The sequence below is a fragment of the Salmo trutta genome, chromosome 16, assembly GCF_901001165.1.
Source record: "Salmo trutta chromosome 16, fSalTru1.1, whole genome shotgun sequence".
Classification (NCBI taxonomy): Eukaryota; Metazoa; Chordata; class Actinopteri; order Salmoniformes; family Salmonidae; genus Salmo; species Salmo trutta.
In genome coordinates this window covers 48325260-48431716 of record NC_042972.1, presented here as the reverse complement: position 1 = coordinate 48431716, position 106457 = coordinate 48325260, and the positions used below count along the sequence as shown (strand labels likewise).

At 41.6% G+C, this 106457-nt stretch overlaps 11 protein-coding genes, 1 long non-coding RNA gene and 2 pseudogenes across 23 annotated transcripts; 10 read left to right on the top strand and 4 right to left on the bottom strand.

Annotated features, from left to right (window-relative positions):
• The first annotated feature begins 4612 nt into the window (after positions 1–4612).
• Positions 4613–6792, top strand: LOC115150897 (uncharacterized). Its single transcript, XR_003867172.1, has 3 exons — positions 4613–5010; positions 5631–5800; positions 5955–6792. It is a non-coding gene; the product is annotated as an uncharacterized LOC115150897 (long non-coding RNA).
• A 113-nt stretch (positions 6793–6905) lies between these two features.
• Positions 6906–11770, top strand: LOC115150895 (serine/threonine-protein kinase Sgk2). 3 transcript variants are annotated; one of them, XM_029694704.1, is made up of 13 exons: positions 6906–7236; positions 7462–7494; positions 7676–7728; positions 8570–8627; positions 8750–8833; positions 8975–9106; positions 9223–9317; positions 9514–9550; positions 9649–9735; positions 9822–9917; positions 10070–10225; positions 10987–11076; positions 11204–11770. In XM_029694704.1, exons 2-13 carry the CDS (start codon positions 7477–7479, stop codon positions 11360–11362), a joined length of 1065 nt encoding a protein of 354 aa, XP_029550564.1. In that variant the 5' UTR covers positions 6906–7236; positions 7462–7476; the 3' UTR covers positions 11363–11770. The 3 variants fall into 3 exon arrangements, with proteins under 3 accessions (XP_029550564.1, XP_029550563.1, XP_029550562.1); XM_029694703.1 differs by having other exon boundaries at positions 6969–7236; positions 7432–7494; positions 9205–9317; XM_029694702.1 differs by having other exon boundaries at positions 6971–7236; positions 9205–9317.
• Positions 11771–17457: 5687 nt separating this feature from the next.
• Positions 17458–22201, top strand: ift52 (intraflagellar transport 52 homolog (Chlamydomonas)). Of its 2 annotated transcripts, XM_029694701.1 has the most exons (14): positions 17458–17649; positions 17747–17890; positions 18025–18112; positions 18358–18487; positions 18602–18677; positions 18872–18943; positions 19217–19343; positions 19460–19543; positions 19946–20014; positions 20097–20251; positions 21001–21088; positions 21324–21432; positions 21546–21691; positions 21808–22201. In XM_029694701.1, exons 2-14 carry the CDS (start codon positions 17772–17774, stop codon positions 21847–21849), a joined length of 1305 nt encoding a protein of 434 aa, XP_029550561.1. In that variant the 5' UTR covers positions 17458–17649; positions 17747–17771; the 3' UTR covers positions 21850–22201. The 2 variants fall into 2 exon arrangements, with proteins under 2 accessions (XP_029550561.1, XP_029550560.1); XM_029694700.1 differs by having other exon boundaries at positions 17458–17890.
• A 6925-nt stretch (positions 22202–29126) lies between these two features.
• Positions 29127–48239, top strand: LOC115150893 (myb-related protein B). 4 transcript variants are annotated; one of them, XM_029694696.1, is made up of 15 exons: positions 29127–29283; positions 32793–32889; positions 32993–33064; positions 33232–33324; positions 39200–39420; positions 39647–39791; positions 41393–41446; positions 41690–41896; positions 42088–42360; positions 45172–45344; positions 45462–45561; positions 45669–45776; positions 45903–46019; positions 46110–46241; positions 46342–48239. In XM_029694696.1, exons 1-15 carry the CDS (start codon positions 29207–29209, stop codon positions 46468–46470), a joined length of 1998 nt encoding a protein of 665 aa, XP_029550556.1. In that variant the 5' UTR covers positions 29127–29206; the 3' UTR covers positions 46471–48239. The 4 variants fall into 4 exon arrangements, with proteins under 4 accessions (XP_029550556.1, XP_029550558.1, XP_029550559.1 ...); XM_029694698.1 differs by having other exon boundaries at positions 29128–29423; XM_029694699.1 differs by lacking the exon at positions 29127–29283 and adding an exon at positions 31734–31881.
• A 531-nt stretch (positions 48240–48770) lies between these two features.
• rpn2 (ribophorin II) lies at positions 48771–58195 on the top strand. 3 transcript variants are annotated; one of them, XM_029694690.1, is made up of 17 exons: positions 48771–48865; positions 49377–49564; positions 49764–49859; positions 50024–50199; positions 50427–50502; positions 50637–50771; positions 50988–51164; positions 51501–51619; positions 51760–51865; positions 53730–53821; positions 53986–54100; positions 54205–54486; positions 54815–54910; positions 55229–55304; positions 55418–55547; positions 56211–56305; positions 57556–58195. In XM_029694690.1, the coding sequence occupies exons 1-16, from the start codon at positions 48853–48855 to the stop codon at positions 56260–56262; spliced, it is 1929 nt and encodes a 642-aa protein (XP_029550550.1). In that variant the 5' UTR covers positions 48771–48852; the 3' UTR covers positions 56263–56305; positions 57556–58195. The 3 variants fall into 3 exon arrangements, with proteins under 3 accessions (XP_029550550.1, XP_029550552.1, XP_029550551.1); XM_029694691.1 differs by lacking the exon at positions 48771–48865 and adding an exon at positions 49154–49175; XM_029694692.1 differs by lacking the exon at positions 56211–56305.
• Positions 58196–58322: 127 nt separating this feature from the next.
• ghrh (growth hormone releasing hormone) lies at positions 58323–61329 on the bottom strand. 2 transcript variants are annotated; one of them, XM_029694695.1, is made up of 6 exons: positions 61177–61329; positions 60001–60012; positions 59467–59571; positions 59227–59331; positions 58718–58846; positions 58323–58545 (listed from the first exon to the last, which is right to left on the bottom strand). In XM_029694695.1, exons 1-6 carry the CDS (start codon positions 61257–61259, stop codon positions 58473–58475), a joined length of 507 nt encoding a protein of 168 aa, XP_029550555.1. In that variant the 5' UTR covers positions 61260–61329; the 3' UTR covers positions 58323–58472. The 2 variants fall into 2 exon arrangements, with proteins under 2 accessions (XP_029550555.1, XP_029550554.1); XM_029694694.1 differs by lacking the exons at positions 60001–60012; positions 61177–61329 and adding an exon at positions 60315–60503.
• A 1016-nt stretch (positions 61330–62345) lies between these two features.
• On the top strand, positions 62346–67190 carry cdk5rap1 (CDK5 regulatory subunit associated protein 1). 2 transcript variants are annotated; one of them, XM_029694688.1, is made up of 13 exons: positions 62346–62961; positions 63054–63157; positions 63260–63294; positions 63403–63503; positions 63625–63835; positions 64028–64148; positions 64265–64495; positions 65005–65102; positions 65222–65277; positions 65476–65606; positions 65865–65987; positions 66394–66540; positions 66799–67190. In XM_029694688.1, the coding sequence occupies exons 1-13, from the start codon at positions 62673–62675 to the stop codon at positions 66928–66930; spliced, it is 1779 nt and encodes a 592-aa protein (XP_029550548.1). In that variant the 5' UTR covers positions 62346–62672; the 3' UTR covers positions 66931–67190. The 2 variants fall into 2 exon arrangements, with proteins under 2 accessions (XP_029550548.1, XP_029550547.1); XM_029694687.1 differs by having other exon boundaries at positions 65838–65987.
• LOC115150890 (bactericidal permeability-increasing protein) lies at positions 67133–74368 on the bottom strand. Its single transcript, XM_029694689.1, has 16 exons — positions 74270–74368; positions 71152–71269; positions 70943–71057; positions 70692–70823; positions 70194–70349; positions 69983–70046; positions 69762–69822; positions 69554–69645; positions 69278–69454; positions 69129–69188; positions 68787–68954; positions 68611–68678; positions 68477–68519; positions 68328–68391; positions 67413–67489; positions 67133–67292 (listed from the first exon to the last, which is right to left on the bottom strand). The coding sequence occupies exons 2-16, from the start codon at positions 71252–71254 to the stop codon at positions 67251–67253; spliced, it is 1422 nt and encodes a 473-aa protein (XP_029550549.1). The 5' UTR covers positions 71255–71269; positions 74270–74368; the 3' UTR covers positions 67133–67250.
• A 2455-nt stretch (positions 74369–76823) lies between these two features.
• LOC115150887 (transcription factor HES-5-like) lies at positions 76824–77963 on the bottom strand. Its single transcript, XM_029694684.1, has 2 exons — positions 77677–77963; positions 76824–77554 (listed from the first exon to the last, which is right to left on the bottom strand). The coding sequence occupies exons 1-2, from the start codon at positions 77797–77799 to the stop codon at positions 77123–77125; spliced, it is 555 nt and encodes a 184-aa protein (XP_029550544.1). The 5' UTR covers positions 77800–77963; the 3' UTR covers positions 76824–77122.
• Positions 77964–80391: 2428 nt separating this feature from the next.
• On the bottom strand, positions 80392–81952 carry LOC115150888 (transcription factor HES-5-like). 2 transcript variants are annotated; one of them, XM_029694686.1, is made up of 2 exons: positions 81680–81952; positions 80392–81540 (listed from the first exon to the last, which is right to left on the bottom strand). In XM_029694686.1, the coding sequence occupies exons 1-2, from the start codon at positions 81875–81877 to the stop codon at positions 81226–81228; spliced, it is 513 nt and encodes a 170-aa protein (XP_029550546.1). In that variant the 5' UTR covers positions 81878–81952; the 3' UTR covers positions 80392–81225. The 2 variants fall into 2 exon arrangements, 1 of the variants encoding a protein (XP_029550546.1); XR_003867171.1 differs by having other exon boundaries at positions 81450–81540; positions 81663–81740.
• A 5671-nt stretch (positions 81953–87623) lies between these two features.
• LOC115149883 (transcription factor HES-5-like) lies at positions 87624–88419 on the top strand (annotated as a pseudogene).
• Positions 88420–91687: 3268 nt separating this feature from the next.
• On the top strand, positions 91688–93265 carry LOC115149882 (transcription factor HES-5-like). The gene is made up of 2 exons (XM_029692687.1): positions 91688–91788; positions 91910–93265. The coding sequence occupies exons 1-2, from the start codon at positions 91726–91728 to the stop codon at positions 92339–92341; spliced, it is 495 nt and encodes a 164-aa protein (XP_029548547.1). The 5' UTR covers positions 91688–91725; the 3' UTR covers positions 92342–93265.
• Positions 93266–100403: 7138 nt separating this feature from the next.
• LOC115149881 (transcription factor HES-5-like) lies at positions 100404–101136 on the top strand. The gene is made up of 2 exons (XM_029692686.1): positions 100404–100487; positions 100589–101136. Exons 1-2 carry the CDS (start codon positions 100425–100427, stop codon positions 101015–101017), a joined length of 492 nt encoding a protein of 163 aa, XP_029548546.1. The 5' UTR covers positions 100404–100424; the 3' UTR covers positions 101018–101136.
• A 4558-nt stretch (positions 101137–105694) lies between these two features.
• Positions 105695–106457, top strand: part of LOC115150886 (transcription factor HES-5-like) — a 957-nt pseudogene continuing 194 nt past the window's right edge.

Genomic DNA, 106457 nt, shown 5'->3' with positions numbered 1-106457 from the left:
ACAACCATTAAACTCGTAACTGTTTTAACATCTCCATTGGCCTCATGGTGAAATCCCTGAGCAGTTTCATTCCTCTCCGGCAACTGAGTTAGGAAGGACGCCTATCTCTGTAGTAACTGGGTGTATTGATACACCATCCAAAGCCTAATTAACAACTTCACCATGCTCAAAGGGATATTCAGCAATTGCTTTTTATTTTATATTTACCCATCTACCAATAGATGCCCTTCTTTGCGAGGCATTGAAAAACCTCCCTGGTCTTTGTGGTTGAATCTGTGCTTGACATTCATTACTCGATTTGAGGGACCCTACAGATAATTGTATGTGTGGGGAACAGAGATGAGGTAGTTATTCAGATATCATGTTAACCACTATTATTGAACACAAGAGTCTATCCAACTTACTATGTGATTCGTTAAGCACATTTTTACACTTGCCACAATAAAGGGGTTGGATACATATTGACTCAAGACACGTCATCTTTTAATTTTGTATTGAATTTCAAAAAAGTATACTTTGACATTATGTGGTATTGTGTGTTGGTCAGTGACACAATCTAAATGTAATTATTTTAAATGCAGGCTGTAACTCAACAAAATGTGGAAAAAGTCAATACTTTCTGAAGGCACTGTAAGTAAACATTGGAGGACAAATGATTATTATTGGTTATAATGATTGTTATCATTGGTGTGTGTGAGTCTGGGCTGGAGATAATAGTATAAATATTACAGGAGAGTTAATACCCATGTATTCCAATGAGCCTCTATCATCGTCCAAAAGCACATGCCTTCCTGATGCAGAGAGCCCAAAAGAAATGCCCATGTCCATCCCATACCCTTACCTCCTCAACCCCTTATAACCCAACCCGAACCTGCTCAGTGTTTAGGCTGTTCCTGCTGGCAGTGCCTTTTGTTCTATGTAGCCTTGCGTGTGTAACTGGGTTCTATATGTCGTATCTCTTTTCCTTGCCACCTATTTTTGTCCTTTATCACCCCCCCTCCTATTCCTGCCCTCACAGGGCATATAGAGAGGCCACACAAACAGATCTGAGATCAGACTACATGTCTGTGATGGAACCCGTAAGAGTGTGCGTGTGTCTGTCTGTGTGTGTTTTTGACTGTGTCTGTTACATCTGCGTGTGTGTTATTTTACGTTTCACCCCCTTTCAGCATGGTGTTAAGTGTCAGAGGATGTGGACAATCAATGCTTTCCAGCAATCTCTTAGTTTGGTTTATCTGGAGAATTAGATGTGTATATAGGTATCTGTAAACCTGTAAAGAAAATTAAGAATTAAATAAATTGTCATCCTTTAAATGAGTCTCTTTCATGTCCTTTATGAGCTCATTCTCACTTTGTTTCCTGGTCAGAAAGGTTCTCTGGATATGTTCATCTCTCTGTGCTACAGTCTTAATGACTTTCTGTACAGTAGCCAGGCCAGCTTCCTTTATGTCAGTGGCTGTTCTGCATTTACCCCGAGTTCAACCAGCTCTTTCTAAAAGGTCTCTAGCTCCTCATTTTGGAGCTTTGTCAAACTCTGAGGAGTTTCCCTTCCATTAGTTATGAGTCCCAAAATGGTTTCCTGTGTCTGTGTTCCAGAGGTGTGCTCATCCAAGGGTAGGAGAGAGCGAGAGTAAACGTCATTCATTATGAATCAGTATATTTTGTTTACAAAGTTAACAAAAACATGGAGAAACAGGTCCCATGGGTAGTTATGGTAGCTTCAAATTATAGGAATCTTGCTAATAGAAATCAAGTGCACATTAATATTTACTGGATTTTTGTTTGCCCAACAAACAGTTTGGATTTTTGATGGTCCAAATCTCCGGAAATGAGTTGCGTTCAGCCATTCATTCAGCCGTTCCTATGGGGAAAATTTAAGGGGAAAATGTATGGGGAAAGAATAGGGTTTTGGGCTGAATGCAAAAATAAGGTCTGAGGTTTTTTAACACAGGCTTAGTGGATATTATATGTTTGTTCTATGAGAGAATATCACGTGTGCCCAACAAACATTTAGAATTGTTGATGGCCAGATCTTTTGATGTGCACAAACTGCACATCAGTGTGGCTTGAACAAAAATTACAGGCGAGGAAAAACATGTCTGTACGCAATTTAGTGTACGCTCCAGAGCACAAACCATAGAGATAGAGGACTCATCTTTAGTATCTGTTCCGTTAAAGCGTCTGTGACGCCATTAAAGCTATCTCCATTTTAAAGTAGCCTACTCAATTTTCTTCTTCACAATTGGGTGGGACTTCCAACTTCATTGGCTGATCCCACTTGATGACCCTGTTGGTGTCATGTCCAACCGGGTCACCAGGAGGGATCAGCCAATGAAGTTGGAAGTCCCACCCAGTTGACTACATTAAAATGGTCGAAGCCCTCAATGGCGCTGCCCATGTATTCAATACAACCTGGAACTCTGAAAAAAAACGAGGTAAAATCATGACGTCGATGATCTGAAGGTCGGAAAGTCAGAGCTATCGAAAGTGTCCCAGGTTCCTGAATTGGAATTCCGAGTTGAATGACCATTCAAAATGAATTTTCCCAGTCAGAGCTCGTTTTTTTTTTCATTGCCAGTTGTTTTGAACGTACTAAAGTCTGAAGTCTGAGATTTCTTTGGACACTGTGCTAACAAACCTCCAGACGAGCCATCCGTGGCCTCCAACTGCTTTTAAATGCTAGTAAAACTAAGTGCATCTTCTTCAACCGATTGCTGCCCGCACCCTCCCGCCCGACTAGCATCACTACTCTGGGCGGTTCTGACTTAGAATATGTGGACAACTGCAAATACCTAGGTGTCTGGTTAGGCTGTAAACACTCCTTCCAGACTCACATTAAGCATCTCCAATCCAAAATGAAGTCTAGAATCGGCTTCCTATTTCGCAACAAAGCCTCCTTCACTCATGCTGCCAAACATACCCTTGTAAAACTGACTATCCTACCGATCCTTGATTTCAGCGATGGCATTTACAAAATAGCATCCAACACTCTACTCAGCAAACTGGATGTAGTCTATCACAGTGCCATCTGTTTTGTCACCAAAGCCCCATATACTACCCACCACTGCGACCTGTATGCTCTCATTGGCTGGCCCTCACTACATATTCGTCGCCAAACCCACTGGCTCCAGGTCATCTATAAGTCTGGTAGGTAAAGTCCCGCCTTATCTCAGCTCACTGGTCACCATAGCAACACCCACCCGTAGCACGCCCCAGCAGGTATATTTCACTGGTCATCCCCAAAGCCAACACTTCCTTTGGCCGCCTTTCCTTCCAGTTCTCTGCTGCCAATGACTGGAACAAATTGCAAAAATCACTGAATCTGGAGTCTTATATCTCCGTCTCTAACTTTAAGCATCAACTGTCAGAGCAGCTTACCGATCTCTGTACCTGTACACAACCCATCTGTAAATAGCCCACCCAACTACCTCATCCCCATATTGTTGCTTATCCTCTTGCTCTTTTGCACCCCAGTATCTCGATTTGTACATCATCATCTGCGCATCTATCACTCCAGTGTTAATGCTAAATTGTAATTATTTCTCCTCTATGGCCTATTTATTGCCGTACCTCCCAACTCTTCTACATTTGCACACATTGTACAAAGATTTTTATATTGTGTTATTGACTGTACGTTTGTTTATGTGTAACTCTGTGTTGTTGTTTTTGTCGCACTGCTTTGCTTTATCTAATGAGGCGCGCAAATGGAGAGCCAAGGGGTAGAGAGTGATTTGGGATTTATCCAGACAGACGCACCTTGGCGTTTTAGGACCTTCATACTGTTAGCTTGGATAACTCGTAACAGTATTACAAATATTGGCTAAAATGCCTCGTCTCTACGTCGGCAGATTGAGCTACATGTTCGTGAGAAAGACATCCAAAGGTTTTTCTGCGGTTACGGGAAAATACTGGAGGTTGATCTGAAGGATGGGTACGATTTTAACTAGCTAACGTTAGGATCGTATGGGCAAAATGGCGACTACTAATGCAGTACAATAACTAGCTAGTTAGTGGTGAACGTAGTAAGTGTTCTCTGATCAGTTGTATGAATAACTACAGCAAAATTACATTATTTACTCTTTTTTTTAGCAGGTGTGATGATGGAGAGTTCCAGCAGGGGGCAGTAAAGTCATGAACAACACTTAACGTTAGCTACCTGTTCCTTGAAATGTGTAGGGCCGCTGAAATAGTACCTCTCTGCAGCCTTATAATTGCAATTTTAATGAAGCACAAGATTGAATGTTGGAATAATGTTTGGATGTATGCAGTGTCTTGTTTGCCGAAATTCTCTTACGCCATTGCGGATCTTTTAGCGTGTGAAAAACACAATTTGACAAATCTAATTGTATTTGTCACTGTTTCGTAAACAACAGGTGTAGACTAACAGTGAAATGCTTACTTACGGGTTTCTAACAATGCTGCTGATCTGCGTTACTGTAATTTGGGGCGGCAGGTAGGCTAGTGGTTAGAGCGTTGGGCCAGTAACCGAAATGCTGCTGCTGGATCGAATCCCCAAGATGACAAGGTAAAAATCTGTCATTCTGCTCCTGAAAAAGGCAGTTAACCCACTGTTCTCCGGTAGGCCGCCACTGTAAATAAGAATTTGTTCTTAACCGACTTGCCTAGTTAAATAAATGTATAATAAAAAATAAGGTTTGGGCATGTAAAATGTAGTGTTAATATTTCAGGTGTGCTGCTTGCTTTATGGTATTGGTACAATCTCACTGCCTGGTTTTTAGATGCAAGCAGCCTAGCTGTAAAGAATAAAGAATATAGATGCAATGTGTTCATTATACCATCTTAACAAAGTCCTTGGATGTTTCCATTTGAAAGAGTCCACTGTGGGCTGAATCTGAGTACCTTTAGGCTGAGATGTCTGATGATGACTGGCTAAAATGACTGCCTGTCTGTCCCGTTTGGCCTTGGCTTTCACCTTGACGTATGACCTCTTGGCTGACCTTACCGGAAGCCATGACGACAGCAGCCTTTTGCCAATAGACCAGGGTGATGGTGAGGAATCCCATTGATCTATTAAAAAATAAATATTGCAAAAGGTTGAAGCCATGTTGGTGTCTGTGTTAGTTCACTGTTACATAAGAGAGCAGTTTGCATTCAGTTGTAAGTTAAATGGTATCTGTGGACTGGTGCATTTCTGCCAGCTACTGTGGTATCAGTTGGTAGTCGTATATATTTTCTCCCCCATTTAAGTGTTGTGATGTATACCTTTTTGTACAGCAGAATAAATGTAAGCTTGAGGTCGATGAATCAGAAATGGGCATCTGAGCAAAGAGCGCGAATGCTGTCCATTCCCCGTGACTGCCATGATGCTCAGATGTACATTGGCTGAATGTATGTGTTACTACCTCTGCCAAGGCAATGTTAGACCACATCACTAATTAGTACAATCATGTCAAGGGGCTAGTGGCCTGGTCCACACAGGGATAAACGTCCAATGATCAGTTCTAGTAGCCCCCCCTTGAGTTTTCACCCCACAGTCGCTGCAGCTGGCAGGAGCTAAAGGTGAGCGCTCAAGTCTCCGTTTATATTCTATCCGTCCTTCTCTGAAAACTGGGTTCCGAACAACAGCACAAACGTATGTTACAAGCACACCGTTTGTTTTTGGTTGACAGGACTTCATGCGCCAAGCTGGTGAGGTGACCTATGCCGACGCCCATAAGGAGTGGACCAATGAGGGGGTGATTGAGTTCTGATCGCGCTCGGACATGAGGAGGGCCCTGGACAAGCTGGACAGCACTGACATCAATGGGAGGAAGATCCGCCTGGTGACGCTCCAATTCTGGTAGCTCCTCTAGGTCTGGGCTTACATCACCTCTTAAATGCAGGCATTGGGTCCTTACTGCCCTAATGTGGAAGGTGTTGTAGGTTTCATCTGCTACCATTCTAGTACCAAAGCTGGTCATTTACCCAGGCTTACAATGTGTTTGATCTCCCAGGTCTCGTAACAGACGTCGCTTTCGCAGAAGGAGCTGCAGAAGTTCTGGCAGCCACTCCAGGTCACTTTCACGGAAATAGCACTGACCAGATTGCATCTGCCCTGCCCAAGAACTCCAATACTTCACAAGGCTGGGGAAGTTGCATAGATTAATACTTAGTTCATCCCAGAGGGGACATTTCATTGTAACACAGCAGTTGATGGTACTGGTTGATGTTGGTCTTTCAAGAGGAAATGAATTCTTACTTCTAATTTTAAATCTCAACACCGTCTGCATTGCTTCATTGAATCTCTGTTATTCCAGTATCAAATCGGGACTGCTATAGGTAGATGGCAACATATTATTTTAATACTATCTTCACAAATCTAAAATAGGAGGAAATGAAGACCCAACAATCACAGATCCTTTTCCCATATAAATTGTTCTCCCTATGATTCAGTTACTTTCTCTGAAATGTTTTGATTAATTATGCTAGTTTCTGAATTTGGCAGATTTGTTGGTTTACTTATTGGTTTCTTTGCTATTGCTGTAGTTGATGCTGTCTGTACAGTCTAGACAGTTGTCATTTGAGTATTGACTTGTCATACAGCATTACTATGATGTATTGGCTATTTTCAAAGAAGATGTATGGAAAATAATGTCGCTGTTTTGCTCTGAGAAATCTGATGATTTAGGGGTGGAAATAAGTCAGCTTTTTAAAAAAAAAATCAAATGTGTTAAGCACTCATGTTTCTAAACAGTTTGGCTTTGACTGTCTTATTTGAAGTGGTCACCATAATAAGATGTACCTAATTCATTGCAATAAAATGTGTGTGTGTACACACAGTGTGTCAAATAATACGTGCAGTTTGGTTTGTTTCAAATGGAAATATGTTGAGACAACTAGGCTACAGTGTTAAATTCCTGGGCCTTCTTGGTGAATGCACCTTTGAATTAGTAGTTTGAGCGTGTCAACTCTATACATGTCACATGCTACCATGTGGGTTTTCATAATACTTGTTTACAGTGATACAACCTGTTGCGCGCAAACGAGTTTTTAGCCAGTCCTCTGGATGTCCAGCATCAATCCATTTCTTACACTTTGCATACCCGAGAATCTTCTCTGAATTGACGCTGTTCTCTCGTAGATTTTTGGACATAAGACTTGGCCAAAGATACTTATTCATCTGAGACATGAAAATAAGCTGTAGGTTATTTGGCAAGTCACAGATTCTTGCAAGGACAGAATACCAATAGCCTACCTGAGAACACCTGAGGGAAAAAGTACTCTACACACAAGAGGGTAAGATCCTTGACCAACTTAATGCCCATGTATTGTTTATTTTACAGTTACATTTTGTAAAAAAAAAAATTATACTATTGACTTTTATTGATTTCTAGCAATGAATGTCTAGGTTTCAAGTCAGTATTTAAAAAAATGTATACGTTATTTTGAGCTCACTCATATTTGATGGTACAAATAAATAATCAATTTCAGTTCAAATGCCTTTGACTCCCACCCCGATAGGCACAGAAAAGAGACATGGATAATTGGAGTCAGGTATATTTGAATGTATATTTTCCAATCACTTTTATTTTCACAAAATTACATGGGCGTGTGATGGTTCATTATTGTATACCTATTATTTGACCCTTCTACAATCAATCGAATCAGTGAACATGGCATTGATCACTTCAAACCATTTAGCACAGTAATATTGTCTCCTCAAATTGCTTCACAGCTTCATTCAGCAAACTCCATTGACGTCAACCTTGGTCACTCACACAATCATCAGTGAGTAACCAGGCTTTATGATAATATGCAATAAGCAATGTGGATGTACACACTGGGATCATTGTTGCAGTCCACACTTCAGGTCATGATTGCCTAATGTAAGTATTTAAATAATGTCTGTAGATGTTGCAAATGGGTAAGAAGGGAACACTAAACACACTAATACTAATTAGTGATCTTTTTTCATACAAGTTAGTAATTAATTGTTATTTAACCCATATTTTACCAGGTAAATTGACTGAGAAATCATTCTCATTTACAGTAACGACCTGGGGAATAGTTACAGGGGAGAGGAGGGGGGATGAAAGAGACAATTGGAAACTAAGTTGAGAGGTAAAGCAAATTCAGTCAGGAACAAGTGTAAAGGAAGGGATTAAGGGCAGGCTGTTGACCCCAGAGGGAATTAGTAAACCGATGTCTCCATTTAGCTATTTTCTGCAATTCACCACCTGCAGCATATAGCCAACACTCAGTGGCTAGTCATTGACAGATGAAACATCACAACAGTAATGTTATTGGTATCAACACCAGCATGCGGTCTGATCGAGAGATGACCCTCCCAGGCTTTATCATGGTTCTCATCAAAACAAATAGAAGATCCTCTGTTATTGACATGATTTAACTTGTTGACCGAACCCCGAGGATGTGTCACTATTTTGGCAACTACACTGGTGTTGGTGATATCTGGGGATGACATGGAAAGGCTTTCCGCAGAGCAAAGAGATACCAGCTTAGCCTTGCCTATACATTTTAAAATCTAAAGACACACTGAATACTATTGTACAGTTTGCTACTAAAGCCATTTGCCTCTTTCGCCCACACCATTCTCTCTTATGTTTAGTGCCAAGCCATCAGACTTTGAAATCCTGGCTATAATTGGGAAAGGAACATATGGGAAGGTATGGTCAGCTTTGGCAGTGCTCTCTAAATTGACAGAAAATGCTGTTGGTGTACAACCAACAATTGATATACTTTACTTTGTGTTATGACCTTATTATTAATCAATGGTGTTGTGTCCCAGGTTCTTCTTGCCAAACTGAAATCCGACAGCAAGTTCTACGCTGTGAAAGTGCTGCAGAAAAAAATCATACTGAAGAAAAAAGAGGTTCCACATAATTCTGAATATAACAGTAGATTAAAAAACCAAAACAATATACAAAAAGGTGAATATGCTGTCGGTAGGAGTGGGTTTAACAATAACGATTCACAATTGCTGTATTTATTTGGCACTGGATTCCGTGTGAAGCAAAAGAACATCATGGCAGAGAGGAATGTGCTGCTCAAGAGTATGAAGCATCCCTTCCTGGTGGGGCTCCACTACTCGTTCCAGACCCCAGAGAAGCTCTACTTTGTCATGGATTACGTCAATGGAGGAGAGGTAATGTATGGAGTAAAGACACAGGCTCTTTTTTTAAAATTTTGTACAAGAGATAAAAAATCATTTAATTTCCTTCTACTTTTGATATTCTACTGTAGCTTTTCTATCACCTTCAGAGAGAGCACTGCTTCTCAGAGCCAAGGGCTCGTTTCTACACGGCTGAGTTGGCCAGTGCCATCGGTTACTTACACTCGCACAACATTGTTTACAGGTCAGTCACACCCTCTCAACAAGGTTGACAACTAAGTCTCACCCACTTAACAGCATTCACGGGTCATTCACAGTAAACCCACGTTCTCGGCTGGTTTCCTTTGCTCCCTCTGTGGAAGGTCACTCTGTCAGCAGTGCCTTCAGGCTGTACAGTAGGTTCTCTGTTTTTTAAAAATCCACATTTTTCTCTCTTGTAGAGACTTGAAGCCTGAGAATGTCCTGCTAGACTCAGAGGTAAGTATATGTATATCATGAATTCAGGACTATCGTTATATTAGTTCTCCGTGGGTTAAACAAGTTCACCTTGATGTTTTGATTTGGACCTTCTCCAGGGCCATGTTGTGTTGACTGACTTTGGCTTGTGTAAAGAGGGGATAGACCCGGAGTCCACCACCTCCACTTTCTGTGGAACCCCTGAGGTAAGTTTTGATTTCTATTGTATATCCTACAGTCCCCCCATTTCCCTTAGTCACTGTATCCACTGACACTGCCTTTTGCTCTGCAGTATTTGGCTCCAGAGGTGTTGAAACAGCAGCCCTATGACCACACGGTAGACTGGTGGTGTCTGGGAACTGTACTTTATGAGATGATATATGGGCTGGTGAGCATACCCTCTGAAAGGCCTATTCACATGTACTTTGCTGTAATGTATTATGGTTCTGCATACTATAGTAATGTGTTCATCATTTTCCAAACCAAGTCGGCTACACCTCATTGTGGGTATCAACTCATTTTGTCCTCTGTTCCTTCCAGCCCCCCTTCTATAGCCAGGATATGTCTGAGATGTATGACAACATCCTCCACAGGCCCTTGAGTCTGCCAGGGGGGGCCAGCTCTGTGGCGTGTGACCTGCTAATGGGCCTCCTACAGAAAGACCAGCATCGCAGGCTGGGTGCCATCGCAGACTTTGTGAGTGAACTTGTCACAATACACAGGATGAGGATGTCCTCACCGGACAGTCTACTTTCCCTCTCTTTCCTGGAGTTAACGCACATGCAGACACATACACACACGCCATTTTTAAAACACCCACTCCAGAATCACTAGAACCTAATTTATCATCTGATTTACTTAAAGTGATGCTCCAGAGCTTTTGTATAACTTCAGCCAGTAGTTTTGAAAGTAGTGCCAACAGGGCAAAACGAGTCCCCGAAAATTGTGCACAATTGTGTTCAACATCATCCATTTCATATGATATGTTACATTTTGCAAAAAAAATGTTTGTAAGCCCTTAAGATACAGGATTGCATCTTTAACAAAAGGCACATCTCAATAGGCGGTCCAGGTGTCCTCTGATAGTGATGCGTGGGTTGACTCCTAAACCGCAGTCCACGTGGTTATATGGGCCTCAGATTTTCACTTCCTGGCTGGCAGTATAAGTTAATAGACGAATAACAAAGAGAGTTTCAAACCTCCCTGCCAATAACAGCTAGTTTTCAGGTTACATATCCCTCCAACTAGGCCCCTCACTCAGACCACCCCCAAACAGTCAAAGCAAAATTGTTGCTTGAGAAATAGTTTTTTGCTAAAAAGCAATTTTTGTTATTTTTTACAATTTGAATGGAAAACGATGACAGAAAGGTACTTAATTGTTACCCAGAAAATGATATGATATCAAGATAAAAACGGCTGCATTGAGCCTTGAAAATCTTTTTGTCTTTCACATATAGCTCGAAGTTAAAAACCATACTTTTTTCTCACCGATAAACTGGGATGACCTTTACCATCGGAGAATCAAACCTCCATACAACCCCAACGTGGTAAGTGTGTAAAACAAATTTGATTTCAGTATTATTTTTCGTAGAATTTCTATCCATAACATACATACACAATTAATATAACATTCATTCAGTATTTTCTGCTGTGCTAAACCTTGTGTCCCAACAGAAAGGCCCAGCAGACATGCAGCACATTGATCCAGAGTTCACCAAAGAGATGGTGTCAGGCTCTGTGGGGGTTACCCCTGAATTCTCCAACTTATCAACCAGCAGCCCAAATGCTTTCACTGGCTTCTCCTATGTCTCCAGTGATGACAACTTCCTCTAGTGTAGGACATTCAGATTCTACATTGCTGCCACCCAAAAGAGACCAAACTTCTCCCGCCTACTTTGTTAAAATGCACCCTTACTGCATTGGCTCTTCATACACACAGAGCAAAAAAAAATGTATTCTTGAAAAATATTTCTGTTTATTATATCCCCTTGTATGATATTACATTGGCAGTAAAACCTGCAACCTGTGTCGTATTTAATTTTCGATTACTTTGTAATTTTATTTGTAAAGGTATTATTGTATCTCATGCAGAAATGAACAATGCAAATAAATAAAAAATTGCAAATAGGCTAGGATTTTCAAGGCAATGATAGATAAATAATTCCCTGAAATATATGAATGGGGAGTTAATTGTTAACATGTGGCATCAGTTTTGATGTCATAATAAATATTTATAAATTATTTTGTTCTGTTATTTGTGGGTTTACCATACATATCTCAAGAAAATCATTGCAAATCTGTACACTTCAATATGTATATGGTAGCCTCAGCAATAAACATAGATTGAGGTGACCAGATTTTTTAAATGAAAAAAAACCTTGACATTTTTGTAGCACAAAATATATATAATTTAAAAAAAGTAATTTAACTAAATTTAGGCTAAACTGTTCGGACACTACAGACGACTTTGTGAGAAGACTGATTTTCAGGATGTTTCATGGTCTGACACCGTTCTAGCTCTGTCTACTTTCACCACAGATGCGGAATTGTTACATAGGCCGATGTGGTGGATTGAGATGCATCCAATGGAAAAAATAAACTGATATCGCTTGCTTAAAACCTGCCGATTTTTATAGGGATTATTTTATTAGGCTATGCTGAACAAAAATATAAACGCAACAAATTCTAAGATTTTCCAAAGTTACAGTTCATATAAGCAAATCAGTCAATTGAAAGAAATTCCTTAGGTGAAGGTGCAGGTGAAGAAGCTTGATATGGAGGTCCTGGGCTGGTGTGGTTACACAGGGTCTGCGGTTGTGAGACCGGTTGGATGTACTGCCAAATTCTCTAAAACAACGTTGGGGGCGGCTTATGGTAGAGAAATTAACATTCAATTCTCTGGCAACGGCTCTGGTGGACATTCTTGCAGTCAGCATGCCAATTGCACGCTCCCTCAAAACTTGAGACATTATGTTGTGTGACAAAACTGTACATTGTAAAGTGGCATTTTATTGTCCACAGCACAAGGTGCACCTGTGTAATGATCATGGTGTTTAATCAGTTTCTTGATATGCCACACCTGTCAGATGGATGGATTATCTTGGCAAAGGAGAACTTCTCACTAACAGGGATGGAAACAAATTTGTGCACAACATTTGAAATAAATATGCTTTTGTGCATTTCAAAAATTTCTGGGATTTTTTTGTGTGTGCATGAAACATGGGACCAACACTTTACATGTTGCGTTTATATTTTTCTTGAGTGTAGATCTCTCGGTGAGAGCATATGCCATCTATAGAAAACCCTCCCTTGAGTTCCCCTGTTATTTTGGACTTCGGCAGAGATTCAGATTTTAACCTGTCGGAAACAGATGGTGCTTTAAAAGTGCTGTTCACAGTCAAAAGGTTGTGCAGCTGGTCAACTAAATTGTCAGTGTGAGGACGGAGACAACTAGAGGAGAGGAGGATCTCCAGGCTCCGGATGCGGCATCCTCTCCATTAGCTCCGACACAGCCATTTCTGCAGTACTAAGTCCCTCTGCATCTGACCATGTTGCAAGGCTGTTTCTGTCACTTTCGGCCACTCTTTTCTCTGAGGAGAACTGCAGTCTTCTGCAGTCTTCTGGGTCTCATCAATTGAGAAAGTGGTGTTAAGAAGTTGTCCTGGAACAAGCCATGGACAAGCCTTCATCAACACGTCCTTCCTGTGGCATGAACCCAACGTTCTCTACCATTGCCCAAATGGTAGAGAATCGTCTGATTCCGACTGAAGGACTTCCCTGACCTCAGTGATCTCCTCCCTAGATGGTTCATAAACTGTACTGGACCCAGCTTCCTCTGCTGACTCATGCTAGAAGATGGCAGTTCAACAACTAGCCTGTGCTCTTGTTGTGCTCCCTTGCTACTCTGTTTAATCCATTTGGAGATACTTCTCAGTTTCACTGACATGACACAAAGGAAAATGTTAAAACGACATTTCAATGGTCTACTTCCTTCCTCATTGCCACAGATGTCTGCTGAAGGGGTGATCAAAGGAACTCCATGGCCCTCAACAGCTGCCAACCCATCTTCGCTATAGCGCTTGGCAGATCCCACCATAGCAAGTAATTACGATCTAAGCAGGTTATTTGGAGAGCCCTAGACAGAGCTGCATTGATCTGCTGCACGGCCGCTTTTACATTGGCTCTGGCAGAGACACACTGGAGTAGCTCTTGCTCTAGTTGGCTAGCTGCTGAGTAGATGACCTGCAGCACTTCAATCACTCTGTCCGGGACATCTCTGTGTATCATATCTACTGGCACCTTGACCTCCACCTCATCACATGTATCCATCCTCAGGACCCCTTGGTACTGCAGTTGCTCAAAACACTCCCCTGAGTTGTTACCCATGTTTACCATAGATGTAAGGGACACTAGAGTAAATACAGGAGATGAGATGTCTCACACTCGTCTTACACATTGGACATCATAGCGTTATCATAGTGATACAATAAAGTAATCAAGTAATGACTAGGCACTGGCACTGAGTCAAAGCTAGGCATAAATCCAAGTGAGCACCCAGTAGAGGACAAACCTAGGTTTCCCTGTTTGGAGATAATATTAAACTGTGTCAAATATACACATTTTGGAAGCATTCATATAACATTTGATTGCACATTGAGTTTGCGAAGTATTGTAGATGATGAAATTAATCAATACATTGAGTAAAAAAGCAAGAGCTAAAAGCGTTTGATGACAGTCCCATTGGCTTTAAAGACAGATCGACGGGTTATTTGTAAGAAATGCACCGATGGTCACAATAAATTATTGTTACCTTTAGGGCTGACCCCATTTAGTCGACTGGTCTATTGTTTGGTCAATACGCTGTTGGTCGACCAAGATTTTTTTATTCGAGCAGTTGCAAATACACTACATGATCAAAAGTATGTGGACACCTGCTTGTCGAACATCTCATTCTAAAATCATGGGCATTAATGTGGAGTTGGTACCCCCTTTCCTGCTATAACATTTTCCACCCTTCTTGGAAGGTTTTCCACTAGATGTTGGAACATTGCTGCGGGGACTTGCTTCCATTGAGATTTAATGAGTTTGGACGATTTTAATGTTGGGCGATTAGGCCTGTCTTGCAGTTGGAGTTCTAATTCATCCCAAAGGTGTTCGATGGGTTTGAGGTCAGGGCTCTGTGCAGGACAGTCAAGTTCTTCCACACTGATCTCTACAAACAATTTTTGTATGGACATCGCTTTGTGCACGAGGGCATTGTCATGCTGAAACAGGAAAGGACCTTTCCCAAACTGTTGCCACAAAGTTGGAAGTACAGAATCATCTAGAATGTCATTGTATGCTGTAGCGTTAAGATTTCCCTTCACTGGAACTAAGGGGCCTAGCCGGAACCATGAAAAACAGCCCCAGACCATTATTCCTCCTCCACCAAAGTTGGTGTTCTCCTGGCATCTGCCAAACCCAGATTCGTCAGTCGACTTGCCAGATAGTGAAGCGTGATTCATCACTCCAGAGAAAGCGTTTCCACCTCTCCAGAGTCCAATGGCAGCTTTACACCACTCCAGCCAACGCTTGGCATTGCAAATGGTGATCTTGGGCTTGTATGTGGCTGCTCGGCCATGGAAAACCATTTCATGAAGCTCCCGACAAACAGTTATTGTGCTGACGTTGCTTCCAGAGGCAGTTTGGAACTCGATAGTGAGTGTTGCAACCGAGGACAGACAATATTTACGCGCTACGCGCTTCAGCACTTGGCGGTCCCGTTCTGTGAGCTTGTGTGGCCTACCACTTGACTGGGGCAGCTATAGCAGGATATACATCTGGTGTAATATTAGCAATTATTGGTACCATGATTGTCTTCGAAATGTGTATTTATTTACGCAAAGCTTGATCACGAAGATTGCTATTTCCCCCTCCACTATAATGGGGAGTCCTGTTTTCTGTTTTCTCCCCTGACAATGAGTTGTTCTCCCCTGACATAAATGTACCTGGTGGATTAGGACACTGGTGCTTTCAAGACAACTGAGAACTCAAATTATGACGTTAGTGATCTTCAAGTCAGTAAGTTCCCGAATTCCCGGGTTGGAATTTTGAGTTGGATGACTGTTCAAAGCGATTTTTCCCAAATTCCCAGTTGTCTTGAACGCACTGAAGTCAGAGACTTCTGAGTTCCAAGTGGATTTGAACACGGCATGAGCTGGCGTCCTTTCCTGGCTGATGTTACAGACTGACTGCTGACAGAGAGGAAGAGGCGTGGTTTTATACAAGACCACATGTTGTTCTTAGCCTGATCGAAGAAAAATAAACAGTGGTGTGAAGAAGGTAATGTAGAAACAATAGACAGGAGCAGGTGTGTTTATTCCTGAGTTCGAGGTAATCTATGCAAGACACTAACACGTGATTTATCTGTATATTCAACAGAAATGGCTGTGATAATTGTTGGATTCCAATGGGTAGAGGAGGTGCAACCAAGAAGAGTGGTAATATGTTGGGACTCTGCATCAGTTTTGTGTAGTTTAAGATCTGGAAAGTCAGAACGTGAGGATTTATGGTTAGAAATAACGATGCTAGACTCCCGAGTGGTGCAGCAGTCTAAGGCACTGCATGAGGCGTCATTACAGACCCGGGTTCGATCCCAGGCTGTGTCACAACAAGCCGTGACCGGGAGTCCCATAGGGAAGCGTACAATTGGCCCAGCGTTGTCCGGGTTAGCAGAGGGTTTGGCCGGGGGCGGGGGCTTTAATGGGCTCATTGCGCTCTAGCGACTTCTTGTGGTGGTCCAGGGCGCCTGCAGGCTGACTTCAGTCGTCAGTTGAACAGTCTTTCCTCCAACACATTGGTGCAGCTGGCTTCCGGGTTAAGTGGGCGGGTATTAAGAAGCGTAGTTTGGCGGGTCATGTTTTCAGAGGACGCATGACTTGACCTTCGCCTCTCCCGAGCAAGGTTGGGGAGTTGCAGTGATGGGACAAGATCGTAAATGGATCGCAATTGGATAATCACGAAATTGGGGAGAAAAAGGGGGTCAAATATGATGCTGTTGTTGGGCTTACAAAGAAATGGTATTGAAATTCAGTTATGTTGGATTCTGGCTCATACAGGAGTTTATGGAAATTATATAGTAGATATAATAGCAAAAAAAGCTGTGAAAAATAATATTGTGGATATACAGGTGCAGTTGGGTAGAGGGGAAATTCAAACATTGATTTGGAAAAATGGGTTAGATTGCTGGCAGAGACCCTGGGATGAAAGTAGTAAAGGCAGACGTTTTTATAGTACAAGGAAATCTGTACGGGAGATAGTGTCATATAATGGAAGGAAGTTATGTTAGGGCATTCAGGTTTGAATACCTCTTTGAAATTGATAGGGAAACATGGCACTGGAATGTGTAATGGCTGTATGGTAGAGGAAACAGTTTAACATATATTATTTTGTGGAATGTATGATGTAGAGCGGGAGAGGTCGTTTGACAGGGTCAGAGGTTGGACGGGATAGGGGAGTGGGTGATATGTTGGGTGGTGGTGATGGGAGTAGCCAGGTTTGTAGATAATTATTTTATTTTATTAGAACTTCAGGGTTAGTTAAGAGAATATAGTGATATAGATGGGTTGTGACTGACCTCACACTCCAGGTGGATGTGTATGCACCTGTCAGTTGGTTGCGATTTGCCAATAAAAAGAAGAAGAGAGGCCCAACTCGGTGGAAAGATGGGACACAGCCGGTTAAATAAGACTTTAAATGTGATAGGAAAGTACCCAACAGAAAAGTGTGACTATTGCCAGGAAAAAGAGACCGTGGAGCATGTATTGCTACAGTGTGGGCGGTATCAGCGGGAAAGAGAGAATCTGTCTGTGATCCCCTCTCCTGTTGCTATGCATGTAGCGCCCATGGTTACTCTTGTGTATCAGTTTTGTACCCACAATGCACCAGTTTGAGCCACTGGAAGATGGTTTCTAGACGTATTTAGCTAGCCAGCTAACTTCACTTACAACGATTATTATCCTTTTTTATAGAAATCCGTTAATATTTTAAGATGCATTAGGGATTTAGCTACTTTGTTCAAATATACGAAGAAACAGCAAATTATTGGTCCTTCAACACTTTGTTCGCTAGTAACGATTTGTGTAAGTTAGCGAGCTAACTTAGCTGCTAGCTAGCTAACGTTGAGTAGATCATCACATAGCTACGCAATGCAATAATGTAACAACGTGTTTGTCACAGGTCTTTAAATAGAAGTTAACATACAATGGAGAAGGAGCAGCGCAGCAGTGTTGTTTTTAACGCATCTAAGAGAGAACTGTTCACAGCCAACAATGGTTACAAGTCCCTGCAGAAGAGACTCAGGGCACAATGGAAGATTCAGAGGTAAGTTAACGTTAGGAAGCTAGTTAGCTGGCTATATTGCTTGCTATAACTACATAAGAACAATACATTGTAGTCACGTATGTGTCATCATGATAAGGTTACTTCCTCATATATGTGGTTTTGTTCCTGCACAGCATGAAAGAGGAGCTCTCTTTGGAGAAGTTCAATGGTGTGAAGTTGTGGATTACTGCTGGCCCCAGGGAAAAGTTCACTGCTGCTGAGGTGTGTTGCTGGTCAGTTGTAGGAGTTCAAATGACATGCCTTTGGATGGAGTTTTGGGCCGAGTAATCAGGATATTCAAAGAACAGATTTAAAAGTTTCATATCAAAGTTTGATGTGTCCCTGCATTGCAATTCAGCAGCAACACATTTCACTAATATAGAATTTTTTTCTGCCAACCTAAACACTGTTAGGTATGTTGGTCGCTTTATGTTTTGAGTCACATTGATTCGCCCTCTCTTGTTCAGTTGGAGGTCCTGAAGCAGTACCTGGATGGGGGAGGAGATGTCCTTGTGATGCTGGGTGAAGGAGGGGAGATGAAGTATGACACCAATATCAACTTCCTCCTTGAGGAGTTTGGGATAATGGTCAACAATGGTGAGGATCATATGAGAATAGACCTTGTGACTCCGGTTGTTGTCATCCAGATATTTCACTGTCAGAGTTTTATTGATGATGAGTGTTTTGCCTTCATTCTCTGTTTTACTGTAGATGCTGTCGTGAGGAATGTCTACTACAAGTATTTCCATCCAAAAGAAGCGCTTGTGTCCAATGGTGTTCTGAACAGGTTAGTTGATTAACCATTTAGACATTTGGATATTTGGTTTGTCCCAAGGTAATAGTGCTTTTATCATTGCTTTCTTGTCAATGCCAATTAAGTAAATGTACCAAGAAAAGGATAATGGGGTTGATTCTTTCACAAGCTATGAGACGCATGCATTGTTGCGCTACTGTACAAGCGTCTTGCTTTTAATCCTTTAGAGAGATCAGTCGGGCTGCAGGCAAAGTGGTGACAGGGATCATCGAAGATGAAAGTGTCGGGAACAATGCACAGTAGGTCTTCTCTGTTTTCATGTCATCATTGCCAAGTGTATGTTTGTTTTCATGTTTATAACTGTCAACACTCTCACCAGACAGCAGAAATATTATCACAGTTTCATGTCTAATCATATCATATGCCAGACAAACAAACAGGCAGATTTCCCAAAAGCGGTTGGCCCTTGTTAAACAAGCAAACCAATGAGTGAAACAGTGATTGCAGTTTGGCTTGTCCAGTGCCCCCCTGGTAAAAGATTCAACCTGTACTCTTAATGTGTACTTGAACAGGGCCCTCACATTTGTGTACCCGTATGGAGCTACACTGAGCGTGATGAAGCCTGCTGTGGCTGTTCTCTCCACTGGGTCCGTCTGCTTCCCCCTCAACAGGCCTGTCCTCGCCTTCTATCAGGTCAAGGTGAGGAGCTCCCGTTGATCTCCTGCCAACACAATACAACATGATCATACGTTGTTTTTCAAAGATACAGTATGTCACTTATTTACTAGTTGTGTCCATTTTTTTTTGTCATTTAGGAGGCAGGCAAACTGGCAGTGATGGGGTCCTGCCACATGTTCAGTGACCAGTACCTGGACAAAGAGGAGAACAGTAAAATAATGGTGAGTGGAGTGTCTGTCTATAAACACTCAGACTTGTCACGTTTGAGAGACAATACATGTAGGCTCTTTTCCCCTTTTCACACGATCATGCCAACCCAACTGTAATGTGTTGGTTTAGAGATTTTTGTCCTTTCCAGAATGGTTCCAGCAGCTATGATGGGTGCATAACCAGGCCAGGGCAGTACAGCATGGCTGTGCATATCTTTGCTCAGCTCAGTTGTGTGAAAAGGGTATTTGATGACTTCCTGATGGGAGGCTTGTTAACATCTTCACAGTAACACAAGAATGGTTGTGAGAGTGTGATCCATATAGCACTGTAATGGTAATGGTTGGTGATCCACTATTTGATCCCCTACTGACTCCATTTGGTTGTAATGTTCCCTTTCTCTTTTTGTTATACAGGATGTCGTTTTCCAGTGGCTCATGGGTGATAACATTAATCTGAACCAGATAGATGCAGAGGACCCCGAGGTGAGAAGCCAAGGCATGTTTTAGGATCTGCAGTTTTACCTTTGAGTCCTAGAAGTGACACTTCTCATTCTGTTTGGCTCAGATCACAGATTACACCATGCTACCAGACACAGGCTGCCTGTCTGAGCGACTGCGAGTATGCTTGCAAGAGGGAGAGGAAAATCCAAGAGACTTTACCTCCCTGTTTGACATGTCTCTACTCAAACTATCAACAAACACGTTGCCCCAAGTCATCAGGTGAGAACACATACTGCTTGATAAACTGGAGACATCAGTTTTCACTACAGTAGGCCATAGTGGAAGTGGGTACAGGCTGTTTTGTCTTCCATGCCTGCATGTTTAAATCATAAATAAAATAAAATTGTATTGGTCGCGTACACATCATTTCCAGATGTTATCACAGGTGCAGCAAAATGCTTATGTTTGGAGCTCCAACAGTGCAGTAATACCTAATAATACACACACATCCCAAAATAAAAGAAAGGAATTAAGAAATATCAGAACGAGCAATGTCAGAGTCTGGAATATAAATATATATATATATGATGCTGTGTATAGACAGTATATGAATAGAAAAGGTGTGTACAGCAGTAGTTAAATATGATGAGCCTTGACTGGAATACAGTATATACATAAGACGTGGGTAAAACAGTATGTAAACATTAAAGTAACCAGTGTTCAATTACTATGTACATAGGGCAGCAGTCTCTAAGGTGCAGGGTTGAGTACCGGGTGGTAGCCGGCAAGTAACAGTAACTAAGTTTAGGGTAGGGTACTGGGCAGAGGCCGGCTAGGGGTGACTATTTAACAGTCTGATGGCCTGGAGATTGAAAAACAGCTTCTGTCTCTCTGCCCCAACTTTGATTCATCTGTACTGTCTCTGCCTTCTAGATGGTAGCGGGGTGAACAGGCCGTGGCTCGGGTGGCTGAGGTCCTTGATCTTACGGTATGTTTGTTGACAATGTGTTTGACTTGTCCTCCTGCAGTTCCTACAAGCAGATGAATGTCAAACATGAGCCTCTCCAGCTGATCACACCTCAGTTTGAGACTCCCCTTCCACAGCTGGAGCCTGCTGTAAGTTTCCCTTCAGCACCCCTCTCTAGCTCTACACAATTTCCACTACGTCAACCATTGTGTGGGTTCTATACACTCAACTGAGAATGACATGTGCATTAGTGATTGTATTCAAATCGAGCTTATTGACTGGGCTTTAGTGATGCGATTATACACACTTGATCATTGTAGAAATTGACCAATTTGCCATCCCTCCAAGATCTGTCTGTGTTTTCCTATGGGTTGCTTTGAGCAGGTCTTCCCGCCTGCCTTCAGGGATCTGCCTCCCCCCATGCTTGACCTCTTTGACCTGGATGAAACCTTCTCTTCCGAGAAGGTGCGTTTGGCACAGCTCTCCAACAAATGTAAGTGTTGAACCGTCATACTACATCCTATTATTTTGTTAGCTGATCTCCGACAATGTCAGTGTTAACCCCAGGTCCTATTTGACTTAATGACATTGTTGTTCTTTCTGCAGGCACAGACGATGATCTAGAGTTCTACGTGAGGAAGTGCGGGGACATCTTGGGGGTGACGGGGAAGTTGGATAAAGATCAGAGGGATGCCAAACACATCCTGGAGCACATCTTCTTCCAGGTCGTGGAGTTCAAGAAGCTCAATCAGGTGAGCCATATGAACATCAGAACCTTTGGTATATGCACACAAGGTTAGTTGATCTAGGCAATGATTGACATTAATTTGTGATTCATGTAATTAAAATGATCTCTCCCCCCATACAGGAACATGATCTTGACACAGAGACCAGGTTTTCCCCGTTCTGATGACTTGCAACCAATGAGGTTGCAATTTTATGTATTTTTCATGGGCTTGTATATACACACACATTCAATCTAGATGTATCCATATAGTTTTTCCAGTAACTACAAGAATTTAACTCCCTAGCCTTTAAACAGAATGTATATAGTTGATTAGATTAATGAACTAAATCTGACAAGTTCAATGAATATTGTATAAGGCATTCCATATCTGATTGATTACTTGTGGTAAAGGATGACACATTTTGGCATTTACTGTGTAAAGTGTTCCATCATTTCCTCAATACATGGTGGTTGATTTAATCAATAAAAAAAACTTTATTTACTATAATAGATTGTAAAATATACATTTTCTTCAGACTGGCATCTTCTTGTGTCCCTTTGTCTGTAAAAGTGAAATTGGAGAACATGTCAATATTACAAGCCATTAAACAACCTCTGAAGTCTTAGTTGCCCAGCCATAAAACAAATATATACACTTTTAATTAGGAAATAGCATGCCAAAGTGTGGTCCACTTTCACCAAAATGACTTTTTGCTGGCTAGCAGTTACTGAGCCTGAGAACCTTACCTCAACTGTTCAGTAAAGCACTGCCACATGACCACTTTGGCTTGTTCAGTCTTACCAGCACTGGCTAGCTCCTCGCTCATATTTTTGGGTCAATTGTTGAACAGTTGCCTAATTAAAATGCAGCTTGTATTTAATCTGCTAGCGATGATGAGCGACTTCACCAACAAGGCAACTGCCAACAGCAATGATGGGAGGGGGCAGTGGTGTGTATTCATGGAGCCAAGGGAAGTCAGGCTTCCCCCCAAAAAAAATCACAAATAAAAAAAAAAATGTATCTTTTGTTTCTGTGTTTTCATAATTTCCTTTCAATTCGCAAGAGGCTGAATGTATCTCACAGGAGAAATTGAAACAGCCCCCCTCTGTCACTCTACGTGTAGGCCATCTATCCGATGCTGTTTGGTCCAAACCAGTATGACATTGTTACCGCCCGTAGCATTGAATGGAGCATTTGGCCTACCTTGATCAAAAAAACTATAACAATTAGCCAATCAGCGTTGAGCTAAACTGAGCAAGCTCAACTGTGAATGGTCCTGGCCCACCAAAAAAAAAGTGTCAACGGAAGCCATTTTGGATCTTGGCGTCACTCCTATCAAATTGCATTGAGGGCATACGTCATTGACAGAAACAACTTGAATTGTTGCATGTCGTTGTCCTTTGGTGGCTAGCTAGCTAAAGTTGGGCCTTTCCTAAATTAGCAATGGATGGAGATCGGGATTTGAATTTGTGGGTTTACTTAATTATCCTTACTGGCCAATAATTAGAACGGCGATTCTGATCCATCCATTATTGTGCCCCTGGCCTGCGAGGATGGAAGATCAATATGTAGCTAGCTGTTAGGCTAATGTTAACGAGATAATGTTGCTCATGAATGCAAGTTAGCTAGCGAGCAAGCATTTTAGCCAGGTAGTCTAGGACAACAAAAAATAAAAGCTTGTACTGCTCCACCGTTTCATTAACATGAAAGAGAGGTGGATGGCGTTGGGAGTTTCGAGTTGACATATTTGTTTTACTTGCACGAACGCACACATATGCACACCCATAAATTAGAACCATGGACATATTTAGCTTAAGTTGATTGGACTAAATTGTTTTTGGTATATTTTAGTTGTCACTATTAGACTAAGCAGAGGTGATTTGATTATGTTGACATCGAAATGGTGCTGGAATAGTGGCGGCAGCTCCTGTTTTCTTTGCGACGTGCGGCAACTCTGATTCTAAATGAATAGTTGTTTAGTGGTCCGAAAAATCTGGAAACTTTGGACTAAATCGGACAGTTTTCCATCCGGTTTTGTGAAACAATGGTGTTGATGAATTTATTTTGCCGCTGTGTCTTCTTATTGTCTCGGCCTATATATCACGATAGCAAGGCAAATGCATGAACAGGTTATAGAGCAAACAACGCAATTATCACAAGACAGGTTGTAATATGGCGGGGCGCTGGAAGATGGCGGCGAGTGTAGACGAGATTTCAGCTTGCTCCGAGTAACCTTAACTTTTATCCCTCTCAAACTTACTTAAATGTAACGGAACTTGGCTTATAGTAAACACAATAGAGAACAACACTTAGTTGACCGATAATTTGATTCATAACTTTGAGAAATGGAAGGAAAAAATGTGCGAAAGAGCAAAGGGAAGAGAAGGCAGTTGCTAGCTGAGCACTCATACGTTGGAGAAAAACCGCCACCTGACTCCTCAGGAGAAGAAATGGAGGATTCTGGACATTCGGTTGATTCTGAAAATGCAGTCAATAGTCCTGCACCCAAAAAGACACATAAAGAATTGTCTTTACGCGAACTACAGATCAACATAATCGATGCTGTAAACGAAAGAGCCGACGGTCTGGAGAAAATGATACGCGAAAACACATCAAAAATAGTTGACCTCGAGACCTCTCTGAATCATGCATACAAGAGTATCGAAGAGCTTAAACTTGCAAACACTGCTACGTCTGAGAAATGCACTGCTCAGGAGAAGACCATCGCAGACATGCAAGAGCGCTTATCGGAAGCAGAGCGATACCGGAGAAGGTGGGGGCTACGGCTTTACGGTGTCCCCGAGGACCAGGATGAGAATGTGAAGCGCTTAGTAAGAGACATCTGTAACGGTGTGGCACCGGACTTTCCTGATGGACATATGGATATGGCTGTGGATGTCGCTCATCGTATTGGGAAGAAACAAGATGCCATCGTCAGCCGATCGATCATCATCCAGTTTGCTTTTCGCACAGCGAGAGATGCAGTTTGGAAGAAAGCAAAGGAAAGCACCTTTCTGAAAGAAAGAAAACTTAGATTCGGTGAGGACTTGACTGCAGCAGACAAGGCAGCAAAGGCAAAATTGTGGCCTCTCGTACAACAGGCCCGAAATCAAGGAAACGGTGGATACTACAGGGGAATCAGAGCTTTTTTCGCCAACGGCAAAGAAATACGACCGGGGTGATTTGATTTGTTCTGTCGGTAGGTTTACAAGGTAGTTCCTTCCCCACTGCAAACTGAACGTTCTACTTTTGAAACATGGTGTTACAATTTTACAAGTTAAGAATTCTGTTAATACATATATGAAGCAACTTTTTATAGAGAGGGTAAAGTTGAGATTGCATATGATTTTTCTTTCTATTCTATAGATATGGACTTGAAGTTTATGTCAATCAATGCCAGGGGGATACGTAACCTGTTGAAGAGAAAAGCTTTTTTTTTTTTTGGAAGGACTGCAACGCAGATCTTGTATTCATTCAAGAAACACATTCATGCAAAGAGGACTATAATTATTGGAAAAATCAGTGGGACAGTGACATTTTTTTGGCCCACGGGACAAATTATTCAGCTGGGGTTGCAATTTTAGCACACAATTTCAAAGGGAAATTTTTGTTTACTCAAATGGACTCCAATGGACATTGGCTAGTAGCGGTCATCAACCACATGGACAGATTATTTGTGTTGTGTAAGGTATATGGATACTGTTCTTGTCCTCCAAATAACTTACTTCTAGAGGAAATTGAAGAAATTCTTAAAAATCTTGTGAGAAAATATCCATCCAGTCAGATAATAGTTGGTGGAGATTTTAATATGGTTTATTCTAATGAGACTGATAGATTGCCTCATAGGCCTAACATTGGTGTGAACAAGTTGGTGAATTTCTGCCAAAGCCTGGACTTAGTTGACATATGGAGAGTAAAAAACCCTGGAGAGATACAATACACATGGAGTAATAGAGATCGTTCCTTACAATCAAGAATTGATTTGTGGGTGATAACCTCTAGTCTTGTGCCCAACACTGTAGAGGTAAAAATACTGCCTGCAGTCCTGACGGATCATAAAGTCATATGGTTGACTGTAAGAATATGCAGTAATGATGGTAAGAAATACTCTGGTGGTTACTGGAAACTAAATAACTCATTGTTATTGCATGATGATTTAAAAAATGTGATTAAGAATCTAATTTCTGTTTACTGGAGTTTAGCTACATCTAATGCAGAATATGGGAAATATTGGGAACTGCTGAAATTTAAAATCCGCTCAGCCTGTATTACTTATGGAAAACGGCTTGCTTTAAGAAGGAGATGTGAGGTAGCTGAACTCTAAGACAATTGCCGATATCACAGAGATTGAGCATCTTGATCTTAATGAGAAAGCTAAATTGAATGATTTACAGAATCAACTAGATACATTGTATGAGGAAAAGGCTAGAGGAGCTTTCATAAGATCTAGAAAACAATGGCTTGAAAAAGGTGAAAAGAACAGTAGATACTTTTTTCATTTGGAGAAGAGGAGAGGGGAACTCAACACACTTCGGAAACTTAAAATTAATGGCGTTACCACTGAGGATAGAGTTGTTATCAGAATTTACGACTACATTTTATGAGAATCTTTACTCCTTAGATAACAATTTGAGTGACTCTAAGGATCTCCTTGATTCTTTAGAGAATGTTAATTCGATTAGTGAAGAACTCAATCAGTCTTGTTGCCAAGATTTATCCATTATGGACATCCAGTACGGGGTTGCTCAGTTAAAAAAGAACAAATCTCCAGGTTGTGATGGATTAACCTCTGAATTTTACAAAACCTTCTTTGAAGAAATAGCACCTTTTTTACTTGAAACCTTTAAGGAGGCTATAAAGAAGGGAGAACTACCTACCTCTCTGAAGCAAGGGGTTATTACTCTTATACCTAAACCACACAAGGATCTCCTAAGTATTGATCATTGGCGTCCAATCACACTCCTAAATAACGACTACAAAATTATAGCCTTAATCTTTGCAAAAAGGTTAAAGTCTTGCTTAATAAATGATCTGATTGATGAATGTCAATCAGGGTTTATGAAAGGGCGCCATATATCTAATAATCTGAGGCTGATATTAGACTTGGTTGAGTATCGTGATCTATTAGATGACTTCCCTGTTATCCAATTTCTGGATTTTCAGAAAGCATTTGATACAGTAAGTCACAATTTTATCTTTGATTGTCTTAAGCATTTGAAATTTGGTCGTTTCTTTGATGCTATTAGAACTCTGTATAATGGTGGCAATAGCTGTATCAAACTCTGTCATGGAACATCCTCAAGATTTAACATTTACAAAGGAATACGACAAGGTTGTCCAATTTCACCTTTTTTATTTTTGTTCATTTCTCAAATGTTATGCTCATTAGTTCATAAAAGTCCATTTGAAGGCATTACATTCCAGTCCAGAGAGATCAACATATCCCAACTGGCGGATGACATCTCACTTTTTTTGAAAAATGTATCTCAAGCTAGATTAGCATTGGATATCGTGAAGCAGTTCTCCAAAATCTCAGGCTTGACTTTAAATCTTTCCAAATGTGAGTTGTTTGTTGTGAAAGGAGCTGTCAACCCAGCAGATTGTAACATCTCTGAAAAAGATACTGTAACCTACCTCGGTGTAAAGATCACCAAAAATCTTAAGGCTATGAATGATCTTAATTTGAACCCTGTAACTGAATCTGTCAAAAAAAAATTCTCCTCATGGTTAGGGAGAGATTTAAGTCTTCAAGGAAGGGTGCTTTTATCCAAAGCTGAGGGGCTATCTCGTGCATCCTATCTTTTTTCATCTATTGACATTCCCAAATCCACTTGCTGTTCCTTAGATAGGCTTTTGTACAACTTCATATGGAAAAACAAGCCACATAAGATAAAAAGAGATGTTATCACCAACAGGGTTTGTGATGGCGGTCTAAATGTCTTAGATTTCACTCTCTTCAATCAGATATCAAAGGTCAACTGGATTAAAAGGTACATAAAAAATCCTCATAGCTTCTGGAATATTATACCTCATTTTGTTTTTCAGAAGTTCGGCGGGCTTAATTTTTTACTACAATGTCCATATATTGTGGGTAAAATTCCTGTGAAACTGGCGGTTTTTCACAAGCAGGCTTTAATGTGCTGGGCTTTGTTGTATAAACACAACTTTTCACCTCATAAATGTTTTATTTGGAACAATGGGTCAATATTACATAGAAATAAGATGTTATTTAACCATAAATGGTTCTCGAAAAACATTGTTCTTGTCAGCCAATTGGTTAATAACAGTGGGAATCTATTTACACGGAGAGAATTTATGGAAATATACAACTTTGAGGTTTCAAGCAAGGAATATGACACTGTTATTAAAGCTATACCTAGTGGGATAAAAACTTTACTTCAGAATAATGCATATTTTGGAATATCTCCGATTGTAAGCGATATTCAGTTGAATGGCATTGGTCTACTAGATACGAAATTCAACAATCGTTTAATAAGGCATATTTTCTACAGGAAGTCTATTCCCTCTGCGATATTTTGTTGGGCTTCATCGTTTGATGTAAACTGGCGCCGTGCTTGGCTCACTCCACACAGATTTATGGTGACCAATAAAGTAAAGGAGATCTCCTTTAAGATAATCCATAGATGCTATCCGTGTAATAGCTTCATTTCTAAATATATATTTGACGTTACCAGTGAATGCAGTTTTTGTGAACTAGAAACTGAATCTATTGAACACTTATTCTGTATTTGTTTATATAGTGAAGTGTTTTGGACTGATGTAAAACTATATCTTAGCCGCAAATTGCATACAACCATTGATATTACTAAGTTTGACATATTATTTTACTACACTGATTGCACAATTGAATGTGAGTATGTCATAAATCTCTTTTTATTTTATTAGGAAAATCTTTCATCCACAAATCAAAATTTATGAAGAAAAAGCCCTTTTCTTAATTTTTTTATCTGATTTGGAACAGTACGTAGAATCTTTAAAACGTATACAAAACAATATGTCAAAAAAATGTATTCGATATATGTCTGTATTTGATTTGATATAATAGTTTGTTTTTTTTTTCTCTAATTTCTTTGGACTCCCTCTGGCTGTTATGTTATGTTATGTTTTACATGTTACTGTTATTTACAACAAGTTAAATAAAGATTTGTGCAAACTGAGAAAAAAAAAAAAAAAAAAGGTTGTAATATGGCTTTTTTCTGGCTTCCGGAGTGATTTTACCCACGCACCGCCACAGGGGTGAATAATTTGTTAGAAAAGCGCGCATTTCTCTCTTATTGTATGTATGCATAGATATGATCAACAGTGTATTCGGTAGACTATAATTACATAGACACAACATTGTGAAAAGTCACTTTGGAATAAAAATCTTTCTGTCCCTTGACGTATTCATAGGATCACAATTCTGCGCGCGCACACCTCTGGTCACGTCACTCTGGGAAATATTTGAGAGTCTGCGAGAAAAGAGGGAAGAGGTACACAAATGAATGATGCTGAGGAGACACGCAGCATCGGCTTGAAATGGCAGCGACTAGTGTGGACGAAATGGAGAGAACGTTTGGAGAAGCAACAGCTGTGCTGGAATGCGATCAATATGGGTGACCGTTCTGACGATATGGAGCGGGGAGATGACTGTCAAGGATCGGAGTGGTCTGTAGTGGAAAGACATAGGACGAAGAGAGATCACGATACTGAAATCAGTGGTGCGTCTAGTGTAGAAAGCAAAAAGAGGGTCAAGGTAGGAAGCAAGAATAATAATGTGTCGGGGTTGAAAGTTGTGATGGTGTTTGATGAGACCATAGGGCCTCATTTACACCTTATCCGACTAACTGATGTCGTAGAGAAAGAGAGGTGAAGTTAAACTAGCCGGGTTAATTGGAAATGGTAGACTGATAATAGTTTTTGGTAGCCAGGCTCAGCAAGGGAAGATTCTGCAAATGGAAAAGCTTAATGGGAAGAAGATTAAAAGCCATGTCCCTGGTGCTTATACTAGATTGAGGGGAGTCATCACTGGGGTCCCAATATCTATGTCCACAGATGATATTAAAGAAAATGTGAAGGGGGGCAGAGTGATTGAGGCCAAAAGTTTGATCAGTATGAAAGAGGCACAAAGAAGTGAAAGCTTATCAGTGATGCTGAGGTTTGAGAATGTTTTGCTGGGAAAAGTACAGATATTGAATCTATGGAATCCTGTTAGAGAATATGTTCTATAGGCACTGTGGTGTTTTAAATGCTAAAGAATGGGACATGTAGCTGCTCAGTGTAAAGGAAAGAAAATATGTGCCAAGTGTGGAGGGGAACATAATTACAGTGAATGTGGAAGCAATGTGAAGGTTAAGTGCTGTAATTGTGGGGGAGAACACAGTGCAGCATTTGGTGGATGCCAGGTGCATAGAGAGGATTAGTGAAATAGGATCAGTCATGATGTATCATATTTTGAGGCTGTAAGGCATTTGATTTGATTTGATACAGCCAGGGGCGGAAATCCCGGGGGGGGGGCGGGGGGGACGACCCCCCCATCCTGGGAAAAATATGATTTGTCCCCCCCAATATATCACTGAAACATAACTATGTAATTTAAATAATATTAATAATACGCAATGAAAGCAATTGTGCTGATTACAGACACTTAATAGCGCGTTTTTAAGTTTCAAAAGATTGCAACCCCCCCACCCTTTGCCTCACAATGGTTTGATCCACTGCCAGTTCCTAAGCTTGCTAGGTAACAGAGGGGTCGTATCCACTGTCTGAAAGGCACTCAATGAACGTAACTGACGTGAGGTTAATCCAGTCAATCGCGCACACACACTAGCTGAATATGCAGAGCTAGTGCGCAAATATTAACTATTAAGCTAGCTAGTACCTATTCCATTTATGTGGCCTCGTCAAAGATGGAATCTTTGCTATCGTCAATTTATTCCAAGATCAGCATGCAGATGATGTAAGTTAGTGCTTCAAAGTCCCTGTGATAAGGTTAGCGATAAACTGGAGTCCAAACTGAACAGAACTACACTCTCTTCTACCATTGTCTTAAATATATTTAATGGTCTCGTTGCAAAAGCTAAATTGTCGCAAGGGAACTTTTATTTATTTATTTTATTTCACCTTTATTTAACCCGGGTAGCAAAGATTATAGCAAACTCCACTGAAATGGAATTGGTGCTCGCTAGCTTTGCAAATTCAGCTATTGTTGGAAGCCAGCCAATATGAAACAAACTATTAAAATGACAAAAGGTTGCAGCATATGTTGTGTAAATGGTGAACTCATACAGCTGTCAACTCTTGTCATTTTAATCCGTTTCACATTTGCTAGCTACCTTTTAGATCGAAGCCCAAATAGAATGATAAAAGGTAAGATGATAGAAGCCCATCTCCTACTGTAAATAACCTACACACTGTGTGTGTGTGTAGCCAGCCAGCCAGGTAGAAAAATGGCAGAAAAATAAAAGACGGACATCAGAGTATTTTTCAGTACACCAAAACGCAAAGTAAGAACCCTAGTAGCCTAATATCTCAAAGACTAGTTGATAAAATGTTCATAAGAAAGAAATGAAATTCTAATGGAAATGTTTCACAATGATGTCATTAGGCAGAGCAGGCAACAGATGGCACACAGACAGCAGAGTTGGGGACAGATATGCAGGGACAGACTGGCAGAGACAGGGAGTCTCAGGTAAGTTTGTTGAGTCTTTGTTTGGCAACATTATGAAAGGTTCTCAATTTTTTTGACTTGTAAAATAGGAACATAATTGGAAAATGCCATGGATACCCCCACTCTCAACTTAAACTGGTGACTGAACTAAGATTTGTTAAAGGCAATGGTATTGCTGTTGTGATTAGTTGTGTAGTTTTGCGTACCGGTAGTTAGGAGTACGGCAAACACCTTATTTCTTTGGTTCCTCAATATACATTTACCATATTACAATGTAGGCAATGTGTTACAGCACTACTTTTGGTGTCCCCCTCAGGAATTGCTCTTGAGAAAATTTCATATAATTGTCCCCTCCAAAGTTGATATCAGATTTTCGCCCCTGGATACAGCCTGGATTTGAACCAGGGTGTCTGTAGTGACGCCCCAAGCACTGATATGCAGTGCCTTTTACCACTGCGCCACTCAGGAGAGGTGAATTCCAGCTTTCCAACGGTGCAGATTTATTTAGGCTCCCCAGTGCTGGTGGAAAGGCAACAACGTAGAAGTAAGTAGGGATTTCTTTGCTTTAGATGTTTATTTTAACGGTACTACAGAATTGGGCATATCGTGATTGATCGTACATTCCAATACAGTAGGTGGCGGCATGCACTGTTAACGTTTGTTTGCGGACCGCCATGATATCAAAGAAGAAGAAGAAAAAATAAGCGCGCGAGATAGGAACTTGAGAGCGGACTGACGTTAGTGTTGTCAGCAACACAGAAGTGGAGTACCCAGCCCTCCAACAAATAGAGTTTCATGGACGTGGATTTTATACGATAAACACAGATTTGCTCGTGGTATATAGTTTGGGAATCTATGCACGACGTGGTTGACAAAATACACAGTTGTATTTTAGCGGTAAAACAAAGATAAATGTCCTGGTGGTTGCGCGGGTAAGTAATCTGATTCTAACCGTGTTAAGGTTACAGCAGCTGTTGGACAAATATCAACGTCGACTCCACGTCCAATGTTTTCAATAGGACAGGGAACTATGCACCGTTTTATAATGTCTGAGATTACTGGATGTCATTGATTATTTTTGCGCGTTTACGTGATTTGAAAGCGCTTTTGTAACCCTACCAGGGGTGATGTCAGATGTTTTGAACGTTAGCTAGCCAAATGTCAGGAAGCAAATGATTCAAAGGAATTTTCTAGTACATAAATTACCGGAGTAATCGGAAAGATCGAAATGTCCGCCACCAACGTTAGTTAACTGAATCTGGTTGTAGTATCTAGCTATGTAGCTAGTGAATCAAAATGTATGGTGTGACAATTTTAAGCACGCGACACACCCATGCCAGCTACTTTTCAGGGAATAGAATGCATGCATGCATACTAGATTTGGGGGCTGGTCAGTTTCTGTTAGAGAATGCTGATCTCTGCCACACCCTGTTGACTGGTTGCTTGTCTTTTCAGAGAGGATGAGGAGGAGGCTATGTATCAGGACACCGACTCTGATGTGGCTGAACAGAGAGACTGTGGAAAGGTCAAAGTGAAATGGACACAAGAGGAGGTGAGTTCATTTATAGATCAGGGGGACATGGTTGGTTATTTGCAACAAGTGGGGATGAGTTGGCTATTTTGCTCTTCATAAAATGGCTGTCCTTTATTCTCAGGATGACAATCTGAAAGCATTGGTCCAAAACCTGGGACCAAATGACTGGAAACACATAGCCAGTTTTTTACTGGTGAGTTATATCGACAGATTACAGTATACATTCTGTAATATCCAGTTGACAGTGCAAATTATACAATTGAAGTGTTTAAAATAGAAAAGACTCCAATTTGCTGTCTGAAGGGTTGTGTGGTTTCTATTGCATGAAATCATTAACTGTATGGTAACCCTTGTGCACAGAATCGCTCAGAACACCAGTGCCAGCACCGCTGGTTGAAGGTTCTGGATCCAGATCTGGTTAAAGGGCCTTGGACCAAAGAGGAGGACGAGAAGGTAAGTGGTCTGATGGCGACCATTCTACCATCACAGGGTTCACACAAAGTGCTTAAAGTACTTGAGTTTGGCACTCTGAAATTCAACTACTGGAATACCTTGAAAATCTGACATTTTCTCAAATTAAAATAAGAGAACAGAAAATGATCGATGTTAATGAAAAATATTAGAAAAATTTGATTTGTCTTTAATTTTCAGGCAGACTACCCAGTTTTATTTCCTCATGTGTTTCGTGCTCTGGTTGCCAGGCGAGCTCGCTCATTCCACTCACACTGCCACTCAGCCAGGCAGGTACAGGACTGACTGATTAGGCGCCACCAACCGTCACATCGATAGCTAAAATGCCGGGCAAATGTAGATTCCATCCTGCCTTTTGTCCATATGGAGAATTTCTGGGATCTTTTATTTCAGCTCATGAAACATGGGACCAACACTTTACATGCTGTGTTTTATTAATTTGTTTATTTATTTTTATTTCACCTTTATTTAACCAGGTAGGTCAGTTGAGAACATGTTCTCATTTACAACTGCGACCTGGCCAAGATAAAGCAAAGCAGTGTGACACAAACAACAACACAGAGTTACACATGGAATAAACAAACGTACAGTCAATAACACAATAGAAAAAATCTATATATAGTGTGTGCAAATGAGGTAAGATTAGGGAGGTAAGGCAATAAATAGGCCGTAGTGGCAAAGTAATTACAATTTAGCAATTAACACTGCAGTAACACTGAGGTGTGCAGAGCATGAATGTTCAAGTCGAGATACTGGGGTGCAAAGGAGCAAAAAAACAAACAATATGGGGATGAGGTAGTTGGATGGGCTATTTACAGATGGGCTATGTACAGGTGCAATGATCTGTGAGCTGCTCTGACAGTTGATGCTTAATGTTAGTGTGGGAGATATGGGTCTCCAGCTTCAGTGATTTTTGAAATTCGTTCCAGTCATTGGCAGCAGAGAACTAGAAGGAAAGGCGGCCAAAGGAGGAATTGGTTTTGGGGGTGACCAGTGAAATATACCTGCAGTACCTAGCAAAGTCTTATAGATAACCTGGAGCCAGTGGGTTTGGCGATGAGTATGACGCGAGGGCCAGCCAGCGAGAGCATACAGGTCGCAGTGGTGGGTAGTATATGGGGCTTTGGTGACAAAACGGATGGCACTGTGATAGACCATCCAGTTTGTTGAGTAGAGTGTTGGAGGCTATTTTGTAAATGATATCGCCGAAGTCAAGGATCGTTAGGATAGTCAGTTTTACGAGGGTATGTTTGGCAGCATGAGTGAAGGATGCTTTGTTGTGAAATAGGAAGCTGATTCTAGATTTAACTTTCGATTGGAGATGTTTGATGTGAGTCTGGAAGGAGAGTTTACAGTCTAACCAGACACCTAGGTATTTGTAGTTGTCCACATATTCTAAGTCAGAACCGTCCAGAGTAGTGATGCTGGACGGGCGGGAGGGTACTGGTAGCGATCGGTTGAAGAGCATGTATTTAGTTTTACTTACATTTAAGAGCAGTTGGAGGCCACGGACGGAGAGTTGTATGGCATTGAAGCTCGTCTGTAGGTTAGTTAAGTGTCCAAAGAAGGGTCAGAAGTATACAGAATGGTGTCGTCTGCGTAGAGATGGATCAGAGAATCACCAGCAGCAAGAGCGACATTTATGTATACAGAGAAAAGAGTAAGTAGTTGATGAACCAGGTGAGTCATTTGAGAATTACAATTTTTGTTCATTATAGTTTACCCACCTTTTTTTACCACTCCAACATTGGACGCAACCATCCCACATTGTGTAAGGTGCAAAAAATGTGTCGGACTTTGACATTGCGAGCATGGGTAAATCGGCCTTGAAGAGCCACATGAAGGGACAACGCTGAATCCTGTGCTGGCGCCAGTTCTACATTATGTGGCTTTTTCTCTGCAACAAATTCCAGAGCTTTGTTTACCAATCGCCTCATTCACAGGGCGCCTGCAATATTCCGCTTTATCAAGTGGCAATCATGCTCCTGCTATTCCGGTGGCCGTTTTCCTCACACAGCCCACCCGCCCTCCTCCCGATCGGCGACACTAAAGATGCCAGTCGGAAGCTAGTTGCTTTTTCATAGCTATTAAGTAGTAGAAACCCAAATACCCAATAAAAATACAATAGTCATTAAGCTGGAATTGTGTAGTAATGCGAATAGGAAATGTGTGTTCACCAGTAGGCATGTCCCAAAACTGCTCATCAATACTCAAATTACAACATAATCAGTACTGACTTACTGTTCATGTATGTAGTGCAATTATTGAGTAGAACTTGTAAGGTAGTGATGTAAGTAGAGTTCTTTCATGCAGCTGTGTTGATATACTGCCATCTGGTGGCGACAAGAAACAATTGCATAATAGGAACTATTACAAATTGATGGTCCTTAAATAAATACTAGTGCTTGAAAACGTACATGAAAGTCCTTGAATTTGACTTGCCACTGTCTGTACGAACCCTGCAATCTGTTCAGATACTAAGATGGCGCCAGAGAACAAGGCTGACGTTTTACTTATTCCTAACCAATTGTGTTATTTTGTTTGTTTGCGTTGTTTGTAACTTATTTTGTATATAATGTTGCTGCTACTGTCTCTTATGATAAAAAATAACTGCTGGACATCAGAACTGCGATTGCTCACCATGTATTGGCAGAATCCTTTTTTTTCCTTTAACGAGTCCGACGTGAATGATATACTGCTTAACCCGGGAACAGGCCCAGATCCCTGTTATTTGCGTGAGATGGCGGAGAAAAAGGGGCCAGTGGGAGGGCAGCTTTCTGAGAATTCGTAGGCGATCGAATAAACATCGACTACCTTCCATTCTGCTAGCAAAAGTGCAATCTTTGGGAAAATAAAATCGATGATCTATGCGGAAGATTAAACTACCAACAGGACATTAAAAACTGTATCTTAAGCTTCACGGAGTTGTGGCTGAACAACGACATTATCAACATGCAGCTGTCTGGTTATACGCTGTATCGGCAGGATAGAACAGCGGCGTCTGGTAAGACAAGGGGCGGTGGACTATGTATTTTTGTAAATAGCAGCTGGTGCGCAATATCTAAGGAAGTCTCAAGGTTTTACTCGCCTGAGGTAGAGTATCTCATGATACGCTGTAGACCACACTATCTACCTAGAGTCTGTATCTGTATTTTTCGTTGCTCTTTACATACCATCACAGACTGATGCTGGCACTAAGACTGCACTGAATGAGCTCTATTCCGCCATAAGCAAACAGGAAACCTCTCACCCAGAGGCGGCACTCCTAGTTGCTGGGGACTTTAATGCAGGTAAACTTAAATCCGTTTTACAAAATTTCTATCAGCAGAGATGCATACTAAGCTCTTGCTTGCCCTCCATCTGGCAAATCTGACCATAATTCTATCCTCCTGATTTCTGCTTACAAGCAAAAATTAAAGCAGGAAGCACCAGTGACTCGATCAGTAACACAGTGGTCAGATGAAGCAGATGCTAAGCTACAGGACTGTTTTGCTAGCACAGACTGGAATATGTTCTGGGACTTCTCTGATGGCATTGAGGAGGACACCACATCAGTCATTGACTTCATCAATAAGTGCATCGATGACGTTGTCCCCACAGTGACCGCACGCACATACCCCAACCAGAAGCCATGGATTACAGGCAACATCCGCACTGAGCTAAAGGGTAGAGCTGCCGCTTTCAAGGAGCGGGACTCTAACCTGGAAGCTTATAAGAAATCCCGCTATGCCCTCCGAAGAACCATCAAACAGGCAAAGCGCCAATACAGGACTAAGATTGAATCGTAACACACCGGCTCTGACTCTCGTCGGATGTGGCAGGGCTTGCAAACCATTACAGACTACAAAGGGAAGCAGAGCCGAGACCTGCCCAGTGACACTTGCCTACCAGACGAGCTCAACTACTTCTATGACACTGAAAAATGCATGAGAGCACCAGCTGTTCCGGAAGACTGTGCGATCACGCTCTCCGCAGCCGATGTGAGTAAGACCTTTAGACAGGTCAACATTCACAAAGCCGCTGGGCCAGACGGATTACCAGGATGTGTACTACGAGCATGCGCTGACCAACTGGCAAGGGTCTTAACTGACATTTTCAACCTGTCCGAGTCTGTAATTTCAACATGTTTTAAACAGACCACCATAGTGCCTGTGCCCAAAAACACTAAGGTAACCTGCCTAAATGACTACCGACCCGTAGCACTCACGTCTGTAGCCATGAAATGCTTTGAAATGCTGGTATTGGCTCACATCAACACCATTATCCCAGAAACCTTAGACCCACTCCAATTTGCATGCTGCCTTATCAGATCCACAGATGATGCAATCTCTGTTGCACTCCACACTGCCCTTTCCCACCTGGACAAAAGGAACACCTATGTGAGAATGCTATTCATTGACTACAGCTCAACATTCAACACCATAATGCCCTCAAAGCTCATCAATAAGCTAAGGACCCTTGGACTAAACACTTCCCTCTGCAACTGGATCCTGGACTTTCTGACAGGCCGCCCCCAGGTGGTGAGGGTAGGTAACAACACATCCACCATGCTGATCCTCAACACGGGGGCCCCTCAGGGGTGCGTGCTCAGTCTCCTCCTGTACTCCCTGTTCACTCATGACTGCACGACCAGGCACGACTCCAACACCGTCATTAAGTTTGCCGATGACACAACAGTGGTAGGCCTGATCACCAACAACGACAATACAACCTATAGGGAAGGAGGTCAGAGACCTGGCCGTGTGGTGCCAGGACAACAACCTCTCCCTCAATGTGATCAAGACAAAGGAGGTGATTGTGGAATATAGGACGAAGAGGACCGAGCACGCCCCCATTCTCATCAACGGGGCTGCAGTGGAGCAGGTTGAGAGCTTCAAGTTCCTTGGTGTCCACATCACCAACAAACTAACATGGTCCAAGCATACCAAGACAGTTAAGAGGGCACGACAAAACCTATTCCCCTTCAGGAGACTGAAAAGGTTTGGCATGGGTCCTCAGATCCTCAAAAGGTTCAACAGCTGCACCATCGAGAGCATTCTGACTGGTTGCATCACTGCCTTGTATGGCAACTGCTCGGCCTCCGACCGCAAGGCACTACAGAGGGTAGTGCGTACGGCTAAGTACATCACTGGGGCCAAGCTTCCTGTCATCCAGGACCTCTATACCAGGTGGTGTCAGAGGAAGGCCTTAAAAATTGTCAGTCTCCAGCCACCCAAGTCATAGACTGTTCTCTCTGCTAACGCACGGCAAGCGGTACCGGAGCGCCAGGTCTAGGTCCAAGAGGCTTCTAAACAGCTTCTACCCCCAAGCCATTAAGACTCTTGAACATCTAATCAAATGGCCACCCAGACTATTTTCATTGTCCCCCTCCACCCCCTCCTCTTTTACACTGTTGTTATCATCTATGCGTAGTCACTTTAATAACTGTACCTACATGTACTTATTACCTCAACTAACCAGTGCCCCCGCACATTGACTCTGTACCGGCACCCCCCTGTATAAAGTCTTGCTATTGTTATTTTACTGCTGCTCTTTAATTACTTGTTACTTTTATCTCTTATTCTTATATATTTTTTTAACTGCATTGTTGGTTATGGGCTCGTAAGTAAGCATTTTACTGAAGGTCTACACCTGTTGTATTCGGCGCATGTGACTAATAAAATTGGAGTTCTACTAGACTTCTTTGTGACAGCTAAGTTGAGTTTTATCCACAGTCGTCCAGTCAGATCTCAGAATCATGTCTGTTGTACTACAAGAGGGAAATATACCTTCCACTGGCTGCTTTGACTCTTATCTTGTACTGCAGACATGGAGACACATTTCCAGACTAACTTCAACCCTGCATTCCTCTCCACAGGTGATACAGCTGGTGAAAAGGTATGGCAACAAGCAATGGGCCATAGTGGCTAAGCACCTGAAGGGCCGTGTGGGGAAGCAGTGCAGGGAACGCTGGCACAACCACCTCAACCCGGATGTGAAGAAGTCCTCCTGGACAAAAGAGGAAGACCTCGTTATCTACAAGGCCCACTGCATGCTGGGAAACCGCTGGGCTGAGATTGCCAAGCTGCTCCCCGGAAGGTAACTGTCTTGACTGGTACTCCAGCTAAGAGAATCCCTCTACCATGTCTGTGCTGAAATGTCGGGATCACTCAGACTAGCTTATTGGTCTCCACATATTTTGTGATAAAAGCAATTTGAATGGATTAGTGACATTTAGGGACAGCATTTTGTTCCACATCATTAGTTCACCTTCATACTTCACATCTTCATTACTACAACATTATGTTGAAATTTGCCCTTCCAGGACAGATAATGCTGTGAAGAACCGCTGGAACTCAACCATCAAGCGTAGGGTTGAGATGGGCTTCTTTAGTGGGGTGGATCCTACTCTGAAGCATCATCAGGGGGAAGCAGAGGAGGGCATGGCCCACCACAGTAAAGATCAGCAGGTACAGTTGAAGTTGGAAGTTTACATACACTTAGGTTGGAGTCATTAACTTGTTTTTCAACCACTCCACAAATGTATTTTGGCAAGCCGGTTAGGACATCTACTTTGTGCATGACACAAGTAATTTTTCCAACAATTGTTTACAGACAGATTATTTCACTTATAATTCACTGTATCACAATTCCAGTGGGTCTGAAGTTTACATACACTAAGTTGACTGTGCCTTTAAACAGCTTGGAGAATTCCTGAAAATTATGCCATGGCTTTAGAAGCTTCTGATAGGCTAATTGACATAATTTGAGTCAATTGGAGGTGTACCTATGGATGTATTTCAAGGCCTACCTTCAAACTCAGTACCTCCTTGCTTGACATCATGAGGAAATCAAAAGAAATCAGCCAAGACCTCGGAAAAAAATTGTGGACTGCCACAAGTCTGGTTCATCCTTGGGCGCAATTTCCAAATGCCTGAAGGTGCCACGTTTATCTGTACAAACAACAGTACGCAAGTATAAACACCATGGGACCACGCAGCCGTCATACCGCTCAGGAAGGAGACGCGTTCTGTCTCCTAGAGATGAACGTACTTTGGTGCGAAAAGTGCAAATCAATCCCAGATCAATAGCAAGGACATAACCTGAAAGGCCGCTCAGCAAGGAAGAAGCCTCTGCTCCAAAACCACCATAAAAAAGCCAGACTACGGTTTGCAACTGCACATGGGGACAAAGCTTGTACTTTTTGGAGAAATGTCCTCTGGTCTGATGAAACAAAAATAGAACTGTTTGGCCATAATGACCATCGTTATGTTTGGAGGAAAAAGGGGGAGGCTTGCAAGCCGAAGAACACCATCCCAACCGTGAAGCGTGGGGGTGGCAGCATCATGTTGTGGGGGTGCTTCACAAAATAGATGGCATCATGAGGGAGGGAAATTATGTGGATATATTGAAGCAACGTCTCAAGACATCAGTCGGGAAGTTAAAGCTTGGTCTTACAAATGGACAATGACCCCAAGCATACTTCCAAAGTTGTGGCAAAATGGCTTAAGGACAACAAAGTCAAGGTATTGGAGTGGCCATCACAAAGCCCAGACCTCAATCTCATAGAAAATCTGTGAGCCGAACTGAAAAAGCGTGTGCGAGCAAGGAGGCCTACACCACCTCTGTCAGGAGGAATGGGCCAAAATTTACCCAACCTATTGTGGGAAGCTTGTGGAAGGCTACCCAAAACGTTTGACCCAAGTTAAACAATTTAAAGGCAATGCTACCAAATACTAATTGAGTGTATGTAAACTTCTGACCCACTGGGAATGTGATGAAAGAAATAAAAGCTGAAATAAATAATTCGCTCTACTATTATTCTGACATTTCACATTCTTAAAATAAAGTGGTGATCCTAACTGACCTAAGACATGGACTTTTTACTGAGATTAAATGTCAGGAATTGTGAAAAACGGAGTTTAAATGTATTTGGCTAAGGTGTATGTAGTAAACTTCTGATTTCAGCTGTAGGTTCTGCTTGAAATCAGTTTGACAACATTGTGCTATCCTCACTGTAATCCTCATTTGAATGTTGTGCTGTGAAACATGATTTGTTATGTCTCTACAGATGGAATATGATGGTTCTATGGAGAGGGATCCAGACCAAGACACCACACTGCTGGTAAGAATTCAAACACTGGATGCCGGCTACCTTCTATGTGGGGGGGAAAAGCAGATAAACTAGTCTTTTGTGTGATTAAATATATAATGCAGGAGATGCAGAGCGTGTTAAAATATCACCAACCTATACTGTTTTTCAAGGTAGAACACATTGTTCTGGTAACTGTTTGTGTTCATTCATATTCAGTTCATCTGTACTTCTCTCTCTCTCGTACTGATTTTCAAGCTTATGTCGCCCCTACAGGAGAATACCATTACATCTACTGTGAGAGGCGGACCAAGGGAAGCAGGCTCCCACAAGGCTGTCTCTCCTCAACAGTCAAAGACACCCAAAAGTGAGCCAGACACCCCAGGACGTGAACTGAATACCAATAGCTGGGTGGTGGACAGCTCAGGCTTCCTCTCTCCCAATGGGCCAGGCTTAAAGGAGGTGATGGATATGGTGGATGGGGTAAGAGTTCTGGGTGGGTTGTAATACCTCAGTCTTCTTAGTTTCATGACGTTAGTCTTATACTTTGCATAAATCACCAAAGAAGTCACATTTGAACAGATATGTAAAACAAGATGTAGAGTTTGATTAGATTTGGGGCAGACCTAGCTTGGGAAATGATATTTCATTAACTGTTTCTTGCTCTCCACCAGGACCTAGATGGATGGTGCAACATGTCTGTCTTTGATCTGCCCGAGGAGAGCCAGAGCCCAGAGCGGACCCAGTTCCGTCTGGAGGGCAGCGCCCTGCAGGAGCTAAGCAAGGGAAACCGGGGAGAACTGATCCCCATCTCCCCTGGAGGAATCACCCCACCCTCCATACTGACCCGCCGCAGCCGCCGTCGCATCGCTCTATCTCCTGACTCCAACTATTCCAGGACCCCCATGAGCACCCCGGTCAAGATCCTGCCCTTCTCTCCCTCACAGGTAATTGCTCGACCACCATGACCTAACACACAGTGAGATGACTCATTAGTGCCTTTTGCTTTGAACAGAATTATGTGTGTATGTGTACATGTATATCTCTCACACACACACACACACACACACACACACACACACACACACACACACACACACACTACTGTTCAAAAGTTTGGGGTCACTTAGAAATGTCCTTGTTTTTTAAAGAAAAGCACTTTTTTTTTTTGTCCATTTTTAAAATAACATCAAATTGATCAGAAATACACTGTTAATGTTGTAAATGACTATTGTAGCTGGAAACGGCAGATTCTTTTAATAGAATATCTACATAGGTGTACAGAGGCCCATTGTCAGCAACCATCACTCCTGTGTTCCAATGGCACGTTGTGTTAGCTAATCCAAGTTTGTCATTTTAAAAGGCTAATTGATCATTACAAAAACATATTGCAATTATGTTAGCACAGCTGGAAACTGTTTTTCTGATGTTAAAGAAGCAATAAAACTGGCCTTCTTTAGACTAGTTGAGTATCTGGAGCATCAGCATTTGTGGGTTCGATTACAAGCTCAAAATGGACAGAAACAAAGAACTTTCTTCTGAAACTCGTCAGTTTATTCTTATTCTGAGAAATGAAGGCTATTCCATGCGAGAAATTGGCAAGAAACTGAAGATCTCGTACAACTCTGTGTACTACGCCCTTCACAGCACAGCACAAACTGTCTCTAACCAGAATCGAAAGGAGTGGGAGGTACCGGTGCACAACTGAGCAAGAAGACAAGTACATTAGTGTCTAGTTTGAGAAACAGATGCCTCACAAGTCCTCAACTGGCAGCTTCATTAGTACCCACACAAAAAAAGGTCTCAACGTCAACAGTGAAGAGGTGACTCCGGGATGCTGGCCTTCTAGGCAGAGTTGCAAAGAAAAAGCCATATCTCTGTCCAGTGTCTGTTCTTTTTCCCATCTTATTATTTTATTTTTAGTGGCCAGTCTGAGAGAGAGCTTTTTCTTTGTAACTCTGCCTAGAAGGCCAGCATCCCGGAGTCGCCTCTTCACTGTTGACGTTGAGACTGGTGTTGTTGGTCATTGACCTGTTTAAAAACAAATGCTAGTCCTACTAAGCCCAAACCAGATGGGATGGCGTGTCGCTGCAGAATGCTGTGGTAGCCATGCTGGTTAAGTGTGCCTTGAATTCTAAATAAATCACAGACCGTTTCACCAGCAAAGCACCATAACACCAACACCTCCATGCTTTACGGTGGGAAATACACATGCCGAAATCATCCGTTCATCCACACCGCGTCTCACAAAGACACGGTGGTTGGAACCAAAAATCTCACGTCTTTGGACTCCAGACCAAAAGACACATTTCCACCGGTCTAATGTCTACTGCTCGTGTTTCTTGGCCCAAGCAAGTCTCTTCTTATTATTGGTGTTTTTTAGTAGTGGTTTCTTTGCAGCAATTCGACCATGAAGGCCTCAGTTGATGTTGAGATGTGTCTGTTACTTGAATTCTGTGAAGCATTTATTTGGGCTGCAATTTCTGAGACTGGTAACTCTAATCCTCTGCAGCAGAAGTAACTCTGGGTCTTCCATTCCTGTGGTGGTCCTCATGAGTCAGTTTCATCGTAGCGCTTGATGGTTTTTGCGACTGCACTTGAGGAGACTTTCAAAGTTCTTGAAATGTTATGGATTGACTGACCTTCATGTCTTAAAGTAATGATGGACTGTCGTTTCTCTTTGCTTATTTGAACTGTTCTTGCCATAATATGGACTTGGTCTTTCATCAAATAGGGCTATCTTCCGAATACACCCCTACCTTGTCATAACACAACTGATTGGCTCAAACGCATTAGGAAGGAAATAAATTTCACAAATTTAAGAAGGCACATCTGTTAATTGAAATGCATTCCAGGTTGACTACCTCATGAAGCTGGTTGAGATAATGCCAAGATTGTGCAAAGCTGTCATCAAGGCAAAGTGTGGCTTTTTGAAGAATTTTTGATGTGTTTAAGACTTTTGGTTACTACATGATTCCATATGTGTTACTTCATAGTTTTGATGTCTTCACTATTATTCTACAATGTAAAAATAAAGAAAATCTCTTGAATGAGTAGGTGTTCTAACACTTTTGACCGGCAGTATACATTACCTGTCAAAAGTTAATACACACCTACTCATTTGTGATTTTCTTTACTTTTACTTTTTTCTACATTGTAGAATAATAGTAACGGCATCAACACTATGAAATAACACATATGGAATCATGTAGTAACCAAAAAAGTGTTAAACAAATCAAAATATATTATATATTCTTCTAAGTAGCCACCCTTTGTCTTGATGACAGCTTTGCCCACTCTTGACACTTTTTTTGTTACTACATGATTCCATGTGTTATTTCATATTTCTGACGTCTTCACTATTATTCTACAATGTAGAACATAGTAAAAATAAAGAAAAACCTTTGAGTGAGTAGGTGTGTCAACTTTTGACTGATAGTGTATATTTTCCTTTATTTTGCCCTAACTCTACCACTCCCCCTAATTGGCGTAAACTAATTTGGCAACAACACTTAGGCTTCTACTTCCAGTTTATACCTGCTACATACATTTTACGTACACCGTATATTTTACATTAGTTATCCATCTATCTCTGAAGACCATCCAATTTGCCATATTTTTCAACTGTCACGAATGATGTTGCCAAAAACACATTCGACCAATTTGTTATATCCCTCACGTTAAATGCCATATTTTTATTTATATGGTTTGATTGCAAATGGATGTTGGGGGTCACGTTACTTTGAATATGTTTCCAGTTCCTCAACATGTGGACCAAACAGGACAGCTTTGAACTGGAGAATCCATCCCTCACCTCTACCCCAGTCTGTAGTCAGAAGTCCGCGGGTACCACACCACTACACCGCGACAAGACTCCACTCACACTGAAGGAAAACTCTGTGTTTGCATCCAAGCTGTACTCAAACTCAGTGTATGTAATAAGTCATTATTGACACACACATTTCTTGTATGTAATAAGTGATTATTAGGATGCAATATGATGACTCTCTTGTGGCAAAATGTTATTTCATTTTTAATTTTCATAAAGATTCATCACACCCAACCACAAGTCAAATCTTGACACCACCCCGCGGACTCCAACTCCATTCAAAAATGCCATGGAGAAGTATGGTCCTTTGCGGCCTCTGGTGAGTCCCTCATTCGCTACAGATGTCAACGAAAGCAACTTAATTGTCTGTGTGGATAATTTATTCAATATTCCACTGAAAAAACATTTTCTTTCTTTATGTCTTAGCCTCAGACTCCGAACGAGGAGGACTTGAAAGAGGTCCTCTTGAAAGAGACTGGGATTGAGCTGATCGTGACGGATGATAGTCCACTTGAGCAAAGACGCAAGCAGGTGGTGAGTGTGATGAAAGATGGCAGGAGGAAGTTTACACCTAAGAAGAACCATCATTTACTTCAACCAATGCTGCTTCTCAGTTTTATGGAATGGTCTGAATATGTGGTCCATTCCTTTTGGTTCCAGCATCGACCTACAATGAAGAAAGTGCGTAAATCTCTGGCCTTGGATGTCATGGACTGCAAAGAGACGGTCACCTCCAGGCATCATTCCATTAAGTTTGGGCTCCAACCCTGTCCTAAGGTACATTCATTAGACATGGATGAAATGCTTATGCTGTTATTTTTTATAGTGTTTTCATTGATTTTGGATTTTGCCTTGTCTTTGTTACAGGCTGAGACGTCTCTCAACTCCTCATCCTTTTGCATGAAGGGGGAATATAAAGAGGAGAATGTTCTGGATCAGGGCTTCTGTTTAGGACCCAGGGAGAGTTGTGCATATTCCAACCCAGTGCCACCAACCCCTGTAAGTATCATAATATTATATGTCTTGTCATATTTTATAATATGTATTTCCCTCGTTTGTTTGTATCTGAAGTTATTGATATGCTTTCTTGTGTCCTTAGATGTCCCAGGCATGGGAAGCAGTGGTATGTGGACGGACTAAGGACCAACTTATAATGACAGAGAAAGCTAGATGTTATCTCCGCTCACTAAAATCCCACGCTCCCAACCGGGCCCGCATCCTGTCCTGAGCCCTCCCTCACTACCGAGTTCTCACTTATGCCGTGTTCACATGCTGTCAGAGTTGGGGAAATTCCTATTTGTGTCTGGGAAGTTTCACTTAAACAACCCTCTATGCCAGCAGCATACCACCCTGCATCCCACTGCTGGCTTGTATCTGAAGCTAAGCAGGGTTGGTCCTGGATGGGAGACCAGATGCTGCTGGAAGTGGTGTTGGACGGCCAGTAGGAGGAACCCTTTCCTCTGGTCTAAAATAAAATATCCCAATGCCCCAGGGCAGAGACCTGGGGAAGTTGCCCTGTGTAGGGTGCCGTCTTTCGGATGGGACGTTAAAAGGGTGTCCTGACTGTCAGTGGTCGCTAAAGATCCAATGGCACTTATCATAAGAGTAGGGGTGTTAACCCCGGGGTCCTGGCTAAATTCCCAATCTGGCCCTCATACCATTACAGTCACCTAATCACCCCTAGTTTAAAATTGGCTCATTCATCTCCCCTGTAACTATTCCCCAGGTCGTTGCTGTGAATGAGAATGTGTTCTCAGTCGACTTACCTGGTGGAATAAGGGTTAAATAAATAGTTGGATTACAAGTGAGAAAATGTTGTTGCAGCGTTGTGATGTTTCACCAGTGTTCTTTTACCTTTTCAAACAAAAGATGACATCAGTTTTTGACAACTACCAACCTTATCAATATGGAGAATGTAGCTAGTTTGACGATATTGTCAATGTTAAGCAAGCTAGCTGTTTATTATTAGCAAAGTAGCTAGTTTATCAAGCTTTGGTTGAAGAATTGTTCTGACCAAAAAGTTCATGAATGAAACAAAGTCGTATTTCCGTCATCACAACTAAGAAATAGGAAGTTCTGACGAGGACGTGAATGTGGCATAACTCTGCTGTGCAGACATCTTCATTGTGTTAAACGTGTTTAATGTGACTATTCAAAACTTATTGTGTTGGTATTCTTTCATAGCAAGGTTATGTTTGTTATAGGTTTCTAAAAGGTTTTGTAAATGTTTTTTTGATGCAGTGCTATGTTGAGCAAGCTCAACTGAACTGAAGTAGTGGATACTTGAAAAAATGTTTATTGTAGGGCAACTTTGTTATTTCAAGTTTTTCCAAATGTAATGCTGTTTGAATCTACACACACCATTTCCTAGTAAGTTTTACCACAGTCCATCAACAATTGAATAATCCATACTTGCATCACGTTTGTCATACTCAAAAGTAATGTAAAGGTCTATCATAATGTTTTCATTTTGATATCTCAAGTATACATGTCATTTTGCACTGACATCAATCAGTATTGAGTTTCGGTTGTAACTGTCCCGTGCATTTGATTACTTGATCAATCAGTAATGAATGGAAACAAGTTGACACAAGTGAACAGAGAGTTGTTGAGGGGTTGCTAAAATGTTTGTTTCCTATAATCTATTTTTACGTTATGTAGTCTACTAGCCAATCTAAGGTTTATTATAGGCCACTATTTTATTAAGAATAGAAGAATGTGATGTGAATATGAATCACTAGAAGAATCGTCATACACTCAGGTTGCCCTATTCCCATGTCCAGAATTGTATAGATTTGATAAGATTATGGTGCTTTGAATTACACAATGTTTCTGCTGAAAACAGATAATTGTATGCTTGCAGATAACAAGATGTATGAGTAAATCATCTGCTGACTAATGTAAAAATATATATAATTTTATCAACAATTTGTAAAATTGTTCTTGCATTTAAACAATGTGTGATTGAACAAGTAATAAATCTATGATGCCATCTTAGAAGTTGCCTTTTATTGACCTAGTAGGTTGGTGAACTATTGATTTTCTGATAAATCATAGATTGGGCCAGATTAGTATTTTGAGAGACTGGTTTGTTTCTTGTTGAGGACCAATGAAAAACGGACACAATGCCCCTTTTTGTTTTGAGGGGCGGCCACGGGAGCCCGGTAACGTTTGAACGGCACTGAAACAAAATTTGAATGTAAATGTACAATATTTGCGGATATTATACGAGATTATTTTATTTTATATTTCAAAACGCAAATTATTCTCGCCCAAATGTCAGATGGTCCAACAAAACTCTGGTTCTGATATCTGAACAAGTTCATTCATTTGCAGGAGTTGGTTGTAACCAATTACACGAATAGGGGTAACGACTGTTAGATTGAGCATGGAATAAAACAAAGCATCTGAGGATATGCGATTTAAACATTTTATTTTATTGTAGTGTAGTTGGACACAATACGTTATGTGAAAGGTACGTGTCTAATAATAATACATACCAAGTCTGAAAATGCAATTACCACCCCTTGTCTTTGAAATGGTAGTGTCCAAGGCTTGGATCCCGGAAGCAATTCCGGCTCTTTGGTGACGCTGCATTAGACGACAAGAAATGGCCCAACCTCGTAAGTATTTTAGGGTTTTGTTTGGCCTAAATACAATGTAAGTACACTTCATATTAATGGTTGTTATTATAATTTAGTAATATAATCTAGCGGGGATTTTATATTACCGGAGTTTTCGTAGTCTATAAATGGCGCGTGCATGTATGTAATGGATTTGGAGTGACAGGACCATGCCAATGGAAGCGAACGTTAGTAAGCTAGCGGTTGTCGTAACTAGCAAGCAAGATCTTGCTAGACATGTATTTTACGGGTACATCATCATGAAGACCATTGGATTGTATACGAACTAGCGTTGTCTGTAATATGTCTAGTGAGTTTGAAATCTCTCGCTCACGTTGGCTGGTTAGCTAGTTAAATTAGTTAGCTAGATAACTAGCTGGTTCCTCTAGTTAAGGAATGGGCTGTATTGCATGGGTTTCTGTGTAATGGCTGCATGATTGAGTCTACGAACTACTTCACACGTTTAAAACCGTTGCAATATTTCCTGTAACCATCATGTATGTGCCCACAGGTTTGTTCAGCTTGGTCCTCCTCACCGTGGCTCTCGGAGCCCAGGCTCTGACCCCATCCCATCACCTTTCCCTGTCAGACGTTGCTAGACTTCAAGCTCTCCTGAGCCAACCCTTCACAGACCTGGCATCAGCATACTACTCGATTGTTGGTCTAAGCAAGCTTGGAGCCTCAGTTGCTGATGAAAATGTAAGCAAATGGGCTACTAAGTATTGAAGTAAATGGGCTTGACTGGAGTACCCAAAACATGTAGCCTATGACATGTTTGCACTAGTGTTAAGTTTGCACCTTTGCTATTCACGTCCACAATGTTTTCCACTCCAGAAAAAATCCAAGGGAGACACTAGTAGTTTGTTGCCTCATCAAATCCTTGTTTTTCCTTTTGCAGGATGCCTGTCATTTCTTGAAGGCCCAACTGGACCCCATGAGTGTCGACTCCCTCTTCTTTGCTGCTGAGGCCAGTCAGGCCATCTCAGACTGTGAGGTAGGTACTTGTATTGGGTGCTTGATTTTAAATTAACGAAACATGTAATTTGCTCCTCCATCAAGATGAACCGGCGAACATTTGTTTGTGCTTTTGGGTGCTCTGCCAGTGAATTCTTCACTAACAGCTTGGTTCTGTTGACTTGTTTATTCATCCTCTTTTAGATCCCGGTGTCCAATGAGACCCGTGACATCCTTCTGGCAGCAGTCAGTGAGGACTCTACAGTCACACAGATCTTCAGAGCTGTTAGCGCCCTCAGTTCCCTAGGGCTTCCTCTGGCTTCACAGGAAGTCGTCGGTGCCCTGGTCGCCCGTATTGCTAAAGAGGACAACGTCTTGGCGTGAGTAATACCTGCTAGCCTGGCAGGTGGAACAGACTTGCTGCTGGATAATTTCTTTGATCTTTTGGGAGATCTGCCATGTTTAACTGGTAGAAATAAGCTTCTGAACTTAATTGTTACTTTGAATCATTTCAAACAAACTCCGGTTTTGAACAGAAGATATTCCTATGGACATGGATCTAAAGCCATGATATGTTTTGTCATTGTATTGTGACTGTTCTTTACAGGATCACCACGGCACTCCAGACTGCTACCCGTCTCTCCCAGCAGGCTGATTTTGGAGGAATCCTGGAGGAGATTGAGGTGAGTTTCACAAGTCCACCAGGTGGTGCTGTGCTGCAGGTTTAGTCTGGTAAATTACTTTACAAAGTTACTAATTACTCAAACTGGTTTCTTAAGCAGAGGTGTTGTATTTTAACCTTAATCTCCCTCTTAAGGATCTTGCAGCACGATTGGATGACTTGGGTGGAGTGTACCTCCAGTTCGAGGAGGGACTTGAGGCAACTGCCCTGTTTGTGACAGCAGCCTACACACTCTCAGACCATGTGGACACAGAGCCTCCTCTGAAAGAGGTAAACTGCTCTCACAATTGATGTGGGTGGTAGATTGATGCAGGGGAGTTGAAGGAAAGCAGGCTGCACGAGTAGGGCCAGGGATTTTTCCTGAACATGTCAGGTATTAGTCCTCTGTATAATACTTGATAATAGAAATCTAGAATAACAACACCAACCTACCTATTTTAAAATAACTATGCATGTGAAAACTAATGTGAGCCTTTTTCCTCACAGGACCAGGTGATCCAGCTGGTGAACTCTGTGTTCAGTAAGAAGTCCTGGCAATCCCTGTCTGAGGCGTTCAGCGTAGCCTGTGCTGCTGCCGCCCTCTCCAACAACCGCTTCCAGGTGCCAGTCATCGTCAGCACCCAGGGGCCTGCCACCGTCTCCCACAACCAGCCAATCCTGCAGGTACACTCCACTATGACCGGTGTTTCTAAATCAGTGACTGACTACACTTCATTTTTTATGTCCATTACTTGGTCTTTATCAATTTGAGACACATTTGAAGGTTTTCGCATGGGCCCCGGGTGCATGTTTTTGCACTAGACAGCTGATTTCAAATAATCATCATCAAGCTTTAAATATTTGTGCAGTGCTTGGGCAAAAAACTAAATGTGCACCCGGGGGGAGGCAGGACCGAATTTGGGAAACCCTGCTCTAGTCAACCACTGAGCAATGGTCTTCTCTCTCACATTATGCTTTTCTTTTCACTGACATCTTTCTGCCTCCTTGTCTTTACCACAGCTTCTGGTGACTGACGTCCTCTCCAATCCTCTTGCCTCAGCCAGTGTGGCGGTGGAATCTGCTCAAGCTGTGGTCTCTAAGAACGTCATACTCACCCAGGCACCTTTCTCCCTCAGGGAGTAAGTTTGATAGACAGAAAGATTAGAATTTGTCTGGGCACTAATGTTGCTAGTTGTGTTGATTTTTAATATGGATGATTTGTGAATGTCTGCGTTGCAGTGTTTGTAGTGTATAATAATTATTTCTACCTGTTTTACAGTGGCATTTTTGAACTGAACTTCATGACTAGCCAGCCAGCCAGTGGATATTACCAGTTCTCTGTGGCTATTACCGGGGACACCCGATTGGTTGCCAGTCAGGTTGAGGTGAGCTGGCCATCTTTTCAAGAGAAAATGTATTGGGAATCATTTTGTACCCGCTTACTTGCAAGATAAACGATCTTCTATATTATTTGGAAGTTTATGCCAGTTTACATTTTTCCAAAATGGGGGCATGGTTCACTCATCACCAAGTATAAAAGGTACAGTGCATTTGGAAAGTATTCAGACCCCTAGACTTTTATGACATTTTGTTACGTTACACCCTTATTTAAAAAAATGTCCCATCAATCTACACACGCTACCCCATAATGACAAAGCGAAAACAGCTTTTTAGGAATGTTGGCAAATGTATTACAAAGACAAAAACGGATACCTTATTTACCCAAGTATTCAGACACTTTGCTGTGAGACTCGAAATGGAGCTCAGGTGCATCCTGTTTCCATTGATCATCTTTGAGATGTTTCTACCACTTGATTGGAGTCCACCTGTGGTAAATGCAATTGATTGGACATGATTTGGAAAGGCACACACCTGTCTATATAAGGTCCCACAGTTGACAGTGCATGTCAGAGCAAAAACCAAGCCATGAGGTCGAAGGAATTGTCAGTAGAGCTCCGAGACAGGATTGTGTTAAGGCACAGATCTGGGGAAGGGTACGAAAACATTTCTGCAGCATTGAAGGTCCCCAAGAACACAGTGGCCTCCATCATTCTTAAATGGAAGAAGTTTGGAACCTCCAAGACTCTTCCTAGAGCTGGCCTCCCGGCCAAACTGAGCAATCGGTGGAGAAGGGCCTTGGTCAGGGAGGTGACCAAGAATCTGATGGTCAGTCGGACAGAGCTTCAGAGTTCCTCTGTGGAGATGGGAGAACCTTCCAGAAAGACAACCATCTCTGCAGCATTCCACCAATTAGGCCTTTATGGATGAGTGGCTAGACTGAAGCCACTCCTCAGTAAAAGGCACGTGACAGCCCGCTTGGAGTTTGCCAAAAGGCACCTAAAGGACTCTCAGACCATGAGAAACACGATTCTCTGGTCTGATGAAACCAAGATTGAACTCTTTGGCCTGAATGCCAAGCGTCATGTCTGGAGGAAACCTGGCACCATCCCTACAGTGAAGCATGGTGGTGGCAGCATAATGCTTTTAGGATGTTTTTCAGCATCAGGGACTGGGAGACTAGTCAGGATTGAGGGAAAGATGAACAGAGCAAAGTACAGAGATCCTTGATGAAAACCTGCTCAGGACCTCAGACTGGGGCGAAGGTTCACCTTCCAACAGGACAACGACCCTAAGCACACAGCCAAGACAACGCTGGAGTGGCTTCGGGACTAGTCTCTGAATGTCCTTGAGTGGCCCAGTCAGAGCCTGTGCTTCAACAAAATACTGAGTAAAGGGTCTGAGTACTTATGTAATATTTCAGTGTTTTTATTTGTAAAAAATGTGCCAACATTTCTAAACCTGTTTGCTTTGTCATTTGTGGTATTGTGTGTAGATTGGTGAGGGGGGGGAAAAAACAATTTAATCAATTTTAGAATAAGGCTGTAATGGAACAAATTGGAAAGTCAAGTGGTCTGAATACTTTCCGAATGCCCTGTATATAGTTTTGGATTTGTAATTGTGAGTAGTTACAGTTCTTGTAAGTTAAGTCAGTTGCCTTTCGCTTTTGCCAAAAGGTTAGCAGTTCAATGTGCTCGAAATTGAGGATTCTTACTTAGTAGCCGCTTTCATTAGCTTACAAACCTTTGTTACTTAACCATGTGTCAAAGCCATTAACCTCAAGCATTTACTTTTACTCTCCCTGACACTAATTCACCATAAATGTGACACTAATCACCCTGAAATTTGCATATGAATTCCCTTGAATTTCTCATTTTCCTGCATCTCTCTCTCTTCCCCACATGCCTTCAGCTAAAAGTGAAGGTGTCCACTGAGGTGGCCATCACTAATATGGACCTGTCTGTAGTGGATAAGGACCAGAGCATCGGCACCAAGACATCCAGGTTAGAGAGCCCAATCTCGTATATGAAGCCCTTTTAATACTGCCCTTGTCAGACCCATAACTAAGACCCAGAGTCATTTCCTGCAGGTTATATGGTCAGGGAAAACTCATGGCCCTACCCATTAGCCACACAATATATATAAATAAATACAAATTCATTTCCAGGGTGGACTATCCCTTCAAGGCCAAGGGTTCCTTTACTGCAGACAGCCACCAGAACATTGCCATGACTTTCCAGTTAGTGGATGTCAACACTGGAGTAGAGCTCACGCCCCATCAGGTATCTAGCTTTTCCTGTGGTTCTACATTTTTATATTCATATTCTCTTTCTGTCAACATTGTGCTATTATATCTCTTGAGTATTGTTATTGTCTTTCTCTCCAGACCTTTGTGAGGTTGCACAATCATAAAACTGGCCAGGAGGTTGTGTTTGTGGCCGAGCCTGACAGTAAGAACCTTTACAAGTTTGAGCTGGACACAGCAGAGAGAAAGTCTGAGTTTGACTCAATGTCTGGAACATATGCCCTCCACCTCATTGTGGGAGATGCCACCTTGGAGAACCCCATTCTGTGGAACGTGGCTGACGTTGTCTTGAAGTTCCTTGATGAGGAGGCCCCAGCAGCCATCCAATCTAAGACCCTTTACATGCCTAAGCCAGATATCCAGGTAAAGAACAAGTCTTGCATATCAATCTAGCACATTAGTTTGCTTCTCTAGTCTTCTGGTTGCTAGTCATAGCTTGAAATGAGTTATATAGCTAAGCTAACTCTGGTGCAATATCCATGTTGTGCGTGGTCCCTGACAAATAAATAGATGAATAGCTGGGGTGTATTCACTAGGAACAAAATGGGGCGGGAACTACCTGAATTTGTCCAATAAAAACATGTTTTCCGTTTTGCTACGGTTTTGGGTTAACGATTACGCCAATGTCCATGTTGTGCGTGGTCGTCGAAACAAATAGGTGGACTTGACCTGATGTTCTTGTCGTGTGTAGCACTTGTTCCGGGAGCCAGAGAAGAAGCCACCCACAGTGGTGTCCAACGCCTTCACAGCCCTCGTCCTCTCACCCTTCCTGCTGCTGCTTATTCTGGTGACACTCTTTACTTCTTCAAGTTTGAAATTGTTTGAAGGTCTAAAGGTTTCTTTTAGAACATTTTCATATCTGCCTCTTCACTGTCTTTTCTGTTTAGCAAGGCCCTTTAGAATAAAACCTTGATTTTTGGATAACACTTGTTTTGATTTGAAATGACAATAGTGATGCTGTATATAATTTCTGACACCGTTGCGTGATGACATTGTCCATACTGCGAAAGGCTTCCATTGTAAATTAATCAATTTCCAGACCTTTTGTTGTACTGCCGTCGTCCATGAACAATATTCTCTTGTTCTCGCCCCCCTCTCTGTTCAGTGGTTCAAACTTGGGGCCAACATCTCAAACTTCAGCCTCTCCCCCAGCGCTGTCCTCTTCCATGTGGGCCACGCATGTGAGTACGGAGTTCTGAGACATGGATTACAATGGAAACTACTGGCATTGTCACTCCACCGATCTCTCTTTCCTAGTTTATCACCTTTACTCTTGTTTATTGCGATGTTTCAGGCATGCTGGGACTGATGTACGTCTACTGGACTCACCTCAACATGTTCCAGACCCTCAAGTACCTGGCCATCATCGGCAGTCTCACCTTCCTGGCTGGAAACCGCATGCTGGCCCAGAAAGCAGTCAAGAGGTATGGCTTCTGTTAGCTTTCGCAACACAGACTGGCAGAGATTTTCTGCCTAGAGAGCTCTTAACCACAGGGAGAAAGTTTGACCTCTTTTCATATGAGAAGGACTCTGGGGCTTTGGGACCTCTTGGTGCTTCTCTGAGATTGTGGCTGCCGGACGTTCACTTAGGGCCCTTGAGATCGTGTGTAAGGGCCTACTGTGACGCGCTGCCCCCTCAGTGTGTGTCCCCCAGGTGCCCCTCGCCCTGCCAGGCTAGCAGAAGAGTAGAGCCGCCGCTGTAGAGTGTATGTCTACTGGGAGCATGAGAGGGCCTGGCCAGATTGAACTGTGTGGGCGATTTTCCCCCTCAAGTCTTCCACATGTAGAGCTCTCCAAAGGCCATAGAGAGACAGTGGTAATAAGTGTCACTGGCTGAAGGCGTCAAGCTCTAATTGCCTAGTGTTACTGTGGAATTACTGCACCTTACTCCTGTCCTTTCTGACCCGGTCCTTTTAATCATGTTCTAGTCTCATGCTCCTTTTGGTTGATGTGGAGTCAGCGGATTTAATTTCACAATTGATGAAACTTGACTAGCCTGACTTTCTTTCTTTAGCCACCATCTCCTATAGTGCCCTCCTGTCTCCCTAACTCTCCTGCCTACTCCTTGCTACATCTCTCTCTTTCAGGATTGCCGCAGAGCAAACTAGTAGGTTGGCAAAATATAGGAGCCTGCGGTAAAGGCCTGTTTTCTAATAACAACGGGCCAGTCTTCCATGCTGAAGTAAGGGCATCTGTATGGACTGCATCCCAGTGCATCCCCATTGCCCTGTATAATGCATGGCTGTGTGGTGCAGTGCTCAATCACCAGCATCTTGCTCATCCCACCATAAAATCATCTTTGCTCACTTTTTCCATCCTATCCATGTCACCAGTTATTAATCTTAATATTGCCTGCCATTGTACACGGTTATTCTAAAGATGCAACATGTGTGGTGCTCTGCATTATCCTATCATCCTCATTGTCCTGCAGTTCATATTCTGTTGCGGTGAAATCCTGTACACTTCATCTTTATGCTGGAAAAAAATGCATGAAGTTTCTCACATTGGATGTGATTTTTAATGTATCCAGGACTTTTCATGCAGGCTTCACATTTTAAGATCTCATTTCAGTTTAATTTTGTGCTCAATAGAAATGAATAGTAAATAATGTATTGTCACTTTTTTTATTGTAAAACTAATGTTTCTTAAAACTTCTACATTAATGTGGATGCCACCATGATAATGGATAATCCTGAATGAATCGTGAATAATGTTCAGTGAGAAAGATACGCGCACAAATATCATACCCCAAAGACATTACGTTAACATGGGAGATTAGCATTTTGGGGGATATTATATTTATGCCTCTTTCTCTCCTCATTATTCACGATTTCATTCGGGATTATCCATGATCATGGTACCATCCCCAATGTAGATGTGTTTTAGAGGCATTCTAATCTTTATTTACAATAAAAATGAAACCAAAATGGCACCACATTTATTTACTATTCATTTCTATTGGGCACAAAATAATCTGAAACACAACCAAAACACATGGAAAATGCATCCAACAAGTTTGAAGAGTCACAAGCGTGACGTAATCATTGCGTTCTAGGATATGGGACCAAATACTAAACTTGACTACTTTAATTCAAGTGAATTTGTCCCAATACTTTTAGTACCCTGAAATGGAGGGGGAGAACTAGGTACAAAAATTGCTGTAATTTCTAAATGGTTGACCTGATTTTTTTTTTTTTTTTTTTTTTTTTTTATATGGATGAAAATACCCTCAAATGAAAGCTGACAGTCTGCACTTTAACCTCCATAGCCATTGTATCATTTCAAATCCAAAGTGCTGGAGTACAGAGCCAAAACAACATGTCTCTGTCCCAATACTTTTGGAGCTCACTGTAGATTTTATTTCAAAAGTCTTTGTCTGATAATTAACATGTACAACAAACGTACTAATTTATCTATTTTCTTCTCTGGCAGAATTGCAAGTAAATGATGACTGACGATTGGAGACTTAAGATGCTTCGTTTTTGGTTTTCAAGGAGTCATTTTAAGGACACATCAACCATCAGACTGTCAAAGGCATGTTATTCCATGAATCCAATAGAACATTTGAAATGCAGTTTGACGTCATTTGAAAGTAAATGTTAAAATCAAAGTTCTCGGTAGAGTTATCGGACAGATGCTTCCTGACACAGATGCTCCTACAGAGGTCTGTAACGCTAACCATCCTTGCACTTCATTTTTGTTTGACTGTTTTGCAAATGCCCTTTTTTTTGTTTGTTTTTATAATGGGCTTGGGGATATAATTTTGTGGTTTCAAAATGAAATGTGGATGGATTTTTTTTTTTTTGTACATTCATGTTTCTCAGTGACCATCTTACCACTGCTTTGTAAAAATTTGCATCAAGAAGTTAGCCATCAATTTTACAAGGCCTTTTAATAGAAGTTGATTGAGGTGTCTGACATGTTCATCGTAAGTCTGTAATTATTTGCTTGTCTCCTCACTGAATTACTTGTGGAGGGTGTGAGCTATTCACTCATTACAATAAAGACCCCCCCTGAACAAGATGGGCAGTCCTAGAAAATCTGTTTTTGTAATTAAAGAAATGGGTATTAATTTGAGTGTACTGCTGTTTCTTATTGGTGCAATACACACTAATTCTATCATACTCTAAAGTCCTTGAAATAATAGTGCCTATACAATGCATTTGTTTCAGTTGGAAGTCAAAATTAATGCACTGGACTCATATCAAATCTCTTTGCTTTATTGTGACAACTGTGGTTACATATTCTTTAGTACAATTGTTACCAGAGTGTATGAACTGAGCGACATTGATTTTCTTGACTCAAAGCTGTGATAGGAAAATAGCTTTTTAAAGTATTTTGACATTTTTTCAGGTCATTAGGGTTGGAGATAAACACTTCTTGTCTTCACTTTGTCCTCGCTTACATTCACTACATAGAAGTCTGGAAGAGAACATTAAGTAGGAATGTCAGTTCAATCACAACTATGCATTTCCACGAGACACACTTTACAGATTACAATTTGGCAACGTATGTGTATGCCCTGAAGGCTTACCGATAACTTGTCTGCAGTGAGATCATGATTTCCAAACCATGTACTGGGTGGGAACTGTACCTTGGCTTCTTGAAATTGTTTTGCTGTCCCCTGTAACTCTGTTTTCTCTGAACAGATGTCAGGTCCTGTTTGTAGGTGCCCTCGTAAATGTCTGACTGGCATTTCACATTATAGCTCCGGCCTTCTACTCTGGGTTTGAAAAAAGAATAAAGTACAGTATAAATATTTTTAGTGCTTCTATACTTAATTATAAACTGGGTGGTTTGAGCCCTGAGTGCTGATTGGCTGACAGCTGTTGTATATCAGACTGTATACCACAGGTATGACAAAACATTTATTTTTACTGCTCTAATTACGTTGGTAACCAGTTTATAATAGCAATAAGGCACCTTGGGGTTTGTGATGTATGGCCAATATACTGCGGCTAAGGACTGTCCAGGCACTCTGCGTTGTGTTGTGCTAAGAACAGCCATTAGCCGCGGTATATTGGATTTATACCACACCTCTGGCCTTATTGCTTAACTATAGTATAGCATTACTGACAGATTGCATAAACAGCAAATACTCACTGTAGCCGTTTCCCCATGATGCTCTGTAGGAACTTCCTGGCTGAGATTTGACCTAGAACCTTCCTGTAGCTGTTGGTAAAGATAGCATCAGCATGTCTTCCTGATCTGAGATGAAAGATGGGAGGGAGCACATGACCATTTCATGGATAGATGTATAGATTTTGAAAGTTCAGTCGTTGCCTTGATAGCTTTTGTTGTTATAAAACAAAAAGGTATTTCAGATTTTGGGGTGGCACTGACCGCAGTTCGGCTTTTTGCGTCAAGGGAGTGCTGTTTTTTCCCAGCAGTTGCATGGGATGCTCTATAGAGGAGGTCATCAGGATGGACGTGTCCCTCTGACCAAACCTGGGTGGAAAACACGTCACATAAATATGGTATGTGTCCACCCACTGTGCAAAACTGTTTGAATCAAAGTTGTTTCCACATTTCAATTTGCAAAAAGTCAGCAAGGTAAGGGCATTGTCTTTTTTTTATACCCAACTTTTAACCTAAATCCAATGACACGGTGAAATGTTTTGGTGATTTCACGTTGAATTCACATTAGTTGACAGCTCATCCAAATGTAAATCAAAACTAGACGTTGAACTGACGTCTGTGCCCAGTGGGCAGTCAGGCACTTTTTGTGAGATTTTGCTTAGATTAAGTTCGGAATAACAATTTCATGAGTATAACATCTATATCGAGAGCGTTGCGTTTCTGAAAGGACATTCTAAAAGGACAAGCATGAGGAAGTGTATCACTGGTGACTTTCGCAAAACCAAGTGAAATCGCAACAACAAAAAATGTCTGGGCAGCTCTAATCTTTATAGGGAATTATAAAGATAACATTCAAAATAAACGGTCTAAAAAATATTATCATAGACAACAACCATATTTCAAATGCCATTATCTCAATTGTAGTTAGGTCAAGTGACCATTTTCAGTAGATGTGTTTTTTCGCATATGCATAACAATGGTCTCATACTTTGCCCCCGAATGCTGTGATTAATGTGCTGTGCAAATGTTACACATTTTAGTGACTAATCCAGACATCTTGACCCTTGTTAGCATAACAAAAAGACAGGGCACACTATGACAGGCACACTGACCCCTGATAGATTTAGAGCATCGTGTTCAGAGACAGACTGCTGGCTGCAGTTATTCTCTGCTTCTTTCTGCTCTCTCTTGGCAGTCCAGTCTTTGTCTGTTACTAACCACACCTCATGTTCATCAGTGGGATGAAGCATTACATCATTTTTTTTCAGCAGCACAGAGTGAAAATTTAATTCTTAAAAGGGAGCTAGCAGGGAGTATTTGTGTATACCTGGCCCCTGGTCAAGGAGACTGGGGGCAGAGTAGTGGGGGGATAACTACAGTTCAGGTGTGGATCATTCCACTCAACAAGCTCTGCGTCATTAGCCTGTTGAACAAGAGGGTTAGTAACATATTTTACTGAGGGGGTTTAGTTGCTGTTCCCCAGAGATTGATATTAGAACACTTACACATTGGAGTGTTGTAAATGTCACTCAAAAGGCAATGCACACCACTATTGACATAGATACTAGGGGTTCATGAAAAGCTAATTGATTCAAAATTTAATTTAATCATATGACAAGTGACAGAACTATTTTGGATGCTCCAGCAGTAATCCACTAGAATCATAAATCACTCTTTTGTATTCAAGTTCATTATGGTTTGTGAGCTTTAACAGTTTTGCAATCATATTCATATTTAATTATTTAAACTCAAGTAGTGTCAGCATGCTTTTTTTAGATAGCAAACTTAAAATGTATTATCAGAAACATTTTCTAAATAATAATTATATTGGACAATTCGTCATACAACCCATGTTAGATGCAATATTTGTCAAATTAGCATGTTGGTTTATATTTTTGACACATTTGAATGCTATTAAAAGGACTTTAAATGTTTAAAGAAAATTGCTCTCATGCAGATTGATTGGATTCTTACCTAATAGATGGGTAGAGTGGGGCAACTGATACAGACATCACCAGACAGCAGAAAACGAGCAGTACAGCTCTATCCATCATCATGACTAGTTTTGGAAAACAACGGACAGCAAGAAGAAATGGCAGTGTTAAAATTACTTTATAAAAAACACTGAAGCCAGTTTTCCTCACTTGGCCCCTGATCTGATATCACTGCAGTAGACATTGAGTTCTCTAGGAGAGGTAGACTTGAAGCCTTGCTATATTGTTCTGATGATTACTTTGACAAAGATAAAGTATGGATTTTTCAGTGTAGCAATATGTAACTAAATTTAGGAAAATATTTGCTATAATGTTAAATGTCTTTATCCACTAAATGGGTAACTTTACTCAGGTAATATATTTTCTGTTTGATGTTCCAACCAATAAATAATTAAAGCACAAACGTGTAGTGTAGTGATTGCATTTGAAAACTAAACATCCATGTATGATTGACGTTAACAATAGAAATGTTATAATAATAAAAAAGTGATTGACATATAGTTAAAAAGGTTACAATATCAATGTATGTAATCATATCATCAAATGGTCTTCTTGACACACAAACACTATCAAATCTGAAACATAAAGTTAGTTACCTTAAAGTTACCTGGATTAAGTGTGCGTTAATTCTATTGGGTCCTTCTCCTGCAGTCCTTGATGTCAGTTCAGGTCATCATCTCAGAAGAAATGCTGGAACAGCTTTTTGTGGACATCACTTTCTGAATAAACCTTTTAAACCAACCCATCAAAGACACCAGTGACATCACCTCTGATGTTAAATTCGCTCTCTCCTCTCTGTCTGTCTGTCTGTCTGTCTGTCTGTCTGTCTGTCTGTCTGTCTGTCTGTCTGTCTGTCTGTCTGTCTGTCTGTCTGTCTGTCTGTCTGTGTGTCCCACTCCCCCCCATCGCTCTCTTTATCGCTCTCTTTATCTCTCTCTTTTCTTTTCACCCTACTGGTTGAGGTATGCTTTAGATTTCTCTCCCTTCTCTTTCATTGGTCATCTATCTATATTTTTTATTTGTTTAAATACACCTGGAATATAATGTATATTTATGGAACTGTTTTTCTGTAGTTAAGTACAGATTCCTTCAAGGTGCACAATGATGGCACTGTCACAGTGGAACCTTTTGTAAAATAGTTGGTTCAAGACGGACCGCAATATTGTACGTCCTTGAGGACGCGATTGACAGACGGCAGTTGTTTACACATGAGACGTGAAGATCACGCTGGCAAATTGCTTTGTGTGCCGAATGACAACTTGGGGATTAAAACGACTTCAATAGGGCAAATGTAGTATTCAACCGACAAGTTAATGTGCAGAAAGAAGAATTATGACATACGAAAGCTTTGGAGGGCTCTTTTTCTGATGTCAAGCCACTAGCTGGCTAACGTTAGCTACTTTGAACATTGTTTTCACATTTTCACCCATTGCAAAAATGTCGCGGCGATTTACGTTATAGACATATTTGACAAATATGAGAAACACCAACCGTTTAAGGCCTATTTTTCTTACTTTTGAACAATGGTTACCTAGATGGAGCTTGCAACACAGATTGTGTTGTTCAAAGCCAGTCAGCGTTCATTCTAACGAGGAGAGCAGGGCAGATAAATTCAAGACTCAAATAGCCACAGGTCCAAGATTTCATGACTTTGTCAAGGGAGCTTCTATCAACAAACAGCAACCTGTTATCACTGATGATTTGATAGACACTGACAAGCATGCCTATCTTCCTGAGGACTCAGAAATTGGGAATTCTAGGACAGGTTTGTGCACTGCACTTTTACATCTCGGATAAAAAAAATCGTCTTCCATTAATGACCGTTGAAATAATGCATGCTGATTATTTTTTTTACAGTGTGTTTTGAAACCTATGGCTGTCAGATGAATGTCAACGACACAGAAATTGCCTGGTCAATATTGCAGAAGAAGGGATATCAACGCACAAGTGATGTTGCTGAGGTACAGATGACATTCACTTTTTTAGGAGGATTAAAATATGCCTCACCAAATATTTCTATTGACAGAAACCTGTGGTTTAAATATACATGTTATCTCTTTCAGGCTGATGTTGTCCTCCTTGTTACATGCTCCATAAGGTAAAGTTCAAAGTCTTTTTAGGACAGAGGGAGGCATTTTTACTTAAGTTTTGTTCACTGAACTTTCAACATACTCAAGCAAGGTTTTCTCTGCTATGCTTCGCACAGAGAAAAAGCAGAACAAACAATCTGGAACAGACTACGGCAACTCACAGCCATGAAGAAAAGACGCTTAAAGACCCGCGTACCCATGAAAATTGGAGTCTTAGGTGAATGAGTTACAGTCCGACTTGTGACTATGATACATTTGATGTCTCTGTCTAAACCAACACTCTAGCATCAACACAGCATTCATGCTGGCTCTGATCCCCTGTATGTTTGTGGCCCCAGGTTGCATGGCCGAGAGGCTGAAGTCTGAGCTGCTGGAGAGGGAGAAGCTGTTGGATGTTCTGGCTGGTCCAGATGCATACCGGGACCTTCCTCGCCTCCTGTCTGTGGCCCATGGTGGTCAGCAGGCTAGCAACGTGCTGCTGTCTCTAGAGGAGACATATGCTGATGTCATGCCAGTTCACCACTCCCCCCAGGGTCTCAGCGCTTTTGTGTGAGTGTCTCTCTGACTGTCTGTCACATCTTGTACAGCTAGGCAAGTGTTTATTCGTCAGGTTGAATGTACTCTGGTGCATTTTACCATTTACAATCAGATGAGTTACACAGGACCCTAGAATTACATATAGAATCGAATACAGGACATTGGCCTTGATCCTGCATCCTCATGTCCCTCTCTGCTTTGTAGGTCCATCATGCGAGGATGTGATAACATGTGCAGCTACTGCATTGTCCCGTTCACTCGAGGTCGAGAGAGGAGTCGACCAGTGTCCTCTATCCTTGAGGAAGTCCATATCCTGTCGGAGCAGGTCAGTGTTTTAAATGTCTTAGGTGTGCTGTTACTGCTCTTGTTTGTGTCTTTCTTAATGGACTGTATGCAGGCTTAAGCTATTCTTAGCATTACTGTGTTTTTGTTCTGTACCAGGGCGTGAAGGAGGTGACCCTGTTGGGTCAGAATGTGAACAGCTACAGGGACACATCAGAGGAACAGTTCTGTAGTTCAGAGCCAGGCCAGCTGAGCCGGGGCTTTAGGACTGTGTACCGAGCCCGGCCCGGGGGCCTGCGCTTTGCTGACCTGTTGGACAGAGTGTCCCTCATAGACCCGGACATGAGAATTAGGTTCACCTCCCCTCATCCCAAGGACTTCCCTGATGAGGTACAAATGGAGTCCAAAAGGCAAACTGATGTTAATAGTATTGGAATTATATTGTTATTCTAATAGTCTGTAAGATTGTAAAGAATGCACTTTGTTCTTATTCTGTTCACTGCTACACACATACACTAATCTCAAGCAAAAATGTAAGGTAAACATTTGACCATTGAAGGATATACTTAAGCAATAAGGCACGAGGGGGTGTGGTATATGGCCAATATACCACGGCTAAGGGCTGATCTTACGCAACAACGCAACGCGGAGTGCCTGCATACAGCCCTTAGCCGTGGTATATTGGCCATATACCACAAACCCCAGAGGTGCCTTATTGCTATTATAAACTGCTTAACAATGTAATTAGAGCAGTTAAAAAGACATGTTTTGTCATACCCGTGGTATATGGTCTGTCAGCCAATCAGCATTCATGGCTCGAACCACCCAGTTTATAAAGTAGATTGTTCTCAGCATTGAAAAGTTGACGTGGACATTGTGACCCTGGTGTTTGTGTGTAGGTGTTGCAGCTGATCAAAGAGAGGGCGAACATCTGTAAGCAGATCCACCTCCCGGCTCAGAGTGGCAGCAGCACAGTCCTACAGGCCATGCGAAGGGGGTAATACAGCTCCTCTGTTTCAGCTTTTACTCTGCTCTCAAATAGAAATGTAACTAGATCCATGGAAACACATTCAAATATCTTTGTCGTCTTAATTGTGTCCATTTTGTAAATTTCAGCTATAGTAGGGAGGCTTACCTGGAGCTTGTGGACAACATCAAGACAATAATCCCAGGTAGACCACCTCAACTTGTTTCTACGTTTCTTTGTGATGAGTAGTTGCTGTGAATTCAGGTAACCGTTGCGGACCGGTTCGGCTATGCACATTGGCTGCATGCCAACGGCATCTTGTGTAATGTGCTTTTCAAAGCACTGACTGTCTTATTGCCATTGGGTCAGTGATGGTTCAATCCTGTGTGTGTGTGTGTCTCAGGGGTGAGCCTGAGCAGTGACTTCATCTCTGGGTTCTGTGGGGAGACAGAAGAGGACCACCTGCAGACCCTGTCTCTGATCAGGGAGGTGCGCTACAACGTGGGCTTCCTCTTTGCCTACAGTATGCGGAAGGTCCGTTCAACTCATTTAACGTACTGGAAGTGATTCCACATGTTCTATCAATACCATTGGTGTAGAGCATGGGTTCGCAACCGTAGTTTTTTTTTCTTCAGAAGCCCATAGTTTGTGTTATGAAATCCAGGCCCCTCTAAATTAGACAATATTTTCAAGAGTAAATTAAAAGTCATTTATGGTGTTAATGCCGTATATCCTGCGTACACTGTGCTGTGTCCTCTCTCCCAGAAAACCCATGCGTTCCATCGTCTTCAGGACGACGTGCCAGCGGAGGTGAAGCAGCGGCGGCTCGAGGAGCTCATCGGCATGTTCAGAGAGGAGGCCACCAAGGTCAACTCCGCCCTCATCGGCAGTGCACAGCTCGTACTAGTGGAGGGAGTGAGAACCATTTTCTTCTGCTCTTGAAATAAAACGCTCTCCTCATATCTTGGACCCAATGTTTGGCCTTTCCACCTGACCTGATGGGGAGAAACTCCTATCCCTACTCATATGGTTACTATTAGCATAATGTACATCTTTAAATACAAATGAATTGAGCCATGAGCCCCTGCTCCCCACACTTCAGACTTACCCTCCATGGGGAGACTAGCAATTTAGACCGGACCGATTCATCTTTACCCGTGGCGTGCAAACGTAGCATTATAGCAGGTCGAGCCAACGAGGATTGAAAATTCACCGGGCGAATCGTGTAAAACCCACTTTAATTCACATATAGGCAATGGTACTTAATTAATGGTACCACATTGTTCCAATATAAGTTGACCTTGTTTTCACGTCCCCTCAGGAGAGTAAGAGATCAGCTCAGGACCTGTGTGGGAGGAACGATGGGAACGTGAAGGTGATCTTCCCTCGGCAGGAAGTGGCTGGTCAGCCCACTGACACAGGCACGGACACTTCCCCCGTCAACCCGGGAGACTATGTCCTGGTCAAGGTACACTTTCATTCTGCCATAGCTGTTTCATACAACATTTTCTATCACACTTAGTCACAGCAAGACTTCTCTCTTTCAGTTATACTGTATCTATGAAAAGCTTTCCTTTGATGGATGCTTTGCTTTTAAATTCTTAGGTCCTTATTAAGGGCTTAAGTAGTTATTTTCAAGAAATGAGCCATTTTAAAGGTAATCGGGCACCATATTTAGAACTGTGCTGTTCCTGCCCTGTGACTGACTGGCCTGTCTCCCATACAGATAGAATCAGCCAATTCCCAGAGCCTGAGAGGACACGCCCTCAGCCACACCTCTCTGAGTGACTCAGCCACACGTTTACCTGACCACCGCCATGACGGACAACTGGCTTCAGTCGCTAGACACGGTATCTAGTCCTCTATACCCTGAAAGTGAGTGTGGAGTGGACGTCTTCTGTGGCACCACGACGCAGATGTAACATCGACAAAGATCCAATCCAGAGACAACTGACTGAAGAATACTTTTGTCAAATGAAATAAAAAATGCTTTATTGTGATTTGTTTCATTATACAAATATATTAATTATAAATTGGACGAAAGTGGAATACTGAAACGATTGAAAGATATTTAAGAATGTGGTTTATTATGTATAATACATTTAGATTTTTAAACGTTAATTGCATGTCTCGTTGGTTTGATTTGATTGTTGATTTGCAGTAAGATTTACATGGCACTTATCCTGTGAACTGAACGTCTGTCCCAATCAGCATGTAGTCCTGGAGAGAGAAAAGCAACAGTAGTTTGTCAAATATGGGACACTAAACACACTGTTTATAGTATAGGAGATATTGTAAATGATAGATGTTGGTAGCACTGAGCTCTTAGATCTAATGTACCTTCAGGACCTGCAGCTGAGTGTTGACAAGGCTTATCTTTCCAATAGCGGGAAGGGGAAAACCCTTCTCTAGGCGAGCTATAGGATAAAAACACAGTGGTCAATCAGAGCAGAAACAATTCATGTTTCCTTCCACCAATACAGTGCCTTTTGAGGAGTGTAACTTAGTCAAAAAATACTTTAGATTTCAACAAAAAAAACATGTTTTCCAACCTCGAGGTTAAATAAAAAAATGAAGTAACAGGATTGACGACTTCATCATAAATCCCGTTGTGACAGGGATTAAAAGCTTGAGTGCCACAGGGAGGGTAATTGAATGCAAGTTTCACAATTAAAAAAATATATATTATTAATATTTCTAGCCTGTCTGTGGGTAACAGGGTTGACGTGTTGTGCTCGGCCCGCTCAGTTTTCCACCACAAAACACCAGAAAATGGCTGAAAAGAGTAGAATCAGCTCACCTGTTTTTACACTGTGATTTGACTATTAGATGTTCAATGTTTCTTTTAACATTTTTAAAAAGGAATATTTTCACCATATTAAAAACGAGAGTTCAGGGTTGACCTTAAAAATGAGGGACAGGGTTTTTTTATGACCTTTAAATGAGAGACAGATGTAAATGAATCACTAATCACATTAAATAAATAATATTCAGAAATGACTTAGTCAAGCAACAAAATAACTAGGGTTTTACAATGGTTAAACTTGGAGAAATGTGGAAATTAAATGGGTTAATCTTCCTAGAAGTGACAGATTTGTTGAATTCTCCATGTGGTTGATATTATTGGGCACTTTATTTAATATAACAGGCTTTTAAAATTCAATATTGGTGCACAATTTCCACCTAAAATATCAAAAGAGAGTACTCTTCATGGAACGACCCAAATATAAATAATCGGGGAAGGAAAGCACTCACCATTGACCTTTGGTATCACAGCCACTTTCAGAACCATCAGGAAGATGTTGTCAAGAGATCCAACCTGTTTCAGTGTTTTAGATTCAGTGTGTTTAAGTATTTAAAAAGGAAGTTATATTCAAGTTACAAGCTCTGAATGTCATTCTTACCTGAAACTCTCCCACATAACTCGTTTCCAGAGTCATCTCAATTCTGTGAAAAACAGACCGCATTCAATTCCTTTGGACAGTTTCTGAAAAATAATTTCTTCCCCTTTTTCACCCGTGTAGACAATCATGCTCACTTGTTCAGAGTGACAGCCCCGGCCAACTTCACCCCGGTCACGTACAGTCGAGCACTGACACTACCCTCCTGTAGTGAGAACAGAGAGCTTGTAGAGTTATGCCGTAGAGTCTGACAGTCTGACCTACAGCATTCTACATCCTCCTGACTGAGTGACTGACATAGTGGCTGACTGACCATGTTGAGGACGAAGAGGGGAGAGAGGGTGGTGTTGGGCTGGATGGCGTAGGCCGTCACGCTGCCACTGGCCTGGACAGTCACGTTGTTGGGCTCAAAGAAGATGGTGGGCTCTTTCACCGTCTTCACCAGCAGCTTTATCATCATGCCAGGGAAACGCTTGGCTATCTGAGCACAGAAGAATATCTTCACTCTTCTGACCTGAGAAGAACACTCATGCTATCCTTACTTAGATGTTTGAACAAAGGCACGTTTCCGTTTCTAGAGGGACAGTAATGTCATTCTGTACTATTCTGAATATCGTGAGGTAGAATGAAGACAATGGTGGGTTGTGTTTATCACCTCTGGAATGAAGGCCCCGAACGTTCTGGTGTTCAGCCGAATGGGAGAGCTTGGAGGGATCTGTCAGGAGAAAATAGAGAGGAGGACTCTGGATCACTCTGTGGATGAGTCTGGAACAAACACGTTTGCAGTTGTGAAGGGATCCTCACCATATCATCGGTGATATAGAGGCTAAGTGCTCCAGCATTGTTGTACACGAAGCCTGCAGAGTTGGTGGTGAAGGCTGAGATTCCGATGTAGAGCATGTTGTTGACCTCAGGAGGCAGGGAGAAGGGCATGGGGGAGAACGGAGGCTCCTGGTGCTTCCCAATGTTGTAGAACTCACCCTGCAGAGAGAGAGAGAGAGAGAGGTTTGACCTTTATGCCTCTTGCTTGTTTACACCTTTCAACGGATACATTTGTAGTCGGAAATCTGGAGTTCTCACCTTCAAGCTGAAATCAATGGAGGCATTTGAAATGGTGGGTGATGTCACCATGGAATATTCAACTTCAGCATACTTGTCCACTTTGGCTAGAACTTCAAGATGGCAGAATAAATAAAAACAATTGTATCAATTTAGTAGCCTATGAATTACACAATAATGAACTAATCGATTCATTATCATACGTTCTTATGTACAAGTTGTGTTTTACCATTGAGAGTTTTGAGGTGTGGGTTCATGTCAGTAATAGTATCAGCCACTAGGGGGCAGATCTGTAACAATGATACAGAGAGATTATTATTGTCAAGACAACAGAAGAAAAATACCGGTTGTGATTGTTGAAGTGAGTTGAGTCAAAGAGGAAGTGAGATCAGTCAGAGAGGAAGAGAGTTATTGGTTGAGTTTGCGGTCTGGCATTACACTGTCTCTCACCTGTTTCTGCAGAGCACTGCGCAGGGCCTTGTCAATGTAGTCACTGAAAAGGTTGTACAGCCAGCTGGGAAACAAGAACCAAAGCACAATAAATCCACATTGCAATCATTTTATGACACTGCGGTTTGATTAGGCTTCCTTAGTCGGTAACATGCATTCTCACAAAGTTTTTAGTGGACTAGTTTTTCGTGCAGCTTTATAGTCTAGTTACCTTGCTCCACCATGGAACTTGATGCTGGCACTGCCCACGTTGGCCACACAGTTGACACTGCTGACCGTTGGCCTGCCTGTCTCATCACTCTTGATTGTAATACTGTCAGTGACGGTGAGTCCATTCACCTCCAGGTCGAAGGAGCCACTGTCTTTTCTAGATTGTTACCGAGAAAATAAGGATTGTGGATCGAGTCCTTTGTTTTATAGACAGACCCAAGAGAACATTGTGCAGTGTTGTTCAAACCTTGTCCTGGGGATGTACTGGGTGTGTAGCAGTAGAGGCTGCTGAGGGGAGGACGGCTCATAATAATGGCTGGAATGGAGTCAACGGAGTGGTATCGACCATACAGAAACCTCGTCTTTGTGTTTGATACCATTCCATGGACTGTTCCAGCCGTTATTATGAGCCGTCCTCCCCTCAGCAGCCTCCACTGGTGTGCAGTCTTTAGTTCCAGCTTGCTTGGCACAATCCAGCTGGTCCCGAGGATGCACTTACATGAAACTGAGGTATCGGATCTTCCAGTTCCCATGCAGGCTGATGACGGCATTAGTAATGCTTAGGCAGATTCCAGTATCTGGCACCAGTGCCAGAGCAGAGTTCGGCAGTCCCAGATTCACTATCGTTATTCTGGAGGATAAAATCGAGTATTGTAAACACTGTAGCATTTGTAAGCACAGTTGACTATATCAACAACAATTTACATGAGATATACAGATCAATGCAATATATTGGATTTACTCTCTTACCCTGTCAAACTGTACTTGACCTTGCCAATGGGAGCAACTCGCTCTGTCCCAGAGAGGTCTGGGACCTTCATGGTCTTGAGTTTCTGCTGCAGAGATGCCATCCCAATCTTTTTGACTGTGAACAAGACAGGATAGCAGGGGATTGGGACAGAATGATCACAATACACAAACACACTCATTTAGCTCTATTGCCCTTGCCTTACACCTACCATATTCAATGCCCTTCTCTGTGAGTTTGACCTTGACTCCAGGGTTGGTGGCCATTGCTAAGGGGACGAGAGCCAACAGAGCCAGCCAACAGCATGAAGACATCTTGACTGCAGTCACCTTTATGGGGGACAAACCAACAATAATATATCTGTTCTACAATGCAGGTGAATTGTTTGTCATAATAGAAATGGCACCATTCTTCAGACATTTGGGCTCCCTTTCAAGGGAGGGATGTGGCGGGGGTTGGTTTTGAGCTGACATGGAATTGTTTTAATATGGTCATATCATGGATAATTTAGCTATTCAGTCAATCCGGAACATTTCAAGAACTTTGAGAGTTTTTTCAAGTGCACTTGCAAAAACCATCAAGCGCTATGATGAAACTGCCTTTCATGAAGGAAGACCCAGAGTTACTTCTGCTGCAGGAGATAAGTTCATTAGAGTTACCAGCCTCAAAAGTTCAAATAAATGCTTCACAGTGTTCAAGTAACAGACACATCTCAACATCAACTGTTCAGAGGAGACTGTGTGAATCAGGCCTTCATGGTCGAATTGCTGCAAAGAAACCACTACTAAAGGACACCAATAAGAAGAAGAGACTACTTGCTTGGGCTAACAAACACGAGCAGTAGACATTAGACTGGTTGAAATCAATCCTTTTGAGTCCAAATAGGAGATTTTTGGTTCTAACCGCCGTGTCTTTGTGAGATGCAGAGTTGGTGAACGGATGATCTCTGCATGTGTAGTTCCCACTGTGAAGCATGGAAGAGGAGGAGGTGTGATGGTGTGGGGGTGCTTTGCTGGTGACAATGTCAGTGATTTATTTAGAATTCAAGGCACGCTTAACTAGCATGGCTACCGCAGCGATACGCCATCCCATCTGGTTTGTGCTTAGTGGGACTATCATTTGTTTTTCAACAGAACAATGACCCAACACATCTCCAGGCTGTGTAAGGGTTATTTTACCAAGAAGGAGAGGGATGGAGTGCTGCATCAGATGACCTGGCCTCCACAATCACCCGACCTCAATCCAATTGAGATTGTTTGGGATGAGTTGGACCGCAGAGTGAAGGAAAAGCAGCCAAAAGTGCTCAGCATATGTGGGAACTCCTTCAAGACTGTTGGAAAAGCATTCCAGGTGAAGCTGGTTGAGAGAGTGCCAAGAGTGTGCAAAGCTGTCATCAAGGCAAAGGGTGGCTACTTTGAAGAATCTAAAATATATTTTTATTTGTTTTACACTTTTTTGGTTGCTACATGATTCCAGCGGGTGCTGTTTTCGGGAGCTTCATGACATGGGTTTCCATGGCCGAGCAGCCGCACACAGGGGAAAACACTCAGTTCTGCCTCTGTATGGACAAATACTTCTTGTTTTGTTGCACGCAGCTTCCCTGACACCATCAACACTTGGGGAAACAAAGTCCCATATTTCATATCCTATTAAAAAGGAGTTACACAATCATGCAGCTTGCCAGTCAGAAAGGCAAAAAAGGAAACTGAACTGCTATCATTATCTGATCATCATAATTTTAACAGACCAACAGATGCTCATTCTTAGTACCCCAGTGATCATCACTTTGGAAATGATAACCTCTTTCTGTTGACTGGCAACTGATTCTGAATGACAGACAATCAGATAATGTAATCAGCCACGACAGTGGCCTTACAGGTCCTGATTGGAGCCCTGGGGGATGGGGAAGAAACCCAAATGATACAATCCAGACTTGATTCACTTTAGGGCTCTGAAAGAGCTGAGTGTTTCTGTCAGAGCTGCAGATAAGCCACATGATCCGTGAGGAGTTAGCGTGAGCTGGGCCTATATTGAATTATGCTTTGCCTGAAATTAACAGAGGCAAGGAAAAGAAAGTAAACAGATTTGGCTTGCCAAATCACAGACATGTGACTAGTGCATTTTAAGGAACTCAGTGTAGAGAGTTGGCTGTTTGTTGAAGGCCCTCCCCACTGGAATTAGTTTTAGGTGGCTTTTCGAATTGAGAATGTTGAAGAAATTCTCAAACCACATATAGACAGTTCCTCAACTACCCAGAGAAAAAGAGAGCACTTTTGGAAAATCTACTTGGAAAATATAGTTTACCAAGCTACCAATTACTTTATTTTTCTCTGTACTGGCCCCCCGTGGGAATCAAACCCACAACCCTGGCGTTGCAAACACCATGCTCTACCAACTGAGCTACAGGGAAGGCCAATCATCCCCGTATGATCCATTTTGCATCATATGATGCTGCGTTTTGCAGAATGTATCATATGGGGAGGATTTGTGTTTTTTTTAAGTTACCTATCTTGAAAACTTGATTGCTGCCAAGCAAAACAATTTGGGACTATGTCAACAATGGACTAACGAAACAAATATGAACAGATCGTTTTAGGGTGGAATTGTCGTTTAAGCTACGCTAAAGCTACCCATAAGAAAAAGATAGTTTGCTTAACTGAAGTTACTTTGTAAAAAGTAGTTCCCTACATCCAAACTACTTTGTGGAGAATTATCATATCTAAATCGGAACTATTATAGAAATCAAAATGCAAAAACATATGTGAATGTGTAATTTAGCCTATTAAACACAATAACAATGTTTCAAGTGACAATTAAGCAGGTCTGATGCCAAAAAAGAAAGGACATTATTGCCTACTTCACATATATTTTATTTTTGCAAAAACATATTGTGTAGTTTCAGTAGTTAGCTACGGTACAGCGCTACATGGCAAAAAAGCAATTCATTACTGATGAAAACACTACCTAGATTTGAAGCTACTGCAAAATGTCGTTTAATTACTTGTAGTTCACTACTCCCCAACACTGCTTTTGACAGACTGTTAATTTACCACACTGTATGTCACCCACCATCTAGCCTGCTTACTCAGTGGTGATTGAGGAGTGACCGCTTTCATAAAATAACACCACGGCACTCTACAATACATTTGCCATAAATACCTGCAAAACACAGCCAACATGGGTTCTCGAATACCCTGACTCTTCTTAAACGCGAGATCACTTTTAAACTGAGAGAAACAGTCTATATGGTATACAGTACCGTTCATAACATATATGAGTTACATTGTATTAGATAAAGCATAATTAGTCATGCACAACTCTGTAGTTACCTTATGCACTGGTAAGAAAGTGGTGTGGAACTTCTGTTGTTGTTGCACCCTGGCTGGCGGCAGGGCAAAGTGAAAGGGGAAGAGAGGCACATGGCCTTTAATTCACTTCTCTGAACCAGGAAGAGTTACTGAGACTACCCATTCTGTGGATAATGGAGAGGATGGAGCGAATTTTGTGCAAAGCAGGACAATCCAGTGAATGTTAGCTGTTCCCTTAGTCATGTTAACAAACTAATTCATACCATTCAGAGAGGGATTTGTTCAGGATATACAGTAAAGAAAGAGTAAACAATGGAATATTTATGAGTACCAATGAAACTTGGTAACATAGTTTGATGCAAAGCCAACTAATAATTGAGATTGTAAAGCAATTAAACCATTAAGTGTAGGTACTCTTAATCACACATGATTGCTTTAGCCTAATAGATAATAGAATACATTATTTTTAAATATTGATATTGACTTTCTTGTTACTTCACTAATCTGCCCACCAGGTACATCATAACATTTAATCAGGAATCAAGGTAAGACCCAGATGCAGACATGTCGAATTGACAATGGTTTAATATTCCAACAGAGGCAGGCAGGCAAGGGTCAGTAAACCAGAGGTGGGGCAACGGTACCGGACGGCAGGCAGGGTCAGGGTAGGCAGAGGTCAACAATCCAGAGGTGGGGAAAAGGTACAGGTCAGCAGGCAGGCTCAGGGGCAGGCAGAGTGGTCAGGCAGGCGGGCTCAGAGTCAGGACAGGCAAGGGTAAAAACAAGGAGGGTGAGAAAAAGAGAGACTGGGAAAAGCAGGAGCTGAGACAATATGCTGGTTGACTTGACGAACAAGATGAACTGGCAACAGACAAACAGAGAACACAGGTAAAAGTACACAGGGGCTAATGAGGAAGATGGGCGACACCTGGAGGGGGGTGGAAACAATCACAAGGACAGGTGAAACATCAGGGAAAGGTGATCTTGGTGACAATGGTAACAATATGTACGGTATGAGATTATTTATGAGATTATTTCATATTATCACGCTGTAAATATCATACTAAGCAAACATCAAGATGACTGGAATGATTACTGAAAATACATGTAAAATAGGGATATCAGCAACAAACTAAAAAACAGTCATGCCTCCATAAGTATGAATAATTATCGCTCTATAATTCATTTCACATGTCATATAAAACAAATTAATGTAAATCCATTATGTATGGATAGAAATGTCTCTGAACTTGTATCTTACTTACAGTGGGGTAAAGAACTTAAATAAAAAATACTTTAAAGTACCACTAAAGTAGTTTTTTTAGGGTATCTGTACTTTACTTTTCTATTCATATTTTTGACAAATTTTACATTTACTCCACTACATTCCTAAAGACAATATGTACTTTTTACTCCCGTACATTTTCTCTGGCACCCAAAAGTACTCGTAACATTTCGAATGCCCAGGCAGGATATCAATATGGTCCAATTCACGCGCGTATCAATATAACACATTGTTATCCCTACGGCCTCTGATCTGGCGGACTCATTAAACACAAATACTGTGTTTGTAAATTATGTCTGAGTGTTGGAGTGTGCCTTGTCTGTCCATAATTTAAAAAACAAGAACATCATTACTTCTGGTTGGCTTAATATAAGGAATTTGATGTATAGAATTAAGTAGGACAATTGAGTACTTTTTCCCACCACTGTGGAATTTACTGGATGACTTTCTCTTTTACTTGAGCCATTTTCTATGAACATGTCTTTACTTTTACTCAAGTATGACAATTTCGTACTTTTTCTAACACTGCTTACTTGGTAGATTTTGATTGAAGCACCCAGAGGTATGTACAGTAGATTCAGTGTTGTATTCTAATGCATTCTAGATCATTGTGTACAGTTTTGGGTCAAGATAGGCTTTTTTGCTTTTACATGTGGAATATCAGAAATCAGAAATGTAACCATGTTGGAAACTTCTCAGAAGAGAAGAATGAAGTAACAGACAATAATATTTCGTTCGATGAAACATTGTGTATTTATTCAGACTGACTCACTGAGTCACATCATTGAATACCTTAATTTAAGGTAAATATTTCAACAGAAATAAAGTGATTAAACATCACAACAAGAACTTGAACACATATCCAAGATATGATACTCTATCAGAGTATAGGATACACAGTTACTGTCTTTATAAAATACAATACAATTGTTTTAAATAAACAAGGGGTTTTCAATGCAATATACAAATTATTCATTTAATGTGAGCAACATTTTCTGAAAAACAGATCAAACACTGCTAATCACAGAGTGATGATAAAGGTACAATACCCAGTTTGGATAAATAATCCTCCTGGAGGAACATTGATGCTGTAGCTCAAGTTGATCAATATCAAATATATAACTGATACATACTTCACAGAAGATGCTCAATACAATGTCAATATGACTCTATCACTACACAAATGTAGTGGCAATAGGTTTTTGTCTTATACATTTTGACCTTTAAACAGATCAGTCATAGATCATCAAAAACAGATTGATTATATAATATCTATTGTGGGTTAAAGGTTCTCATGGAGGACAATTAAAGTTATCGTTGATCATGAATATAAAAACATGATCAATATAATCAACAAGTTTCACAAAACATTAACGTTATTTCAATTATCGATTTGATCATTTTCTCAGAAAACGTTAACTTGTTCAGTACAACTTTAATTGTCTCACAGCAAGACTTTAAAAACCTTCGGCATTAACAGAAAACAAAGAAGATTTTTTCTTATACTCATTACTGTCCATGAAATTAATCTTAGACCAATATGGTCCATCCATTGTGTTTGTCTGAGTGGAGCTCCAGTCTGTAGGTCTCTACCAGGGCCTCCAGAGGGTGATGTTGACTGGACTCTTGTCTTTGCTGATGCTGTGCTGGGCTGGGGAGCTCAACTGAGGAAGGTCAATCTCCCTCCTGTTCTTATCAGAGGATGGCTGCAGGCTCTGGAAGTGTCTCAGCAGTCTTCTCTGGGACTGTGTCTTCAGCTCATCTTTAGACAGGAAGTGAACAATCTCTTGGACACACATGGAGTAACCCTGATTGACAGGTGCTGAGCAGGAGGAGGAGCTCACTGACTGGTTCTGTTGCTGTCGTCTCAGGAAGCAAACTGTCATCTCCAGGATGTCGGCTTTGTCCAGCTTGGAGTCGGGCTGCTGGTTGAGGATCTCTGGAACCAGGAGAGACTTGAGCTGCTCAATGCTGTTGTTGATACGATCTCTGCGTAACTTCTCCACCACTGGCTTTCTTAGCTGCAAGAAGAGACATGGAGAGGCATGAATAACCTTATTCTGGTGTGGGACATTATTGAAGCAAATAAACAATCAATCAATACAACTGAATAAATGTCATTGAATTTTAATCTTAAGTTTACCTTGTTTGTCAGAGTCAGGTTCTCCTTAGAATAGATCATAGCTGAAGTGATTGTAGGTACCATGGCTGGATCTCTGTGCTGTAGAGGTCTGTGTAGAGAGAATCTGATCTCTTCTGGCTTCATCTCTCCTATATATAGTCCCAAATCTACATATGAATGTGTGGGTCTTGGGCTTGTTGGAGTTTCTCACAGTCTGTAGCCAATGGGAGAGCTTGGGAGGACAATGAGGAGTGTGGAGCTGCCACATGCTCAGTGTTCTTATTGCTGGGGGACAATGGTCACGTCTCAGGGGAACAGGTGGAGGGGTGGGAGGTGATGGAGAGTGACTGACAGAGCACTGTGTGAATCTGGGAAAGTGGTGACCCCCAGATCTGCTGCCTGATGTTGGGATCAATGACACTAACAGAGCACACGCTCATCATTACAACTTACACGTGTGAGACTGACACAGATTCTCTAATGAAACGAACAGTGTTAATAATCCCCACCTATAAGGACATTGTTGAATGTAGTATTCTGTATCCACGCTTCATCACCATCTTAGAAACATTTTATTCTCTCCATTTATATGACTTCTGATATTAATGAATGACTCTACAATATGCTTTTACTTTTCACATACCGGTAGCTACATTTAACAACATGATGATATATGACAATGTATCATAATTTCAATTCCTGTTAAATTTCATGCATGTTTGTATTTTCAGTCAGTTAGAATGTTTAGGAATATATAAGATTTTAGTCAACATTAAGAGGTGAGTGGATAGATACCAGGATAATGTGTACCTTGGTTTTCAGTATTTTAGGGGTCATCAGTATCAATAGCAAGGGTTCTCTTAACTCTGTATTAGCAGTTATAAGGTCAAGCATTCTGGAGTTCAAATGTAGCAGATGTGTCCTCTGTCTTGAGGCTACCGGTCAGTGTGAGTAGAGAGCTGATCTGAGTTTCCCACACTGAGTCCTGTGTGCTGTGATCAATGCATTACAAAAGCTGCTCAGTGGACCATTAGTGACGGCTATTGGCTCAGTGTTGTACTAAAGACAGAGGCTGACATCACAGACCTTCTGGATTTTGGAGGGAAAGATCAGCACTGGCAGGATTATACTAACAAGACACAGCTTTATAAATACATATTCATCCTTTAATGGCATAAAACACATGATTTTGAGTACTCTGTTGAAAATTATTGTCTGTGATTTGTTTCATTATAAATCGACAAAGGGTTAACTTTTGTACGCCTGATTAAAATTGAGAGCTGTTCACTGTTTATCACACAAATATCTGAACTACATACATTTACTGAATAAACCTCAGTCCATCATCAAGATGGAGAAAGCCTATCATAACTTGGGTAAATATATCAGAATTTGCTTTATTTAATAATTATTCTATTTCCCTCCTAAGAAAGAGTAAGAAATAACCAAAATACCCCCTCCCACCCATTCTATCCACTGAACAATAGAAGTGTGCCTATTCACCATAGAGACTCACAGGTGCTGGTGGGACTGATGCGGACACTAAACTGTGACTCTGCTCTCCAGAGCTTTCCCACACTTTGCCCATTGAAAGAGCTTCCACTAAACAATACAACTGTGCCTTGTTAAATGCTAATTCATCTCTACACAAGCAGTTCCTATCAAGCCCTTGGGGGTGAAGCTCTGTACACAAATATTTATCTTACGCAACAGATAAAGATTCACTGTTACAGAGAATCAATTCAAGCTCTAATTGTATGTTTATACAAATAAATATTTTTTCAACCATGCCCCACATACAAACAGAATAAAAACAGCATTAATTTCATTCATCTTGAAGAAGGGGCAAGTACTGCCTAAAAATGCTTTCAAAATGCACAAAATGACATCTTGAACTTTTTTTAGAAACATATGTTTTAGCAGATTTCTAAATTCAAGACCCAAATAGTAAACATTAAATGTTGTGAGATTATCAGAAATATATCCATTGATTTCCCCATAGAGACCCAGACCCCCACTCTAACCTCTGACAGTCCAGGGTAGAGGTCCCAGTCTATTGTCCCAAAGGGGCCCTGTGAGTGAGTTCTCCTCGGTTTCCCACATTCTCTCCATTCACTGCTTTCAATGGAGGAACAATAGAAGTGTGTCTTATTACACATCACATTAGCTACTGAGTTTGAGGGGCACAGCTGCTCTAAACATTTAAAGCATTAAGATGACAGTACTAGTTTTTACCCAACACCTGGAATCACTGATATATTATGACTAAACTAAAATAATGTAATACATTCTGAAACACTGAAAAGACATTTATTTATAACAGGTGCATCAATAAAGTATATATCAGTCATGTCTCCTAAGGAAGTCCGATTGATAATCACTTACATCTCTATAGTTCATTACACCTTTACTACAACAAGATATGATATGACTGTTATGTTTTATATAAAAACAATTACCGTAAAATAATCATGTATGACTAGAAATGTCTCTTAACATTGATCTTAATCTGTAGATTTTCAATGAAAAACCCAGAGATAAAAATGTATGTATTGATTCGATTGAGTGTTGCATTCCAATGCAGTCTGTGTTCTGTATATTCTTGGGGGATAACTTTTATTGTTTTTGAATCAGCCACTTAATCTATGTGGAGTTTCATAAATCAGTAATTTAATAATGTAATGTTGTTGGAGGATTATCTTTGTCAAGAAAAGAATGAAGTAACAGACAATAATATTTCATTTAATGATTTGTGTATTTATTCAGACTGACTCAATGAGTCACACCATCAATATCTTAATGTCAGAGAAATATTTCAACAGAAATAAAGTGATTAAACATCACAACAAGAACTTGAACAAATCTCCAAGATATGATACTCTATCAGAGTATAGGATACAAAGTTACTATCTTCCTAAAAGAAAAAATAATTGTTTAAAATAAACAAGACTTTTACAATGATATTTTTTTCATCCCATTTGCGATACAATTACCCAATTTGGGTAAATTTTCCTCCTGGAGGAACATTGATGCTGTAGCTCAAGTTGATCAATATCAAATATATAACTGATACATGCTTCACAGAAAATGCTCAATACAATGTCAATATGACTCTTTCACTACACAAATGTAGTGGGAATAGGTTTGTAGCTTATAGAGTTTGAACTTAAAACAGATCAATCAAAGACTGTCACAAATACATTGATGTCATAACATCCATTTTGTTTTAAAGGTTCTCATGGAGGACAATTAAAGTTATCGTTGATCAGGAATATAAACACATGATCAATATAATCAACACATTTCACAAAACATAAAGGTTATAATGATTTCAATTAACACTACAAAAATGTACTTTTCAAAGATCAGATTATTTTCTTGGAAAAACCTTTTCAGTTCAGTACAACTAAAATAAAATGTCTCAATCACAGCAAGACTTTAAAAAACTCCTGCATAAGCACAAAACAAAGAAGATTTTTTCTTATACTCATTACTGTCCATGAAATGAATCTTAGACCAACATGGTTCATCCATTGTGTTTGTCTGAGTGGAGCTCCAGTCTGTAGGCCTCTACCAGGGCCTCCAGAGGGTGATGTTGACTGGACTCTTGTCTTTGCTGATGCTGTGCTGGGCTGGGGAGCTCAGCTGAGGACAGTCACTCTCTATCCTGTTCTTATCAGAGGATGGCTGCAGGCTCTGGAAGTGTCTCAGCAGTCTTCTCTGGGACTGTGTCTTCAGCTCATCTTTAGACAGGAAGTGAACAATATATTGGACACACCTGGAGTAACCCTGGTTGAGGATCTCTGGAACCAGGAGAGACTTGAGCTGCTCAATGCTGTTGTTGATACGATCTCTGCGTAACTTCTCCACCACTGGCTTTCTTAGCTGCAAGAAGAGACATGGAGAGGCATGAATAACCTTATTCTGGTGTGGGACATTATTGAAGCAAATAAACAATCAATCAATACAACTGAATAAATGTCATTGAATTTGAATCTTCAATTTACCTTGTTTGTCAATTTACCTTGTAGGTGCCATGGCTGGAGGTCTGTGCTGTAGAGGTCTGTGTAGAGAGAATCTGATCTCTACTGGCTTCATCTCTCCTATATATAGTCCCAAATCTACATATGAATGTGTGGGTCTTGGGTTTGTTGGAAGTTCTCACAGTCTGTAGCCAATGGGAGAGCTTGGGAGGACAATGAGGAGTGTGGAGCTGCCACATGCTCAGTGTTCTTATTGCTGGGGGACAATGGTCACGTCTCAGGGGAACAGGTGGAGGGGTGGGGGGTGATGGAGAGAGACTCACAGTGCACTGTGTGAATCTGGGAAAGTGGTGACCGCTAGATCTGCTGCCTGTTGTTGGGATCAATGACACTGACAGAGCACACTCCTAATTTTTACAATTTACACGTGTGAGACTGACATGTCTCTAAAATGTATAGGAATGCAGCACATTATATAAAATGCTTTTTGGCTACTAAAATTGTATTTCATTTTTATTAACATTTTTACTGATGGTCTTTTAGAAATATTATCAATCAGATCGGAGTCATTTGACACTGATCTGTCTCTAGCAGATTACCTCCGAGGTAATGTGACTCCATCTAAGTGCAGCAACTCTGAGGTGATGATGATCTTCTGTCTGTCTACAGGCTCAGGTTTCATAGAAGCCCCAGGCAGCGAACTTCCCTCCTCTGAGCTCCACAGCACAGCTGGCTCCCTGCACAACACTGAGCGTGCCCCAGTCACACGCCCTCCTCTTCCTGGAGCTGGGAGCCAAAGGGACACACGGCTTCCCACACTTCTGCATGCCGCCTGCTGAGCCCTGACACACAATAGAAGTGTGTCTGCTCTCACAAAGCCCCACTGGCTGTGCCCATGCACAGCAAGCCAGGGAGAGGATTGGTTTATAAGGCAGTCTAGTACCTACAGGCAGTGCTGTAAATACTTAAATAAAAATACTTTAAAGTACTACTTAAGTAGTTTTTGGATGTTATCTGTACTTATATACTATTTATATTTTTGACAACTTTTACTTTTACTCCACTACATTCCTAAAGAAAAGAATGTAATTTTTACTCCATACATTTTCCCTGACACCCAAAGTACTCGTTACATTTTGAATGCTTAACAGGACAGGAAAATGGTCAATTTCACGCACTTACCAAGAGAACATCCCTGCTCATCCCTGCTGATCTGGCGTCATCCCTTCTGCCTCTGATCTGGCGGTCATCCCTTCTGCCTCTGATCTGGCGGTCGTCCCTACTACCTCTGATCTGGCGGTCATCCCTACTGCCTCTGATCTGGCGGTCATCCCTACTGCCTCTGATCTGGCGGTCATCCCTACTGCCTCTGATCTGGCGGTCATCCCTACATCCTCTGATCTGGCGGACTCACTAAACACAAATGCTTCCTTTGTAAATTATGTCTGAGTTTTGGAGTGTGCCCCTGACTATCTGTACATTTTAAAAACAAGAAAATCGCGCCGTCTGGTTTGCCTAATATAAGGATTTTGAAATTATTTATACTTTTACTTTTACTTTTGATATTTTAGTATATTTAAACCCAAATACTTTTCAACTTTTACTCAAGTAGTATTTTACTGGATGACTGACTTTTACTTGAGTCGTTTTCTATTAAGCTATCTTTACTTTTACTCAAGTATGACAATTGGGTACTTTTTCCACCACTGCCTACAGGCAAACTATCTGGATCCCATATAACTCCATTTGGGAACACTTTAAGGAATTGCACAATATTCTGACAATCTTTACCAAAGATCTTTACCAAAGAAACTCTTAAAATGATATATGTGTGTACTATGTACTATGAAGAGAAAGTTTACAAATTGACCCCATGTTATGGATACCAGGAAAGTTGATGTATCTCAACCGTCAGCGACCAAAGATTTCCCAATTAATATCAGCAAATAATATTGCCTAGGTTATCTATTAGAATCTTGACATGACCAACTTACTGTAAAAAGGCCATATCGGAGATATAGTACACACATATATCATTGTAATCTACTGCAATGATAGTTGACTAGGAGCAGAAAGACTTGTGATACTAGCATACGTGTCATATTTGCATTTTGTTGATTTGTATCACAACTTGACATGGGAACATGATTTGTCTGTGTACTCATGGGCATAGACACGTTCCCAGGGACTAACGTGGCCGACCTCTTTGGCATATGGCATAATAACAAAAACATCCCACCTGTCCTGTGAGGAATCAGCTATTATTCCTACTGGCCATTGTCCCACCATCGGAGCACTCTGATTGGCTGCAGAGCGTGAGACAGCGCAGAAGGAGGCACATAAATACAATGTGGAGATGCAGAGCTCCCTAATGAAGAGTCTCTAAGCATCAGCTGACCCAAGACCAGCCGCAACAGAGCAGAACAGAGGAGCTACCAGAACACAAACTCTAGACCACCATCAAGACCTACCAAGAACAACATCTCCACTTTATTAACGAGCTGCAAACTCAAGGCCAACATCTGAAAATGCCTGCCTACTTGGACATCGCTCTTCAGAACAGCATGAACGTGAAAGATCAGCACATTAGGTAAACTCATGATGAATTACATTGAAATACTTCAGGTTGTAACAGTTATAAATGAATATAAACTCTGTGAGCGAGAAGAGGTGCTGATGATTGTCTTGTGTTGTTTTTCAGGTGTAAACTCTCTCTGCTGGAGAGGAAGTGCAGCGGTGGTGTGGAGAAACTGAAGATAGTTATTGGAGAACACCTCCAGAACGGGATCCCTACATCTCCCATTTCTCCTATTCTTGAGAAAACGGTGTCTTTTTTCACTCCGAAGAAGGCCTTGCTGTCACCCACGGGCTATTCCAAATATTCCAGGGACATACTGCGTCTCTTTCCCACTCCAGAGGAGGACATTGTACCACTCTGCTTTGAACAATGAGTGGAGAGATGCATGGACGTGGGGGTTCCAGTTCAGAGGTCAAGGACCCTGCTGACATTTACTGTGGCGTTGGCTTAATGTATTCCCTTGAGGCGCTGCTATAGATGTAGACTGCATCTGATTGGCCGACACTGGATCGCAACTGACAGAGAGACATAGTTAAATGAATAATAAGTCCAAAATAGGTTTTGTCTAAAATTACAGTGATTTTGTGAAGCTTAGTTTGTGTATATTTCAATTCTGTCGAAATGATTTGGAAATGCATTTGCATGCATTGTTATTAGCAGTCGTACTGCTCTATCCTTTCTATGAGAAAGTCAACCTTGGATGTGTTTGGTGATCTCTGCTACCTGGAAGAGAACAGAGCTGGTTCCTCTGATTGTAAACACTTGTCCTCAGAGATTGAGTTAGCGAGTGCTGGCCACTCTTGTTACAATGTAGAAGTATTGAAAATGTGACCATTGGTTCATCCCACTTTCTTAGGGTATGTGAGTCAATATCGAATTTGAACCCTGCTGGCCTTTACACTAAGATGAAATGTTATGATTGTTATCTTAAAACGTACTGTTTATTTTGTTTTCAACTACTAATGAATGGCTTCACACATATATAAATGTGCCTAAAGTGTTTAATTCAAAGACAAAATAAATATTTTTATCAAACCACTTGTCTTTTCGTGTTGTATCAAAACACATCTCTCCATTGGCATACCCCAGAGGGATGACGGCATTAGGTACATACTATATGTTATATCTCACGTAGGAATGATTTCTTCTCTCCGTTTTATGCTCCCGACATGAAATGACAGAAAAACGGGAAAATATATTATACTAAAGGGCCATTCATACCTCTACAGTAGCTTGTGAACTTGGACAGTCAACAAGCCAACATGTGGTAAATTTTATAGCACAAGAAAGCATCAAATGGAAAGTAAGAAACCAGGAAGTGAATACGTGTACAGTCCAGGCCAGGTGTGATAAAAAACTGACGTAACATAAGTGAATAACTTACTAAGATAGTGCAGGAATAAACACACAATGCTGTACTTAGAACGTTGTACACCTTGAACAGCTCCACATGCCACAGAAAACCTTTTACTGTTTTGTTAGCGGAATGTGTTCAAGCACCAATGACCCTATAGGGCTAAAAGTATTATATCCATTATATCCTGACTTACTGCAATACAACTATTCTGTTAAGATGTGTATCAGATTAAACAGATGTTGTCGTGGCTCAAGTCAAGTCAGTAACATGCTCAACTTCTGATAAATCACAACATTGCACTAATTGGTGTTCTGATTCAAAAAGGCATCAGTAATTAGGTGATAATTGATCATGGCTGTTGCATGACTGTTGTTTCACTCTTGTGCCTAGCACACTTGCAGTTGAGTCATATTGAAATGGAGTCATATTTAACTACCAAGCTTCTCACCATGCACCTTTGGGTAATTGGTTGTATAGAGAGAAGAATTAGCATTTAACAAGGCACACTTCTATTGTTCAAAGATATTTCCGTCAATGGACAAAGTGTGGGAAAGCTCTGGAGAGCAGTCACAGTTTACTGTCATTGGCAGCTTCATTCTTTACATCAATATAACAACTAATAACAATATTATTGTCCACAAAAAAAGATAGGTTATGATATTCAGTAATATAGTCTGAAACATTTGAATATCTGAATAAAATGAAAGAAATATATGCATCAGTACGGAAGGAGCCAGTGGTAGTTTCCCTCCAAAATCCAGAAGGTCTGTGATGTCAGCCTCTGTCTTTAGTACAACACAGAGCCAATAGCCGTCACTAATGGTCCACTGAGCAGCTTTTGTAATGCATTGATCACAGCACACAGGACTCAGTGTGGGAAACTCAGATCAGCTCTCTACTCACACTGACCGGTAGCCTCAAGACAGAGGACACATCTGCTATGTTTGAACTCTAGTCTGGCAGTAGTCTGTCTGCCAAATCTTCGAATACACAGACACAAGAGCAGTATTGCAATGCAACATGCAGGTAACTGCCAAGATAACGGAAACACTTGAGTAAATGAGGGATGCAAAGTATATTGAAAGCAGGTGCTTCCACACAGGTGTGTTAACTGAATTAATTATGCAGTTAACATCCCATCATGCTTAGGGTCATGTATAGAAATGCTGGGCAGGCCATTGTTTTGGCTACCATGACTATGGCCAAATAGGATGACAATGCCCCCATCCACAGGGCACGAGTGGTCACTGAATGGTTGATGAGCATAAAAACGATGTAAACCAAATGCCATGGGCATCTCAGTCACCAGATCTCAACCCAATTGAACACTTACGGGAGATTCAGCAGCGGCGATTGAGACAGCGTTTCCACCACCATCAACAAAACACCAAATGATGGAATTTATTGTGGAAGAATGGTGTCGCATCCCTCCAATAGAGTTCCAGACACTTGTAGAATCTATGTCAAGGTGCATTGAAGCTGTTCTGGCTCATGGTGGCCCAACATACTATTAAAACACTTTGTGTTGGTGTTTCTTTTATTTTGGCAGTTACCTGTATATATACAGTACCAGGGTAAATGTCAGTTAACTTAGTACTATACAATATTAGGTTTCAAAGGTGACAATGTTCTTAAAGTCTCTGTTTATTATAGCTAGAAATCAATATTCAAAATATATATTAAAATAATTTACTGTCAAATTTGACACTTCAACTTTATTTTGCAATGCAACCATCAGAAGGGATTAAGTGTTACAACATTCTCATGTAGAGAATCTGTGTCAGTCCCACACGTGTAAATTGTGATGACGAGCGTGTGCTCTGTTAGCGTCATTGATCCCAGCAGTCTGGGGGTCACCACTTTCCAGCGCACTGTGAGTCACTCTCCATCACCCCCCACCCCTCCACCTGTTCCCCTGAGACGTGACCATTGTCCCCCAGCAATAAGAACGCTGAGCATGTGGCAGCTCCACACTTCTCATTGTCCTCCCAAGCTCTCCCATTGGCTACAGACTGTGAGAAACTCCAACAAGCCCAAGACCCACACATTCATATGTAGATTTGGGACTATATATAGAAGAGATGAAGCCAGAAGAGATCAGATTCTCTCTACACAGACCTCTACAGCACAGAGATCCAGCCATGGTACCTACAATCACTTCAGCTATGATATATTCTAAGGAGCACCTGACTCTGACAAACAAGGTGAACTTAAGATTCAAATTGAGTGACATTTATTCAATTGTATTGATTGATTGTTTATTTGCTTCAGTAATGCCATATTCCAGAACAAGGTTTTGATGACTCGTCTCTTCTTGCAGCTAAGAAAGCCAGTGGTGGAGAAGTTACGCAGAGATCGTATCAACAACAGCATTGAGCAGCTCAAGTCTCTCCTGGTTCCAGAGATCCTCAACCAGCAGCCCGACTCCAAGCTGGACAAAGCCGACATCCTGGAGATGACAGTTTGCTTCCTGAGACAACAGCAACAGAACCAGTCAGTGAGCTCCTCCTCCTGCTCAGCACCTGTCAATCAGGGTTACTCCAGGTGTGTCCAAGAGATTGTTCACTTCCTGTCTAAAGATGAGATGAAGACACAGTCCCAGAGAAGACTGCTGAGCCACTTCCAGAGCCTGCAGCCATCCTCTGATAAGAACAGGAGGGAGATTGACCGTCCTCAACTGAGCTCCCCAGCCCAGCCCAGCCCAGCATCAGCAAAGACAGGAGTCCAGTCAACATCACCCTCTGGAGGCCCTGGTAGAGACCTACAGACTGGAGCTCCACTCAGACAAACACAATGGATGGACCATAGTGGTCTAAGATTAATTTCATGGACATTAATAAGTATAATAAAATATCTTCTTTGTTTTCTGTTTATGCAGGAGTTTTTAAAAGTCTTGCTGTGATTGAGACATTTCATTTCAGTTGTACTGAAGTTAAACTTTTTCCAAGAAAACTATCTGATCTTTGAAAAGTACATTTTTGTAGTGTTAATTGAATCATTATAACATTTATGTTTTGTGAAACGTGTTGCTTATATTGATCATGTGTTAATATTCATGATCAACAATAACTTTAATGCTCCTCCATGAGAACTTTTAACCCACAATGGGTGCATCATGAATCTGTTTGTGATTGTATTTGAAAATTCAGTTTTTATGGTCTAAAAATGTGAGTTATTTTTTTACCACTACATTTGTGTAGTGAAAGAGTCATATTGACATCGTATTGAGCATCTTCTGTGAAGCATGTATCAGTTATATATTTGATATTGATCAACTTGAGCTACAGCATCAATGTTCCTCCAGGAGGATTATTTATCCAGACTGGGTATTATACCTTTATCATCACTCTGTGATTAGCAGTGTTTGATTTGTTCCAAGATCAACCATTATTTGTGAAATTGTTGATCATGTTATTTGAATAATAATTTTATTGCAAATGGGAGAAAAAAAAATGTCTAATTGAAAAACACGTTTATTTTAAACAATTCCGTTGTCTTTTATAAAGACAGTAACTGTGTATCCTATACTCTGATAGAGTATCATATATTGGAGATTTGTTCAAGTTCTTGTTGTGATGTTTAATCACTTTATTTCTGTTGAAATATTTATCTGACATTAAGATATTGATGGTGTGACTCATTGAGTCAGTCTGAATAAATACACAAATCATCAAATGAAATATTCTTGTCTGTTGCTTCATTATTATCTTGACAAAGACAATCCTCCAACAACATTACATTATTAAATTACTGATTTATGAAACTCCACATAGATTAAGTGGCTGATGCAAAAACAATAAAAGTTATCACCCAAGAATATACAGAATGATACTGACTGCATTGGAATGCAACACTCAATTGAATCAATATATACATTTTTATCTCTGGGTGCTTCATTGAAAATCTACAGAGTAAGATCAATGTTAAGAGACATTTCTAGTCATACATGATTATTTTACAGTAATTGTTTTTATATAAAACATAACAGTCATATCATATCTTGTTGTAGTAAAGGTGTAATGAACTATAGAGATGTAAGTGATTATCAATCGGACTTCCTTAGGAGACATGACTGATATATACTTTATTGATGCACCTGTTATAAATAAATGTCTTTTCAGTGTTTCAGAATGTATTACATTATTTTAGTTTAGTCATAATATATCAGTGATTCCAGGTGTTGGGTAAAAACTAGTACTGTCATCTTAATGCTTTAAATGTTTAGAGCAGCTGTGCCCCTCAAACTCAGTAGCTAATGTGATGTGTAATAAGACACACTTCTATTGTTCCTCCATTGAAAGCAGTGAATGGAGAGAATGTGGGAAACCGAGGAGAACTCACTCACAGGGCCCCTTTGGGACAATAGACTGGGACCTCTACCCTGGACTGTCAGAGGTTAGAGTGGGGGTCTGGGTCTCTATGGGGAAATCAATGGATATATTTCTGATAATCTCACAACATTTAATGTTTACTATTTGGGTCTTGAATTTAGAAATCTGCTAAAACATATGTTTCTAATAAAAGTTCAAGATGTCATTTTGTGCATTTTGAAAGCCTTTTTAGGCAGTACTTGCCCCTTCTTCAAGATGAATGAAATGAATACTGTTTTTATTCTGTTTGTATGTGGGGCATGGTTGAAAACATGATATTTCTTTGTGTAAACATACAATTACAGCTTGAATTGATTCTCTGTAACAGTGAATCTTTATCTGTTGCTTAAGATAAATATTTGTGTACAGAGCTTCACCCCCAAGGGCTTGATAGGAACTGCTTATGTAGAGATGAATTAGCATTTAACAAGGCACAGTTGTATTGTTTAGTGGAAGCTCTTTCCATGGGCAAAGTGTGGGAAAGCTCTGGAGAGCAGAGTCACAGTTTAGTGTCCGCATCAGTCCCACCAGCACCTGTGAGTCTCTATGGTGAAAAGGCACACTTCTATTGTTCAGTGGATAGAATGGGGGGGAGGGGGTATTTTGGTTATTTCTTACTCTTTCTTAGGAGGGAAATAGAATAATTATTAAATAAAGCAAATTCTGATATATTTACCCAAGTTATGATAGGCTTTCTCCATCTTGATGATGGACTGAGGTTTATTCAGTAAATGTATGTAGTTCAGATATTTGTGTGATAAACAGTGAACAGCTCTCAATTCCAATTAGGCACACAAAAGTTAACCCTTTGTCGATTTATAATGAAACAAATCACAGACAATCATTTTCAACAGAGTACTCAAAATCATGTGTTCTAAGCCATTAAAGGATGAATATGTATTTATAAAGCTGTGTCTTGTTAGTATAATCCTGCCAGTGCTGATCTTTCCCTCCAAAATCCAGAAGGTCTGTGATGTCAGCCTCTGTCTTTAGTACAACACAGAGCCAATAGCCGTCACTAATGGTCCACTGAGCAGCTTTTGTAATGCATTGATCACAGCACACAGGACTCAGTGTGGGAAACTCAGATCAGCTCTCTACTCACACTGACCGGTAGCCTCAAGACAGAGGACACATCTGCTACATTTGAACTCCAGAATGCTTGACCTCATAACTGCTAATACAGAGTTAAGAGAACCCTTGCTATTGATACTGATGACCCCTAAAATACTGAAAACCAAGGTACACATTATCCTGGTATCTATCCACTCACCTCTTAATGTTGACTAAAATCTTATATATTCCTAAACATTCTAACTGACTGAAAATACAAACATGCATGAAATTTAACAGGAATTGAAATTATGATACATTGTCAGATATCATCATGTTGTTAAATGTAGCTACCGGTATGTGAAAAGTAAAAGCATATTGTAGAGTCATTCATTAATATCAGAAGTCATATAAATGGAGAGAATAAAATGTTTCTAAGACGGTGATGAAGCGTGGATACAGAATACTACATTCAACAATGTCCTTATAGGTGAGGTGTTCCCCTGAGACGTGACCATTGTCCCCCAGCAATAAGAACACTGAGCATGTGGCAGCTCCACACTCCTCATTGTCCTCCCAAGCTCTCCCATTGGCTACAGACTGTGAGAAACTCCAACAAGCCCAAGACCCACACATTCATATGGAGATTTGGGACTATATATAGGAGAGATGAAGCCAGTAGAGATCAGATTCTCTCTACACAGACCTCTACAGCACAGAGATCCAGCCATGGTACCTACAATCACTTCAGCTATGATCTATTCTAAGGAGCACCAGACTCTGACAAACAAGGTAAATTTAAGATTCAAATTCAATGACATTTATTACATTTGTATTGATTGATTGCTTATATGTTTCAATAATGTCACACACCAGAATAAGGTTATTAATGATTCCTCTTCTGTTCTTGCAGCTAAGAAAGCCAGTGGTGGAGAAGTTACGCAGAGATCGTATCAACAACAGCATTGAGCAGCTCAAGTCTCTCCTGGTTCCAGAGATCTTCAACCAGCAGCCTGACTCCAAGCTGGACAAAGCCGACATCCTGGAGATGACAGTTTGCATCCTGAGACAACAGCAACAGAACCAGTCAGTGAGCTCCTCCTCCTGCTCAGCACCTGTCAATCAGGGTTACTCCAGGTGTGTCCAAGAGATTGTTCACTTCCTGTCTAAAGATGAGCTGAAGACACAGTCCCAGAGAAGACTGCTGAGCCACTTCCAGAGCCTGCAGCCATCCTCTGATAAGAACAGGATAGAGAGTGACCATCCTCAGTTGAGCTCCCCTGCCCAGCACAGCATCAGCAAAGACAAGAGTCCAGTCAACATCACCCTCTGGAGGCCCTGGTAGAGGCCTACAGACTGGAGCTCCACTCAGACAAACACAATGGCTGGACCATGTTGGTCTAAGATTAATTTCCTGGACAGTAATGAGTATAAGAAAATATCTTCTTTGTTTTCTCTTTATGCAGGAGTTTTTTAAAGTCTTGCTGTGATTGAGACATTTCATTTCAGTTGTACTGAAGTTAAAACTTTTTCAAAGAAAACAATATGATCTTTGAAAAGTACATTTCTGTAGTGTTAATTGAATCATTATAACCTTTATGTTTTGTGAAACGTGTTGCTTATATTGATCATGTGTTAATATTCATGATTAACAATAACTTTAATACTCCTCCATGAGAACTTTTAACCCACAATAGGTATTATATAATCAATTGTTTGTGATTATCTACGACTGATCTGTTTAAAGGTCAAAATGTTTTAGACAAAAACCTATTGCCACTACATTTGTGTAGTGATAGAGTCATATTGACATTGTATTGAGCATCTTCTGTGAAGCATGTATCAGTTATATATTTGATTTTGATCAACTTGAGCTACAGCATCAATGTTCCTCCAGGAGGATTATTTACCCAAACTGGGTATTATACCTTTATCATCACTCTGTGATTAGCAGTGTTTGATCTGTTAAAAGATCAACCATTATTTGTGAAATTCTCGATCATGTTATTTGAATAATAATTTTATTGCAAATGGGAGAATGAAATGTCTAATTGAAAAACCCCTGTTTATTTTAAACAATTCTGTTGTCTTTTAGGAAGACAGTAACTGTGTATTCTATACTCTGATAGAGTATCATATATTGGATATTTGTTCAAGTTCTTGCTGTGATGTTAAATCACTTTATTTCTCCTGAAATATTTACCTGACACTAAGGTATTGGTGGTGTGACTCATTCAGTCTGAATAAATACACAAATCATCAAATGAAACATTCTTGTCTGTTACTCCACTCTTTTCTCCACTGAAATTAGCGTCCAATAGAGTTACGTTACTGACATGATATTTTACATACACAGTTGAAGTGGGAAGTTTACATACACTTAGGTTGGAGTCATTAAAACTTGTTTTTCAACCACTCCACAAATGTATTGCTAACAAACTATAGGACGTCTACTTTGTGCATGACATAAGTAATTTTTCCAACAATTGTTTACAGACAGATTATTTCATTTATAATTCACTGTATCACAATTCCAGTGGGTCAGAAGTTTACATACACTAAGTTGACTGTGCCTTTAAACAGCTTGGAAAATTTCAGAAAATGATGTCATGGCTTTAGAAGCTTCTGATAGGCTAATTGACATCATTTGAATCATTTGGAGGTGTACCTGTGGATGTATTTCAAGGCCTACCTTCAAACTCAGTGCCTCTTTGCTTGACATCATGGGAAAATCAAAAGAAATCAGCCAAGACCTCTGAAAAACAATTTTAGACCTCCACAAGTCTGGTTCATCCTTGGGAGCAATTTCCAAATGCCTGAAGGTACCACATTCATCTGTACAAACAATTGTATGCAAGTATAAACAACATGGGACCACGCAGCCGTCATACCACTCAGGAAGGAGATGCGTTATGTCTCCTAGAGATGAAAGTATTTTTGTGCGAGAAGTGCAAATCAATCCCAAAACAACAGCAAAGGACCCTGTGAAGATGCTGGAGGAAACGGGTTCAAAAGTATCTATATCCACAGTAAAATGAGTCCTATATCGCTATAACCTGAAAGGCCGCTCAGCAAAGAAGAAGCCACTGCTCCAAAACCGCCATTAAAAAGCCAGACTATGGTTTGCAACTGCACATGGGGACAAAGATCGTACTTTTTGGAGAAATGTCCTCTGGTCTGATGAAACAAAAATAGAACTGTTTGGCCATAATGACCATCGTAATGTTTGGAGGAAAAAGGGGGAGGCTTGCAAGCCGAAGAACACCATCCCAACCGTGAAGCACGGGGGTGGCAGCATCATGTTGTGGGGGTGCTTTGCTGCAGGAGGGACTGGTGCATTTCACAAAATAAATGGCATCATGAAGAAGGAAAATTATGTCGATATAATGAAGCAACATCTCAAGACATCAGTCAGGAAGTTAAAGCTTGGTCGCAAAAGTGTCTTCCAAATGGACAACGACCCCAAGCATACTCCCAAAGTTGTGGCAAAATGGCTTAAGGACAACAAAGTCAAGGTATTGGAGTGGCCATCACAAAGCCCTGACCTCAATCCCATAGAAAATTTGTGGGCAGAACTGAAAAAGTGTGCGCGAGCAAGGAGGCCTACAAACCTGATTCAGTTACACCAGCTCTGTCAGGAGGAATGGGTCAAAATTCCCCCAACTTATTGTGGGAAGCTTGTGGAAGGCTACCCGAATCGTTTGACCCAAGTTGAACATTTTAAAGGCAATGCTACCAAATACTAATTGAGTGTATGTAAACTTCTGACCCACTGGGAATGTGATGAAAGAAATAAAAGCTGAAATAAATAATTCTCTCTACTATTATTCTGACATTTCACATTCTTAAAATAAAGTGGTGATCCTAGTTAACGTAAGACAGGGAATCTTTACTAGAATGTCAGGAATTGTGAAAAACTGAGTTTGAATGTATTTGGCTAAGGTGAATGTAAACTTCCGACTTGAACTGTAGCTACTAGCTAGACTACAGTATATGGGGCTAAATAAGAAAAAGCCTACTTTGAGCCAAGACTGTACAGAATGATCTCGAAAGAATGACACTAGACAGGTTTTTCATGTTCCTCTTGGTGCTTCTCTGAAAATCTACAGAGTAAAATAAAATACATTTCTAGCCGTACTTTATTAATTCACATGATTTGATTTGATGTAGTCAGAAATTGCTGACAAATTATTTAGGCTGTTTATTTGACGTATGATATCACTTAAATGTAATGAAGTGTGAAAGAGATAATTGGTCATGTGAGTTCCTAGAGACATGGCTGTGTTGTTTTTACTGAAACACCTGTTTTGCATAAATGTATTTTAAATATATCAGAATTTATTGTGATAGCATTTGCATTCCATGATTTTTAGTGGAATGTGGTGTTAGGCCAAAACTGCTGCTGTCATCTTAGTGCTCTAAATGTTTAGGGCTGCGGGCTGCATAATGTGATGTGTTGTAAGACACACTTCTATTGTTCCTCCATTGAAAGCAGTGAATGGAGAGAATGTGGGAAACCGAGGAGAACTCACTCACAGGGCCCCTTTGGGACAATAGACTGGGACCTCTACCCTGGACTGTCAGAGGTTAGAGTGGGGGTCTGGGTCTCTAGTGGGAAATCAATGGATCTGTCTCTAATGATCCAATAAATGTCCTGCATTGTGTGTCTTGCAGGAAGACATCTGATCAAATATACCTTTCCCAAAAGGTTCAAGACATCATATTTTGATTAGCTTTTTTGGACCACATTTGAGCAGTACTTACATCTTCTTCAAGATTATTGCAATTAATCCAGTTTTTCTTCTGTTTGTATGTGGGGCATGGTTTAAACATGCCATGTGTTTGTATACAGAAACACACTTACAGATTGAATTGATTCACTGTAAGAGTGAGTCTGTTTCTTAAGATAAATATTTAAGTAATTCTCTTTTTACCCCCAAGGGCTTGGTGGGAACTGCTTGTGTAGAGATGAATTAGCATTTATCAAGGCACACTTCTATTGTTTAGTGGAAGTCCTCTCAATGGGCAGAGAGTGGGAAAGCTCTGGAGAGCAGAGTCACAGTTGATTGTCATCATCATCAGTCAATGTAAATTGTCTGGTGGTGATTTTCATGAATTGTTCAGCAGTCTAATGGCTTGGGGGTAGAAGCTGTTGAGGAGCCTTTTGGTCCTAGACTTGACGTTCCGGTACCGCTTGCCGTCCTGGATGGAAGGAAGCTTGGCCCCAGTGATGTACTGGGGCGTTTGCACTACCCTCTTTAGCGCCTTACGGTCAGATGCTGAGTAGTTGCCATACCAGGCAGCTCTCGACGGTACAGCTGTAGAAACTTTTGAGGATCTGGGGACCCATGCCAAATCTTTTCAGTCTCCTGAGGGGGAAAAGGTGTTGTCGTGCCCTCTTCACTACTGTCTTGGTATGTGTCACGTCCTGACCAGCAGAGGGAGTAGTTGTGTAGTATTTTGGTCAGGACGTGGCAGAAGAAGTCTGTATGTGTTTTCTAGTATGTCTGTTTCTGTGTTAGTCTTGTGACTCCTGATCAGGAACAGCTGGATATCGTTGTTCCTGATTAGGAGTCATATATTAGGAGTGTGTTTTTCACCTGGGGTTTGTGGGTTGTTGATTTTGCACTGCTGTATGTAAGTACATAGCCTGTAAAACTGTCGGTTTGTCGTTTTTGTTTTCTTGTTTTCCGTGTTCATTTTTATTCTAATGAAATATAAAGATGAGCATTCATATCCCGTCTGCATTTTGGTCATCCATTCACCACGACAGCTGTTACAGTATGTTTGGACCATGATAGTTCGTTGGTGATGTGGACACCAAGGAACTTGAAACTCTCAACCTGCTCCACTACAGCCCCGTCAATGTTAAATGGGGCCTGTTCGGCCCGCCTTTTCCTGTAGTCCACGATCAGCTCCTTTGTCTTGCTCACATTGAAGGAGAGGTTGTTGTCCTGGCACCACACTGCCAGTTCTCTGACCTCCTCCCTATAGGCCATCTCATCGTTGTTGGTGATCAGGCCTACCACTGTTGTGTCATCAGTAAACTTAATGATGGTGTTGGAGCCGTGTTTGGGTGAACAGGGAATACAGGAGGGGACTAAGTACACACCCCTGAGGGGCCCCAGTGTTAAGGATCAGTGTGGCAGACGTGTTGTTGCCTACTCTTACCACCTGGGGGTGGCCTGTCAGGAAGTCCAGGATCCAGTTGCAGAGGGAGGTGTTTAGTCCCAGAGTCCTTAGCTTAGTGATGAGCTTTGTGGGCACTATGGTGTTGAACGCTGAGCTGTAGTCAATGAACAGCATTCTCACATAGGTGTTCCTTTTGTCCAGGTGAGAAAGGGCAGTGTGGAGTGCGATTGAGATTGCGTCATCTGTGGATCTGTTGGGGCGGTATGCGAATTGGAGTGGGTCTAGGGTGTCCGGGAGGATGCTGTTGATGTGAGCCATGACCAGCCTTTCAAAGCACTGCCGACGTGAGTGCCACAGGGCGGTAATCATTTAGGCAGGTTACCTTTGCTTCCTTGGGCACAGGGACTATGGTGGTCCGCTTGAAAAATGTAGGTAGCAGGATTTCTTCTAAGCGTCCGGATTAGTATCCCGCTCCTTGAAAGCGGCAGCTCTAGCCTTTAGCTTGATGCTAAATCCATGGCTTCTGGTTGGGATATGTACGTACAGTCACTGTGGGGACGACGTCATCGATGCACTTATTGATGAAGCCGATGACTGAGGTGGTGTATTCCTCAATGCCATTGGATGAATCCCGGAACATTTTCCAGTCTGTGCTTGCAATACAGTCCTGTAGTGTAGCATCCGCGTCATCTGACCACTTCCATATTGAGCTATTCACTGGTACTTCCTGCTTTAGTTTTTGCTTGTAAGCAGGAATCAGGAGGATAGAAATATGGTCAGATTTGCCAAATGGAGGGCGAGGGAGAGCTTTGTATGCATCTCTGTGTGTGGAGTAAAGGAGGTCTAGGATTTTTTTCCCCCCTGGTTGCACATGTAACATGCTGGTAAAAATGTGGTAAAACTCACTTAAGTTTGTCTGCATTAAAGTCCCCGGCCACTAGGAGCGCCGCTTCTGGGTGAGCATTTTCTTGTTTGCTTATGGCCTTATAGAGTTGGTTGAGAGCGGTCTCTGTGCCAACTTCACTTTGTGGTGGTAAATAGACGGCTACGAATAATACAGATGAGAACTCTCTTGGTAGATAGTGCAGTCGACAGCTTATCATAAGGTACTCTACCTCAGGAGAGCAATACCTCGAGACTTCTTTAACCAGCTGTTACTGACAAAAAGACCCCCCCCCCCCCGTCTTACCAGAGGTAGCGTCTCTGTTCTGCCGGTGCATGGAAAATCCTGCCAGCTCTGTATTATCCGTTTCTTCGTTCAGCCACGTCTCGGTGAAACATAGGATGTTGCAGTTTTTAATGTCCCCTTGGTAGGATAATCTTAATATTAGGTCATCAACTGCATTTTCTAACAATTGCACGTTAGCAAGCATTGAAGGCATTGGGAGTTTACTCGCTCGCCTCCGGATTCTCAGAAGGATCCCCTATCTGCGTCCTCTTTTCCGGCATCTTTTCTTCACGCAAAAGGCGTGGATCTGGGCCTGTTCCAGTGAAAGCAGGATATCTTTCTCGTCGGACTCGTTAAAGGAAAAAGTTTCTTCCAGTCTGCTGTGTTAATTGCTTTTCTGATGTCCAGAAGTTATTTTCGGCCATAAGAGAAGATAGCAGCAACATTATGCACACAATAAGTAAAAAAACAAGTTACACAAAACGCAAAAGAAAAATAACAAAATTGCACAATTGGTTGGGAGAATGTAAAACGTCAGCCATGGTCTTCGGCGCCATCTTGTCTTCCAGCACCTGACTGTCTGGGGAACACCCAGAGCCACTGGGGAACAGGCACACGAATAGAAGGGAATTTAAAAGTTATCTTTCTTCCTCCATCTCTTCAGTCTTCCTATGATGTGATAGCTGAATGAAGACATGATATTCTATCTAAAACCAAATGTGTGTGCAACTGTGCATATAACTAACACTTTTTAATTTGTATTTTAAGCTTCTGCAAAGTCACAAAGCAAGTTGAACATGAACATAAAATCCTAAATCGTTGTTAATGAAATAAAAATACATTCTAAGTACACATATATTTTGCAGCACAATTTTAAGATTAAAGCCAGCGTTAAGGTGTTTCCCTCCAGAATCCAGAAGGTATGTGGTGTCAGCCTCTGTCTTTAGTACAACACAGAGCCAATAGCCGTCACTAATGGTCCACTGAGCAGCTTTTGTAATGCATTGATCACAGCACACAGGACTCAGTGTGGGAAACTCAGATCAGCTCTCTACTCACACTGACCGGTAGCCTCAAGACAGAGGACACATCTGCTACCTCTGGACTCCCAAAGTGAGGGTTAATTCCCTCCACTCTCAAAATACGGAAATAGTGAACGTGTGCTGCTACAAGACTTGGTCTCTCTAATGAGAAAACCACGAGGCTGCTGAGGGGAGAACGGTTCATAATACTGTCCAGAATGCAGTAAAATGGAATGGCATCAAACACCTGGAAACCATATGTTTGATGTATTTGTTACCATTCCATATATTCCGCTCCAGTCATAACCACGCACCATTTCTCCCGAATGAAGGGGCCACCAACCTCCTGTGGAGAAAACCAATAATCGATCAGTTCAATCATTGTCAATTAGATTGTCCTATCATTTATCTTAAAAAGTTTGAGAGCAATGATTGGGGGGGGGGGGATCTTGTATTTAACAAACATTTGTAAAAGGAATGAAGACAATTTGACAAAGGATAGCCTGTGAACTTTGATCCAAATATTTGATGAGCACCCCTACCTTGAAATGAAACTGGAACAGACCACAGCACATTCAAAACTGTGCAATCAGAGGTCAAACCCATCTTCAAGTGTTTAAATGTGACTGAACCTGCACTGTAACAAAAACAATGGTATTCAACAACAACAATCAAATGGACTTGGGCAGCAGCATCTGTTTTAATGTAAAGGATGACTGTCAGTCCCACACGTGTAAGTTGTAATGATGAGGAGTGTGCTGCTCTGTCAGTGTCATTGATCCCAACATCAAGCTGCAGATCTAGGGGTCACCACTTTCCCAGATTCACACAGCGCTCTGTCAGTCACTCTCCATCACCCCCCACCCCTCCACCTGTTCCCCTGAGACGTGACCATTGTCCCCCAGCAATAAGAACGCTGAGCATGTGGCAGCTCCACACTTCTCATTGTCCTCCCAAGCTCTCCCATTGGCTACAGACTGTGAGAAACTCCAACAAACCCAAGACACACACATTCATATGTAGATTTGGGACTATATATAGGAGAGATGAAGCCAGTAGAGATCAGATTCTCTCTACACAGACCTCTACAGCACAGAGATCCAGCCATGGTACCTACAATCACTTCAGCTATGATCTACTCTAAGGAGCACCTGACTCTGACAAACAAGGTAAATTGAAGATTCAAATTCAAGGAAATGAATGACATTTGATTGATAATGTCACACACCAGAATAAGGTTATCCATGCCTCTCCTTGTCTCTTCTTGCAGCTAAGAAAGCCAGTGGTGGAGAAGTTACGCAGAGATCGTATCAACAACAGCATTGAGCAGCTCAAGTCTCTCCTGGTTCCAGAGATCCTCAACCAGCAGCCCGACTCCAAGCTGGACAAAGCCGACATCCTGGAGATGACAGTTTGCATCCTGAGACAACAGCAACAGAACCAGTCAGTGAGCTCCTCCTGCTCAGCACCTGTCAATCAGGGTTACTTCAGGTGTGTCCAAGAGATTGTTCACGTCCTGTCTAAAGATGAGCTGAAGACACAGTCCCAGAGAAGACTGCTGAGACACTTCCAGAGCCTGCAGCCATCCTCTGAGAAGAACAGGAGGGAGATTGACCTTCCTCAGCTGAGTTCCCCTGCCCAGCACAGCATCAGCAAAGACAGGAGTCCAGTCAACATCACCCTCTGGAGGCCCTGGTAGAGACCTACAGACTGGAGCTCCACTCAGACAAACACAATGGATGAACCATGTTGGTCTAAGATTATTTTCATGGACAGTAATGAGTATAAGAAAAAATCTTCTTTGTTTTGTGCTCATGCAGGAGTTTTTAAAAGTCTTGCTGTGATTGAGACTTTTCATTTCAGTTGTACTGAAGTTAAAACTTTATCCAAGAAAACAATATGATCTTTGAAAACTACATTTTTGTAGTGTTAATTGAATCATTATAACATTTATGTTTTGTGAAACTTGTTGATTATATTGATCATGTTTTATATTCATGATCAACAATAACTTGAATGGTTCTCTATGAGAACTTTTAACCCAAAATGGATGCATCATCATCAATCTGTTTGTGATTGTATTTGAAAATTCTGTTTTTATGGTTGAAATATTAGAGTTATTTTTTTACCACTACATTTGTGTAGTGAAAGAGTCATATTGACATTGTATTGAGCATCTTCTGTGAAGCATGTATCAGTTATATATTTGATATTGATCAACTTGAGCTACAGCATCAATGTTCCTCCAGGAGGAAAATTTACCCAAATTGGGTAATTGTATGGCAAATGGGATGAAAAAAATATCATTGTAAAAGTCTTGTTTATTTTAAACAATTATTTTTTCTTTTAGGAAGACAGTAACTTTGTATCTGTAACGTTCGTCGTTATAGAGGGACCAAGGCGCAGCGGAGGTTTGGTTCATCATCATTTTTATTAGAACGGTGAACCAGCAAAACAATAAACGATACCATGAACGAACAGCTTCACAGGCTACGAATAGCAATGCAAATACAATTCCCCACGAACAGCGTGGGGGGAAAATGAACTTAAATGAGATCCCAATCAGAGACAACTAGCGACAGCTGTCTCTGATTGGGAAGACAGAAACCAACATAGAAATACTCCCCAATAGAGCCAACACAAGGCTCCAACGCAAAACAGAAAACAAACACAGGAAAACCACCCAACATAAACCACCCTGACCCAAAACACCTGAGTTCACCCGGTCAGGGCGTGACAGTACCCCCCCCTCAACGGTGCGTACTCCCGGCGCACCAAACTTAAGTCTATTAGGGGGGGGGAATCCGGGTGGGCGCCTCACCCTCGGTGGAGGCTCTGGCCCCGGGCGTGTTCTCCCCCCCGCCTCCACCTTAGCCCTACCCCTCTGGCCCGGACTGGACCACTGTGGAGCGGCATGCCCAGGCTCTGGAGCGGAGCCGTCTCCCGGAACAGGATTGGGCACCGGTGGACCGGACCCGGGCCGTGCCGGACTGGGAACACGCACCACTGGTTTGGTGCGGGCAGCAGGGACGGGCCGGACAGGACTGGGGACACGCACCACTGACTTGGTGCGGGGAGCAGGGACGGGCCGGACAGGACTGGGGACACGCACCACTAACCTGGTGCGGGGAGCAGGAACGGGCCGGACAGGACTGGGGACACGCACCACTAACCTGGTGCGGGGAGCAGGGACGGGCCGGACAGGACTGGGGACACGCACCACTAACCTGGTGCGGGGAGCAGGGACGGGCCGGACAGGACTGGGGACACGCACCACTAACCTGGTGCAGGGAGCAGGGACGGGCCGGACAGGACTGGGGACACGCACCACTGACTTGGTGCGGGGAGCAGGGACGGGCCGGACAGGACTGGGGACACGCACCACTAACCTGGTGCGGGGAGCAGGAACGGGCCGGACAGGACTGGGGACACGCACCACTAACCTGGTGCGGGGAGCAGGAACGGGCCGGACAGGACTGGGAACACGCACCTCTGACTTGGTGCGGGGAGCAGGAACGGGCCGGACAGGACTGGGGACACGCACCACTAACCTGGTGCGGGGAGCAGGGACGGGCCAGACAGGACTGTGAACACGTACTGGTGCCCTGAAGCGTGGAGCCGGTTTAGCCACTCGTCCTGGCTGGATGCCCATCCTAGCACGGCATGTGCTGGGCATGTCCACCGGACGTACCGGGCTGTGCGGGCGCACTGGCGACACACCGCGCAACTCCGCTTCCCGTGGCCTGGAGCGGGGAGCAGGGACGGGCCGGACAGGACTGTGGACACGCACCGTGGGCTTGGTGCGGGGAGCAGGCCAGACAGGACTGTGAACACGTATAGGTGACCTGTAGCGTGGAGCTGGTTTAGCCACTCGTCCCGGCTGGATTCCCATCTTAGCACGGCATGTGCTGGGTCTGTCCACCGGACGCACTGGGCTGTGCGGGCGCACTGGCGACACAGCGCGCAACTCCGCATACCAGGGCTCCTCCTCCAGATCTTCCCTCTGCAGGTCCTCAATCAACTGCCTCATCCTCGTCTCTTCCTCCGCCGTCATCCCCCACGAGAGCAGTGGTCTGGGCTCTTCCTCTGCCCTACCGGACCACCCCATTAGCCCCCCCAAAAAATTTTCTTGGGGCTGGCTTTTCCTCCTCGACCTGGGAGTCCGTCCGCCAGGGTCCTTTCCCCGACATGATCTCCTCCCAGGTCCAGAACTCCTTTCCCTCGCGAGCCCATCTCTCGCGCTCCTTTTCCTCCCGCTGCTTGGTCCTGGTTCGGTGGGGAATTCTGTAACGTTCGTCGTTATAGAGGGACCAAGGCGCAGCGGAGGTTTGGTTCATCATCATTTTTATTAGAACGGTGAACCAGCAAAACAATAAACGATACCATGAACGAACAGCTTCACAGGCTACGAATAGCAATGCAAATACAATTCCCCACGAACAGCGTGGGGGGAAAATGAACTTAAATGAGATCCCAATCAGAGACAACTAGCGACAGCTGTCTCTGATTGGGAAGACAGAAACCAACATAGAAATACTCCCCAATAGAGCCAACACAAGGCTCCAACGCAAAACAGAAAACAAACACAGGAAAACCACCCAACATAAACCACCCTGACCCAAAACACCTGAGTTCACCCGGTCAGGGCGTGACAGTATCCTATACTCTGATAGAGTATCATATCTTGGAGATTTGTTCAAGTTCTTGTTGTGATGTTTAATCACTTTATTGCTGTTGAAATATTTATCTGACATTAAGATATTGATGGTGTGACTCATTGAGTCAGTCTGAATAAATACACAAATCATCAAATGAAATATTCTTGTCTGTTGCTTCATTCTTTTCTTGACAAAGACAATCCTCCAACAACATTACATTATTAAATTACTGATTTATGAAACTCCACATGGATTAAGTTGCTGATAAAAAAACTATAAAAGTTATCCCCCAAGACTATACAGAATGATATTGACTGCATTGGAATGCAACACTCAATTGAATCAATACATTATTTTTTATCTCTGGGTGCTTCATTCAAAATCTACAGAGTAAGATCAGTGTTAAGAGACATTTCCAGTCATTCATTACTTTTTTACTGTCATTGTTTAAGTGTAAAGTTATGATAGTCTTTCTCTGTCTTGATGATGGACAGAGTTGTACTCAGTACATTTATATAGTTGTTGTTTGTGTGATAAACAGTGAACAGCTCTCAATTCCAATTAGGCACACAAAAGTTAACCCTTTGTCGATTTATAATGAAACAAATCACAGACAATCATTTTCAACAGAGTACGCAAAATCATGTGTTTTATGCCATTAAAGGATGAATATGTATTTATAAAGCTGAGTCTTGTTAGTATCATCCTGCCAGTGCTGATCTTTCCCTCCAAAATCCAGAAGGTCTGTGATGTCAGCCTCTGTCTTTAGTACAACACAGAGCCAATAGCCGTCACTAATGGTCCACTGAGCAGCTTTTGTAGTGCATTGATCACAGCACACAGGACTCAGTGTGGGAAACTCAGATCAGCTCTCTACTCACACTGACCGGTAGCCTCAAGACAGAGGACACATCTGCTACGTTTGAACTCCAGAATGCTTGACCTTATAACTGCTAATACAGAGTTAAGAGAACCCTTGCTATTGATACTGATGACCCCTAAAATACTGAAAACCAATGTACACATTATCCTGGTATCTATCCAATCATCTGTTAATGTTGACTAAAATATTATATATTCCTAAACATTCTGACTGACTGAAAATACAAACGTATGAATTTAAACAGGAATTCAAATTGTGATACATTGTCATGTATCATCATATTGTTAAATGTAACTACCGGTATGTGAAAAGTAAAAGCATGTTGTAGAGTCATTCATTATCAGAGGTCATATCCATGGAGAGAATAAAATGTTTCTAAGACAGTGATGAAGCGTGGATACAGAATACTACATTCAACAATGTCCTTATAGGTGGGGATTATTAACACTGTTCGTTTCATTAGAGAATCTGTGTCAGTCCCACACGTGTAAGTTGTAATGATGAGCGTGTGCTCTGTTAGTGTCATTGATCCCAACATCAGGCAGCAGATCTAGGGGTCACCACTTTCCCAGATTCACACAGCGCTCTGTCAGTCACTCTCCATCACCCCCCACCCCTCCACCTGTTCCCCTGAGACGTGACCATTGTCCCCCAGCAATAAGAACGCTGAGCATGTGGCAGCTCCACACTCCTCATTGTCCTCCCAAGCTCTCCCATTGGCTACCGACTGTGAGAAACTCCAACAAGCCCAAGACCCACACATTCATATGGAGATTTGGGACTATATATAGGAGAGATGAAGCCAGTAGAGATCAGATTCTCTCTACACAGACCTCTACAGCACAGAGATCCAGCCATGGTACCTACAATCACTTCAGCTATGATCTACTCAAAGGAGCACCTGACTCTGACAAACAAGGTAAACTTAAGATTCAAAGTCAATGACATTTATTACATTGTATTGATTGATTGCTTTTTTGCTTCAATAATGTCACACACAAGAATAAGGTTATTCATGCCACTCCTCGTCTCTTCTTGCAGCTAAGAAAGCCAGTGGTGGAGAAGTTACACAGAGATCGTAACAACAACAGCATTGAGCAGCTCAAGTCTCTCCTGGTTCCAGAGATCCTCAACCAGCAGCCCGACTTCAAGCTGGACAAAGCCGACATCCTGGAGATGACAGTTTTCATCCTGAGACGACAGCAACAGAACCAGCAAGTGAGCTCCTCCTCCTGCTCAGCACCTGTCAATCAGGGTTACTCCAGGTGTATCCAAGAGATTGTTCACTTCCTGTCTAAAGATGAGCTGAAGACACAGTCCCAGAGAAGACTGCTGAGATACTACCATAGCCTGCAGCCATCCTCTGATAAGAACAGGATAGAGAGTGACTGTCCTCAGCTGAGCTCCCCAGCCCAGCCCAGCACAGCATCAGCAAAGACAAGAGTCCAGTCAACATCACCCTCTGGAGGCCCTGGTAGAGACCTACAGACTGGAGCTCCACTCAGACAAACACAAGGATGGACCATAGTGGTCTAAGATTAATTTCATGGACAGTAATGAGTATAAGAAAAAATATTTTTTGTTTTCTGTTTATGCAG

Bases quoted from the DNA above. Each gene is read 5' to 3' on its own strand.
- LOC115150895 (XM_029694703.1), top strand. The intron at 9,551-9,648 runs GTAAGTATATGT...GACCTTCTCCAG, and splicing joins ATGTCCTGCTAGACTCAGAG to GGCCATGTTGTGTTGACTGA. The intron at 11,077-11,203 runs GTAAGTGTGTAA...GTGTCCCAACAG, and splicing joins CTCCATACAACCCCAACGTG to AAAGGCCCAGCAGACATGCA.
- ift52 (XM_029694701.1), top strand. From the start codon at position 17,772: ATGGAGAAGGAGCAGCGCAGCAGTGTTGTTTTTAACGCATCTAAGAGA. The intron at 18,944-19,216 runs GTAGGTCTTCTC...GTACTTGAACAG, and splicing joins AGTGTCGGGAACAATGCACA to GGCCCTCACATTTGTGTACC. The intron at 20,252-21,000 runs GTGAGAACACAT...GTCCTCCTGCAG, and splicing joins ACGTTGCCCCAAGTCATCAG to TTCCTACAAGCAGATGAATG.
- LOC115150893 (XM_029694696.1), top strand. From the start codon at position 29,207: ATGGCAGCGACTAGTGTGGACGAAATGGAGAGAACGTTTGGAGAAGCA. The intron at 39,421-39,646 runs GTAACTGTCTTG...TTGCCCTTCCAG, and splicing joins GCCAAGCTGCTCCCCGGAAG to GACAGATAATGCTGTGAAGA. The intron at 46,242-46,341 runs GTAAGTATCATA...TTGTGTCCTTAG, and splicing joins ACCCAGTGCCACCAACCCCT to ATGTCCCAGGCATGGGAAGC.
- rpn2 (XM_029694690.1), top strand. The intron at 49,565-49,763 runs GTAAGCAAATGG...TTCCTTTTGCAG, and splicing joins CCTCAGTTGCTGATGAAAAT to GATGCCTGTCATTTCTTGAA. The intron at 54,101-54,204 runs GTATCTAGCTTT...CTTTCTCTCCAG, and splicing joins TAGAGCTCACGCCCCATCAG to ACCTTTGTGAGGTTGCACAA.
- ghrh (XM_029694695.1), bottom strand. From the start codon at position 61,259: ATGATGATGGATAGAGCTGTACTGCTCGTTTTCTGCTGTCTGGTGATG. The intron at 59,332-59,466 runs GTCAGTGCCACC...CTTTCATCTCAG, and splicing joins ACGCAAAAAGCCGAACTGCG to ATCAGGAAGACATGCTGATG. The intron at 58,847-59,226 runs GTGAGTATTTGC...TTTCAAACCCAG, and splicing joins ATCATGGGGAAACGGCTACA to AGTAGAAGGCCGGAGCTATA.
- cdk5rap1 (XM_029694687.1), top strand. From the start codon at position 62,673: ATGAGAAACACCAACCGTTTAAGGCCTATTTTTCTTACTTTTGAACAA. The intron at 65,607-65,837 runs GTCCGTTCAACT...CCTCTCTCCCAG, and splicing joins TTGCCTACAGTATGCGGAAG to AAAACCCATGCGTTCCATCG. The intron at 66,541-66,798 runs GTACACTTTCAT...TCTCCCATACAG, and splicing joins GAGACTATGTCCTGGTCAAG to ATAGAATCAGCCAATTCCCA.
- LOC115150890 (XM_029694689.1), bottom strand. From the start codon at position 71,254: ATGTCTTCATGCTGTTGGCTGGCTCTGTTGGCTCTCGTCCCCTTAGCA. The intron at 68,392-68,476 runs GTAAGAATGACA...ACACTGAAACAG, and splicing joins GTTATGTGGGAGAGTTTCAG to GTTGGATCTCTTGACAACAT. The intron at 67,490-68,327 runs GTGAGTGCTTTC...TTTATCCTATAG, and splicing joins TGTGATACCAAAGGTCAATG to CTCGCCTAGAGAAGGGTTTT.
- LOC115150887 (XM_029694684.1), bottom strand. From the start codon at position 77,799: ATGAAGCCAGAAGAGATCAGATTCTCTCTACACAGACCTCTACAGCAC. The intron at 77,555-77,676 runs GTAAACTTAAGA...CTCTTCTTGCAG, and splicing joins ACCTGACTCTGACAAACAAG to CTAAGAAAGCCAGTGGTGGA.
- LOC115150888 (XM_029694686.1), bottom strand. From the start codon at position 81,877: ATGTGGCAGCTCCACACTCCTCATTGTCCTCCCAAGCTCTCCCATTGG. The intron at 81,541-81,679 runs GTAAATTGACAA...CTCTTCTTGCAG, and splicing joins CCAGCCATGGCACCTACAAG to CTAAGAAAGCCAGTGGTGGA.
- LOC115149882 (XM_029692687.1), top strand. From the start codon at position 91,726: ATGGTACCTACAATCACTTCAGCTATGATCTATTCTAAGGAGCACCAG. The intron at 91,789-91,909 runs GTAAATTTAAGA...CTGTTCTTGCAG, and splicing joins ACCAGACTCTGACAAACAAG to CTAAGAAAGCCAGTGGTGGA.
- LOC115149881 (XM_029692686.1), top strand. From the start codon at position 100,425: ATGGTACCTACAATCACTTCAGCTATGATCTACTCTAAGGAGCACCTG. The intron at 100,488-100,588 runs GTAAATTGAAGA...CTCTTCTTGCAG, and splicing joins ACCTGACTCTGACAAACAAG to CTAAGAAAGCCAGTGGTGGA.